The following is a 144,179-nucleotide window of genomic DNA, read 5'->3' as shown; positions in this document are numbered from 1 at the left end:
CAAGAATATTAAATTCTTTAAAAGAGTTTTTGAACAAAACAATTAAAAAAAATTTTTTTAAGGATTTCTCCAGACCTGGATATAACGAAAATTTTTTATAGTCATATTTTTCCTATATTTTTTATAGTTATATATTTTTTCTATACGACCATTTTTCTCAGAGTTACAGCTCGTTGAAAATCACCCAAAAATTTGGAATTTTTTTTATATCCCTTAATTTTTGTGACTAGTGTATATTTAATATTCATTATAATCAATTGATGACATCAATTCTCTTATTTATTTATTTAGCTAATTTTGATTTTAACTTTTTTCTTAACGTACTTATTACATGACTAGCATTTTTATTTAATTTATTTTTTTAAGCTGTTATGATTATTTTTTTTTTTAATTTTAATTTGTTCCAACTTATTCAACATTTATTGTGATGAATTAATTGGTCTGATCAATTTATCTGTTATCTATTCAGCTAATTTCAATTTTTTTTAACCAACTTTCATTGGATTTATTTATTTATTTTATCATGTCATTTAATTAATTATTATTATTTGTTTTCATTTTTTATCTGATTTACTTAATTATGATTATTAAAATACTTACATGTCACACCCCTGATTAAAAATATTGATTGAAAAGTATTGGGAATCAGTCACCCTATGTGAACTGTATATCTATATATACATGAAAAAGAATTGAAATTATTCAAAAGTATTCTAATTCCACCATGTTCAATCCTTTTCAATCAATATTTTTAACCAGGGACTTGCTGTTTCAACAATGTCTTATTTTGTTACAACAATCACCAACCTGTCTAAGCCTGTTCGGTGGCTGTCGCTATGGTTGCTTTTGTTCTTCTAGAACTATAACATTGCCGAAAACGGAAAACGTGACACCCGCAACACCTAAGCTTCGGGTACAGATGGAGAATTCAAAGTCTTTCGCTAGAATGTGGTGTTTTCCCTGATATCTGGAAAATAGTTTTTATCATTCTTTTGAACAAAATGACACCTCCAAAGTCACCCTCAGACACTCGACCGGTAGCTAACTTATCCCATCCAAGTAAAGCGTTTGAAAGATTAATAGCTTATCAAATTGTAAATTATTCAGAATAAAATGAGTTGATAGATAAAATCAATCAGGGTATAGAAAATATCATAATTCGCAATCCGCTCTACTAAAATTGACTGAAGATATTCGTTATGCCATGGACAAAAGTGAATTAACAATTATTGTTTTGTTTGATTTAAGTAAAGCCTTTGATTATGTTGATTCAAAAGTGATATTAAAAACTGTGTTTGAGTTAGGCTTTTCTTTCAATACTATAACATGGTTTCACTCATATCTATCACAGCGATCACGGTCAATTATAGATAAAACAGTTTACCACTTAAATTTCTCGGAACATCTTCTGGAGTTCCTCAGGGATCAGTTTTAGGACCAATTTTATTTCTTATGGTTATAACTCTGGTAGCACGACGGGTCGCATATTGCAAATATAGGTTATTTACCGATGATAAATATATACATTATCATTCGTCGGTTAGTAATTTACAAAATGCTGTTAATCTAGTCACAAAGGATGCACAAGCTATTTTCGACTTGGCTGGTGAACATGGTATGGCTGTAAATGTCAATAAAACTAAAGCAATGATCATTGGAACAAATGGTAAATTAAAGCAAGTATATTGGTCTACTCTTCCACCGATTGTTATTGATCATATCAAATTACCTTATGAAAATTCAACTAAATGCTTTGGAATATATATAAACAATGATCTCTCTTGGAAAAATCATATCTCTTATACCACTAAAAAAATAAATTCTTCTTCACATTGTCTAAAAATCCGGAAAAATATATTGACTAGCGAAATAAGGAAATTATTGGTTATGACTACTATTTTACCATTAATACACTACTGGAAAAAATTAAGGGATCAAAAAAAAATTCCAAATTTTTCGGTAGTTTTCAACAGGCCGTAACTTTGAGAGAAATGGTCGTACAGGAAATAAAAAAAAAGGAAATTGTAGCTCCAAGTGTCTAGTTTTTGGATTAGAACTTCAAAATTTTGTAGCCTCCGCGGTTTCTGAGTAATCGTAGAAAAACCAGCAACAAAAAAATTCTCAAAATTTTTTTAGTTTTTTTTTTTGGTCTACGGGCGTGGAAAAAATTTTTTTAGCTTAACCACCATACGGATCGGATACTTTGTTCATTTAGCTTTAATTTTTTTTTTTAAACACCCTGATATGTCCACTCCTCGCTGAGATATCGGTCTTCAAATGGAAAAGGATCTTTTTGTCTTTGATTATCGATATCTCAGCAACCAATGATCGCACAGAAAGTTAAAGGTGGGTTTCAAGAACTTGAATGAATTCCCCTTAACGACTGTCCATTGTTTTTTCGAAAAAAATTTTTTCTTTCCGTCACATGAATTTGAAAATGCAACAAAAAAGGGCTTTTAGTGGTTTTTGGAAAATCAAGCGCTGGATCGAAAATATTGAGGAAACCACTAATGTTAAGTGTGCCTTTTACAGTTCAATATGTCCACAAATACCCTACAAAGAATCAAATTAATCCAGCCAGCCGTTTTTTTGTTTCACTTGATCGAATTTTTGAAAAAATTAAAGGATCACGTTTTTTGCTTTGAAAAGCTCATAATTTTTAAAAATGAGAAAAAAATTGTTTTTTCGAGCTTTTTCCACATTTTCGTTCCAAAAGTGCTTAAATTTTCAAAAAAAAAAAAATTCAAAAAAAAAAATTTTCAAAAAAAAAAATTTTTTCGAAAAAAATTTAAAAAAATTTTTTTTTTTAACAAGTTAAGGGAACTCAAAAACCTTCGCCCAATGATTTTTATCACCTTTCCACCGCTGCATTCCTTGATTCTACTGATCTCCTTTTAATTAAATTAATAAAAAAGTTAATACCCCCAATCGAATTTCGATTTTTTCATACGCTTTTCGGAGTTTTTTTTTCTTTTCTTTTTGTGAATCCTTAGCAAATCGCTTCATTCAACAGTTTTTTTCAAAACTAATCCCTCTGTGCTAAAAAAAATTTTTTTTAATTTTTTGGTCAAAATTGAAAATTTCTGACTTTTGATTCTTAATCATGGTTAGACGACATTTATCGGAGGTGGAAGTCGCTCGGTTAGTGACTCTTATCGACGAAGGTTACACTCAACATGCAGTTGCTATCCGGATGGGTGTAAGTCAATCTGTCGTATCTCGAGCTTATACCAGATACCAAGAGACGAATCAATATCATCGTCGCCCCGGACAAGGTCGCCATCGAGTCACTAATGCCACTAATGCCCGCGATGATCGAACAATTGTTAGAGAAGTTCGACGACAACCTTTCGTCAATGCGAATATTGTCGCTCGAAACTTCCCCAATCGCAGACAACAGCAACAACAACAGCAACAGCGACGACGGCATCAAGTGCGAAACATTTGCTCTCGAACAATCATCAACCGTCTTCGTGAAACTGGGTTACACGCACGACATCCTAATCGTGTACCCCTGTTGACAGCAAGACATCGTCGAGCTCGTTTAGCGTATGCTTACGATCATCGAAATTGGAACTTGAGGGAATGGACAAATGTTTTATTCACTGATGAGTCTCGTTTTAATCTGTATGGCAACGATCGACGTCCTCTCGTTTGGCGCCGTCGTGGAGAACGTTTTCACCAGAACTTTGTCCGTCCAGTCGTTGCCTACGGCGGTGGATCAGTTATGGTGTGGGGCGGTGTTTCACGAAATTGGAGAACACCTTTGGTAATTGTACGCGAAAATTTGACAGCTGGACGTTACATCTCACAGCCAACATTACCCGGCGCTTCTTTGAGCGGCATGACATCACATTGTTGCGACACCCAGCAATGAGTCCAGATCTCAACCCCATAGAGCACGTTTGGGACATAATGGGCCGTCGGTTGCGCAGAGAGTATCCAAATTTGCAGAACTTAGCTGCTTTGGAGCGCGCGCTTCAGCACATTTGGAATACCATTCCGCAGCCTCAAATTACCGTCAGCATAAACATGGCTGAACGTTTGAGAGCCGTTATTGAAAACAGGGGTGGTAATACCCGGTATTGAACCAACAAAAACCTTCAGAGAATGAGTTTGGAGTCATTAAATACGGTGGAACTGACGAGCCACCGGGTCTCAATTCTCCTGAAATACCTTACACACACACACACACACACACACACACACACACACACACACACACACACACACACACACACACACACACACACACACACACACACACACACAAGCGTAAATCCGACCGCGCGACCTCCACGTGGTACGCTTTGGATAACGCTAATGCCGGCGGTAATTGTTTTCTTAAACTTTTCAATAGAAAAATTTCAAAAAAATTTTTTTTTAATTTTTTTTTTTTTCAATTTAAGCACTTTCTGGAACAAAAATGTGGAAAAAGCTCGAAAAAACAATTTTTTTTCTCATTTTTAAAAATTATGAGCTTTTCAGAGCAAAAAACGTGATCCTTTAATTTTTTCAAAAATTCGATCAAGTGAAACAAAAAAACGGCTGGCTGGATTAATTTGATTCTTCGTAGGGTTTTTGTGGACATATTGAACTGTAAAAGGCACACTTAACATTAGTGGTTTCCTCAATATTTTCGATCCAGCGCTTGATTTTCCAAAAAACCACTAAAAGCCCTTTTTTGTTGCATTTTCAAATTCATGTGACGGAAAGAAAAAATTTTTTTTTGAAAAAACAATGGACAGTCGTTAAGGGGAATTCATTCAAATTCTTGAAACCCACCTTTAACTTTCTGTGCGATCATTGGTTGCTGAGATATCGATAATCAAAGACAAAAAGATCCTTTTCCATTTGAAAACCGATATCTCAGCGAGGAGTGGACATATCAGGGTGTTTAAAAAAAAAAATTAAAGCTAAATGAACAAAGTATCCGATCCGTATGGTGGTTAAGCTAAAAAAATTTTTTCCACGCCCGTAGACCAAAAAAAAAAACTAAAAAAATTTTGAGAATTTTTTTGTTGCTGGTTTTTCTACGATTACTCAGAAACCGCGGAGGCTACAAAATTTTGAAGTTCTAATCCAAAAACTAGACACTTGGAGCTACAATTTCCTTTTTTTTTATTTCCTGTACGACCATTTCTCTCAAAGTTACGGCCTGTTGAAAACTACCGAAAAATTTGGAATTTTTTTTTGATCCCTTAATTTTTTCCAGTAGTGTAGATTATTGTTCTGTTGTTCTGATTAATTCAAATGTTGAAAATAATTCAAAATCACAACGTGCCTTGAATAGTACAATTAGATTTATTTACAATTTAAATCGAGATGAACATATAACGCCTTACAGACAGCAATTATGTTGGTTGTCAGTCAATTCTAAAAGATTGTACTTCTTGGAAACTTTCTTCTAAAAATTGTTAACCATCGTGAAACCTATTTATTTGAGAGAAATGTTCATCGATGATGATTCTAGGCGAGCAGAAAGAATTGCAATTGAGAATAACAATGTTAATTTATTAATATCTTAGTTCACAACATATTGCTTAGAACATTCTTTTGTTATATCATCAATACGGTTATGGCAAAATCTTCCATCGGATGTTTTAGAAGCGAGTTCTTTAGAAGTCTTCAAAAAGAATTTTTTCAACTACTTTTTGTCAAATGACTTATAGATTGATTAATATTTCGAAATTAATGTACAATGTTATGATACATTATTTTGTTTGACGAGTTATTGACAAGATGTTTATTAGCTTTCACTCCAAATAAGAAATTAACTTATTTAAATTTCATTACAATTTAATCATAAATTTTTACTAAATATACTTTTAAGTTTGTAATATTATTAAGCTTAATTCATTCTTATATAACTTTATAGTTTTTGTTTTTTATATTCTTGTTTGTTATCTTACACATGTTAATTTCATGTATAAATTATATTTTGGTACATTTTCAGTTCCACAAGAATCATTGTATTTTATACCTTGCCATTTGGCCTGTGCCTTGCACTGAAAAAAAAGTATGAGTCCCACACTTATAAATTTCAGTGATATTGAAATACTTGGTATTGCGAATATACTTAAACACTGTTTAAGTCTCAGCGCAATATTTTTAAGTACTACACTGAAACTCGTTTAAGTCATACACTTAAACCGAGTTTGAGCGCCACCGCAAAACTCATATCAACAATACACTCAAATCCTTATAGTAATAAATTTACAGAATAAAAAAAGAAAGGTTATGTAAATAAATAGTGCTATACATTAAAGAAATGACAATAAACCCATTTATTTTTAAATTAAATTTATTTAAAAATTAATAAATAATTAATAATAATTATAATATAAAATACAGAATATTAACATATATGGGACAAGGTATATTAATATTAATATATAGTTTTTAGTTTTTAATGTTAAAATAATCATTTTAGTGATGATTAGATCGTACAATTATAAATGATTGATCGGAATTTTTTGTTATACAATGTGGCCGGGTGTCAAATAAATGATCATACAAAACAATATCATCAGTATTTTATTTTATATTAAGTTTTTGAAATTTAATTTAGCAGATATTTGATCATTTTAAGAAATTTTTTAATAAATAAATTATAGCAAAAAAAAAATGAGGAAAAAAAATTAACATGTAGAAATTTAAACAAATTAATAATCCAATTTTTAAAAAATAATTTTTTGGAATAAAGTTGTTTGTTAAATAAAATTAAAAAATTATCAAGTGTCTGCTAACTTTAATGTGATATTAATTTTGTACTTATAAAAAACTAAAAGAGTTGTCAGATATTTGTTTATAAAAATTTTCAAAAATTAATATCAAAATTGTTCCTGGTGACTCAAATATGTTAATTTTTTTTATTTTTTAATTATTTTATTTTTTTAATTTTATTTATTAAGAAATAATAATTAAAGATTAATGTTAGGATGTTACATTTATTATAATAAAGGTTAACCTCGGTTGACAATGTATTTAAATTTTCCATTATCATAAAATTACATACCTTCAAACACTTGATAATAAGATGACAAATTCCACTCGGTTAATTTATTTTTCACCCACGGATCCATAAATTATTATTTTTAATGTCAATTATATAAATATTATTTTTAGTGCTCTTGAGAATGATGTTTAGGTTAAAGGTATAAACACGGGGAAACAAGAGCGAAATACGCGCTGAGTTTTACGCGGGAACTTTTTTTACTATACTCTCTAGACTTGTAATAGTATCGTACGGAAAATATAAATCACTCACTTAAACAGAGTATTGCGATAATACTTAAACTTTTTTATCATATTCGCAATACCAATTCATTAAAAAAGTGTATACCAATAGGACTTAAACTTTTTTTTCAGTGTGGCATTTATTATTTATAAATAAATAAATTAATTAATAAAACACGTCGTTGGGTCTATCTGCTTCTTCTTTCTCCATTGGTACATCTACATCCTCTTCGTGGCTGGATGCATTGCTTGAAGCAACACTCGACATGCTCACGTATCGATAGAACTTCTTCAATCTTGCGGGTTTCCCTGACTTTTATTTTACAGATCTTTCTGGTGCACGTTTCGGTGGTCTCATCTCGGGCTCTTGGTGAGCTTTCTCGTTCCTGGTTTCTCTCCTGACTCAGGAGCGTCTTCTTCTGGGTACATTTAGTCGAGATCCGTCTGTGCGACGTTTCGTGATCTCAATATGGGTTCCTCGATAATTGATTAAATCGGTCAAGCCGTTCCAAAGTTATGAGAGGTTTACACACACACACACACACACACACACACACACACACACACACACACACACACACACACACACACACCATCGCGGGAATAGTCAGGGAAGCTTCCTAGGACTTCGAAACGTCGAGATCTGATGGAAACTCGAAAGTGTTTAATTTAACTTTTTGAGAAAAAAAAACGTTTTTCAAAAACCTTTTTTTGGAACAACTTTAAAAAATTCAAGAAATCATCGTCCAATCATTGTTAACGCGTTTTCGCGGCTGCATTATGTGATTCTACTGATCTCATGTTAATTGAATTAAAAAAAAGATAATACCCCAAATCGATTTTCTTTCATTCTCACCCGCTTTACGGAAAGTGCGGAAAAGTGTGTTGACTTTTTTTTTAAATTTAATTCGATAGAAATCAGTAGAATCTTGCAACTATTAGGTCAGATCTCTCTTTTAGGAATTTTCTAGTGATGTATAAATTCTTGATTATTACTTTATGATTTAATTTCTCCTCCTTGTTATAAAAATTAGACATTACATCAATAGCTTTTGATCTCAAATTATTTTTGATATAGTATATTACACACTGAGGGAAGTAAAGTAAGAAATGTCTCAGATCACATGTAATTGTTGGCCGAGGCGAAGCCGAGGTCAACAAACATGTGATCTGAGGCTTTCTTATTTACTTCCCGAGGAGTGTATGCTATTTTTTTGCTCGACAAAGGCAGAAAGTGGCAACTTCGTTTAGCGCAGCGGGCCGAAAGTTGACGCTTTCTGCCCGTCGAGTAAAAAATGTCTTTTTCCACACTATTACAATTATCCAATTTTACAGCTTCTACTCCCAATTCCAAATCCTTAATCACTGCTGGTAAAACCTTCCACTTGTCTTTTATTTCAATCCCGAACTTCGATTCTAAGTTTAATATCATTCTTACTTCCGGTGGTAGCTGCACTTCCGTATAATTGTAAATGTGTTCACCGTCATTTGATAGCGTATGACTGTTTGTCTTCTGTTTTATTAATTTATCAAACTTTTTTAAGTTATTCTCTTTTATCTTATTGAAATTATAATCATATTTTCTATTGTTCATTTCCCTACATCTTCTAAATAGTTGTTCAGAGACCAAACCTTTCACATTTTCCTCCATCTCCACGATTTTCTTCTTTTGTTGCTCTAATTGGCATAGTGTCACCTTTATTTGCAGACTCAATATCAAATTTTGGAATCTCGTAACTAATTTATCAGACATCTTCTTGTAAGGGTGATCATCTATAGTTAGTGATAAAATACATTTTATATTATTACTAATATGTTTAGGGATAATACTATCAGTACGACATTTTAGTAAGAAAATTCTTCTGTTGTTTAACGCCGCCAATTTTATTATCCCATTCGACCACTCCTTCATAGATTTTACTACTTCATCTCCATGTGCAATTCTCGTTACTTGGAAAAAACCCCTCGGTGAATTAATATTATTTTCATTATCATCCATAATTCTTAAATATAATATGTATATCAGGAATGTCGATTAGATAGGATCATAATAACAAATTACATTATTATTTCTGCGACGTTTCGGTCATTTATTAGACCGTCATCAGGCATCTGAAAATTACACATATTAATAACTAACAAAATATCATAACAATTGATACAATTCCAATATTTACCATAATACGAATTCTAACAATCACTATCTTACATTGCACAGTTGCCTTTGTCATATAAATTATAACAAAATTAACAAAATTGATAGATTCATTAATTATTTTTACTATTAACTCAGAAATAAAGTACACACGACAGTTATAAAATTGATATTGCGTGGCAACAGTTAAATCAAATCTAAACTTTATGTACTATACCGCAGAGCATTCGTCATACAAACTAGCGCTGTTTGCGTGAAATATTCGATTCAAATTCCATATATAAAATATAATTCCAAATACGTCAAATAAATTACTCTCGAAGGTCAGAATACTATATAAACAAAAACTTAAAGTTATATTACTCCGTTAAGTCTTGGAGCGGCTACACGACCGTTTGGTCCTGGGTTTAACACACGAAGTTGTCAATTTCACTGCAGACGAGGATGACTTTCTTATGCAAATTGTACATAAACATGAAAATGCGCATAAGGGGTCATTCTTGTATAAGGCAGCAATATATGCGGCAAGAACCCTTAGTCTTGGAGAAATAAACGCTCTTATGGAACTCCGAAAGGAGGAATTTAAGAGCGTCATCAGGAACGCCGAGGAAAAACTACTCCTTGGCGAACTGATGGACAAGTCCATGCACAGCGTGTTCTTTAAACACGTGCGTGATCATGGCTTGTCCACCCAGTTGACGTTTTCCTTCTTAAAGTCAGCTGGCCTGATGTCCGAGACTGAAGGGTTCATATTTGCCTGCCAAGATGGTGTCATTAACACTCTTGAGTACCGTAGCAAGGTGCTCCAGGTGCAGCTTCCAGACACGTCGAGAGGTGCATATATCCAGCGTCACAATGCTACCCTGAGAGTACTTTACTACTATCTTCGTCATTGCTACGGTATTGACGTGATACCAGTGCTGCCTTATCTGCCAGGAGATATTCCCCAGGTTGTTAAGAATGACAGTTGCAAAATTTATTGGAACATGCCATTTGCAACAAGCCGGCGGATAGATCACAACAACCCTGATATTGTGCTCTTCGACAAGGCCGCTCGTGACATTTATGTCATTGAGTTCTCGGCCCCGGCTGAATACAACATCTCAGCCAAAGAAGAGCACAAAAGACAAATATGTCAGGATCTCCTGTTTGAAATTGGCAAACTTTACCCAGGTTACCGTGTCAAGCTTGTCGTCCTGATTGTTGGCGTCCTAGGAGGGATGAAACAGTCTTTTGTATCCTCACTTGCCAAAGTTCCAGCTTGCTCATCAAAAGCTGAGTTCTTGGCAGTTAGGATGCAGAAGGCTGTTATACTTGGTTCTCTCCGTCTCTTAAGGGAAATGACTTTGGCCTGCTGTGATCACTAATCGCCTTGTTGTGCGGAGTGGTCCAGCAGTAACGGATGGAGATCAGGCTAGGCCCTCGGAGAATCGGACTCCGGGGATAACCCCCCTGAGCATTTGATAATAAAATAATAATAATAATAATAATAATAATAATAATAATTGGATGAGGACCATTTGTCAGGTGGGAGGAGCACGCTGGACCCGATAAACGATGACGACCCTGTCGTCTTAAGGATAAACTTTAAGTGCACGCAGGAACTACGAGTCGATCTCTTGGTGTGCTACCAACGTAGCGAGCCGGAGGTGATGGGTTACATGGCCCGGATGCACACTCTGTGGAGTGGTATGCATCCAGAGCTAGCGCATTTTACCTCGAAACACCTGCGTAACTTTGTCGCTCATCTTCGGCGTAATACAAGATCGCTTGTGCCGGATAGAAGGCAGTCTAATAGACTTTCCTTTCTGGCGCAATTACACCATGAGCGACGCCGTTCCTCCTTGGATGACAACAATCCCCTTTTAGGACGGCAAGTAAGGATATTTAAGAAGATAACTTACTCCTAACAACAGCTTGACGCGGTAAATGAAGATCTCCTTACAAACATCCTGGAAGATTCCACGCTGCTCGCTGTGAGCCAGGTTATGTATGGTGCAGCAGTTTCGTCTTTTCTGAGAGAGAGACATTGTCTCTCTTTCGAGGTAAGGTTGAGACAGCGCATTGCACAACTTGGCCTCAAAATTAATAGATCCCGGAAACAGGTCTCCCGCATTCAGTGTGTGATTGAGTTCGAAACAACTCAACGAACATCCATGCCCAGAATTCGGCGCATTGCTGCTGAACTTCGGTGGCGTCATCACACATTGAATAAGAATACTCTTCTTGGCATCAAGGAAAAGTCTCTTAATATATTGCGAGCTCTAGTGACTGCCAAAGTCACTAGAGAAAAAGCCGAAGTGGCTGGTCGACAATTCGTTGTTTTGATCTAACCCTTTACGCTTTCTGACACTGAAGACCGTTGTTACCGGGAATTATACAGCACCTGAATGTAAAATTTTTACAAAAATTTTAATTAACCGTATCTTGCGGGTGATCGAACCTGTATGGCAACAAATATATGAACAACGTGGCAGCAAAAGAGGCTTGTCAGGTTGCAAAGTGAACTTGATAGTGAATCGATGTGTCTTACGTGATGCGACCTACTATCACCGCAACCTGTCAATGCCCTGGATTGACTATCGCAAGACATTTGACTCAACTCCTCATGAGTTGATTTTATATCTCCTAAAGTTCCTGGGGGTCAATTTTTTTCCATTATTTTTGTTAGCATCAATAGTTTTATCATTATGATTTCTTTTGCGTTTTCTTAATTCATCTACAATATTATTTCGCAGTCTTTTATAATTATTAATATCTTCTTCAAGTCCAGAATTTTTTTATATAAAAAATTAATGATCTCTCTCTTTCATTTTTTAATCAAATCTTTCGTAATCCATTTTTTATCATTCAATTTCGGTTTAAGAACTTTTTCTGTTTTTGGTACGACCATATGAAGAGCATATGTTACACAACTATTAAATTTATTTATAACTACATCTAAATCATCATAACTATCTAGCTTATATTTATCAAAAAAATATCACAAAATATGTCTTGATTAAATTTGTCAAAATTTATTTTTCAAATCACTTTTAGAGACTTATTTCTTCCAATATTATAATTTGAATTGATAACAATAACGTTATCAATGATCTGACACTCTTGGTGTGGGCAGCACATCAATAAACAAATCTACATTTGAAAAAACGAGATCAATTATTGTATCTAACGTAAATGTTGATCTTGTCGGCACATTGACTAACTGCTTAAGTCCGAGCAAAGCACATTCATTGGCGAAATTACTTGCGTAACGATTCCTGCTACTGCCAATGTCTAAATTAAGATCACCTACTATTATAAGTTTTCCTTTATCAACATAGTTTTCTAGTAACTCAATCATATTTACTTCAAACTGACTCACATTATTGTTTGGTGATCTATGAACATTGACAATTAAAAAACCATAACTTATGCCTATATGAACTATATTAATCCAAGTTTTATTACTAATCTCTGTACTATTGAGCAATACCTTAAATTTATAACTATTATCCATGTATGTAATTACACCACATGTACGAGTATTCACGGTATTAGTGCGCACGTAACTGTAATTATTAATACTAATTTCGTGGTCCAAGACATCTGAAACAGTGTGTGTTTCTGTGAAACAAATCATATTTGGCTTAACAGTAAATAACCACTTTTCAAAAACCTCTTTACATCTTATTAACCCTTTTATGTTCAATTCCACTATGACAATCGATCTTTTACTGTTTTTTATCATGCACTCTTTATGAATTAATTGTTAATATTTATAGTTAATATTTTTTTGTGCTCTATTAATCGCTCTTTTATAACACTCACTTATAATATATAAGATAATTGATAGTAATAATAATAATAATTACACGGGTCAACATGAAATTTGACTTTGATTGCAAGGCATTAAATTTCGGTAGTTTAGGTCGTAATAAGACGGAAAAAAAATATATGGCATGAAAAACTTTGCTTTTGTGCTTAGAAGATTGATTGAACGAAATTTTTAAAAATCTCGGATTTTAATTTTTGATTGAAAATAAAACTATTGAAATAAAAATGTTTATTATTTTTATTAAGTTTTACTATCAAATTAGCTTACAGAAAAGTGGAAAATAACTTAAAAGTGCACACTTTTACTTTTTCTTTTATGTTCATAGCTACTTTATCTCAATAAACCCCAAATATAGTCGCCCATCATGTTTTCATTGTATTTGCCTTGATAGCGTTGTTCAAAGTTCATGATGTCCTGATGGAAACGTTCTCCTTGCTCTTCGGAATAGGCTCCCATATTGTTTTTAAATTTATCCAAATGAGCATGCAGCATATGTACTTTTAATGACATCCTGCAGCCCATGGCCTTAAAATTTGTAAGCATATCCTCAACCAACTTTTCGTAGTTTTCAGCTTTATTATTTCCTAAAAATCCAGAAACTACTGCTTTAAAACTGTTCCAACTTGCTTTTTGAGTACGATTCAGCAACGTTGGAAATTTTTCATCGGCGAAAATCTGTCTTATTTGCGGACCAACAAAAACCCCAGCTTTAACCTTTGCTTCCGATAACTTCGGAAAAAATTTTTTTAAGTATCCAAAAGCTTCTGAAGTTTCATCCAGTTTTTTAACAAATTGTTTCATCAACCCTAACTTAATGTGCAAAGGCGGCATTAACACATTTTCCGCTTCAACAATCGGCTCAAATTTGACGTTCTGTTTTCCGACACACAATTCTGTTCTTACAGGCCATGACCGTTGAATATAGTGTTTAGAATCCGCTCTGCTATCCCACAAGCACAAATAACACGGATACTTTGTATATCCACCCTGTAGCCCCATTAAAAACCCCACCATTTTAAAATCTCCAATCAGCTCCCAGTTATACTCACGATACTTTACAGATTCAAGCAAAATTATGACACTTTCATAATTTTCTTTAAGATGTACTGAGTGAGCAATTGGAAGAGACGGAAATTTATTTCCGTTGTGCAATAGAACTGCTTTTAAACTTTTTGTAGAGCTGTCAATGAATAAACGCCATTCGCTAGCGACACAGGGTATGCCAATTGCTTCAAACATACCTTTAATGTCATTACAAAAACAAAGTCCATCTTCCTTCGTGAAAAACGTTGCAAACATTTCATGCCTAGTCCGCTGATCCGTGATCTTAACATCATCAAGCAAATTCCACTGTTTTAACCGAGGGCCTAGAAGCTCTGCTTTATTTTTTGACAAATTTAAATCTCTAATTAGATCGTTAAAATCTTCTGAAGTAACGAGATAGTGTTTTGGTTGTTCAGGTGTAAGCAAAAACTCCTTATCGGAATTTCTTTTATAAGAACTAAAAGATGAGCTACTTTTCTGCGATAATTTTTTTGGTGGCTCAGGTACTGGTCGTGTCAGGTCGTGAGCAATTGGAGCAGAAGAAGATTCGAAGTTAGGATATTCAATAGGTTTTGCATTTTTACCTCTACGTCTTTTACTCGGATTCACCATACAAAAGTAGCAGTCAGTAATATGGTCTTTTGGTTCTCGCCAAATCCTTGGTATTGCAAATTTTATAGACCTTTTCTCGCCTCGATACCAACCTAAAAATATAAAAATAAAAATTAATATGTCTATTATTTTGGATTCATCGCTTAATTAAATAAAAATTGCTTACCTTCCAAACACCTTTTACAATAACTACAAGCAACATGTGGAGCCCATGGCTTATCTTGATTCCGTACAGGACAGTCAAAATATGCTTCATAGACTTCACAGAGAACGTGAGATGTCTTTAGTTCATATTTCACGTCTCGAACTTTAATAAATTGACCACATATAAAACAAAATGCATCAGCATCGTATTTGCACTTTCGTGACGACATTTTAAGTTATTCTGGGCTTGTAAATAACATCTGATGGTTGTTTATCACTCGGGTGCCATCTAGCGGCGCAGTGTAAACGTTAATACCCCACTCTCACCGCGCGGTCTTTTTAAAAATATTAAAATCAATTAAAAAATTGAAAAATGAGTATTATTATTATAACTATCACAAAAGCAAACTTTATACCGAAAAAAGATATTTTCTTTTCGTTTTTGTGCATAACTAACTGGAAAATAATAGTATAAACTTTAGGACAAAGAACGAAAATTTTTTTTGTAGAGTCGTGTTAGCCGCCTGTTCCACTGGGCACTTCATAGAATTGTACTTTTACATCTAGACTTGAAATTCAATCGGATTATTATTTTGACTAGCATAGGTTCCACATTCCATCGAATTGGCTTGTATCTTTTATTCATATGATTATTCTAGCTAATGTTCATTGTAACTTTTTTCGTGCAATTACTTTCTCGTGGCTTTCATCCAAAAATTAGTAGTAATTGATATAATAATTACCTAGCTCACAGTGCAACGAATTTTACCGTTAATTAAAATTTCCTCCCTGACATCGAGTTTTCATGAAAAATTATTTGTCCATGTTTTTTATGAATTCCACTGAAATAAGTAAACAAATGTATTGTTCACATATCAAGTTTTTAGTAGTGAGTAGAAATTATATTTAAATAATATTGTACTGTACTTAAATATAATTATAAATTTGAATCAATACTGGCCAATTCGAGGACCCAGACGGGTGGCTTTCAGGACAGATCAGGTTTTATGATATCCCTTACTTTCTACGGGATCGACTTGATTAACTAATAATGATTCCCACTAACAAATTATCGAACCCGGAGAGAACGCGACGTGCGGATATTAATTCAGCTCAACTTGTGAGTCACCAAAAAAAGGGACTCAAACTAAGGCGCTAGATCCACGCTCCTTACACTATACCGGTTTACCAAAATTACTAGTCCCTTTGCTCGCAATCGATAGTTTAGGGAATCACCTTTTAAAGCAAGGGGCTATAATCTATCACCAGTAATCAATATTATGCTTTTGCATTTTCTTTGCTACCAGTCCCGATACCTATCTTTAGACCTCGGTTTTAAATGCTCAAACAAGGTTATAGGATTAAATACAATGCGACAAAGACCTAGGGCAGTAAATAGAAAAAAAAATAATAATTAAAATACTTAGGAACTAACAACATTAATATGATAATGCTCAAATATAAATGATAAAAAATGATATTCAATAAACAAATTAATAAGATGTAACGGGTTGGAACCGTCCCTCGGTCACCCCTTTATTTGAATTTAATAAATAAGGGTGCCACTGGAATTTTTATCACGGTTTCCAGAACCGGTCCAAGCAAGAGAGATATCACAGGGTCGAGAGAAATCATAAAAGTTTGACATAAATAAAAACAAAATTTGCATTAATTATAAATTTATTTTAACAAATTGACAACAATTAAATTTTATTGTAATACTCACACACACACTCTCACACTTATAAAAGTTACTTATTCCTAACGATACCCTCATATGGAGCGTCTATATCGCAGTTTCTATCATAATGCCCTATTTCTAACGGTACCCTCATAAGGAGCGTCTATACCGCAGTTTCTACCTAAGTCGCGCTATCCACAGGACCCTCACGCTCTATGACTCTAGATATGACCCTGGGTGATCGCCCGGACCCCTGCCCAAGGTTCATACCGTCCTTAGCCCTTTCGCTGTCGCCCGGACCCTCACTACGGGACTAAGGAACCTGAAGTCGACTAGGACAGAGGAGGATACCATGACACTAGTCGACAACCTGCTAATACTAACCTCCTCGACAGCCCGTGAACGAGGAGTATATACTGTAAATTATTTTTCCACACACACACACACACACACACACACAATTCCCAATAAAAACAATTTATCCAAATACATACTTGACTCTAATTTACAATTATTTTAAAATACTCTAGTACTCTTTACAACTTAACTTCCTGGGAATCAAATCTCCCGCTCCCTAACTTGACTTCGATAAATAAGTTTATTTAATTCTGGTTGCTTAGTAATTAATATCACAGCAGCGTTTTATTCAACCAAAATTTTAGATTAATTAAAATTTACTCGAATTCAAACTGCCTGAATAATCGGCTTATGTCTATTTTGAATTCCAGTCAAGATTTGAGACTTAGTCTTCAACTTGGTAAAAATTTCTCAAGGCTAAATTTTATGTTAATTATTTTTGAAATCATCGTACTGGAATTTGACAAATTTATGTATCGAAGTTTATTGAAGAAATTTTCTTTCATTGATAATTTTATTCTTGTAAATTTTGTTTTATAAATTAATTTACTACTTAACAATTTTAATATTCTAATTTAAGGAATTTGTGTCTATGGTAATTTTGTTCTAAAATTTTTGATAATTTTCCAAAAGTAAATTTCGATTATTAGTTTTAATTTTAAATTTTAATTTATTTTACTTGTTGATTTTATTGGTCAATTTTAATCTAATTTGGACAAATTTCTAATTTCAATTCCCTTTAGTTTTATTTTAATGTCTAATTTATAATAAGTTTAATCGACAGAATTTCGCAGTTTGACTCAATTTGTCGATATCAAAATTTCTAATTTGTAAATTTTAATTTAAATTTATTAGACCAATTTTGTAGTAATATTAATTTTAAATTTAACCTCTTTTATTTTTAAATTTGAAATTTTTCTACTTAGTAAATTTTCTATTTGTTCAAATTTTATTTTAACTAATTTTAACTTCGTCTTATAACTTAGATGTCTTAATTAAATTCGAATAATTAATTACCTAATCAAGTAGGGTGATTGGAAAACGGATCCTGCCTAGAGTTTCCGGGGACGACGCAATAATTTGCCGAGGTTAAACTTTATTTTGTACCTGAGACCTTTTGACGACTTCTTCTCTTTATTCGGGTCCCTTTGTCATTCTCGTGGACTTCTAATCGAGGCAACTTTATCAGCCAAATCTCACGACTTCCTCGGTACTCGGGTTTACTTGCGTCGCAGCTCGGGATTTTCAGCAATAATTGATCTGGAATTTCAGGATAGTTAGAATTGTTGTTATTGGATATTTAGGCCGGCTAGCTGCCTAGCAATAAATATCAAGTTTATATATTCAAATAATCGCTCTGAAGGTTCCACAGGAATCTCAGAGGAATATTAATGTTTACCTTGTATTCCCAAAATCTCGTGCTGGTGGCTCGGGCTCCGGCTTCACAATGACGTTTTTCCGTACGCCAACTTCACTTGTCCCTCGTGTGGGATTATCCCCACCCACGGAACGCTTATTTTCTAGGCCCCGGAACTTATGTAAATTTTTATTATTACTGCGCGAGCATCCTAGACCACAGCGCCCTATGATCCGTCGATAACCAACCGCGGCTAGGGTTAGGACCTTCATCGGGTAATGAAGGAGTCCCGTGACAAAGATTAATATAAAATAGTAAAATTAAGAGACTCTCCGAGTGTCAATCTATCGTCAAAACTAGGCCCAGGGAAGGACGCACAAGGGAAATAAAATTCCTGTGACAATAGTTTCAGATTGTTTTGAAATAATTTAAAAATCACTAAGGTTGTACAAGCACAATACTTTTTATGTGAATTGAATGCTAGACAAAACACTAAGGAAAAAAAAAAGCTTTCGTATAAATTTGCTTCTTAAACCTTTTGTAAATATAGACCTTTTTTTCAACAGTATGTAATCATAATTATTGATAATTATATTTGATTAAGCAAAATCATTATTTCCTGGGTTATAAAAAGATTTATAGAAACCTGCAAGTCATTGCAAACAGAGGCAAAACTCTCATACAAAGTTGAGTTGTGTGACAATGTTGACCTTGAAGTAATTCTAGCCTTATACAAGGATTGCTTTCTTGCAAAACACAACAAATTACCAAAGATTTGTAAAGAAACCAAAGCTTCAATTTTTGTTGGAAATCAAAATTGTTCAAGGTATGAACCTAACCATCTTCCACATAGGACATTATGCGAATAAAACAAAAATCAATGCTTATTGGGTTTTTCAGTACAACACAAGCATGGTCAAAATCATATTCGATGCCTTCTCATGAAACTCATTTAGCGACACTTGAAATGTGTAAAGAAAAGGATAGAAAAACTATACGATCGCTCAATACTATACACTTATCAACTACTAAACGTACAGCCTCATCAGCCAAAAAGAAAAATGATACAATCTACCACACCACCACCACACTTCCAATTAATGCACTCTATCCAACTACTTCAGAATTTTATGAAATTGCTGATGCTATAATGAAGGTAAATACTGTTTGAACTAATCAATTTTATTTTCAGAAAAGATTAAATTTCTTTTGTTGTCTGAAACAATTAACGTAGAAAAAAAAATTTTAGAAAACGGTTGATCCTAAAGGCCATCGCTACTACTTCCAGTTAATTCCATACCGAAGCGCTTGAAATTTAACATATTACAATGTTTTTTAGCTCTTCAAGTTTAAAAATATGTTTTTTTTTTTTTTTTTTTTTGAGCTCTCCGAGCTAAGAAACTAGCTGTTATATGTTTTTGAGCTCTTCGAGTGAAAAGTCTGATAAAAATTTGGTAGAACACTATTTTTTTAATTTTCAAACAACTATAACTTTTGAATTAATATACCGATTTTCACGTGGTTAGCGGCAATCGATGCAGTTTCTTGATTATATTACGTCCTGGTTACTTCACGGGTTTGTGAGTAACCAGTAGTACAACTAGAGCTGGAGATAAAGATGTTACGACCTCCAGAGTCGTAAGTAGAGGTTATTGAATTAACTCCGAAATAACTAATTTCGGTCAATTTAATTAACAAATGAGTTTATTTAATGATTAAAATACACTTTGAATTAATATGATTTGACAACTGCCTTGAAGTACGTAATGGTATTTCGTAACCGGAATTAATAGTCTCACGACAAGTATGAATTATTAAGAGTCTTAAGTGCGTAACTTTAAGATCAAGAACAGCCTTAGAAGTAGAGAGCCTCGAACTACCCGTGCACCCTGCTTATACCTCCTCGTCTAAGGGCCGCACCCTAGGAGGAGTAGGGTTGCGTATCGGGCCCCGAATGTCCTGTTCTCTTGAGTTGGTGCGCGTGGCATTTCCGAGGCCCACTCGGATGACCAGCGCTGACTCCATTCCAAAGCCCAGGACACGCAAGCGTTCGTTATAGTATGTTTATTTAGAACATTCCTCGAATGTTCTCGAATATACCTGGTGTACTCAACGCTAGTTGTCTTACACTGAATCATTCTAGTTTTTCCATTAACATTCTTCGAGAGAAAATGTTAATGTGAACTTAAAAATATTCTGTTTACTTAGGTGTTGGCTGAGTTTCACATTTTTTTTTCATTTTCTATTTCTAATATTTTATGTTTAATATTTAACATTTGGAATTCTTTACTTATCATTGTACATTATTATTTATAAAAATGAATATTTGTGAAATTATTGTATAATTATTAGTTTTAAATGAGCGCGCGAATTTGTTATCAGAGACATCTGTGAATGCAGGTGGAGATGTAACAATTATTACAAATAAATCAAGAACACGAATTGATTAAAGGAAAAATTCAAAAGTTTTTGAAAATAATTACTTCGAATTTTTTCGACAACAATATCTCACGAACGAATCGATTGATTTTGATCGGACTGGCAATGATCGATGCGGTATTTCAATGTTAAGAGCTGATTCGTTTTATCATCGATTGTTAAATTTGTTGAAAAGTTATTCCAAAAAAATAGTTTTTCAAATTTTTTATTTTTGAGATTTCTCACTATCTACTGGTCCGAACCAGTTCAAATTTTCAGGAAATCTAATTTTAGTGGAACTTTTTAGAACTTTGCTTAGTTAATTCCAATTGGTCAAGCCGTTCAACAGTTATAAGAGGGTGACTCAAACACACACACACACACACACACACACACACACACACACACACACACACACACACACACACACACACACACACACACACACACACACACACACACACACACACACACACACACACACACACACACACACACACACACACACACACACACACACACACACACAATATATATCATATATATAGTATATATAATATAATAAAGCAGGGTGGACGTGTTTTTCTCTTGCTCTGATTTTTACATATTTTGGAGTGTCTAAACATTAATCTAGACTATTAAATTTTGTACTGTCATATTTAGTAATTTTTTGTGTATTTGTGGATGTATAAATTGCTTTACGGGGTTTCTGATTAATTTATTTAATTTTCCTAAATAAATTGGAAATATTTTAAGGTTAGCCTGGAAGTGCGTTGGTTTAATTTTACAATTTCGGTGCTGTCATCTAGTGTAGAGTGTTACTACTATTAATGATGTCGTGTATACTGTGTTTTGCTGAAATTACCGACAATGCATACTGCATTAAAGCAACCTGTCAACAACGTCATAAATATCACCCAACATGTGTCAAGTTAAGATACAGCATTGAATCATCAGCAGAAGCTGTGGAATTTGTTAAAGCAGGATGTCCATTTTGTTCGGAGAAGACATCAGTGAATATGTTGGCTAACCTGGAGAAACATTTATTGAAACTAAATAAACTAGATGAGTTGGATAAATTGTCGGGTCTAGAAAAATCAGTTAATCAATTACTTACAAAGTTTGATACTTTAGAAAAAAACCAAGATAAGTTAACTAAGCAGGTTCAGGATCTACAGAAAAGGGTGGGTGATCTAGAATCTAAGGATTCTAGCAGTCCAGAAATTACAGATAAAGTTGTTCAAGCAGCTGAATTGCTAAATAACTGTCATTTTGAGCAGCATGCCCTGCAAATGGAATCGCAGGCGCTGATGGATGAACTGTCTATATCTGGTCTTGATGAAACGGTGGATGAAGATCTTAAGAAAGTTGTTCAGAAATTATTTATCCTAACAGACACTGCAGCTGATGTATCAAAAATAAAGTTTGTTCGTCGAATAGGTAAACCAATTGAGCAGAATACACGCTATGCGAAGCAGAAACAACGAGATGTACTTGTTAAATTTACAGCTAAAGAAACTGCAGACCATATTGTTGGTGAGATGAAGAATATAGTTATTCCTGGTAATAGATTAATAGGAGGTGATGATGTCTCATCCCAACCAATTCGTGTACATCGCAGACACCCATCAGCATTGTATAAATTCCGACAGCAGGTCCTAAAAACTTATTATAAATTAATTCCAAAAAATGTTTGGATAGCTGGTGCAGCTGTTTACGTTAGGTTTTCGTCAGAGAAGCCACCGCTGAGATTATTACCTTCATCTGGCATGGAAGTTTTAAGGAAGAATTTGCAATAACTAGTGCCCACTCATTTATCGCCAAATTCAAATGCAAATGTATCGACTTTCGCAACATCAGTGAATCGGCAGCCACTGAATATTTGTCATGTTAACATTCGTTCGCTCAACAGTAATTTCTGTTTATTTAAAGAATTTTTCAGAACACATTCATTTGATATTATAGCTGTGAGTGAAACATGGTTAAACTTTAATATGTCTGATGCTCAGTTCAAACTTCCATCATTTACTTTATTTAGAAATGATCGTACCAACAGAACTGGTGGAGGTGTCGCATTATATATTAGGAATACACTTACATCTAAATTCGTATTGAGTTCAACTTATCTTCCGAATCATCCGGAATATCTCTTCTTGGAAGTATGGCACACTAGAAGACAAAAACTCTTGATTGGAGTAGCATACAATCCTCCAACGTCGGAGTCTTTAAATCTGCTGGAGGCGGATCTAGATGATATCATGCCGCACTATAAGGATGTTATACTTATTGGTGATTTCAACATTAATATGAATTCAGCAAGCTTAAAATCGGACTGTTTAATGGAATTCTGTGGATGCTTGGGACTGCATTTACTGGATTATGGTAGTACTCATCATACTGCTCACAGTGATTCATGGATTGATCATTGTTTGGTCAGTGATCGGGATTTAGTTCTAAATACTAGGCAATCTTCAGAACCATTGCTTGCGGATCATGATCTCATATCATTACAATATGATTACAATATACCATCCGCTGGTCGAAGAAGAATATGGTGCAGAAATTGGGCTCGAATTGATGAAACTAATCTTCAAAGACTCTGTTTGGATCAAAATCTCTCGGACATCGATAGTGCAGTATCTGTAGACAATATGAATGAATGTTTGCATCAACATCTGGGAGAGGTTATAGAAGCAATGGCGCCGATCAGAGAGACTGTCATTCGGGATCAACCGGCACCATGGATCAACCAGGATATCAGAAATTTTCAGCGTCGCCGTTCAAAGCTCTATAGGATCTACAGAAGATCGGGATTTGCTTTTAAAGAGTATGCTAATCTGCGAAAAGTAATTAAATGTAGAATTCTGGAAGCTAAGAAAAACTATTTTGTTCATCGTTTTAGTAACTGTAAAAATGCGAAATCTTGTTGGAATGATTTCCGGAATTTAGGATTGGTTAAAAGTACAGAGTCCAATGCTTATCATGATATTGATATAGACGAATTAAATAATTATTTTGTGTCAGTGGGGAGTTCATTTTCGGGCATTATCGATTACAATTACATTAGCAGATGTTTAATTAGATATGAGACTACTTTTGAATTTAAAAAACTTGATTGTGATGTTGTAAAGAAGGGAATCCTGAGACTAACCTCCAGCTCGAAGGGCCCTGATGGTTTTGATATAAAGACATACAAAGTTCTAATACCTTACTTTCTAGAGTCTATTACTGATCTGTTTAATCGATCACTTTCTTCAGGATACTTCCCTTCTATCTGGAAACAATCTTATGTATTACCTATACCTAAAATTCGCACTCCAACTGAGTTTTCAGACTACAGGCCAATATCATTAACTTGTACATTATCGAAATCATTAGAAAGATGTGTTCATGATCAAATTTTGAATTATTTAACTGTTAATGGGATTATTGATGATTACCAAACTGGTTTTAGGGAAGGTCTAAATACACAGGACGCTATTCTGAGATTATGTGATGATATTAGGTTAGGCATTGAAAATACAATGATTACTATCGCTGTATTTTTTGATTTCAGTAAAGCATTTGACTCTGTTGTGCATGAGGTTCTAGTATTTAAATTAAAAGCTATGGGTTTTGGAGATTTGGCTATTGAATGGATTGAGTCATATTTAAAAAATAGATTACAAGCAATACGTATTGATAACATTGGTATATCACAATGGAAAGGAATACTTAGTGGTGTTCCACAGGGCAGTGTCCTTGGACCACTACTCTACTCCATCTTGTTGTAGATTTGGGTGGTTTGCTTAAACGCTGCAAACACATGTTTTATGTGGATGATTTAGTGGCTTACTTGACATGTAAACCTTGTGATATCGATAGCGCTGTGAGAACTCTTAATGAGGAAATTTCTGTAATATTAGAATGGTGTACTAAAAATGGTCTGAAACTAAACCCGAATAAGAGCAAGGCTGTGATTTTTGGATCGGCACAGAAATTGGCTGATGTTCATCGTGAAGTAATTCCGAATACTGTTGTTAATGATACTGTTATAGATTATTGTAAATCAGTTAAATATCTAGGAATTATACTTGAAGACACTTTAACGTGGTCTTTACAAATTACTGATATCTGTAAGCGTAGCATGCGAGTACTTGCTCAATTAAAAATGAATGGAGATGTTTTTTCGTTGCCGATTAGAAAAAGACTAGTTACTACTCTTATTTTCCCAATTTTCGATTACTGTGCAGCTGTTTATACTGATATTACTGGTCAGCAACAGATCAGACTTCAGAGAAAATTAAATGCTTGTGTACGGTATATTTTTAAAATATCTAAGTATGAACATGTCACTCAGTATTATGCCGACCTCCGTTGGCTGACAATTGGTTCCAGACGTAAATTTTTCTTATCATGTCTTATTTATAAAGCATTGTATCTTAATCAAAAGCCTCTAATTAAGCAAGACTTAAAAATTCTTGAGCCTCGTCTACGCCGAGGCGACATTCGTCAGGACTACCTTGAGTTGCCTCTCTATCACTCTGCAAAATATGAAAAATCATTCTTGATATCTGCGATTAAAACTTGGAATCAATTGCCAGCTTGCTGTACAAGGTTGTCAACGTTTACAGAATTTCGAACTGCCTGTTATCAATACTTTTTAGAAAATAATAGATTATAATATTAAAACATTACTATTGTGTGCGTTTTGGTGATGATTGAGTGATGCGATATATTATATTATGTTATACATATTATATTGTATTTTATGCGATATAACTGCTTTATATATTACATAATTATATTGCTTTATATATTATATAATAATATGTATATTTTCGTATCAATTATGGATGGCCGCAAGGGGTTTCGACTCTATGACCAATTAAATAAATAAATAATAATAATTATATATATATATATATATATATATATATATATATATATATATATATATATATATATATATATATATATATACATACACAACACATACATACACACACCTTGGGGGAGAAGCCAAAGTCCGACCGGGCACGTCCCTACGGTGGTGGATAAGAGGATGTCCTAACCAGTTGTGAGATTGGCGGGTAGATTTGAAATAAAACAGCCCCCGCGGACCAAATGAGGTATGATCGAATCCCGCTGACACTCACTAGGAGTGCTAGCGCTCTGTGTCAATTGTTTTCGTAACGTGAGTTGCAGCTGTTCCGAGTATGCTCTACCGAGGTGTAAGTTACAGCAGTGATTCTGTGACCAGTCCCTTCAGGCCCTGATCAGAAAGTACGCAGTGAGTGCAGAGATCGGAATTCCGCACTGCTCCGAGCGAGTCCAGTCCGTCCGTGTATTTCGGGACCGGCTAAGTATTGACTAGGCCTCATAGAGGACTGGAGTAGTAGTTTTATCTTGGAGAGTACACCCACTCCTAGTCTCAACAACCCACTCCTCTTCGTACGATGTGCTGGCTAAATAATAGGATGAAATCTACACAGGAAAAAAACATTAATGAAAACAATAAAATTGTTCAAATCGACAGCTACATGGACGTTGGTTGACAAGAACATGAGAAGCACCCTTTCACCAATTGGAGGCAAAGATACTTTTAGTTCTGTTTATCGGGACAGAATAAACTCTGCACTGTCCAGCACTTGTTGCCAAACACCGATTCCAAGACTCGGTTCCAAAAGTGGTGAGCTGCTGGAGCGTATCAAGGATAGGTCAAGTGTGCATGGAGAAATCATAAAGCTGGCCAGGTCTATTGATACAGCATACAACCCGGCAGTGAAAGATTCCACTGCTCCCCCAAGAGCAATGTAACAGAACTGCACAATCAACGCTAACATACCCCCGGATGAATCCTCAGCCTAACGCATAGTTTACACCAAAACTCACTGCGCAGGGGACAACAACAAGGAAAGGATGCTATCAACGCCTAGCCCCGTTACTGGCTCAGATCCACGAGAATTAAGAAAATCAGCCAAAGAAAATGCCTGGGCTGAAGTGACTAGGTAGATACCCAAAAAGAAAACGCTCGATGACCCGCAAGCTACACCGAAGGAAGCCAAAAAACCAAACCCCAACGATAGCCCTAACAGCAGAGATAGTCTTTAGGGTCAACCGTTTTCCTAATTTTCTTCAATTATTCGAAAGAATTGTAGGTCATCAAATCCAAATAGCTAGGTTACTCCGTGTTATTTATTTGCAATCAATAAAATACAAAACTGAAAGACTGTCATATATCTGCATATTTTGTATGCATGTATTTCATTAGAAGGGCTCGTAGATTATTGTCCTGTTTCAGCTGTTGTTTATATTTTTATTTACATTCATTATTTTATTATTCATAATTAAATTAGCATTATAAGTCATGCACTTGTAGATTTTTTAAATTTTATTAATTCTGAGACTTTGAATTCATTAAATTTATGGAATCAAAATCAGGCGAAATGTTGTTTCGACGGTAAAGTCTTATAAAATTCCATGAAACACTATAAAATTCAATGAAATGTCGTATAATTTCATGAAACTTTATGGAAAATTCTTTACTAATTCTTTAAAAAATGATACAGAGATCCAAATGCATTAATAAAAATAAATGATTTAATGTAAGTGATTTGAACAAATGAGTAGATGGTGAATCTACGGATCAGATAACCCAGGTTTAATTCCAGCACACGCTCAGGACTTTTTTATTATCGATATTTGAATTACTTCCGGAATGAAATCCGAGCTCTCAAAAATAATAATGTGATTCTCGAAGTTTTTAGTTTTTAGCTTCCCGCTATGAAAATCAACAACTTTCAAAAAAGCGGAAAGTAATTGGTTTCATCCCGATTTTCGCAAATCGAATTTTCATTAGATTCTCATATTTTGAAGTCCTAGAGAGCTATTCTTACTATTCTTTAGAGGATGGCACTATGCCTGCATGTATGCGTGTGGATCTTCTTTAAAGAGGAGAGGATCTTTGAAAGACATTAAAAAATGATAATTAACAGTGATACTAATAGTGTGAGATTTCCACACATTAAATTCTGCTTTTCCTTATTTCCTGTACTCCTTATTCTCTTATTTCCAGTCCTGGAAAGACTGGATCGGAATAGCATTAGCATTACTTCTACCAAATTTACGTTGCGTCGTACGTCGATTCTCTGTTGTCTCTTACTGTTCCCTCTTTGATATTTTTTCCATTCAATGGCACTGGACGTAGGCTGCGATTTTGTTCCAAATGTCTTGTTGCTGTAGCATATAGTTCACTAGGCTTACAAGACTAAGAGTCTTATCTAGGGTTGTTTTATCGTTAGCTCTTTAATTCTTCTAGCGTTCGCACTGAAAAAACGTGTTATCGACGTCGGCAGTAGTGTCCGGCCAATATTTGCATATTGAAATAAGATGAAGGCTCAACTTGCATAGGTATGCATTGAACGACCCATTACCTGTTAACACTTCACTCAAGAAAAAGTTCATTTAATCGTGATTTCGGTCGATCTAAGTGCTGATGTTTAGAAATAGGTGAACTGTCTATCTGCCCTAATCGCAGGTCTGCCATCTGTCTTCAAATTCTCTCTGAAGGTCGATCGATGGAGCACCTGCTGTAACCAGTACAACTGCTTTGGAGACCGTGCAGTAGGCATAGGTCACTCGAAGGGCCCCTAGTGGTTGTACTGCCGCTATCTTGCACCGGTAAGTCATTTACTTCAGAATATTTGTACATATTTGCTACTAGTCTAAAAGCCCGTGGGCGGCTACCTAACTTTATTTTACCAGACCGGAGTTTTTTTGCATAGAGTACCTTATATCTACCATACATGAGATAGGAATTCACTAAGCTCAAAGTGGTGGAGGCAACAGACGCTTAGATAAGACAGGTATCGATTTTTGATGAATTGTAAATCCATTTTACCACGTCTGCCATTTTAAAATCTGAAAATATACTATTAATATTGTAACAGGGTAAAATTACCCTAAATCGATAAGTCACCGGATATCGATAACTATTCGACATAGCACTGGCGCGTCTCAATCTTCGGGCCTAAAGGGAGAATAGGAGGGGGTAGTTTTGGGTTAAAATAGGTGAGCCGTACAGTGGAAAAGGGAGAAGTAGTGTGACCGCCAGACACAGTGCCACCGAAATCAAGAAGAACCGTTCCCGAGAGTAGTGACGAGACGAAGGAAGCCAACTACAACTAGGACTTCATCCTCAACGAGTGAGTAAGATCATCGTTTTGTTCGTCAAGGTATCAATTATTACTCTGTGGGAAAGAAATGGACCGCGGTTTGCACTCGGTCTACTTTACCTTTTCTTAATTTATTTTATATAAATTTTATTAATAAATAATAGTTAAACATTTGCTAGTTTGGACTGGGTGATTTTCATGGAGGCTTATACCCGGGAATCACTCAATCGACCTTGCAGGAAAAAATTAACAACTAAAAATTTATCAATTAATTAATTAATATCTGAAAAATTCGTTCAATAAATTGTTGTCATTTTATAGCAAATTAACTTAAGAGAAATTGATTAATTTTGTTGCTTGAAAAATAATCGACAAACTTTTTAATCGTGGAATTTTGATTGACCGTCAGTACATTTTGTGTCGCAGAAAATTCGAAACACCCAAGGTCAAAGACAGCTAAATTAGCGAATATTCTATCTAACGAAATTGAATGTTTCGACTTTTGTCGATTTTTATAATGTAGGAAATTGTTAAGATTTATTGAAAATTATATCAGGAATGAATTATTGAATTTATTTTATATTGTAAATTATTCTATTTATTAATTATAAATTAATTGATTTTAGGATTAAGTTCATAGAGTTAGATAAATTAAATTTATCGAAAATTAATAATTATCGGCGTGGACATTAAGTCCAAGAAATTAGTTATTTTGAGTTAAAAATTTCATAGCAAAATTTAGTTATAATTAATTAATTTTCATCATTAATTTTATGTTAACAATTTTCAACTTGGTTATTAAAAATTATTTAGATTAAGATAATCGTCAAAAATAATTCTCGGATTGAATAATTTATGTTTCGACAGAATATTAAGACCTCTGTCTATATAATTTTAATTTATTAAATTAAGACATTAAGACCATTGTTTTAATGTCTTAATGTTTTATAAGTTTAATAATTTATAAGTTTTAATAAATTATTGTCGTCATATTAAGACCCTGGTAGTAGTCAGAAATTTTAATCTGATCTCAAAATTTAATCCATTTTAATATATTAATAAATTAAAAATCAAATTAGCAGTCGGAATTTGTAATTGAATGTTAGTTCAAGTCATTTGGAATTTGTTTGTTAATTGAAAATATCGTTTCATATAAATTCTAATGATTGGATATTTCAATAGCTCAATTTTAAGTTCTAAATAAGATTAAATTATTCTTAAATATTAAATTGATAAATAAAATCAAATCAGTAGTGTTAGTGTGAGACAAGTGTGGGTTATGTGTGAGTTGCAGAGTATCTAGGTCTACGTTTGGTCACTGGGCTGTTACTCCTGTGAGCCGAGTCAACGACCCCTGCATACGATTGGTCTCTGTGCAGGTGATTAAAAGTTGAGTTGGTTGGTTAGTTCATAATATTATACGGGTAGACGCCGAAAGGGGCCCGTCACGTGTAGACGCCGAAAGGGGCACGTGTTAGAAATCGACGGGTAGATGCCGAAAAGGGCTCGTCGAGAATAAGGATATTGTTAAGTGTGGATAGTGTGTGGGAGTGAGTGAAGTTTGTTAACTTGGTTCAAGTCGCGATATTGTTAAAAATTTTTATTGTTAATAAAACTGATCAGATTGTTAATTGATTATTTATTCTTCAACAGCACCTTCCTCCACTCTCTCTACTCTAAGAATAAGAATTCTCAGCTCTGGACCGGTTCCATGAACCGTGACTAAAAATCCTGGTGGCGCCCTGATAATTATATTGTTTGTTAATTTAGTTAGTCTATTTATAAAATTGATTAGGGGCTAACCTGAGCAGGTAAAATTGTTACAGTGTTATCGGAAAATAACAATGCTAGGCCATCATCGTGAAGATAACATTAAGGCAGACAATTTTAAAAATGTAAAAAATAATTGAATTTGGAAAGTAATTTAACAGATCTGCCATTGATATATTTTATTCCTTATACCCTTAAGAACTTATATTTATCATGGCAGACGTCTACATGGTGGATACAGAGCAATAGATAACAAAATATTAGTTATTATCCGGTCGGGTGTATATGTATGACGTTTGCTGTTTTACTCATAAGAAGCTTATCAGAATCGTAAATGAGACTCTATTGAAAATTTCCAGACCCATAATCGATCGATCCATCCCATAGACACGGAGTAACAGCCCAGGAATTGGCTATTTTTGGCCAATTTCCGCAAAATTTGAGTTTTAAAAATTCATTCCTTTTCCCTTTCCCTTTAGCACACTCGCTATTGGGTTTTCCGCGGTTAGTGTGTCCAGTAAATATAGGATACATCATTTTCGTAAATATTCCGCTAGTTGCGTCTGCAACGCTGCGTTCGCTAATGTCAGGCAAATGGCGGCTGTTTGTTGTTGTTTGTCAGCAAGACATTAAATTAGTATCGAAAGTTTTATGATTATTTAATGATTAAAATTATTTATTTGTTTTTCAATGATTATTAAAAGTGGTGAATCGCTGTGTTGTTATGGGCTGCACAAGTGGTAGTGCAAGTGAGCATGCCAACAACAAAATGTTGGACACGAGAAATACATCTTTATTTACTGTGCCACAAACCTAAATATTTATATTTTTATCTAAAAATCAATTAATAAATTATTGAAACTATTTAATTTAAATAAAAAAATGATATATTTGAGCAACTTTAATGTACATTTTTTGTCATTAATTGGCTTTCAAAATATTTAACTCGTAATTTTTTTGTTTTAAAATTGACATTCGTTGCAAAATTATTACAAATTAAATTAATTTATAAATTAACAAGTCAGATGCTACTTCTCAATAAGAAAATTTAATTATTCGTCGTCTCTCTAAAGAATTTTAAATTATTGGGATTGTAGAAATCAGCGTTGAATCTAGAGTTAGTTCCAAAAACTAAAGTGTGTGAACTACATTTCAACGACGATGATATAATTAAAAGTGATAGAATAAAAACGGTTGATGGCAAGATTGAGGAGCTTATGAGAAAAAGATATGCGCTGAAAGATGGTGCTATTCCGACGTTGACTCCAAACGAGACTCCTAACATTCTGTCAAGTGAACCTTCTACAAGTGACTCTGGTACTATTATTGCTAATGAAAATAGTTAACTGCAAGATCAAGATAGCACTGTTACCGAGAATTGTAGCAATAACTATTTACCAGAAAGTGTTAATCCAATCATAAGTACCGAAGGAATTTGTAATGAATATACAGAAGCAGTAAGAAAATTAATAATTTTTTGTACCGCAAATTCTGTAACGTTATCAAAAATATTTTAGAAATTCTTTTTTATATCATTTCAATTACAGGTTGATAAATTGCCGGTTTCGGAAGTTGATGATGAAGAATTTTCATTGTCAATAGTTTTGGATCCATTACAATTTAATGCTTTACTCCAAAATTGGAGTTTAACAACAGATTTACTGGATTCCAAGAAACTAATTTTGTGTTACCTAGTAAAGGTACAATGGAATTGAAGTTTCGTGTGAAAATACTTCAAAATTTCAAAATTTGGGTAAGAAATCTTCGTTCAAGTATTTTTTTCTAATAACCTAGCTACAAAATTGTATTATTAGTTGACCATCATTAAAACTCAAAAACTGATTGACATCAATAAAAGCTTTTCTAATTTATCGGACTTCTGGGATTATTTACAAGAAATGGAGGAATATATGTTATGTGATGGCACTGGATTTGATTAAGAAAAGTAAGATTCATGTTATGCCGTCAATATTTCCTTATTACTAATTTCATTCTTAATCTTCATCTTTTTTTTATAAACTTGCAGACGTTCTGTGGATTGTACTAGTGTGTTGTAATTTTATGAAAAATACAAAAAACAAATGGATCATTTTCGTTGTGTGGCTTGTCGGAAAGTAAGGCATAGGTTACAGAACCAATCTTACAAATCTAAGCCAGATTACAAAGAGCGCTATAGCAATTTAAAATACCAGGATAGTATTAAAACTAAACAAATTGAACATTTGAAGCGGAAAGTAAGTAAACATTTTTTGTTTAATTTCATTTTTGTATCAAAATTCTAAATATGTCTAATTATGAGACATACCTTAAAATTTTCTGAATTTTTATAGAATGACTTACTCATTAAGATAATTAATACTCAAAAAGACAACTGCTTGGCTATTAAAGATAAAGCGTTAAGAGCTGAAATATCAATTTTATCCCCTTTACAACAACTAGAGATCCATGCATGTTTCGATGCTTCAAAAGTATCAAATCCGAAGCAAAGGAGATATACGGTATAGTGGGTGTATGAATGTCTATTACTTCGAATAAAAAGTGCATTCATGTATGATAGATTAAGAGATAGAGATATCTTACCTCTTCCTTGCAAAGATACTCTTAACAGATATATTCAGAAGTTGGACAGTGCTTTTGGCTTTCCTTAAGCTATATAAGAAAAGGGGTATTGACTTACAAGTAGTAAAGTTGTAGTTCAACTACGAATCTTCGAAATAACACTTTTTATAGTGGATTAAGTTTTTAACTAACCTAACGAAACCTACGATTATGAGAGCAATTTTTATAAAACTAGACGAGAGTAGAGCATACCTACGCTGACGCTTAAGGCATGCAATAAGCTTTCTATAACCATTCCTAACCAATTGACGTAAACATAGACTTAGACCATGCTTATATTAACCGACTCATGCGCAGAAAATTGGTACTTGAAAAAGTACGTTTACTCTAATACTTTATAATATTCTTTTATTGCTTTATTAACAGTAGTTATTGTTTGTTTTTCATATCAATCTTGGAATCATAATATACCAACTAGAAAAAATTTACTTCAACAGGTACCCTATTTATCGACGAAGTGAAGCCGTTAAGCTTGATCGTAAGACCATGCAGCTGGATGGTTTTGTCAATTTAGGAGCACACACGCCAGAAAATCTTCAGAACACACGGGCTAATCACGCGTTAGTGTTCATGTTTCAGCCATTCCAAGGTGATTGGGTACGGGTAGTCGGCAGCTTTCTCAGTAGAAATTCAGTAACAAGTGCAATTCTACACAAATTACTGGTTAAATGCATAATTCTGTTGGAAAATACTGAATTTTTTGTAGACGTTGTGACATCCGATGGCGCACAGTGGAACAGAGGAGCGTGGGCACTTTTCGGTATTAAAGATGGCCAATGTAGCTGCGAACATCCTTGCAACTCTGACCAAAGGCTGTGGGTTGCTTCGGATTTTCCTCACTTAATCGAATGTTTTAGGAACAGAATTTTAGAACAGTCGCGTTTTTGGCTATGCTATTACGTTTTATACATGATCGATACTCCAGATAAATATATGGTTATCAGGTGAGCAATTGTTGATATTTAATGATATTTTTAACTTCCCGCTAAGAAAATCAATGATTTTCAGAAAATCGGGAAGTTATTGGTTTTACCCCGTTTTGAAAAAATCGAGTTTTCATCAGATCTCGACGTTTTGAGGTCCTAGGAAGCTTCCCTGACTATTCCTGAGAGGGTGTAACTCCATCTGTATGTGTATATATATATATATATATATATATATATATATATATATATATATATATATATATATATATATATATTGTGACGTTATTTTAACGACCGGGGTATATTTAAAATGAACGTCACTAGCGCCAACGAATTTTTGTAGTTTTAAGCTGATATTTCAAGGCCAAATACCATAGAAAATATAATTTTAAAGATTAAAGAAAATTGGTTTGTGAATTAAGTGAGTGTTGATGCCGAGTAACAAAGTTTATAGTTTTAGAGTGAATTTAGAGAATTAACGTTACAGTTGAGATTTTAGGATTTTAAGAGTAGAGTCAGTTTTAGAGTCAAGTTGTGAAAAATATCAAGGTCAAGTCATTTAAGGGTATTATTAAGTTATTTTTGAGTTTTGGGTTTCGAATTTTGAGGTTTGAGTTTTGTTTCGGATTTTGAGTTTTGAGTTTCGAGTTCTGAATCTTTGGTTTTGGGTTTTGAGGTTGCAGAGGACGTGGGTAAGTCAGCGTTACCGTGGAGCGGGAATATAAGTCACCCGTTTGACGTTAGACACCAGTCTAACCCTTTGAGACTTCCAGGTGGAATGCCTAAGTTTGGTTGAGATGCCAGCGCTCCGACATAGAGGGACATGACGAAAGCATACGGGATCAGTTTGAGTTTTCAGTTACGTTTTAGCTAGTTTTGATAATTTCTAGCGAATAAAAATTATCCACTTTTCTTTAATGTTACGTTTACGTTTTGAGTTTTGAGTTTCGATCCCAGCCGTAGTCAGTTCCTGGAGAGCATCCACCAAAGGAATATCCGTACTCTGAGCCTCAATGGTTTGATTAAAGATTCAGAATATTTGGGAATTAATTGTTTATAGAGATTTTAGTTGTAAGAGAGTCACGTAAAACAGTCGAGTTTTGGACTTCGTAGAGTACAGTCGCGTTTGAGAGTTGCCGCTGGTCACTTCAGGTGATCGGACGTGCGTAGAGTTCTCAGTTCCAGGTTAAGGTTTCAGTCTTGCATTTTATTTTTGGCTCCAGATAAAATTACAGATTTATTAAGTTGTTAAAAATAAAATAAAAGTTACTCAGCATCGACATTGTTTCAAAAAGGTATGAGATCGCTTGATTTATTGTAATTTGAGCGTTAATAATCGAGTTCTTGGTTATGAGGCATTAGATAGCCGATTCTATAGAATATTTTTATGTTGTAAATAATTTAGAGTACGTTGACAGGTTTATTGGAGAATATTGTTCAAGTTGTTTAGATTCATTTATTTATTTGAGATTGTTATTTTAAGATTTATTTATTTTATTTGTTTAATTTTATAAGAGTAAGAGTCTGTAACATGACTATAGCGTTTCCTATTGTTAGTTATATCGTTCCGATAATTTTGTCGCACCTATGTTCAAGTTTGTTATTTAGGTTAAAGTTTTGGTTAAATAAATAAGGATTTTGTTGAGCATAAATTTTTGGTGTTGCGAATAAAGTCATTGCAATCATGGATCCACTCTCTACTCGAATCACACCCTCTCTCCACAAACCAGCACACTGAGCAACCCCGAGATATTCCGTTGTCTTTCCGGTTGTTGGTTATTTGGTCTATATTTTGTTAAGTTTTGTGTTTCCGGTTACGTTTACGTTTATTGGCTAGTTTGATAATTTCTAGCGATCAAAAATTATCTAATTTTGTTTATATTTAATTTTTAGTTTGGTTTACGTCTATTGCGACGTCCTGCGACCTTAAAAATTCTGATGTTATAAATTGGCGCCCAACCTACGGGCCTGCGAAATGAGAGAAACAACACCTTAAGATCCATAATTTTGTTGCAAGAATTTTATTCCCGGTATTTGAGTTATAGGTTATTGAGAATTATTCAAAGAATGTTAAAGATAACGTTTAATCCAAAGTTTGTGTAAAAGATTAGCCTCCGTAATACGTGAAAGTTATTTCTTAAGTTTGTTAGTTTTATAGTTCCGAGAAAACAGTACAGAGAAAAAGAAAATAAAATACCTCTTTTAGTTACTCAAATATTTTTGTTAACGTAAAATAAGTGAGTTCATCGAGTCTTCATAAAGTATCATATTACGGTAATCCTCTAATGAATGTAACTTTGGCTGTCGACTGTTTCTCAGCCGAAGAAAGAAAAGAAAGAATGTCTTTGTTATAAGCTGAGGCTTAGATGCTACAGTGTAAACAACAGCTCAAGCGTTGGCACGAGCCATACCACCCCTCTAGCTATAGTGACAACATCACCGAAAAGCGCGCGAACCGACTCAACGCCTATCAGGGGAAGTAGCTGAGCCCTCCACTCATCGGTGAAAGGGGTAGCAAAGGGCGAGTACTGGGCTCTAGAACTATCCTAATTGGCTAAGACGCTCGAACTATGATCGAATATCGACACCGGCGGTGGCGGAGAAAAATCTCAAGACGACATCGACCCCCGGAAACAGTCATCGATCACAGCTCATTCCAAAGCGACTATTAGTACGATTCAGACGTGTCTGCTAATAATTCAAAATTTACCAAAGTTCCTTGTGCCATACAAGCTACCTACATTCAGTCTCACCGCTATTACAGTACAATCGATTCCGAAATTAATTACAGTAAAATTACAAAAGTAATTACAATTATTTAACAAATTATTTTTGTTAATAATTTAGTGATTCTATTGAGTTGATTCCAGTTAGTGTACATACAGATAATAAGGCTACATTATTCAAATTAAGTTACATTGTTCAGACAAAGCTACAGTATTGAAATAAAGTTAAGTAGTAAATCTACTGTAAGGGTTCCTGAATTGGTGAGTTTAATAATAATACTTAATTAATAATAAATTTATATTACTTTATTAATAATAATATCCAGTTAGCTAACAGTAAAAACGTAATAACTAAGTTAATATTAGGAAACTCCTTACACCTTAAATATACCACTCCCGCTACATTGATAAAATTCCCCAAGTGAGTTACAGAGAATAACTGAAGTCACATTTAGTACATCATACCTTTGTCTCGTATACAAAGACTTGCTTCTTCCCACCCCTTTCGGGAATAGTAAGTGAGCTAAGATGTCGGACGACGATCCCACAAAGGAAGATCAGCGAGAAAGGCGTACGAACGTTGAAGAGACCGGCACCTCGGATGAGGACAGTCGGCGATTTCGTTTCAGATCACTGTATAACGTCCTACTCGGAGAAAATCCCGAAGATCCGGGGAATACCGGTCGACTAGGTCAGCTGAACACCGGTACAATACCGAAACGAGACCGTTACAGTTGCGATCGGGATTAATTGAGTGAGCCTCCACCTGCTCTCCCTGGTAACGACTCATGGCGAGATAGAACCCGATATAGTCTAGATCATCACTAGAGGAGGGAGTACCGATCTCCACCACGCCGATCGCATAGTTTTAGGCGAAGTCCACCACGTGGGCAGGATCCCCGCCGAACACCGGGAGATCAAACACGACGTCCAGTTCACCCAACGCTGGAAGATTACGAAATACCCGACGACGATGGCATCAACTATGACGCTAGAGCTCCAGCACCTATCAGAGCCACCACGCTGCTGAGCATCATGCACAAATGGCGCGTATCGTTCGGTGGTGCTCGTCAGGAAGATGTCGAGACCTTTATTATGAGGATCGACGAGGGACTCGAGATGGTCAGGGTGAGAGACGAGGACCTGTTAAGGACCTTACCGTTCTCACTATCCGGTGCCGCATTAACATGGTATCGAGGCCGCTTGCATAATTTCCATACGTGGGCAGACGTCAAGCAAGCTATGAGATACAGATTTGCTGATCTAGATTATTAAATGGCGTTACGAGAAGAAATCTCGAACCGAACACAGGCGCGAGACGAGCTGATCAGTCATTGCATCGCGTGTATGAATGGCTTATTCTCACGCACGGACCCTCCTTGGCCAGAAATCGAGAGAGTGAAGTACACGCATCGTAACATGTTACCGTCATTCCAATTAGTCATTTCAGTTCAAAATTGTTGGACAATGGACGAGTTGGAAGTGCAGGCAATCCGCCAAGAAAGGATAATACAGAGGGCAAACAATTATCGTCCCCCACCGCTACCGAGAAATTCACTGTGTCCATCGTTTGCCTACTCAACTGAGGATCAGCAGACGGGACGATATAGAGTTACAGATCAGCGAGGTACAGGTACACGTCGTTTGGATCGGGATAGAAGAGACCCCCTCCCATTGAGAGTAGTCCAAGACTCTGAGAATGAACTCTAAGAAGGAATTGAGGAAACCTTGGAAGCCGAGGTCCCAGTCGACAACTTGGACGCGCTACAGTTAGGGCGAAAGGCCTCAAGGCCTAAGGGTAAGCCCCAAAAGTTTGGTAATAAGAATAAACACACTGCTACAGACTCGAGAACGAACACTGTAACGAGCCTACCAGAGCCGCTGGCCTCGAGCCTCGTTACCAACGACAGCCATCCCAAGGCTGATAATACAGCTGCAGATTCAGTGCCACAGTCCAAAGAATTTCGATGTTGGAACTGTGAGGGTACAGGACATCGTCACCGAGACTGTCCAAAGCCCAGACGAATCTGTTGCTTCAGATGTCGAGCCTCAGGATACACTACAGCAACGTGTCCATTCTGTAACCCGGGAAACGAGCAACAGTGAGACCCCAACCGACGCGGGAATCACTAAGAAAACGCCCGGAGTCGGATCAGTTAATCCAGGACACAGTAAACCCCGTGAAAAGCTCGACTAGTGAGGCCAATAAAATTCCAGTCATTATTGACTTTTCCCAGCTACAGAATAATTCCATGAAACGAGACAACCAGTCTCCAGCAGCTTTCTACGTCACGATATACATCGGTGACCAACCATTAGAGGCTCTATTGGACTCAAGAGCATCCAAATTGTTCCTGGAACCCGAAGAAATTGCTCTAGTAACTCGTTTGAACTTGCCAACTGAACTGGTGCCTACGCGCCGAGTTATACTCGCCAATGGCGAGGAGCAGCGAGTTAATCAAACGACTACGACGGAAATACAGTTATAGAAACGTTTAGTTACAGCACAAATATACTGGATGCCTTCCTTGTCTCAACCTTATGTGTTGGGATTGGACTTTTCAAGCGTAGCTGAGATGGTGATCGACTTCTCAGCTAATCTATGGTATTTCAGCTCAAGGCCCGAGGAAAAATATAAGTTCGTAAAAGGAACGGTTTCCTCATGTTCAGTTATTTGCTGCGGTATCCAGACTCTTACAGTGGAACAACAGAACCAGCTACAGGCATTCCTGGACCATAACATTCTACCATCAGGAAAACTTGGGATGACGAACTTGTCAGAACACAATATAGATGTCGGAGATCATCCACCGATCAAACAAAAACCGTACAACGTGACGCCCATACTCCAGGAGAGTATTTGGAAAGAAGTCGATAAAATGTTAGACGAAGGCGTCATTGAAGTATCCGACAGCGATTGGTCAAGCCCCGTCGTCATGGTACGGAAACCGAATGGGAAGTGGCGATTTTGTATCAACTACAGACATTTAAATGCCGTCACTAAGAAAGACGCGTATCCGATACCAAACATGACTGGTATTTTGGATCACCTACGACAAGCTAAATACATCACGACTATTGATCTTAGTGAAGCTTATTATCAGATCCAAGTTACGCAGCGCTCCAGACCGTTAACAGCCTTTGTAGTACCAGGTAGAGGATTGTTCCAGTTTCGAAGAATGCCTTTTGGCTTAACTAATGCTCCAGCAACCTTCCAGAGGATGATAGACCAACTCATTGGTCTAGAAATGTATCCACACGTTTTCGTATACCTGGATGACATTATTATCGTTACAGAAACATATGAGGAACACTTGAAATGGTTGAAGAAAGTGTTAGAGAAACTTCAGGGTGCCGGACTAACAATCAACCGAGAGAAGAGCGAATTTTGCTGCTCTGAGGTCCGTTATCTTGGATTTCTCGTCAATTCCGAAGGGTTACAGGGCGATCCAGAGAAAACTTCAGCAGTGAAAGAATTTCCAAGCCCGCGCAACATCAAGCAGCTGTGGAGATTTTTAGGCATGGCGTCTTGGTATAGACGGTTCATCCCGGAGTTCGCTACCATCGCAGCTCCACTCACAAAACTGCTGAAAAAGGATCAACCATGGAACTGGGGTCCCAAACAGGATACAGCTATGCAGACGTTAAAGGAATATCTGAATTCAGCCCCAATATTATCGTGTCCCGAATTCAGTTTACCATTCACCTTGCAGACTGACGCCAGCTCAGTAGGACTTGGCGCAGCCCTGACACAGTTTATTGGCGATCAAGAACGAGTTATCGCTTATGCGAGTCGAACCCTGACTGACGTGGAGAGAAAATACACCGTCACCGAGCAAGAATGTCTTGCAGTCATTTGGTCTATCCTTAAGTTTCGGTGTTACTTAGAAGGGTACGAGTTCACAGTTGTTACAGATCATAGTAGTCTACGTTGGCTTCACAACCTCAAAAATCCAACAGGTAGACTTGCCAGATGGGCGTTAGAGCTCATGGAGTACCGATACACCATAGTCCATCGAAAGGGAGCTCTACACCACGTTCCAGATGCCTTATCCAGAATTCCAGAAGGGCAGGATGAAATCCTTGCAGTGATAGGCGACGATATAGATCGCTGGTACGACCGATGTGAAAGAGATGTACGACGAAGGCCTGACAAGTTTCCAGACTGGCGAATCGATGGGGAAGAATTATACTTCCACAGACCCTCGAAGTTCGCAGAGGCGGAATTAGAAGACCTCAATGCATGGAAACTAGTCTTGAGGAAAGTGCATCACCAACGAGCCATCACCGAGTGTCACTCAACACCAGAAGCGGGACACTTCGGAGTCGACAAAACCTACAAAAGGGTGGTCAATACATACTATTGGTCAAATATGTTCCAGGATGTAGTGAAACATGTGCGACAGTGTGAAGTCTGTCAACGTACAAAGGTCGAACAAGCGCCACCAGCAGGCTTCATGGGTAAGAAGTTTGTACAGGAACCATGGTCCATGGTCGCTACAGATATTATGGGTCCATTACCTACAAGTAGGAAAGGCTACTCTTACTTATTAGTCATCCAAGACTAAATAAACGAGAGTCGTTTATGAGCTCAGTGATTTAGAAGGAAGAGTGGCGGGGAACCACTCGATTCAGCATTTAAAGCCTTACGTTCCCTCAGAGTAATCCTACCTCCTAGTTATAGGTTCCTTTTCCTGTTACAGTTGATTTCATTTTAGTTTTAGTCAAGCATCGTCGTTACCGTTTACTAATAAGTTTATATTACAGATCCTGAATGTCAGAACGTAGCCTAGCTCAAGAGATGGCCGACCTAGAGATGATGATCGACATCTCCGATGACGACTCCGTAATAGAGAAGCCAACTGCAGACATTCAAGGTGAGAACGACGAGAGTATCTACGATGAGATACCGGAGGAATTACCGTGGGTTTTGCCGGAAGACCAGTTTTGGGCCCCCATCCGCCCATGTGCTGGATACATGAAATGGCTAGATTACTACAAACCCGGATTCCTCAAAGCGCTAGGGAAGATGGTAGTCCGCATGAGCCATAAGAAAGATGGCACATGTCCGCTCCAGAAATTGTCTGGTTATAAGATTCGGGTGTCAGAGGAATCAAAACCAGACTCACCCAAACAAGACGCAGGGGTACAGGCAGGACCATCGACGAGTCACGCAAGCACTCAGACGGACGTCGTCGAAGTCCCGATGGAGGTTACCGAAACGGACGCACTAACCTCCGATAACAAGCTCCAGGTTTCAGTCAACGACTCTAGTGTAGTACCACCCTCTAAAGCCAAGTCAGAATCACAGACGAAAGCCCCACTGCGTAGACCATCGGAGAGGCAGCCGTTAAGACCACCAGTGTCAGCAAACGAGCGGCTAAAAAGAGCTCGAGAGTCAGTATGAGTGGCAGCGACTGACGGGAGACGCTACTCACCCGCAAGGGAAAGAGGAAGGTCCAGCCAGCGTCGAGAGACTGAGTCGGAGGAAACCAAGACCCGCTACGCTACAGACACAACGAAAGAGGACGGGAAGAATAAAGTTCCACCAAGCCAGCGATCCAAATCAACCAACTGGGAGAGCGAAAAACCATTTACGTGGCAGGGCAGGCCACGAAAATGCTGGAACTGCCGAAAAGAGGGTCACCCGTACAGCCAGTGTCCTGAGAAGAGGACCATCTTCTGCCAGATGTGTGGTAGAGCCGGTGAAATCGCTCGGACCTGTCCACACTACAGTGAGGCGTGGAAGGTAATGGGTCCATACCGACGAGAGTATGGAGGAAACGTCCCATGGGAGCAGCTGAGAAAAGTTCCAAAACGAAACGAGGGGCAGAGGTCTCCGACGCTGAGAAACCGACTCGTTCTTGATACGAGTTGATTTACAAATTTCGAGTTGAAAATTTTACAAATTTATCTCTTGCGGTTGATTTTTAATCTATTTTTTAATTAAAAGTGCTTAAAATTTTCATTATAAAAAAAAATTGTTAAAATCAAAATTTTGTAAAATCGTTTGGGGGATCAATTTTCCATCATAAGTACTAATAAAATATATGTATATAACCAACAGTTGGTGGCTCTGTTGAAATCGCGGGTTCGTCTAATCGGTTTGTTTCACGGTCGCTCTCTCTCTTTCTCTCTCTCAATCCTACACTATACAACAATTCACGCATTCCTCCATACTGATTATTCAAATTCGACGCGTTTTTCTACTTGTCTTACCTCGAGTTTCGCACTCTGATCAGGAAGCCGCTTGGGACGACACAGGCGCGTCGAATCTCTCCATTCCATCAGCTGAGACAACATAATCATAATAAAAAAAATAAACTATGGTTTTCCGTAACCGGGAGTTTTTTCCCATGTCACAACATTTAAATGTCAATAAACATCGATACAAATGTGAACAAAACTATATGTTTTCGCTATAAGAGGCAACACCTGTCGATCAATCCTGCAAAACTACTAATTATGAACGATGGTGAGGTAGTATAGCGATTTCAGTTGACGCCACTTTACTGCTGTCACGTAACTCAATAGACTGGATTACCATTTTGGAAAAAGAATATAACCTTCAAATGCAGACAGCGTAGATTAAAAAATTTACATGACTGCTCTTAGGATGAATTCTAGAAATTTTCAGCAACTCAGAAAGATTACAAAAAGTGCTTGCATGTGACTGGAATAGAAAACGCCCGAGGGCAAATAAAAGCATAAATATGTTCTGAATCAGAGCGGCAAAATCAGACGTGTTTATAGACTTACGTGATTAGATACGAGCGATGATAGTATATTTTCAAATATCAAAACAGTAGACATGTTAAAATAGATTCACAATTCACCAAAAGTCGATACCTGTCTTACCTGATTGCCCGTCGCGTCCACCACTTTGAGCTTATTGAGTCCTCATCTCATGTGTGGTAAGTATAAGGGCCTCTATGCAGAAGAACTCAGGTCCGATAAAATACATATAGGTAGCTGTCCACTAGCTCTTAGACTATACGTAGAGAAAGTTTGAGGTGACTATTTATATCATGCATAAAAGCCAGATGACTACTACTGACTTTTATGCATGCAATTTCGAGGTGTTGTCGTCTATTCGTCTATCGTTACTCCTAGATAGCACATTGCCTTTGTTATGGTTAATGCTGTCTCACCGATGTCCACGTTGAAGGGTTTTAAAAACCATTTTTGACGTGTTAGCACAATTCCCATTTTTTGTTTTCCAAGCCTAAGCTGATGCATCTTGACTCAGTCTTCTACTGTATCAATCATCGACTGAATTAGAAAGTAATCCCTCTTTACGCTGTCTGCCACTACTGCTGTGTCGACGTCGTTAGCAGAATCTTACGTTGAACATGAGGAGAATGCAGATTTTGCGCAATTTGAGGTTATCACATCAATCAAGGTTGATTTTTGTCAAAGAAACCGACGCGATCGATACCGTTTTGTAGCCTCGTTTGTATTAATTTAACGGCATGCAGGCGTTACATGCGGCAACAATTTCTATCATCATATTTAGTACTGTGTTTTCAGTCTCGCTGCGGGTATTTCGAATCGGAATATTCTGCAGAGTAAGCCAGCTTCGTGTTAGGGACGTTTGCAGTGCCTCCAGGTCGAGCTTTCTGACGTTCCACTTCCACTCAGAAACGTCGCGTTGAGAAACCGGAGCAGATACGAGTCCAACGTTGAGTGTCACAAATTGGTGACCACAGCCACTGTATTCTTTGGATACAGTCCAGTCTTCGCCCATGTTGGCAATTTCGAGGATAGATCCTTGGTACCCTGGTCTTCGTAAGTTTGTGGTGATCCCGATATTCAGCACTATGATGTCCAGTCTAGCTGCTTTGTTACCTCTGGTGTCGGATAAACCAGCGCTTCATTCATCCGACTTAGGCTTGAAGTCACCAGCTACAATGACTTCGCCGTCGAAATTAGTAATCGCAAAACCTGCTTCACTTTCGCTGTTGTTGGTGGTGACGTTTTTTGTGTTCACAATCCAAATTGCTGCTGTGCCATTTTCGTCTGCGAACCATACTCCATCTTGGAGGTTCAGATGTTGCTCGCAGATGGAGCAAACTTCGATCTTTTCTTCAAAGACTCGCTGGTGAAGTAAGTTCTGCGTCTACGTATATTGATTCAGGTTTTCTTGTAGTATGCGCGTCATTTCTGCCTTCTCTTGGCTCCGTTAAGTGCTGTGCGGAATGCCCCACAAGCCCCAGAACCAGAAATATGTCATAAGCCATCTTAAACATTATTGTCCTGTGTACAAAGGAAGCGTTTTGGTTTCTCCATGCATTTTACGGACCTGTGGTTCTTTTTGCCACGTTTGTAACAGCACCTGCTTCTGTCTGGTCCTGTACACTGACGTGTTTGGTGTTCCAAACAAGACATTTAAAGCAGCGAGTTAGTTTTGCAACTTGGTGTATACAGCAGTTATCCCAACCGACCTTCATACGGTAGTTGTCAAGAGCCTTAATCGCACTGGCCTCGTCTATCTCGCAGAAAGCTGCCCGATTGCCTGGTGGTATGGGTTTTGTCAGATTTACCCGTTTGATCTCCAGGCGGTTAGTGAAGTCACTTTTAAGTCTTGACCGTACCCATATCAGAAGTAGCTGACTTTATCGCATCGGTAAAAGCACTGCTGTCTTTGGTCTTTCGGGCCATATTGAGGAGAACGCATTCATGCTTTGACCGTTTTATAGACATTATGTATACGCTAGTCTCAACAATGTTTACCTTGGCCTTGATGTCTTTCAGGAGATCTGCATGAGTTTGGCCTTCTACTCGTTGGACAAGCACAGCATTAGTTCTTGTCTTCTTGTGTCTCCTGGGGTTTTTCAAGCCACTTCTACATGGCTGGTTTTGGGCTTTGGTAGATTGAGCCACGAGCTCTTGTTGGGTTTCCTTCTTCTTATTTTGCTGAGTCAATTTGATCCAGGTATCGTCTCGGGCTGTCTTTTTCTGTGCTGGGTTGTCAATTGCTGAGAAAGGGCTGGGCTCCACGAGCTGCCTCTTCCTGTTGTAATTTTCTTGCCTTAGTGGTATGGTCGGAGTAACCAGGGGTGGCCGAGGGTTTGTAGTCATCCACGGAGATGTTTTGGTGGTTGTCGCCGACATCGTTGGTGATTTTTTGGCCAGTCTGTGAGCCGTAGCAATGGATGTAACCAATTATATAATTTCCTGATGGAGATTATTAACTTCCCGCTAAGAAAATTGAAAATTTTAAAAAATCGGGAAGTTATTGGTTTAACCTCGTTTTTCGAAAATCGAGTTTTCATCAGATCTCGACGTTTTGAGGTCCTAGGAAGCTTCCCTGACTATCCCCCCCCCTCTCTCTCTCTCTCTGTAAGTACATAAACACGCTAATTTTTTTGCTCTGTTTTTGCAACATTTTTCTGCTGTAAATTGCCTCCGGGCATTTTTTGTTTCAGAAATATTGCAAGCAACAAATTGCAATCTGCAGATTGAGATATAAATTTTCCTTATGTGTTCGCTGTGGATTGAAAAATAATTAAATATAAATTACTCATCCTTGAAGAGGTTAAGTTGACAGTGGTTTTAGTGTACAGTGGATTGTTAGCCAAATTAGCGTCAGTTGATGTCAACTCTCACTTGAAGTTTACCAGTTCTGAAAAATATCATCTATTTGATAACTACTCTGTTGATCTACAGTGTGTGCAACAAGGAGGTTTAAGTGACACTATTCATGACTGGCTAATTACCTAGTGATTTACCATTTACTTTACCTTCTATCAGTGATAACTTGTCAGTAAAGTTCTATCAAATTCTTTCTGACCATTTAATTGTTATGATTTGAGAATTTACAAAGCACCAATAGTGTGTGTACTGAGAAGGTGTAAGTTACACTATAAATAGCTGGTTATCTATCTTGTTCTAACTAATAACTTGAAACTTGATATTAAATTGTCTGATCACCTTACAGTAATTTTACTTTCAATCTTCTGGTTATGCCATTGGTGCCTGACACATGTATTAAATGCAAGAGACCTGTTAAATCATCTGTTATTTGTAACACTTGTCAACAGCATTTTCATCCTGGTTGTGCACGAGATTATGTAAAAACAGGCCGCTGACTGATTGTTGCAGAAAACAATTTAACTATCTCCTGGGAAATTTAGAACCAAAAACACGACTTGCCTCGATAAAATCTACTAGCTCTAATACCTCTTCAGTTTCCAGTTTCAAATCTGCCAGCTCTTCTCCTCTTGATCATACATTTAAAGCTCGCGGATCTACCTCACTTGTTCGTTTATCAACAGCTCGTGTATCAACCTCATTGAAATCACCTGTCACACCAAATACACCGATATCGATTGGTCCAGACTCAGTGTTTCATTCACCTATCACACCTCCAACAATGGCCCAGCTACCTTCAAATTGGTCTGAAAAGTCGCTTGACGATAAGATGACAGCTATGATGGAACAGTTTTTATCATCCAACATGTTGGTAAATAAGAAACTTGAGGAACTTAGTACGCAAATCGCTGACCTCAAAGATTCGCAAGCTGCTACTGTGTCTGACCTTTCGGAAGTTAAGGAAAATGTTAAAATAAATGCTGATTCAATTTCGAAATTAAACTTAGACATCAAAAAATTAAAAGAAGACAGTAAAACTAACATGAATATAATGCATAATAAACTAGCTGATCTGAGCAAACTAGTTACTCTTGAAAACAGTGTAGCTTCATCTACTTCATCTCTATTAGGAAGTTTACTGAGTTGGTAATCTCAGGTATTCCTGATTTAGTGGCTGATAAACTATCACCTTCTGAAATTCCGTCCGCTGTTTTAAATGCTCTAGAGTTACCACATTTGGTCAGCGATGTTTTGAGTGTTCGTAAATTTGTAAATAAAGATAGATCTAAACAACATAAGACTACCTACCATTCCTACATTATTGATTTGAAGTCTTCTCGAGTACGTGATTTCATTATAAGTTCGAAACGCAAGTCAAAAAATCTTTTGGCTAAAATTGTGTTTCCGGACTATGTTGATCAAAATTCCACATTTGCTATATACGTCAATGAATTTTTATTACCAGAGACACATAAATTACTTTTACAAACTAAAGAAAAGGCTAAGTTAAAAAAGATCAAGTATGTCTGGGTGACAAGTGGACAAGTTTTTGCTAAAAGAGAAAATGGCTCTGAAATAATTAAAATTAAATGTGTTTCTGATCTCACTAAACTAGATTAACAGTCAACTGATTCAACTAATAGCTCAACTAAAAATATATCTTCATCGCTAAATGTACTAAAAGTCTAAATATAAATAGCCTTGTTGGCCATACTGCTCAATTCTTGAATTTGATTAATGATACTCAACCTGACATTATTATCCTTGTTGAAACGTGGTTAAAACCCTCACACGACAACAGTATTTTTTCATTGAATGGCTACAATATTGTTCGAAGAGATCGAACCTTAAAACATGCAGATACTGGTTGTTACATCCAGGGAGGTGGAGTGGCCTGTCTTGTCCACGAGTCCTTAAAAGTCAAGATTTTATATATTTCAACTTCTGACTATTTAAACCAACCAGAATATTTAATTACCGATGTCACTTTATCCTCGGGATCTCACCTCTTATTATCCTGCATTTACAGAAGACCGAAAGAGCTATTTCTTAACGAATTCTTTGACATTTTTTCAAGATTTGCTCCAAATTTCAACAATATAATCATAGCTGGTGATTTAAATTGTAACTTGTTAGAAGATAGTTATACTGCAAGGCACCTGAAAGACTTTATTCTTGAATCATCACTGTTCTGCATACCTTACGGAGCTACTTTTCATAAAAATAATTATGATTCTTGGTTGGATGTCATCCTGCTTGACAGTGATAGTAAATTAGTTTCGTTTACTAAATCCGATTCTCCGTTCATTGATGGCCATGACTATTTATTTTGTAAATATAAATTAAATTGTTCAAAACCAGCACCAAAGAAAGTTACCTTTAGAAACCTAAAGAATTGTGATCATCAAGCTCTTTCAAGAACTTTGATGAACACTTTAAGAATTGATAATGCTATACTAGAGAATTCGGATCCAAATGAGTTGCTGACTATCTTCAAATCTGGTGTTCTATCTTCTCTGGATTTGTTTGCACCAGAAATTACTAAGAAGATAGTCCGTCATAGTAATCCTTGGTTTACAAAAGAATTAAAAGTGAAGTGCAAAGAACGCGATGAAATTTATAAGAAAGCTAGGAGAACTCGGGACCTAAATTTGCTTGCTCTTTTTAGAATTAAGAGAAAAAAATTAAAAGCTGAGTTAAATCATGCTCGTGAAGAATACTTAAAAACTATTCTTTCAAATCTTTCATATGGTTCATCTATTTGGAGTAAGCTTAAACATCTTGGACTAATTAAGTCTAACCCTTTATCACCGCTAAACTTTTTTGATGCTTTTGAATTGAATGAGTATTACGCAAACATAGTAAGAAAACATCCACCTTGCAGTAAAAATTTTGTTGATCTGCTGCCGATGGACTATTCAAGACAAGTCAATTGTTTATTCAAGTGGACCATGATTGACATTGTAGATGTTACTAAGGCATTGCATATTACTCTTTCAAAGTCTAAAGGAAAAAGTCCTGATGGATTGGATTTAAGATGGCTACGGGATCACCTTCCACAAATTTCACTGTTTATTACTGCATTATTTAATAGATCTCTTGATACTGGAATATTCCCTGACATTTGGAAAATTATTTTTATTATACCTTTGAATAAAACTTCACCACCTAGATCTCCGTCAGATACCCGACCTGTTGCAAATCTATCCCATCTGGCCAAAGTGTTTGAAAGAATCATTGCAAATCAAGTGATAACCTATCTGGAGGATAACGAGTTACTCGATCCTTTGCAATCCGGATTTAGGAAACATCACAGCACACAATCAGCTTTACTGAGGCTCACTGATGATATTAGGCAGGCGACGGACAAAAATAAACTTACCATAATAGTCTTATTTGATTTGAGTAAGGCTTTTGACTATGTTGACCCCAAGATCATACTGATTGCGTTATTTGAGCTTGGTTTTTCAATGGAAACAATTATCTGGTTTTTCTCCTACTTATCAAATCGCTCTCAGTCAATACTGAATAATCTTGGGACTCTAATTCAGCTCCTTAGAACTTCATCTGGTGTTCTTCAAGGTTCTGTGCTTGGTCCAATCCTGTTTTTAATTGTCATGAATTCTGTTGTCAGATGGTTAGTGTATTGTAACCATGGTCTGTTTGCTGATGACAAATATATTTATCTACACTTCTTTATGTATCAACTACAAGAGGCAGTCAGACAGGTCAACATTGATGCACAATCAGTTGCGGATTGGGCAAGGAAGCATGGCTTGGAGATAAACTTGTCCAAGACCAAAGCAACGATCTTGGGTTCAAATAGCAAGCTGAAACAACTGAGTAACTTTGATCTGCCACCTATTATTATAGATGGTGTCATAATTCCATATGTTCATACTACCAAGTGCTTGGGATTACACATCAGTAGGAACCTAAGTTGGAATCATCATGTCAAGCTAGTGGTTAGCAAAGTTAATTCAGCCTTGCATTCTCTCAAGGTTCGGAAGAACATTTTCTCAACTGACATCAGGAAATTGTTAGTATCATCCACCATCTTACCACTTCTTGATTACTGTTCCATCGTATTAGTAGATTCAACATCTGAAAATGACTTGAAACTTCAACGTGCAATAAATTGCTCAATTAGGTTCATTTTTAATCTTAGAAAAGATGAGCATATAACACCTTATCAACGAGAATTGGGATTGCTTACTGTGAAATATCGTAGAATGTACTTCATGAGTTGTTACTTCTTTAAGCTACTTCAAGTTGGTAAACCCAAGTACCTACGAGATGCTTTTGTTGAGGAGACCGAAGTCAGACGTTCAGATAGGTTAGCAGCCAAAAAACACTCTCTTTTCACGTTTCCGCATTTTGCTACGACCTTCATGGAGCGGTCATTCCAAGTGAGTGTAATACGATTGTGGGAAGAACTGCCTGAAGAGATTGTAAACTCATCTAGTCTTGAAGTGTTCAAAAATAAAATTTTTGACCATTTGTTGAATTTGGATTATTAATTTTGTTATTGTAAAGTGATAAGTTCTCTGATAATTACTGTTAGATTCTAAGTGTTAAATTCTCCAACTTTGTTCTTTTATCAGCTGTTATTAATTGAATAATTTATTGAGTATGTTAGTTGAATCAGATAAAATAAATATAAATTTTTATATTAGATCTTTATTATAGTTTATGTACTTATATAATTTTTCTATTATTATTGTATTTGTAAATCATATTGTATTTAAAATTGCCATTTGGCTTGTGCCTTGGCATTAATAAACTATCAATCAATCAATCAATCAAAAATCAATCTCTCTCTCTCTCTCTGTAAGTACATAAACATATCGTATTTTTTGCTCCGTCTTAAGAAAATATTTCTGTCTTATTTTGCCTTCAGGCATTTTCTGTTTCAGAATTATTGCAAGCGCTAAATTGCAATCTACAAGCTGATATATAAATTTTTATTTATTTGTGCCTTGTAGATTGCTGGTTAATTAAATAAAATTTTCCAACATTGAAGAGGTTAGGTTCTCAGTGTTACTGTGAAATTGTTGGTGTATAGCATTGATGACAACAATTGATGTCTAAACTCGGCTAAAGTTTACCGAGTAGCGTCATTCTGCTTACTACTTAGTTGGTAACTTATCATCATTATAACTTCAAGCAGCATCGATTTGTTATCGTCGGTAAATCGATCAAAGACATATAGTGTGTGTGCATAAGATAGTATTGATGATAAATCTCTGAAAGTTGGCATTGCTTGACTACTATTCTTTTCACCACAATCATACAGTAAATTCTTAAATCTGATTTTCTTGTGGTATGCCATTATTTTCGGATCTATGTGCAAAGTGTAAAAAGGCAGTAAAAACCCCTAGTACTTGCGATAAGTGTGGAAAACATTTTCATCCAGGTTGTGCGCGGGATTTCATCAAAAATAAACCACAATGGGATTGCTGTCGAAGAAAATTTTTTCATCTGTTGGAAAATTTAGATGGTAAATCATTACTAACTAACAGAAGAGAAAATTCCTTAAAGTCTACCAGCTCAAACACCTCTTCAGTCTCAAGTTTCAAATCCGCGAGATCTTCTACATCTGAGCATGTGTCTACAGGTCGATCATCGATCTCATCCCTGAAGTCTCCAACGACACCAATCTCACTATTATCACCTACTTCTGACTCAGCATTCGTATCACCTGTTCCATCTCCAAAAATGGCGGAGTTACCAGTAGATTGGGCAGGTAAGTCTCTCGATCAAAAATTAACTGCAATGATGGAGAGATTCTGTAGTCTGGAAGTCTCAACCAATGCAAGATTTGAAAAGCTAGATGTTAAGTTACTAGAAGTTCAACAGTCCCAAAACTCTATTGCTGCGAATCAGGAAAGGCTAACTGCCAATATTAAGGCAAATGCTGTGTCAATCATCAAACTCAGTTCTGATCTAGAAAATTTTAAAGATCAAACAAAAAATGAAATGGCTGCGGTAACTGAGAAATTGTTACTCCTTGGAAATTCAACTCCTGTTGCATCTTCTTCCTCTCAGGTACCAGAGAGCTCTGCCGAATTAGTCATATCGGGTATTCCCGATTCGGTAGCGAATAACCAAGCACCAGATGATATCTGTACAGCCGTCCTAACGAATTTGAGTTTGCCAAATCTAACTGGCTGCATCTTAAATACTCGTAAATTTGAGAATAAAAACAAGCAAGTGCGAGATCAAACTAGGCCTCCCTCTTACTCTTATATAATTTCAATGATGTCGATCCAAGCTCGTAACTTTGTTGTCAATAAGAAGTGTCAGTCTGGCAATCTTCCGGTAAAGAAGGTTTTTCCGACGCAAGTCGATGCTGCATTCAAGGGATCTATTTATGTTAATGAATTTTTTCTGCCAGAAACCCATCGACTTTTACTCAAAACTAAGGAGAAGGCTAAAACTGCTAAATTCAAGTTTGTTTGGGCGAGAAATGGGCAAATCTTTGCAAAGAAAGATGAGAACTCTGAAAGACTAGTTATAAATTGTGAATCTGATCTTATGAAACTTGATTAACGCTTAGATGATTCAACAAATAATTATCCTAATAACTTAGCTCCACCATTAAATATACTCAGTTTAAACATAAATAGTGTTATTGGTCACTTAACTCAGTTTTTAACTTTAGTTAGTGGTAACCCTTATCCGCTAATGGGAAGATCTATCTGAAGATATTGTAAACTCGAGTAGTAGTGAAGTGTTTAAAAATAAATTGTTTGATTATTTGCTAAATTTAGATAATTAAGTTAGAAGTCAAAAACTGGCAATCAAAAACTTTAATAAGACTTTAAAAATTGAGTAGTTAAAGCTTTAATATAAAATTATTGTTGAATCTATTACATTATTTTTATTTTTATCTATTATATTATTTTTATTTTGATATATTTCTAATTAGATTAGATTAAGTTTTTGTACTTACATATACATACTTTACTATATTTTATATTTTATGTAAATATTTTGTATTTAATATTGCCATCTGGCCTGTGCCTTGGCATTAATAAATCATTAATCAATCAATCATTCAATCTCTCTCTCTCTCTCTCTTCAGGAGTTCCACAAGGATCTTTTCTTGGACCGATATTGTTGTTAATAGTTGTGAATTCTGTGGTCCGTTGGCTGGCTCATTGTAAACACGGCCTTTTTGCTGATGATATGTACATCTACCAGCACTTCTATATTTATCAAGTTCACGAAGCAGTCAGACAGTTAACACTCGATGCTGAATCAGTTGTATCGTGGACCCGGAAGCATGGACTACAGTTAAATTTAGACAAAACAAAGGCTATGATTATGGGATCAGACAGTAAATTAAGAAGACTTGCTGAAGAGGAAATACCCCTTATCGTGATTGATGGAGTTGCATTACCTTATGTCAACTTGACAAAGTGCTTGGGCTTACATTTGAGTAGCTACTTATCTTGGAATCACCATGTATCACAAGTAACGAGGAAAGTGAATTCAGCATTGCATTCATTGAAAGTTCGCAAAAATATTTATTCAACTGATATCCGAAGACTATTGGTTTCAGGTGATAATGATACTGGTGATAATGACTTAAAATTACAACGAGCAGTAAACTCCTCAATAAGATTTATCTTTGGTCTTAGGTGAGATGAACATGTCACCGCTTATCGTCGAGAACTAGGTTGGCTCTCAGTGAAATATCGTCGAATGTATTTCTTGCTGTGTTACTTCTACAAGTTGCTGGAAATCGGTAAACCGGGCTATCTACGAGATGCATTCTTGGAAGAAACTAATGTGCGAGTAGATTGGCAGCTAAAAAATACACTGTATTTAAACTACCTCACTTTACTACTACCTATTTAGAGCGTTCATTTATAGTTACTGTGATAAGAGTGTGGGAGGAGCTACCTGACGACATTGTTAACTCAAGCAGTTTGGAGGTGTTTAAAAATAAAATTTTTGACCATTTATTAAATTTGGATAATTGAAGAATCGCTTGATGACCCTTAATACTCTCAATTATTGTGAAATTTACCTTAATATGTCTTTATATTTCAAATGTTATTTAGAATTTAGAGTTATTTGTTGAATCAGATAAGATTTAAAATTTGCTTAATATAGCTAAAATATTTAGTAAAATGCTTAGAATTAATTTTAATTTATGTACTTGCAATATTAATATTAAATATGTAAAAAATTTTGTATCTATAATTGAATATTGCCATTAGGCTTGTGCCTTGGCATGAATAAATCATCAATCAATCTGTGTGTGTGTGTGTGTGTGTGTGTGTGTGTGTGTGTGTGTGTGTGTGTGTGTGTGTGTGTGTGTGTGTGTGGCCTTTTTATAACTTTTGAACGGTTGAACCGATTTCATCGCGGTTGGTGCCATTTGGAAGGGCTTCACTAAACTTAGATTTCCTGAAAATTTGAACCGATTCGTACAGACAGATTTTGAGAAATTTGTAACAAAATTTCACTATTTAACCAACTATTCGGCGGTGGAAACGTCGAACAAAATAAAAATCTGTCCAGGCTGCCCAACTAATGACAAGAAATATCGAAACACCGAAACTTGGGAAGTACCCTCGATGTTGTCCTCTCAATCACCCTCAATTTTTCTCCCAGGCTGGGTTAGTTACACGTAGTTGGACGCCAGCTATTCTTTGCTAGGAAATAGCAAACCTTTATTCTTCCAGGGCCTTTCGACAGCGAGGTTTATTATATACTAGGCAATATATAGTCAAGACAGAGAGAATGGAAAGTAGAAGATACGTGAAGGATCGTGCAAAATATTTTGAGACGAACAATTATCCTCACGGTGGTTGTCAATCAACAAATCATATATATTTGCAACATTACTTAACCCTAATTACAATCTATGAATACTTCTTAGACCCAATTCAATTTATTTAGAACAACTTAATTTTCTCTTTAGTAGTTTTTTAAGGAGCGCCGAAATCCTGAGGCAGCTTCAGCATCGGGTTTTACAAATTAAATCTTGGTTTCGATTCAATCTTTCTACCGATTATTCAGTAATTTTAATTATAATAATCATAGCGGTAGTAATAGTATTTTCACAAAAAATCGTAATATCCTAACGCAAAAAAAAATTAACATTTTTCACGTAACAATAAAAGTCAATAGTGCAATGTTAGAGTAATAATACTACAATAATGTTATTGTAGTATCAGAAAAACAGAAGCGATACATCAGTTATAATAATGACAATATAATTTTCAAATTAAAAATAATAAGTCACACAAAAATGTTAAAGATGTTATAATTATGATCATAAAACAATAATATCTTGATGTCAACTAAATAATAATAATGTAATGTTAATAATATTAGAACCAGAAATAATGATAAAGATATTATAACATCAATAACAATAATGATATTGGATCGTTTATCGAACGGCCCGTAAAAAATAATTGTTAGAAACTTCTAAATATATGTATATACATAAACAACGTTTTTTCTCTTAGCTACTTATCTATATTTACTTTATTTATTTATTGCGTCAACGCCGTTGCCGGTGCCGGTACAACCACCGCAAGAATGTAACCAAATTAATGCATGAACTCATCCAAATCAGCGCTCACGGAGACAGGCAGGGCTATACACTCGTGTGCACTTAATTCTTTCTTGTCACCAAAACCAACGGGCGATAAATTTCTTAATTAACTTTAATTTATTTCAGAATCAGAAAAATATATAACACGTGTACACAGTAGCTGCCGCCAGAATGCCTCTCCTCCACGGCCCTACTTTTTTAACTCGTGTTCTTACGCCACGAGGCTAGTCAAAACATTGTCTATAGTTGGTTTCATGTTACAATTCTCTCCCGGGTCGACCCACTAACAACGGAATTATCTTTAAAGTAATAACATGAATTTCCACGGCAAATTTATAATTTTTTCAGGCCTACTTAAATTTATGATTCCATACAAAAGGATCACGTTAAAATATTTGACAACCTTTTTCATTCTTTTCATTCTCCGTTCTTAGCTCTGCGCTTACGCGCTCCGCACCTGTCAAATAGTCTCCTCATGATCATTTCTTTCGAAATATTCAACATCCCTCTCACTGTCAACATCTGATGACCCAATAATCAAAGTTTATTTCGATCATGGAACCTTAATACTAAATACGATCCCAGCTCGCCGGGCTCGACCCGATCTCATGGCATACAGAAATTCTCATTTCCTTACAAACAAATCCCACGTGCTGGGACTAGCTGGGCTGGCGCCCAGCAAGTGGCGGACCCTGGCGGCGCTTATGCTAGCGGCCAGCCCGGGAGAAGATGACGCGGGAATTTAAATCAAATTTCCGTGACCAATTTAGAGAAATCTAAAAAAAAATAGGAAAAAAATTTTTTTCAGAAGTGGTTTTTTTGGAATAACTTTTAAATGGCTTTACCGATCGATTTCAAAAAATGATCAGCTCTCAACCTTGAAAAACCACGTCGATTGCCGCCAATCCGGTCAAAATCGGTTGATTCGTTCAAGAGATATCGTGAACGAAAAAAAACCGAATCGTGTTTTTTTTACATAACTTCGACATTTCTTTTCGGATCGTTTTTGGTAAAATAGAATAATTTTTAGAGCTTAAAAAACTGCGTCAATCGCCGCTAAGAACGTAGAAATCAGTTGATTGTTTCGAGAGATATCCTCGACGAAATATTTGGATACAAGGATTTTTTCAATATTACTCCGACATTTTTTTGAATAACTTTCAAACGGCTCGACCGATCGATTTCAAAAACTAATTAACTCTTAACATACAAAAATCACATCGATCGCCGTCGGTCCGGTCAAAATTAGTTCATTCATTCGTGAGTTATCGTTGACGAAAGAAAACCAAAAAAAGTGTTTTTCCAGAATTACTCCGAAATTCTTAGTTTGATCAAACTAAACTAACAGATTCTTTATAGAGCTTACAAAATTGCGCCGAATGCTGCCCACCGCGTAAAAATCGATTCATTTATTCAAAAGTTACTGCAGTTTGAAAATTTGAAAAATTGTGTTTTATCAAAATTTTATCAGACTTTTGAGCTTGAAGAGCTCAAAAGCATAGAAAAGTTATCCCTCTAAGCTCAGGGAGGTTAAAATAACACATTACTTTTATTTTTGAGCTCAGAGAGCTCAAAAAAATCATTAGTGCAGTTATAAGCACTTGATATAGAATTAGTGGGAAGTTGCACGGATAGCCTTCAGGGTCTACCGTTTTTCTAATTTTTTTTTTTTTGATGAAATCAGCTAATTTTTCGATCTTGCTACCGAGCCGTTTAATTGGCGATTGTTGGCCGGTGGTGGTCGGTAGAGAGCTAATCCTTTTTCGGAAAGCATGAGTAGTGACGGGACTAACAGCTCTTTTACTTATTGAAGGAACGCTTGTTGACTGTCCGTCTACTTCTATCTGGGCTATGTTCTTACTGCCTGCAGCATTACTAGACAACAGAGCCATGGAGTCCACCCCACTGTCCAAACGGTCGCTTAATGATGACAAGTTCAGGCCCGTTTACACGCTTTCCCTTGCCGGTACTGAAATATCCATCCTTTGAGCAGTAAACGATGTGTGAAAGTGTTGTGACATTTGATTCACCCCGAGTATTCTGTTTTCTTGGTGACCGATATATCGGCCGGGCAAATATGTTAGGCATTCCACTATCCACCACCCGGGGAGGCGCTCGATGTCGGACCCAGCAACCTGACAAGAGGTGTGTGTGTGTGTGTGTGTGTGTAGATGTGGATGTAACCCTCTTAAAACTTATAAATATCTCGGCCAATTTTAATGATATTAGCAGCGTTAGTAAGAGGCTTACCAAGCTTAGATTATCTTTAGATTTTAGAAAAAATGATTTTAACTTCTCGCTAAGAAAATCAAAGGTTTTCAAAAATCAGGAAGTTATTGTTTTCACTCCATTTTGCAAAAATCGAGTTTTCATCAGATTTCGACGTTTTGATGTCTTAAGAAGCTTCCCTGACTATTCCCGCGATAGTGTCCGTACGGCTGTGTGTGTGTGTGTGTGTGTGTGTGTGTGTGTTAACCTCTTATAACTTTTGAATGGCTTAACCGATCGGATCGAAAAAGGTGGCGATCCAAAGAGTATCATTGCCATCAAACTTTGTAAGAATTTAAATTGATTCGGCTAGCTAGATCTTGAGAAATCTCAAAAACAAAATTTTCAAAAAATTGTTTTTTTGGAATAACTTCTACTGGCTTGACCGATCAATTCTAAAAACTGATCCGCTTCTAAGCTTAAAAAACCACGTCGATTGCCACCAGTCTCGTCAAAATTCGCTGATTCGTTCAAGAGTTATCGGAAACGAAAAATTTCGAAAAAAAGGTTTTTTTTACATAACTTCGAAATTACTTTTTTGGATCGTTTTTGAAGAAATCAAATAATTATTAGAGCTCGAAAAAACCACGTCGGTCCCTGCCAAGAACGTAAAAATCGGTTGATTGGGTCGTGAGTTATTGTTGTCGAAAAAATTCGGAAAAAGTGAATTTTTCAAATTTCTCTAGGATTTTTAGTTTGATCAGTTTGTGCTGCAAGTATATTATAGAATTGAAAAAACTGGGTTGAATGCTGCCAACCGCGTGAAAATCGGTTCATTCATTCAAAAGTTATTACGGATTGAAAATTCAAAAAATACTGTTTTATTAAACTTATTTGAGCTCGAAGAGCTTAAAAGCTTAGAACAGCTATTTCTTTGAGCTCGAAGAGCTCAAACTAACATATAAATTATATTTTTAAGAAACTAAACTCTCTCACTTTTTACTTAACAGCCGATCCTCTCTTTTTCTCGCGTCGCACTCACTGCAAGAAACGGTACTATCTTTGTTGCACTCATGATTAAAAATCTATTACAGTTTTATGTTCTTCTTTTAAATAAATGAGAGTTTCGAAAATTCTTTTTTGTTGACTTGTTGAAAGTAGAGCACTATAACCCAGCGCTCCGCTTCTGAAGGGTGCGATTAGTTAATTTGTTCGACAATTATGACAATACATCAATTATTGAACAGGTGTTCCATTATAGAAAGTATATGATGATGAATTAATTTTGAGGGCTTAGCGGGAAGTTGTAGGGATGGCCTTTAGGTTAACCGGATTCCATTTTTTTTTACACTCATAGACATGTGTAACCATCAATCCAAAAATCTCGTCAGCTCTCAAACCAAAAATACAACGTCAATCGCTGCGAACTGCATTATAATCGGTTGATGTGTTTAAGAAAAATCGTCCACAAAATGTTTTGAAAAAGGTTTTTTTTTTAATTCGTTCAAAATTTCTTTTTGAATCGTTTTTCATATTATAGTATATCCATTTCAACTTAGAAAACTGCTTCGAACGCATCCAATTAAAAATGTTTTTTCGTCAATTAAAAAGTTTTTTTCAACATATCTTCAAAATTTTTGTGTCGAATTGTTTGATTGGTAATGGATCATTTTATTGTACTAGAAAAGGTGTATTGAATGCTGTAAGTCCCATAAAAAAAAAACTGATTCGATTGAACGATATCGTATTTGAAAATTTAAAACACAGTTTACTGGAAACAACCACTAGATTTCGAGCTTTATACGATCGAGAACGTATGAAAGTTGCGTTTTGGAGTTCAAAGAGCTTTTCACTCACACATAGAGCGGTCCCAGTGGCAGCCTGGAGGATCAACGGCTTCTAGATTTATTTTTAAAAGTCATTGATTTTTCATTTGAGAATAAAATTTCATTAGTACATTTTATGTTTAAGATTTTATGAAATTCCTTCACGGAATATTTATTTGGCAATTGACCCGAAACTTTTCAGAACTATCAACACAAAATTCAAAATTTTTCGAGGTATTAAGTATAACGTGTACAATAAAATATGAATGTGAAAAACAATGTAAGCACAGTATTTTGCAGATAAAATTGGTTGATTTCGTTTTACCATACAACACAGAAACTTTTTTTTCTTTTAATTTTTACTACTTAGCGAATTTTGAAAGATAGAAATCGAAACTAGTTATATTCGATCCATATGCGCAAAGGTGGAAATTTTGATGGCTTGTAGTGACGTCACCGGTTTGACGCTATGAAAGCATTTTTATCAATACCGAGCTAATTATCCGGGCGAGCGTAGCGCGATCTTGATGAGAATGTATCCATAGCTTCAAACGTGTGTCTTCACTTCAAATTTATCAGGGTCTCTACCTTTGAGCATAAAGTATCAAACAAGAATTCTTGTCATATCAATTGCGACAGTTGGATTTGAGAGAACAGTAAAAAATATTTTCTGCCCTTCGGCCGAAAAGTGGCAACTTTCGGCCCGTTGCGCTAAACGACGTTGCCACTTTTCACCCAGACGACAAAAAAATAGTATTCAGCCCTACGATCGGAAAGTTAAAAATGTCTCAGATCACATGTTAGTCAACTGAGGCGAAGCCGATTGACTATAAAATTTGATCTGAGACATTTCTTCCTTTCGCTCCCTAGGAGTGAAATCTACTATTAATTACTGTTTATTTTATTTAGAGGCACAAGAATTATGTCTCACGAAATTAAATAGCGATGGATCAAATGTACGACATTAGATGTACGTATATGTTGAAGTCGTTTACAAGATTCAACTGCTACTGAGATTTTTTTTGCGACTTCTAATTTCCCAGTGAACGTTCATAGAATTAAAAGGAGAAGGCAGAGAGAGAAGTTACTTTTTGATAATAGTGCGAAAGTAAATTTACTGAACTATAGATTGCCAGAAATCGTATTCTTTGCGCCCCCTGTATGTTGCTCGAATATCCGAAATTCGCGGTTGATATGACAAAAAAAAACGTATTTGCTTTCTTAGGAACTAATAAAGATATATTTTCCAAATAGAGTATCGTTTTGACAGATTTGAAAGTCAATTGGAATGATATCTGGGGATTGAATCAATGTAAGAAAATCCTACAGGAAGCAATTATTTATCCTTTGAAATATCCAGAGATCTTTAGCGACAAATTTTCGTCATGGCAAGGAATCCTACTGTATGGACCATCTGGAACAGGTAGTAGCATTTGTGTTTAAGACATGTAATTATGCAATAAAATTTTATCACTCATAAAATTAGATTATTTCGGATATCAGGAAAGTGAACAACGAATGATTTGAATCAATTTAATTGATTAATTTTTGTTTCTTAAAAATTCTCCCGAGGAATTTAGAAAGAATTTATCCCTCAAGGTCGATTGAGTGACTCTCGGGTATAACCCCCCCCCCCCCCATGAAAATCATTCAACTCGAACTAGCAAATATCAAATTCTGATTAATTAAATAATCGTCGATTAAACGATCCAATTGATAATTGAATAGGAGAAGTAACTGAGTATTAGGTAAACCACAGTCCACTTCTTTCCCATAGAGTAATAATTGATACCTTTACGAACAAAACGATGATCTAACTCTCTAATTGAGGATGAAGTCCTAGTTGTAGTTGGCTTCCTTCTTCTCGTCACTACTCCGGGGATCGGTCCTTCTCAGTTTCCGTGGCACTAGGTCTGGCGGTCACACTACTTCTCCCTTTTCCACTGCACGGCTCACCTATTTTAACTTAAAACTATCCCCTCTTATTTTTTCTTTAGGCCCTTAGATCGAGACGCGTCAGAGCTATGTCGAATAGTTATCGATATCTGGTGACTTATCAATTTAGGGTAATTTTACCCTGTTACACCATCTAGACTATAATTTGCCTAGTTCAGTTTGATTTCGTCAGGATTAGGTTCACTTAATTTCCCTGCATTGGATTTTTCACCGGCTTTGTTAGTATTATCAGTCATCATATGAGAATTAACAGTGATTGGAAATGGAAAAACAGAATCCTCACCCACAATTGCTGGCACCATTTTTGGCGATAAATTGACAGATTTGAAGCTAGAGTGGGTAGAATCCTTATGCTTTAGATTAGAAAGATTAGATGGTCTAAATGGAAACTAGTTCGGAGTATTGGACACAAGCGATGTAGCACGATGTAGTACAACAGTTTACTAATTTTGATGACACTATTAATTTAGCACAGCTAGGATGATACGACTGCTAATAAGTTTTGCTTTTTATAGGCTCAACAACTGGTTTTTTACATCTCAAACAATCTGTAACAGTGTTATGTCCGAAAAATATAATTTTAGAATTTGGTAGCTGGACTAACGGAGGGTTGGATAACAGATGAATTTTCGTAACGAATTAATCGTTAAATTTTCATTTTATGCGTTTGCAAAAGTGAAAACTTCGCAGAAGGCTCTTTAAATAAGACAATCGACCTCGGAAATAATAATAATAAAAAACTGTGGCAGGGAAAACTGAACTTCCCATGGTCGTTATCGACCACTTTATTGACGCCACGATAAATGAGGGTTTTCCCGTACCGTTCGATTTTTGACAAGTAGTTCAGACTTGTCACCGGGCGTGCAAATCGAAAGTCCCCACTGCTGTCCCCAAAAACGAAGCGGGGTTGACGATAGAAAAGTTCGAGAACTCGGAGTTGAGGGTTATAAAAGAGCCGACAAAAGAAACATCGACGCTTTTTGAGCCAGGCCCTGGAACAAGTAACACCTTTTGAGCCAGGATTTTGAGCCAGTGACGGTTTGAGACAGTAAGGCTTTTGGCAAAACAGTGAGTCAGTGTAGTGCTGTGTAATAAATTCTGTCATCGAGATTCAGGACCATCAAGAAGGAAGTCAATCTACGATCCGGAATTGGGAACCCATTACTTGGAGCCGGAAAGTTTATTCGAGACGAGAGAGAGAGACCAACCAGCCGCTGATTTCGCTCGTTTCCATCAGGACTTCACTCAATATTTGGAGAGTTGTAAAAGTTAAGTTAGGTATTATTATTACAATTATTTCAGGCCAAGCTTGAATTTGTAAATTGATAGGCCGAATTAACTGTAATAAAATTTTGTCAATTAATGATCGCTATTGTCTCAGATGTCACTTTTAATTTAGTACATTCTTTTATAAGTAAATTATTCATAAATGTCAATTAATTAGTTGTTACAAGTCTTTTAGTTATGGGAACTTATTTAGTTAAAATTATTTGATTAAGTTGAAATAGTAGAAGCATTTGTGAAATTTAGATAGTCAAGGTCACTTTTGGAATATGTAGTTTGAATATTTAATGAGGCTTGTTAAATTTGTAGAATTGGAAATTTGTAATTTTGTAAAATTAATTGAAGGCCGTTGGGCTAAATTCAATTAATTTAGTAAATTTAGTGAATTAATTTATTGAGAAAACTGTTAATGAATTTAGTTGAGAAATTTTGGTAATGAATTAAATTAGTGAATTTGGTATTTTGTATTACAGAAATGTTAAGCGTAAAATTTCAGGAATTTAGAGAATTAGTAATTCGGATAAAGTGTGTATTGAGTTAGCGACCGGTGGACGATTTTGTATGGAATTAGTGAGTTATTTAGAAACGTTGTATAGACGCCCGAGTCGGGGGTACAACGGATTAAGTTAGAAAACCGCTGAGTAGACGCCCGAGTCGGGGGCGCAGTCGGGAATAGGTTTTAATCGGTATTCCGTCAGGTTGACGAGGTAAATAATGTTAATTGGTATTCTGTCAGGTTGACGAGGTAATTAATTGGTATTTTATGGTATTCCGTCAGGTTGACGAGGGAAAATTTAGATTTTAAGGTATTCCGTTGGAATGACGAGGTTTGAATAAATTGGCAAGGGCCAGCGTAGGTGAGAGGTTCTCACGATTAAGTTAGTTTAAGTTGTAAGAATAATTGGCAAGGGCCAACGTAGGTGAGAGGTTCTCACGATTAAGTTAGTTTAAGTTGTAAGAATAATGGGCAAGGGCCAATTAGGTGAGAGGTTCTTACAATTAAGTTAGTTATAAGGAAATTGTTAAGTTTGTAGATTGATTGAATAAATCATTTTAATTGTTATAAATAATTTTTCTCAGTTTTATTTACAGCCTTTCTCGGACTTCTCACGACCCTGTCTTTTCCCTCTCATTCTTCCCCGGTTTCTGGGACACCGTGTCTAAAATCCCAGTGGCGCCCTTTCTAAAGAGGAAAGGGGTAGCTAACTGGACCTGGGCTAAACCCCCTGATTACAAAACAACTTGAGAGGTGTCAAGGGACACCCGGATGGAACGAAGTTTACAATAGCTTACCATAGCAAAAAGTGTCGTTCCAACTTTTCGTCTTAATTTTTTCCATCTAGCCCCCTTTTGCAATGCGAGATAAGGAAATTTGTTCCAATAATAACCTCCACTTACTATTACGAATCTTGACTCCTACGATGATATGTTCTCTTGTTGTATGTTTATCTTTATCCTCCGCTACTTGGCTGCTTTATTCTAGTTAGACTGGAGGTTGAAGGTTGGTTGGATTCTTAGATTGGAAATGATGAAGCAGTTCGATTTGGGTTTTTATGTTTATTTTCCGATTAATTGCCCTATGTGGTAAACACGTCTTAATTTACACTAATCACTTATCAAATAATAATAAGAGAATATAATGGTTTAAATATGAGTTCGAGACCGGAGTAATGACTCCGGCAAAGAAAAATTCGGCGTTAATAATTCACAAAGAGTAATATAATTTTGATGGGACCAGGTCACTGGAACTGCGGGACTCTCGTTTGTCGTAACTCGAATCTTTGCTCGAAGAATTACAATCATAGAACTCGGAAATACCGATAAGGAACTCGAAATTAATAATAAGGAAAAGGTGACTAGTTGATTTAATAATTGAAGTCTGCCTACGTGTATCGGGGTGTAGGACTCACCCGGGCCCTAAGGCAGAAGTGTTACCTTGTAAGTGAGCTTACGATCTATAGTGTTCGCGGTTTTTATCACCTAGGTCGCGATTTTCAAGAGTAGTTATTGATTGAATAATCGGTTCCTTTTGATGAGGTGACATTGCGAGTTAATGTGTATTTTTTCGCCATGATTGAGCCGTCATGCATCCAGATCAGGTTCCTTAACTATGCAAGCGCTGCACTTTTCGGTAAGAATGAGAGGCCCTGTATTATAGGCAGTATGCCGGATATAACAATAGTTACACAACGGATAGAGGACAATAAATAATAAACAATTGTACTTTCCGTCTCTATATCTTTTGTAACTCCAAGTTTTATCTGGTCAGTTATTAGGTTTTCCGTTCTTTTTTAGCATCAAATTATTCTAATCTTACTATCATTCAAATGTTCTTTGCGTAATATGATTGTAATCATGTTTTTTCTACCGTGATTGGAGATCTCCAAGAATTACGATGATTTTAGAGTGTTTCATAAAAATATCATCGCCAATGACAATATTTACCGTTAGGTACCTTATAACGTCATATATGTGTTATGTAATAACACGGCAATTTCACCTATTTTTTTTTCATCGAGAGTTTTAGGGTTTTACGACATAACGGTTCTTTTTACCTTGAAATCACCATGAATCACCCTGATTACGCTATTTCACCGTGGTTCAGATCTACTTGGCTATAGATTGTTAAAAAAAATTATTTTTTTTTACAGGAAAGACCATGCTCGCAAAAGCCGTTGCTACTGAGTGTAATTGGACTTTTTTCAATGTAACAGCTAGTTCTTTGGTCAGCAAATGGCGCGGAGATTCGGAAAAATATATCAGGGTATTTATTAAATTTTTTATCTATTTTTTTTTATTTAAAAAAAATCAATTCTTAACAGACGTGAATTCAAAACTGATTCAAAAAAGTTCAGAAAATCATAAAGTGCACGCTTCACACCACTCATTTTATGTAAACAAAAACATACAAGTCATATCATTGACTTGTTAATACAATATCGACAATCCAATGATACAGACTTCAATTTTAGATTTGAATATTTCGCACGTTCTTATCTTCGATAAGGGAAATATATAAATTGATATTGTGACGTTATTTCAACGAACGTGGTCTATTTAAAATGAACGTCACTAGCGCTAACGTATTTTTGTTAATTTAAGCCGATATTTCAAGGCCAAATATCATAGAAAATATAATTTTAAGGATTAAAGGAAAATATTTTGTGAATTAAGTGAGTGTTGTTGCCGAGTAGCGGAGTGTTATAGTTTTAGAGTGAATTTAGAGAGTAATGTAACAGTTGAGATATTGGAATTTTTAAGAGTAGAGTCAGTTTTAGAGTCAAGTTTTGAAAAAAATTAAGGTCAAGTCATTTAAGGGTTTTTTTGAGTTTTGAGTTTGAGTTCTGAATTTTTGGTTTTGGGTTTTGAGTCACGTTTAAGAGTTGCGTCTTGGACTTCATAGAGTTCAATCGCAACAGTCGAGTTTGAGAGTTGCCGCTGATCATTCTAGGTGATCGGACGTGCGTACCGTTTCAGTTCAAGGTTAAGATTTTCGTCTTTTGCGTTTCATTTTGGGCTCCAGATAAAAATACAGAGTTTATGAAGTTGTTAAAAATAAAATGAAAGATTTTATAAAAATAAACTCAGCATCGACATTGTTTATATCAGGTATGAGATCGCTTTATTTATTGTAATTTAAGCGTTAATAATTGAGTTATTGACCATGATATATTAGATAACCATTCTATAGAATACTTTTGTGTTGTAAATAACTTAGAGTCCGTTGACAGATTCATTTGAGATTATTATTCGAGTTGTCGAGATTTGTTTATTTATTTGAAATTATTATTCAAGTTGTTAAGATTTATTTATTGATTTGTTTAATTGTATACTAGTAAAAGTCTGTAACATCATTATAGAGTTACCTATTATTAGCTGTACCGTTCCGATAATTTTGTCGTGAGTAATGATCTAGTTTGTTATCTAAGATAAAGTTTTAATAAAGTTTTTATTGAATAAACAAGAGTTTTATTGAGCATAAATTTTTGGTGTTCCGAATAAAATCATTGCAATCATGGATCCACTCTCTACTTGAATCACGCTCTCTCTCCACAAGCCAGCACACTAAGCAACCCCGAAGTATCCCGTTGTCTTTCCGGTCTTTGGTTCTTTGGTCTATATTTTGTTAAGTTTTTTATGTTTTCAATTAAGTTTACGTTTTAGGTAGTTTTGATAATATCTAGCGAATAAAAATTATCTAACTTTGTTTAAGTTCAGGTTATATCTACGTTTTCGTTTAAGTTTCGGTTCGAATTTGGCTAGGTTGATAATCCCTAGCGAATAAAAATTATCTGATTACGTTTTCACTGGTTTGGTAATTCCAGTGATTAAAAATTACCCGGCGCCCTATTTTCATTAAGACCAAAGACTGAGAATCGGAGAGATACCGAAGTGTAATACAGAATTTTATTCAGAACTAAGTTCCTGTACACCTCCGTGCAAATTTCCATTATAAACTGGCGTCTAACGTCAAGGTCTGAATGTGCGGAAAACTAATACGATCGACCACCTGTATCGACGCGAGAAATCTGATTATAATATATATATATATATATATATATTAGGGTGGTCCTTATGTTGGGTTTTTGGAAATTTTTTTTCACGATAGTTCAAAATCGGTTCAAAATCTATAAAAAAAAAACATGTCAAGTTATAGCTCTTAATTTTAATATTAACCTGCGCCCCCCGACGGTCAAAGTTTTAAAGGAAAATAACATGGGAAAAGTTATATTTTTACTTTGGAATTTTTTACGTCATAAACTAACCAACAAATCACATCAAAAAATATTTTTTCTAATGCAAAATTTAACGGTCTACAAAAAAGGTCTCTTATCATTTTTTGATAATTCTAACGGTTTTGAAGTTATTCGAGGTCTAAATTGAAACTATAATCTTTTTCATAGTTTTTTCTGGTCATTTAATAATTCAACAATCATAGACGGGTTATTATTCATATTAGATTACTTTTTTTACTTATGTAGATAATTTTGAACTATAATTTACGGGCAAAGTATTAATCAATTAAAGAAGTGTATTATTAATATTTTAATGAATCGAAAATGTACAAACATTACCATTTTTATTTTTAATTACAGATACTTTCATGAAGTTTTTACATTAGTTTTTTCAAGTGTGTCAGGAAACATTTGACGATGATCTTTAACCAATTGTAACACGTACTGCATTTGTTTTTCATCCTTAGTATAACGATTACAAAAATCTTGCACTAGTTTAACTCCTCTTTCAGCACAGTCATTCACAACCGATAGTTTTTTAGCGAATCGTAATGCAGTTTTATAGTGTTCATTATGAGCCCATTCAGAAGGATGAATCTTTAAAAATTCTGTTTGTAACTCGAATCTATTGAAAAAATTGATCGATTCTGCAGTTACAAAAAAGTCAATATCATTATATAATAATTCAGTTATGCTCTTAGTTTGAAAGCGTTTAACACTACATTTTTCACTAGTATAATCCAAGTCTTCTTCCGGAATATCATCAATCACAATTGTTTCTTCTTCTTTACGCAGCTTAGCGACAATTTTTAATTTTGTTTCTTGTGAAACTTCCTCATCAAAAATAGCCATGATTGCTAATTCTGGTGATAAATACCACAAGTGATTCATAAATCTACTAATTGCCACAGTAGCAAGATTACTGTTGATTGCCTTAAAGTTGTTGAGTTCTTTTATGAACTGAAGATCATGGTACGGAGCTTTGACACTATTTGACGACGAAAACCAAGCTTTAACATAAACCATTGTCACAAAAACACATATTTGCCGTAGTTTATTATCTTCACCTTTTTTCAATGACAATTGCTCCCGAAGCATGTACATTTTCAATATATAAATAGCTTTTGCCATCCATCGTGCATGGTGACAAGCTCCTGGCTTACGAAAACTAAATTTTTCGGGGATGACACCGATAAAAACTAAAGTAAGCTCTAATATCTCTTTGTAATCATCACGAGGTAGTTGTGATGCAAGAGTTTCAGTCGCAAAAGTTCTAATAGATTCAATTTTTTCATTTGTCAAGATATTATCATTTTTCGGATCATCTAAACCTGTTTTGTAACTGAGTTTATTTAAGTCTCCCCATTGCTTTTGGAATCGGATAAAAAGTGGAACATTAGGACCAACAGTATTTAGAAAAACAGCTTCGAAGACATATCTTAGGACTATTTCAAATATATGATGCCTACATGGAAGATACAATAAATCTCTTTCTAACAATTTTTCCAGTAATGCAGCAGCACCATTACGAAGGCCTAAATTTGAAGGAGTAGTGTCACAGCATATTGCTTTTACAGATATGTCGAATCCCCAGTCACATAATGTCTTATGAACTACAGAAGCTTGTGCCATTCCAGTTCCATCTTCACTCGTTGGTACACCTAACATAATTTCTTTACTTTCTGAAGTAATTATTACAGGCAATCGATGAACAGTTTCTGTATTTAACAAATTAGGTAATAATTTTCCATCCCAATGTACAACAATAGATGATAACTTTAAGTCTTGGAAATGTTTTTTTATTTCTATTTATTTTGACTCTCGCATAGTAAGCCGACATCGGCGAATAGATGATCGATTGACAATAATGGAATTAATATCCACTTCTAATAATTTTAAATCGATAAGCGACTGACAAATAGCTGTAGTTATAAACACAGCATCTCTGTCGCTTACTTTACAACGGTCAAAAGTAGCTACAACTCTTTCGTTGAGAATATTGTGAGTTCCTCTCATATTTCTTGATTTAAATTGGCCGGCAGTAGTTGGAATGTATACTTCTCCACTAGAGACTGATTGAGCACTTCCTTGGCTTGATAAGAGTTCAACGTTTTTGTCTACAAAAAAGGATAATGATAAGACAAGAAATATCTTCACTATAAAATAATAAAATATCAATGAGTAAGTTAATTATTATAATTTACCAAATAATGATTTTTCTTTTTCACTTTCCAATTTAGGTTTTTCGAAATCCAATTGTTTCTCTAATTTTTTAACACCAATTTCATCGTCATCGCATTTCGTCTTAATATTTGCAATAAAACCAATTCGTTCATCTGATCTCTGATTATTCAAGAATTCTTTGGAATTTTCATCAACCATTTCAAATACATTTACGGTGCGATGTCAAATAATTTTTTTAATGAACAGGAAAATTCATTTTGTTTTTTCACAGCAACTTCACTCCGATTTCTATGTTTAAGAAGTATGCGCCACTCATCATACAGTTTTTTCAACTTATCTCGACATCTTTGCATATCTTGAACGGGAATTCGGGCTTTCTTCCAAAACACAATAATTTCATCAATCACTGCAGCAACATTATCTGTGATAGTATTATTTAAAATACGTGTATAAAAAAATAACACTTTCAAAGCTTGCAATTTCGATGGTAATGTTACATCCCAGACTTTCGGGTTTATTAATTTAAATTTCCCAGGTGGGTGGAGTTGGGTGATCGATAGATCCCTTTAACACCCGTCACAAACAAGCCCTTTCGTAATTTCATTAATTGTTGGTTAAAAAGACCTTACCTTTAAGGGCCCCATAATTCTCCTCATATTATATCCTTCTTTTCCAACCAGCGGGTTTTTGACCGTAGCGAGGATCGTAGAATGGATGGTTGCACCAGGTGGTTCCGCCTTGAGTGGCAGGTCGGCCTTGATAATGGTCCAATCCCGTTCGACGTTGGTCTAATAGGCTGGCAGCCCTTGGTCCTAAACCCTCCGAGCGATTGGACTTCCTGACAGCGACGACAGTGAACCGGGCGAATCGTCGAGGAGGTTGATACCGACCGGTGATTTGACAACGGTCACTCACAGATTCACTCACCAATCGCGGAACATTATCCGAACAATTTGAGAACCTTTATTGGACCGAAAGACCTGATTCTAATTGGAACGTCTTCCCCGGGGTGTAAATTCGATTGGTTAAGAGGAAGGAGAGTACTGCTTAAAGGGGGAACAGCTTAAAAGCGCTCGCCCCTGTGGGACTAATAAAAAAAATGGCACGAACGTAGAGTTGGGTTATAATAGGTTTATTAAAAATTTGGAGGGAGAGGTCCGGTCAGCTGAGCAGCGTTCTGTGCTCTTTAAAGTCTCACTGATTACTGACTGGATGCTCTCGTTAATTAGTTTTTATAAATTAGCATCAGCCATCTTTGATCTCAGGTTGCAGCCAGAGAACGACGCTGAGGCCCGGGTCCCATGCTGACGCATATGTTTTGTCTAGCTCGGGCTGCAGCGTCTCCTCGGAGTCTTATCTCGTAAGATTTCCGTTGCCTCGCTGGTAATAACCACCTGCGAAACAACGGAATTTTTATTGCATTTGATTTCGTGGAATAATAATTTAATTCTAAAAAGATTAATTAAATTTTAAAGTTAAATTTTCTGGGACGTAACACCTCCCAACCTTAGAAACTTGTAGCGCTTAACGAAATGCGGTACTAGTTCTGATTGCTTCTATATAAACCGAAATTTCCTCATTTTAATTTCTAAAATATATTAAATTCTAGATTCGAAGATGACTGATCTTCTTATTGTCTAAATATTTGAGCTGATACAATGCTTGTTACCATAATTTGATAGGTTTATAATAATTATTACATAGTTACAACTAAGTCGTCTTATTATACCTTGTCCCTTCAACTAAGTATCAGTTATATAAGTGATATGATATTCTTCGAGTTAATCGTACGTTATTATACGTTGATGTTATTAATCTATTTAATCAATAGATGATTAATAAAATCTTATAAGTGATACACGAAGTTCAAGGTTCAAAATTCAGTTAATATACGGCTAATATAGTTCATTCAATAAATGATTAACAAACTAATTAATAAATGATTATAATGATTAACTTATATAGTTGAATCGATGTTTGATTAACAAAATTAATTAATGAATGATTATAATGATTAGTTAATTGTTCTGAAGAGACGACCCGGCTTGGCTATTATCGCGCACTACACTGTTTCGTAAGCGGGCTAACGTAGCCCTACTGTAACACTCATGTAGATTTGTTCGCGGATCTTCCGGTTGCTGACCTTCCAATTGTCTGAATAAATTCGCGTAGGACATCTCTTCAGGCGGAGCAGATTGTCTGCAGTCTTGAGTTCCATCGATGATGCTTATGGTTGATCTTGGTCGTGGTATAGGTGTCATGATTTGACCTTCTTCGTCGTAAATTCTTCGGCGATGATGGTGATGGTGCAGTATGAGATTCGCTAGCGTATCCCATACTGATGTAATTAATAATATACTACATCCATATATGCTATATAGAGCATATCCGTGGAATAGCGTATCGAAGACGAACTTTATCAATCTGAGCAGCAATAATATTGATAAAAGACCGGCGGTGACGGAGCCGAAGTCAACGAAGCTTCGCCAGATTCTCCATCCGGTGCTGACTGCTAGTTTTTCCAGTGCATTTTCGTCAAAGAGGCCCATAACGTCTACGCTTCCTGCTGGAATCGTTCGACCACCTGCCCCCATTGCTATTGAGTTAAGCAGCGCAGGTTTTTCCGCGGGGAACATGATACGATTTCTAAGCTTGTCCAAGTTTTTCTGTGAATATATTCCCGAGGTTGCTAGATGCTCTGGATTCTCGTAATTCCATGTTGGTGCGGACATTGGCAGAAGTTGTTGCGGAGCAGGTGCCCTAATTGCTTGTGGAGTGATGTGAAACCACGCACCGTCAACGAAATAACCAATCGGTAAGATAGTGTTGCACTCAACTAATGTTCCGCGCCGCACTAGTATTCTCGACTTGGGTTTGAGGAAATAGCTTTTATTGTTATAGGTCACCGGGAGCTCCTGATAACAGTGCTCGGCTTCTCTTACTCGAACTGGTACAGCAACGCATTTTGTAATGTGTACCAGTTCTCCGGCAACAGTTGTATAATAACCTGGACCTTTCATCAGGGCATAACCGAATTCGTCTGGAGTTAGAGAAGATAAAGCCAAGGCGTTTAGAAGAACGGCTCGTTCTAGTTCGCAGCGATGGACCAGGACGTCATGGTAAAGGTTCTGCATCTGTTGACGAACAAATTTTTCGACATACACAAATTTACTGTTAATGTATGCGAATATATCCATATCTTCAATTTTGATTAACTCTACTCCAAGTGTATGGCCTGGGTTCTTGATTTTTATTATGAATAGTTTAGGATGTTCTGTTCTGATGACTGTGTCCACAGACTTCCATGGTCCCTTGTTGTGCGAGGGCAAATGTGATGTCCTCGCTGGTGAGCGAGTATACGTCCGGTAACCCGTTTTCACCTATTAATCGGGTAGCAGGTCCCTGGTAAAGTTGCGCGTATTTCATTAAACACGAATTTTTAGGCACTTCACTCCAAAATGCGGACATTCCGTCACTCGTAATGCAATTCAGTTTTCCCGCTTCACATTGCGTTCCCGAACGTAATAGCACTTCATTTGTCTTAGAGTTTAGCGCTGTTTCATACTCGGTGAGCGTAATTTCGAATGTCGCATCGACCACTACACCTGACCACGTGCCATACTCGTCACTGTAAGTTCCCGATTTACAATCTCCACCCATGTTTTGGCTTCCGGCCAATATGGCAACGCGGTGATTTGTACTATTCACTTTTAAATTGTCAAATTGGATGCGATCAAATAGCCAAACTGAGTTTGTCTCATGCATTTTCTTACATTTATGGTAATCTAAACTTATATAATATTCTCTCCGACCGTATAGCACGGAGGATGTATGGGAGTGCATACCACAGTGTTGTATGTGGCGATTTATTAATATTTTACACTCAATTACGTGTACATTAGAAACCTCGGCGGGTTGTAACAAGTAAATGTTAAGTTTTTCCGCTTGAGGCGGGTTATCTGGGATTTTGCACTCCCCTACATCTAACAATGATAGCGTAGAAGTATTCATAGAGGATCCCCCGCAGTCGAATCCCATCAGTGCCTGAGAAAGAGGGAGGATTACCAGCAGTATGATCTGAAATTATATACGAGAAATTCTTAACTTGTTTATATGGACAATTTTTGATTCCCCATTAACCTCAATTTCGGCTACCTCATTACCCTCTATTCCCAAAACTTCGTGGGGACCGGTATACTGCGGGTCGCCCTTTCCCTTCCTGGGCTCTACTAGGAGGAACACTCTCGTTCCTGGTCTTATTCTAAGAGGATTAACTTTTCTATCGTAATATAATTTAGATCGTACCTTGGCTCGACGTAAGTTCTCACCGGCAGCCACTTCAGACTGTTTGATACGTCTAAATAATTGTTCTAAATATTCAGCATATGATTCATTAGTTTCCTCCACGCTTTGAAACTGAGAAGGGAGACGGGGTAATTTCCCGAATACTAATTGGTATGGGGTGAATCCCGTGGCTTCATGCTCGCTAACGTTGTATGAAAATGAAGCCAAATCTAAGCATTCATCCCAGTCTCCCTGCTCGCCGATACATTGTTTTATATATTCTTGGAGAACATGGTGGGAACGTTCAACCGAGCCATTGCTCTGTGGATTATATGCCGTTGTATGGTACTGTCTAATTTTATATTTTTTTTGCTATGTTTTTGAGCAAACTCGAAAGGAAGTTAGTACCTTGATCTGTTAAAATGGCTTTTGGCGGACCGAAGTAGCAAAACCATCTGTTCACCAGAGCCTTTGCTACGTCGAAGGCCGTTGCGTGCTCCAAAGCGACTGCCATAGAGAACTTAGTCAACAGATCTTGAATAGTTAGAATATATCTATTGCTTGACGCAGAAATATGCGTAGGATACATAATGTCTAATCCTATTTTATCGAACCCTGCGTCAGGAGTATCCGTGAGGACCATTGGTTGTTTTGTTTTAACCCTAACTAGTTTCTTTAGTTGACAATCCAAACATCGTTGTATATAATTGACAACGTCGCTTTTTAACTTGGGCCAGAAAAAATTTTGTCTTATTCTCTTGTAGGTTTTGGTCATACACTTATGACCTCCTACAGCAGAACCGTGATATTCCTCTAGAATTTGTGGTCTTTCCTCATTGTTAGGAATGCGGACCAAATTTAAACAAATTGTGATTTTTACCGCGGTATTGGAAAATATGTCAATTAAATTTTGTTGGATGGTCAACCATTTAACATCATCTATTTTACTAGTTTTTGCTACGCTAAATGATTCTAATCCTAATTCGAGAACATTATTATATAAATTTCCCAAGGTCTCACGGATATCTCCCGTCGATACAAGTTCCATTTTCCTATATTTAGGTACTGCTACAATGCAGCGTTTATCTCTTTTGTACAGAATTACTACAGAGCGACAATATGCGTTGTTTAAATTATTTGGTATTTGTAATACATCAGCAAGTTCGCGGCTACCCTCGTCACAGGTTTTACCTTGAACATTGACGAAAATTACAATATTATCAGATTGCATCGATAATCGGTCACGCGTTTCGCGGACGTTTGGCGCAATTTCGCGTATCTGCGGAGTGATTGTCGCGCGGGCGGCTTGCGGAGGGCGAATATTTTCGTTGCTTCCTGCCTCTCCCTCCTCAGAACGACGATCGTCCTCGGAGGAGTCTTCCGCGTCCGTACGAAGGTCTTCACTATCGTCACCGTCACTACTACTTATAGCACGCCGTTCGTTTGCTGGCGGAGGGTCATCTGATAATCCCTCATTTTCAGAATCTTCGCCTGATGAAGAATTTATATTAGGGGTTCCGGGAACCTCTATGCTCTTGGGCATCTCTTTTTTTTCTTTTTCACCGACCGCGCCCGCGTTTTTATTGTTAGTCTCGTTTGCAATGTCTTTGGTCACTTCACTAGCGGTATCCGTGCTTTCATTATCTGGGACCGGCGGCGGTTTTTGCAAACCTGACGGACCAGGTTGGTTGATTATTATTCTCTTTGTTCGTGGTGTTGGCGACGGGGTTGGTATAGGCCACTGACGCGGTTTGAATTGGAAACGAAGCGGAGGAGATTTGGCTGGACGCATTTCTACATCAGAATTACTACTCTGTTCGGGCGTGTCGTTTAATGCTCGGGTTTTACTTCGGAGATTGTACCGTTTCCGAACGCGTTTCTTATTTGCCATCGGCTCCTCTTCGCTAGTTTCATCTGGTGTTGATATAATTTCGTCAGGGTTGTTCCGGCGGATCGGTGCCACCTTTACAACGTCTTCCGGTTCATCGACTGGGTTCCGAGATAAAGAATCGACATTGGAATTTATTCGACCTGGCTTATATAGGACTTTATACGTGTAATCTTCCATGCTTAAGCGCCACCTTACTATACGAGAGTTAGGTGATGTTACAGAATTTACCCAAGTAAGAGGTCGGTGATCCGTTACGAGTGTAAATTGACTTCCGTAGATGTATGGCCTAAATTTATTTACAGCATATACGATCGCAAGCATTTCTTTCTCTATTGTCGAATAATTTCGTTCTGCCGAGGTTAATAACCGCGAGGCGAAGGACACCGGTTTATCCTTATTAAATTCCCCTTGACTTAGGCATGCACCTATACCATAATCGCACGCATCTGTCGTTATAATGAATTCGCGTGAAAAGTCGGGAAATTGTAGGATGGGTGATGTTATTAATTTATTTTTGAGCGTTTCAAAAGCTTCGATTTGGCTATTACCCCATTCAAACATAGCGTCTTTTTGCAACAGTGAGGTCAAAGGTTTACTAGTTTTCGCATAGTTGCCGATGAACCTTCTATAATATCCGGTGAGACCGAGGAATTCTCGAATCTTTTTAAGATTATTGGGTGTAGGGAATTTTGCTACAGCATCTGTCTTTTTCGGGTCTGGTTGGACTCCGTTAGCTGAGATTATGTGACCCAAGTAATTAATTTCTTTACGAAACAAGTGACATTTGTCGGGTTGCAATTGCAGACCAGCTTGGCGTAACCGATTAAAAAGCTCTTCAATTTTAGCAATATGTTCATCAAAAGTTACAGAGTATACTATAATATCATCCATATAAACGAATACACCCCTACCCATCATACCCATCAGCACTTTATTCATTAATCGTTGGAATGTAGGATGGGCGTTTTTAAGCCCGAACGGCATTCGAACGAATTCATAATGCTGATATGGTGTACTAAAGGCAGTTTTGTGGATGTCATCTGGATTTATTTTGATCTGATGGGACCCGCTTGCCAAATCAAAGGTGGAAAAATATTTCGCACCGCCAGTCTGGTCGATAATTTCTATAATATTTGGCGTAGGGTAAACGACAGTATAAGTTTTTTCATTGAGATCTCTAAAGTCGATCACCATGCGCCACCTTTTGTTACCAAGTGAATCGTCTTTTTTTTTTGACGATCCAGATGGGTGAACAGTAACCAGATTCGGAAGGTCTAATTATTCCCTTTTCTTCGAGTTCCTTGACCTGTCTAGAAATCTCTTCTCTGTGTATTGGAGGAAAGCGATACTGTTTTTTGAACACCGGGTTATCATCGGTTGTTATAATTCGATGCAAAATTTCGTTTGTCGAACCTAAATCCTCCCCCGGCAAGTAAAATAGTTCCTGATTATTATACAATAAATTCTTTATCGCTACGCGTTGAAGATCCGATAAATCTTCAGTTAAATGTACGAAGTCGATCACTTTTTGTGCTCGCTCCGGAGTTTTTAAATCGTCAGATATTGCGAGTACTCTTGATTCGCCATTTCCTCGGACTCCGACATTTGACAGAGTATTTTCTGTCTGCCGTACGTCAATACTAACGCGTGAAGAATTGTCTACTATTTTAATTGTTTTAATTTCAGAGAGGTAATCGCTTTCATCCAACCACAGATCGGGTTTCAAATTAACCACAGGTGTAGGGATTAGGACTTCGTAATCTAAATTACTGTGAGCTCGCAAGAGTGTAGTACCATTGTCGTTGGCTTCAAAGGTGCCGCCGACTTTTACCCCCTTAGCGTAATAGATGCGTGGGACATAACCATAATCGTATGAGTCAGAAGTAGTTCCGATCGTTATCGTAGAGGACAATTTTGGAGGTAATTTTCCAACGATTGTTTCAAAGAACGGTATTTGCACATCGAAAAACGCAAACAGTTTACAGTCAAAGAAAAGCCTCGCGCCGTATTCGTTGAAAAATTTCGCACCTAGTAAAGCGGGGTGTATTGTAGGAAAATTGTCTTCTACGACATTAAATTCCACATCATACCCAAATAATTCTACGTATGCCTTTCCTAACGTGTATACCGGGTCTTTGTTAATGCCCAGTAGCGCTAATTTAGAGCTTTTATCAATTGATTGCGTTTTACGAAGTGCACTGATCTTGATCAGATTTACCTCTGACCCAGTATCAAGCATAATGGTAATTGAATTTACAGTGTCGCCACTCTTACCTAAAATAGCGGGTACGTTTGTCTTAGGTAAATTAATTACGACTGTTGCGATGTTGACTGACCGGTCGCATTTTTCGATGGGTTTTTCGTGGTCTCCTGACTCCCGTGGGCCCCACCGTTGTTTTTCCCCGGGAGAGTCGAGTTTCCCGACTGTCCATTAAGGGCCTGATTCAGGGCGGCTAGCTTAAAACAATTCGATAAAGTATGGTTCGTTCCACCACAGCAGGGACATTTTTCTCCCGATTTCTCGCTCCTTGGATTATTATCCTTAGAGGATCCGCTATTTTTCTTTTCAGTGGCTTCCGTCGGTTTAGCGATTTTCCGAGAATTATTTTTAGCTTTAAGACCTTCAAATCCCGGAATAAGCTTTTTCCAACATTCGTCTTCGCTATGGCGGCGCGCACCGCAGAATCCGCATATAATGTCCCTTTTTTTGTTATCACGAGAGGGTTTACTTTGTTTTGTTTTTCCATTATCATTACTCGCGGTATTTTGAATATATGCAACCTTCGCGACCTGTTGTGTCCCAGATGATGTCGCTGTCAGGGCTTTAAGACACCTTTTATTTGATTCAAAATCTGTGGATGCTTCGATGGCCGATGCGTATGTTTGTTCTAGGTCACCGTGAGGTTTGAGCATGCATTGCATCTGAAGGATCGGGGCGATACCGTTAAAAAAAGCGGAGATATAATCTTTATCTATTTTTCCCGTTTCTTCGGTGGACAACCCTCCGCGTTCCATGGTTTCGGCACGGATAATATCACGGTAAATAGTACGCGCTCGATTAACGTATGAAACCATGGTTTCGCCAGGTTTCATAATAATATTTTCCATATCTGCCTTGTACTGATTAGCGGAGCGGCGTCTGTCAAAAATAGAACGCATGAGATTATCGAATTCTTGAAAATTGGAATAATCCATATTTTCTATCGCCGTCCGGGCGTCGCCTTCGAATTTTTGGCGTACGAGAGTTAAAAACGTAATCTCCGAACTTTGAGGGAGCATGGAGCACGCGCGTTTACATGCTCTGATAAAATCTGACACTGATGTGCTCGAGCCATCGAAATTTGGAACATAAGATAAAGCATCTTTAACAGTAATATTCGACCCATTTATTTCTACTTTTGGAACGATAGTCGGTTTTGAATCTTGCAAATTAATATTGAGTTGCGCGAGATCCTTTTTTAACCAATCCACTGTTGAGGCCGGTTTGGGCTCTTTCAGCTGGCGGGCCCAGATTCTAAGGGATGCTGCGGTAGCTTCAAGTTCATCTTCTTGAGCCTCGAGTTCCTTTTGCCGTTTCTCTAATTTTTCTCGAGTTTCCGTCAGTTCACGTTCACGTTCTTTTAAATTTTCCTCGATTTCTGTCAGTGCATGCTTCCGTTCCTCTAATCGAAATTCGAACTCTTTTAAGCTATGAAGACCCTTTGCAATTTCCGATTCTCGAAAATCTAAATCGGCCCGTCGTGCTTTTAAATTATTAATCTCGTCATTTGTTTCTATGGCGAGTTCGCGTTCATTAATTGCCAATTCCTATTCTTCCAACGTAAGTTCTAACTTAGTAAAGGCGGATTCGCGTTCACTTATTTTATTTTCAATATCGGCGAGCCGTTGTTCCCGTACGACCAAATCAGCTAACCGAGATTTAATAAGACTTTCACGTGCCTCCAATTCTTGCTCTTTTTTTTCATGTTTTTGACACTGTACGTCTAACTGCTCACGTAATTCTTGGAGTTCTTCCTTCGTTAAGGGCTTCATAGTGAATAATTTGAAAGAAAAGAAAAAAAAAAAAACGAGTCGAACTTCCTAATTAAAGGTTGATTTTGAAACGTTAAAATATATAACGATATATGCGATATTTGGGTCAAGTTACTCATTAAATTTGTACAAGATCCGAATTAATTAATAAATTAATTGTCTAAAAATTAGAAAAATTTTCCGCATTCGGCATTAAACGAATTTCCCAAATAACATTTTTTTTTTCTTCCCATAGTCGGGAGAACTAAATTCCGTAGCAATCCATTTTTATTTCCCAATAATAAAAAAAAGAAATTATATATAACAAAACAAAAAAAAAATTTTAATTGGCACTTTATACGCGATAATTTAGATGAATTAAAAAAAAAAAAAAAAAAAAAAAAAATAATTTAATTTTTAATGAAATTATCGGCGTTACCGGATTAAAGCAAATAATAAAAATGGTTTGGTTGAGCATTTCTTTTCTTGAAAGAAAAAAAAAGCTTACTATCAACTTCCCGCGATTTTTTTTTTATCGGGGAATTATAATTCCGTAGCAACACTTTCGTTAAAATTAATTATTTTAAAGTTTCACTTCACACACACGGTGGTACATATTTGAAATTTTAAGTTTATATATATAAATGAAAATTACAAGTCAGCTTGTCTGTGATCCTGGTCACTGCACCACTGTTACATCCCAGACTTTCGGGTTTATTAATTTAAATTTCCCAGGTGGGTGGAGTTAGGTGATCGATAGATCCCTTTAACACCCGTCACAAACAAGCCCTTTCGTAATTTCATTAATTGTTGGTTAAAAAGACCTTACCTTTAAGGGCCCCATAATTCTCCTCATATTATATCCTTCTTGTCCAACCAGCGGGTTTTTGACCGTAGCGAGGATCGTAGAATGGATGGTTGCACCAGGTGGTTCCGCCTTGAGTGGCAGGTCGGCCTTGATAATAGTCCAATCCCGTTCGACGTTGGTCTAATAGGCTGGCAGCCCTTGGTCCTAAACCCTCCGAGCGATTGGACTTCCTGACAGCGACGACAGTGAACCGGGCGAATCGTCGAGAAGGTTGATACCGACCGGTGATTTGACAACGGTCACTCACAGATTCACTCACCAATCGCGGAACATTATCCGAATAATTTGAGAACCTTTATTGGACCGAAAGACCTGATTCTAATTGGAACGTCTTCCCCGGGGTGTAAAATCGATTGGTTAAGAGGAAGGAGAGTACTGCTTAAAGGGGGAACAGCTTAAAAGCGCTCGCCACTGTGGGACTAATAAAAAAAATGGCACGAACGTAGAGTTGGGTTATAATAGGTTTATTAAAAATTTGGAGGGAGAGGTCCGGTCAGCTGAGCAGCGTTCTGTGCTCTTTAAAGTCTCAATGATTACTGACTGGATGCTCTCGTTAATTAGTTTTTATAAATTAGCATCAGCCATCTTTGATCTCAGGTTGCAGCCAAAGAACGACGCTGAGGCCCGGGTCCCATGCTGACGCATATGTTTTGTCTAGCTCGGGCTGCAGCGTCTCCTCGGAGTCTTATCTCGTAAGATTTCCGTTGCCTCGCTGGTGATAACCACCTGCGAAACAACGGAATTTTTATTGCATTTGATTTCGTGGAATAATAATTTAATTCTAAAAAGATTAATTAAATTTTAAAGTTAAATTTTCTGGGACGTAACAGTAATTTGTTACCTACGATTTGAACGTCAACATTACCAATCAAAAAAATGTTTTGACGTAAACGTGATAACTCCATATTTAACTGATTACTTAAATATCGGATAAATGAACACAAAAAATTTATTTTTATTTATATATCAAAAAGGCATCAGTACTAGTAATTGAACGATTTTGATCAAGCTGAGAAATAAATGTTGGTTATGAGTAATCTGAGAATTAATTTTAGTGTTAGAGATTGAAGTAAAATCTAATAGATGGCGGCATGATCGGTTTCTAAAATGTTTTTAACCAGAAATCAAAATTTTAAATTGGAGTTTGTTGATATTTGTACCAATAACAATAAAAATCGAGACAATAGGTCCCGAATTTCTTTTGTATTCAAAAAAAGTTAAAAATCTTTAAAATGTTCGACAGTTCAGGCTAAAAAAATGAATTGGTGTTACTATTATTCCAAAGTTACAGTTACTTTGAAAATTTTCTAAACAAAAAAATCCAATGAGATTATAAAGAATAACCGGTTCATGATTTATGAACTATTAAATGACCAAAAAAACAGAAAAAACTATGAAAAAGATTATAGTTTCAATTTAGACCTCGAATAACTTTAAAACCGTTAGAATTATCAAAAAATGATAAGAGACCTTTTTTGTAGACCGTTAAATTTTGCATTAGAAAAAATATTTTTTGATGTGATTTGTTGGTTAGTTTATGACGTAAAAAATTCCAAAGTAAAAATATAACTTTTCCTATGTTATTTTCCTTTAAAACTTTGACCGTCGGGGGGCGCGGATTAATATTAAAATTAAGAGCTATAACTTGGCATGATTTTTTTTTTTATAGATTTTGAACCGATTTTGAACTATCGTGAAAAAAATTTCAAAAAACCCAACATAAGGACCACCCTAATATATATATATATATATATATATATATATATATATATATATATATATATATATATATATATATATATATATTATGATGGGTTTTTCTTTACGGCACTGGCGTCGACAGCACCGGGGAGTTCCACCTAAATGTTGGCTTACCTGGTTCGTACCTTGTTGGGCGCCAGAGAAAAGAAAATGTTAACGCACAGGGACTGCTTACAAATCGATTTATTAACTCACAAGGTACTAGATTGAACCAGTACACAGGTTCGGCAATTCGCAATAACAAAAAAAACCAATCGGAATATGATCAAAAATACAAAATAATGAGTTCGTCTTTATTCGCTTAACAAACCAAATTTTGTATTAAGAAAAATAATTGTCTTCGCTTTATTATCTTCACAACAATTTATAAATCGATCCCAAAAAAAAATCTGTCCGTCTGGTCCGTTCTCAACAACAAAATCTTTATTGAACACAATAAAAAAAAATGACAAAAAAATATTAATTGTTTCGATGCTCGTCTCGTAACAACAAACTTCGAATTTCTCGATACAAAAAAAATATTTTGACTGGTCGTCGCTTCGTCTTAACAAATCAGGAATAAACAAAAATTAACAACAAAAATACAATTTATAATAGTTTCGCGTTTCTTCTCCTACAACAAAATTTCGAATTTATAAAAAAAAATAATAATTATTGTCGCTTCGCTTCGTATCAACAAATTTTTTAAATTAAAAAAAAAAATTAACAACAAAAAAAAATTATAACTGTTTCGTATTTCTTTCCTAACAGCCAATTTCGAATTTATCAATAGCATCGATTTGTCGTATTTTGGTTATCGATGGCACAATCGATCGATCAGTTATCATCTGCAACGGGTAAGTGAACCGTCGGTAACTGTTGTTACCCGTCGGGTAATACGCGGGACAAAGCTCGAGGTAGAGTGTCTAATTGCGCTCTTAGGTGGCCCCTGAGTCGAGCCAAATTGGTGCGGCAGACATTATCAAACTTTTACCAAATAAATTGACAACTGTACACAATATCTTTCTACTACGTAATAACAAAAAAAAAATTTTTTTTTTGGCACCGGATACCTGGCTGACGTCACCCCGAAGTCGGAATTCAACAACGCAATCGCTGAATTTCGGTACAATTTTACTTTCTGACTTCATTACCAAATGCGTAATGATTTGATCTTTCGATAAAACAAATTCAATAATTAATTATAGATTACAATTCGGACAAGTAATAGGCCTTATTCGACCTCGACTTAATCGCGGACCGCGGTGAAGTCACCCAGGTGTGTTAACAAACTGCGACCGCACTTACCCCGTTCAGTCGACTCTCCAGGGAGATTTAAAATTTCTGATAGCAGGTGTCGGTGGTGCTGATGGCTGCAGAGGCTCTCGGCGATGGCGTCACGGAATTTAGTTGTCGGAATGACCAAAATTTTGTTCGAATTCTTGACTGCCTGGCAGTTGACAATTACAGCAATTTACGAGAGAAATTCTAGCGTCGACTGGATCGACACTCAAAATAACAATTACTCAACAAAATAATTAAATTCACCACGTAAGCGGCGGAATTTTCGTAATAATAATTAACAATCGGTTTTCACTTTTTCGTAGCGTAACAATAATTTTATCAGCGGTTCGACAGTGGCTTTTTCGGTGTCCCGCTCAGAATTTTTTTGATTTTCCGTTTTCCAGCAACATGTGATTTTTCGCTAGCGCAGCTACAAAGCTGCGCGTCCAATCAGCCGTCGTCGGATAAATTTCCATGATCGATGGTTGGTCGATTCCCAATTTAGTACTCCATCCGGCGTTCAGGTGGAGCCCTGGTGTGCTCCCGGTGCTTCAACGTCCTGCCATTCGTCAATTCCGGTTTCGAGTTTCCCTCGTTGATCGTTGTCGCTTCCAGATGTCTCCCTGGTCGTTGATTGCGAACTGAACTGCGGGTTCACCCGGTCGCTTTTCTCATTCGCTCTCTCTCTCGCTCACATACTCTTAATTACATAGTAAATTACATCGTAAATTACATAGTAACTTACGTTCGGGCGCATCCATCTGTACTTAATGTTATAATTTGGCGCGGTTCGGCTTAATTTTTAATTACCTCGAGCTTCGCATTCTGACCGCAAACCACGTAGGGAGACACAGGCGCGTCGAATGTCAGCACTCCGTCAGCCTGGCCAACTCTATAGACTAATTAATACTAAAAAAATAATCTCTATAATTCAATATCGATGGGGAAAATTCCCACGTCACAATATATATATATATCGGAGGAGCATTGGGAGGGGCATTGGTAGAGTACTTTGGATCAGTTTCTTCCATCTTTATTATCTTATAATAACACCGGCACACAAAAAAAAAAAGTGGAGTATACTTTAGACCGGACCTACCTACCGGCATGTTTTTCGACCCGCTGAATCTGAATTTCAAGTCCGTTTAGTCCGGTCACCCTCCAGTTTTGAGCAAAATGCAAGAAACCCCAAAAAGAGGCCAAAACTTGCAAAAAACTGTAGTCACCGCAATGAAAAAATTTTTGTGGACCCGGATCACGGATGATTTTTGTATACTTCAAATAACTGAATCTAAATCTAAAAGTTAATTAGTCCGGCGAGCCATCCAAATTAAAAAAAAAAAAAAAAAAAAAAAAAAATACGAAAAATCCAAAAAAATGGCAATAAATTATGAAAAATTGAAGTTTTCGAGATGAAAATTTTTTTGGACTCAGATTGAGTATGATTTTCATGTACTTTGTTCAGCTGAGTTTGCATTTGAAGTTTTCTTGCCCCGTTAACGTTTTAAAATTAAAAAAAAAAAAAAATTCAAAAAATCGAGAAAATTACAATCACAAATATGGAAAAAAAATCTATAAGATATTATTAAATACTTTTCTTGTTTTTTTTCCACGCGTAAAATACAAGTTAAAAATCTATAAATATGAAAAATTGGAATATCTATAAATAATGATGCATAACTATAATAAAGAGAATAATTTTCTCGAATTTCAAACTGTTCTTCATTGGCATCGAACTCTTTTGTTCTCAAATGATCTAGGCAGTGGATTTTTCTTCCGTTTGTTATTATCTCTTAGCGTATCTCTATTCTTGTAATGGTATACTCTCTAATAGCCAAATTTCCCACTATTGAATAGCTGCAGTCACTTGATAACGACGTCTGCGGGCCTGCTTCCTCACCCTGATCAGCCGCCAATACTCGGTTTCCGAATCTCTGCATCGTAATGTGCTCATCACTTGTACCTGCCATGACGGCACACACACAGTTAATCCAGGGACTTTGCCAGATGTTTCTGTTGCCCACCGTCACTACGTGGAGGTACTCTGGTTGCAGGTACAAGCAATCGTAAAGGATTTATAATGGACAATTTTTAGAATTGCCTAAGAATGGAGCTGAATTACTGGGTCAAGACTGAAATGAAAAAATTTGTTGGCTGAAGAAGTATCGTCTGCCTTTTCTCGTACTAGAAAAGGAGAGTTTCGGGAATTCTTTACAAAAGACGATGAGATTTCGATGGTGTGCTGTTGCGATATTAAAGGCTTGGTTGATCAGTTAAAATCTCTCATCTACGAAGACGATAAGTTGAGACTGTTAATAGATTCATCAACTAGGAGTCTCAAAACTGTATGTTAAAGAGACCTACGAAAACTGATATATGATCTTGGATAAAATAAAGTATTCCTAACATCAATGGAAAATTTGTGACCTGAAAATTGCAACGCTCCTTTAGGTCAACACTCGGGATTTCCAAAATATCTCTTTACTAGGAAATAAAAAAAGCGAAAGCTACAAGAAATTAGGAGAAGAATTGCTGACAGATTTTAGAAATTTAGGTTGCTTGATGAACCTCAAACTACACTTCATGGATTCTTACATTGATCAGTTTCCTGAAAATCTTGGAGACTACAGTGAAGAACAGGGAGAACGATTCCATCAAGACATAACTGAAATAGAGACTAGATATCAAGGAAATTGGAATATTAATATGATAGAAGATTTTTGCTTGACACTTAAAAGGGATAAACTAAGAGATAATAACAAACGGAAGAAAAATTCACTGGGTAGATCGTTTGAGAACAGAAGAGTTCGATAAAAATTTAAAAAAAAATCGTTCTCCTTATTATATTATTATTATGAGTTTTACTTGTATACCAATTCTGGTTTTTACAAGGCTGATTGTCTCAGCGTCTCCACATATAGTTTTTCTCTCTATCATCATCGTATGTTCTTCGCTTTTTTATATTATCAACACAATCATTTACCTCATCCACTTTTTATTATCAACATAATCCAATATATTATCCACTTTTTTATTATCAACATATTCCAATATCTTTCCATTTTTTATTATCAACATTTTTTTGCACTGTCTTTCAATTATCAACATATTATTCTTGCACATATCTTTTATTATTCTCCATGCGGCTGTGGGCCGCCTTGTACTTTCTGTACTGCATTTACCCTATTCCTCACCCCTTTCGGTCGGTTGTTGGAATAGTGGCGATGGGGAAACCACAGAGAAAACCCATGCCAGTACAGTTCGGCTACCGGAGCGACCCCCGACGGTTGGTGTTGGAACTATTCTAACTACCGTCGCGGCTCGAACCCTCGCCTCACGGCGTGATGTGCGACCGAACTAACGGGATAATGACTTAGTCCGCTCGGCCATCATGCCGCTCGTTCTCCTTATTATAGTGATACGTTAATTTTTATAGATATAACAATTTTTCATGTTTTAAGATTTTTAACTTGAATTTTATGCCTGAAAAAGTACAAGAAAAGTATTTAATCGTGTTTTATAGATTTGTTTTCATATTTGTAATTGTAATTATCTCGATTTTTTTGGTTATTGGAGGTTTTTTTTTTTTTAATTTTAAAACGTTAACGGGGCAAGAAAACTTCAGATTCAAACTCAACGGAAAGAATACATGAAAATCATACTCAACTTGAGTATAAAAAAATTTTTATTTCAAAAACTTCAACTTTTCGTGACTTAATGCCAATTTTTTGGATTTTTCTTTTTTTTTATTTTTTTTTTTTTTTCAAATTTGGATGGCTTACCGGGCCAATTAACTTTTAGATTTAGATTCAGAAATTCGAAATACGCAAAAATCATACGTGATTCGGGTCCACAAAAATTTTTTCATTTCTGTGATTGCAGTTTTTTGCAAGTTTTGTCTTTTTTTTTTTTTTTTTTAGTTTTTTGCATTTTACTCAAAACTGGAGGGTAAACGGACCAAACAGACTTAAAATTCGGATTCAGCATGTTTTGTCGAAAGCTCGTCAAAGCGCCGTGTATTTTTTACTAAAAATGTATAACTAAAATTGGGAGTTCGGAGTTGTAAGCTCCAGGTTACATTAATTGATACAGTTAGTAGACCAAACTAACGGTCTACTAATAATTTATTTGTATGAATTTATACAAGAATGTAGTTAAAATTTACTTATAAAAATATTAAATGCGAGGCAAATTAACAAAGTTATAAAGTAATTCAAACGGTAATAAGACGTTACGTACGTAGACGGTACGTCTTGAACAAAAATGCTAGATGCTATTACGGTGCTCTGTTAAGAGGAACTGATTTTTTGATCAGAAGTTGAACTTGATGACAATTTCCAAATTTTTCGTACTGCTAAGATCTTCTAGGGGTAAGGGGTGGAGTAAAAGATATACAAGTCCCTTGATTGGTAGATTAGGAAAAGTGGGTGTACAGGTAAGGACTCAAGCAAAAGGGAAAATATCGAGAGTGAGTTAGAGAGAGAGAAAGGACTTAGATAACTAGATGCCAATATGATTTACAGATGTACAAATGACTAATACTCCAAACCGAGGAAAAAACCAAAGCAATAAAACAATTAAAAACAGATGCGTTTTGGGAAAAAATATTTTACAATAGAAGGATTAGAAGACCTTGGAGTAGAGGATCAAGTTGTAAAATAAAACGAACCCGTATCTCATTACCGCTTGAATTTACAATCGTACAACACTAAGTTTAGAAGGTAATAAAGCAAGATACATAAGTTATGGTAAGCTAAAAAATGATGAACTAAACAAAAAGTATGCTAGACATGAGGGTATCATAAATCTTATAATATTGGAGACGAAAAATTTATACTAATACAAAAATTGTTATAAAAAATGAAAATAACGAAAATGGATTAACATTATAAAACACGCCGAGATTTCATGCTTCAGGTTTTCAAAATTTGATTTGATTAATATTTTGGATGGATAGGAATTTTAAATAAATTACACTCGATGTTTGGGACAACAGGAAGAAGTTTATTGTCCCAGAGGAGGAAAAATCTGGTGAAACCAGATAAAAAAAACCTCCTCGATGATAAGTACAAGGAAAATCGTGTATGAATGTGTAATTGTTATTTAGTCAGGGCGGGACCGTAACTATTGTTGTTTAGTCAGGGCAGGACCGTAACTATGATAATATTGAACTATTCCCGTTGGATAGTCAATACGTATTGCCAATTATAGGCGAATATTAACAACTCGTTGAGAGTCGTGTTAAATTGTATGTGTGTGTGCGAGAACCGATCAAAGCCAAGGCGGCGTGATCAATCACGGGCCATCAATACCCAAAAAATGAGAGAGAGAGCTCGGATGTATGGCGTCTATTTTCTACAAAATTGCACTGATCAGCGAATAACTGGATTCAGCTGAGTTTGTGAAGATGAATTGAATGATATTGAGTAAAGTGAAATAAAAACGATATGACTTTTGAAATTTTATGAATTGTATTGTATGCTATGCAATATGCAAGAGCGATTGCGTAAATTACTACTGATTCAAGGGCCTCAGAGTAACTAGTGGTCCTGGCCACCGCACGAGCCAATTCGGTTTTTCCTATACGGCCCCGATCTGCGCGATACCGTTCTGCGCCTACGCCGCAACTTGACGACTACGATGACCCTCGAATTTAAACGAATTCCGGTAAGAAAATTGTTCGAGAATTTTCCAGTCGAAGCTAGAGCTAATATATAGATATAGTCATCTGATTTCGTACGCCCACGCTCTCTCTCAACAGATATAGATGTAATTATGTGTAGCACAATACATGCATGATTCTACTGTACACACACACTCGTACATACTCCATCGTATATGTACGATTCGACTTGACAAGCAGGTCGAAAAACATGTCGGTAGGTACGTCCGGTCCAAAGTACATTCCACTTTTTTTTTGTGTGCCTGTGTAATTATTATGTGATGCGTTCCAACATTTACGTCATAGGATAATTGGGAGGAAGGGATTGCGAAAGAAATTGGAAAGGACCTTCTAATGAATAAGAGCCTATAGAATATGCGATGAAAAATTCGGATAGCTTGGACTGGGACTCGAACCCAGAACCTTTCGAGATTCCCTCGTTAACCTAATATTTCCCGATGTACAAACACAATACATCTATCATAAGTAGCTGACAGAGAAGGCGATTTTAGCAGCAAAAAATGTGGACGTCAAGAAATTAAATCTCAAGATACAACAGTTATTGCCAGGTAACTTGGTGACATATAAATCCGTTGATGCAGTTTACGATGCCATTGAAACTGTACATTTTCCAACAGAGTTTTTAAACTCATTGGATTTACCAGGCATACCACCGTATAATTTAGGACTCAAATTTGGAGCTCAGATTATTTTGCTTTGTAATTTCAACTCACTACGGCTGTGTAATGGAAAGCGATTAGCCATTAAAAAATTAGTGAACGTGCATATATATATATATATATATATATATATATATATATATATATATATACAGGGTGTCTCTGAAGTGGCGGGAGTAATTGTTGGGGTCGATAGAGAAAAAAATACTGAATCGAAAGTTCCTGAGCCAAAAATTTTTTTGGGCCATAGAATTTGAGTTATGAATTAAAAACGATAGCCAATCAGAAGCGCGCTATTCGAGAAATGAAAATGAGCGGGGAAGTAGAGGAGACGCGAGAGTGAGATGCTGCAATAGCAGCTTACTCGCTCACACAAAGCCGAGCATGAGAGGGGATTGTGACGCTATGAGCCGAGTACGTAAGTGTGAATGAGTGGATGTATGAGGTCGCAAGCGGACGGCTTAATGTATGAGTGTGTGTCCGTGTATCGCAGCATTATTGGAGGCGTTGTAACGCTGAATTAAAGCTAACCGGGTACTCTAAGACAGAGGAAAAATTTTAATTTTTATTTTTATTCGAAAAAATTTAATAAAAAAAAATAAAAAGGCCCAAGATTTAACCAGACCCACAGAACCGGAGAGTAAATTTTTAATTCTCATTTATTTTGCTGGGGATTATTTTCAAATACAAAAAAAAAAAAAAAAGGCTAAGATTCAACTGGAATCTTAATTGCTTAATAAAAGGAGTAAAGTGTAATGATGTGAATGCAAACTAATAACATTAAAGTAAAGTTATCCTTGAACTGCCGAAACACCTGTAGATTTTTTTGAAATGATTTCTTTGCTAAGAAAAAGGGAAACTAAAATATCAAAATTACTAAAACGTGAATGCCATTTCTTTTTCATATTTTCTTCGACATTTTACCTGTCAGTGAATAAAAAGAATATTTAAATTGAAATATCAAAATTATAAGGACTTGAATTCAATGTTTTGTTAATTTATCATTTGACATTTTACCTATCAATTAAGTGATAAATAATTTAAATTAAAATATCAAAATTATCAGGGCTTGGGTGCGATTACTACTTAATTTGATACTTGGGATTTTACCCGTCAATTCATTAGAAATTTATTTCAATTATAAGATCAAAATTATGAGAACATGAGTGCGATTTATTTTTAATTTATTATTCAGGATTTTAACAGTCAATTGATTGATAAACAACTTTAATTAAAATATCAAAATTATCAGGACCTGAGTTCAATTTTTTTTTTTAATTTATTATTTATTTACCTGTCAATTAATTAAAAAATAATTTTTATAAAAATATCAAAATTGTTCGGACTTGAGTTCAATTTTTTTCTTAATTTATAATTTGACATTCTACCTGTTAATTCACCGATAGATAATTCTAATAAAAATATCAAAATTATTCGGACTTGAGTTCAATTTTTTCTTAATTTATAATTTGACACTCTACCTGTTAATTCACTGATAGATAATTCTAATAAAAATATCAAAATTATTCGGACTTGAGTTCAATTTTTTTCTTAATTTATAATTTGACATTCTACCTGTTAATTCACTGATAGATAATTCTATTAAAAATATCAAAATTATTCGGACTTGAGTTCAATTTTTTTTTAATTTATCATTTGACATTTCGCTTGTTGATTAAGTGATTAATAATTTTAATAATAATATCAAAATTATCAGGACTCGAGAGCGATTTTTTTTTTAGTATATTTTTTTACATTTTACCTGTCAATTAACTGATAAATAATTTCAATTAAAATATCAAAATTATTCGGACTTGAGTTCAATTTTTTTTTTTAATTTATTAGTTGACATTTTACCTGTTAATTAACTGATAAATAATTTTAATAAAAATATCAAAATTATCAGGACTCGAGAGCGATTTTTTTTTTCAATTCCTTATTTGACATTTTACCTGTCAATTAATTAAAAAATAATTTTAATTAAAATATCAAAATTATTGGGACTTGAGTTCAATGTTTGTTTTAATTTATTTTTTGACATTTTACCTGACGATTAATTGAAAAATTATTTTACAGAATAATTCCCAGCAAAATAAATGAGAAATGAAAGTTTTCCATCCGTTTGGTTGGGTCCGGTTGAGTCTTGGGCAATTCCTTCTGTTTTCAAAAATTATTCCGAGCATAAGAAATAAGTAATAAAAATTTTCTATCTGTTCGTTTTGGTCCGGTTGAGTCTGGGGCCTATTTTCTTTTTTTGAAATAATTTTGTCAATTAATAATTGATAATAAATTTTTTCAATCAGTTTTTTATCGTCTTGTCAAGATTAGGCTGATTTTTGTTCAATAAATTTTTGTTTGTTATTGAAAAGAGAAAATAAATTTTTTTGTATTCTTCTATTCTTGGCTCTGGTCGAGTCTTGGGCATTTTTTCGTTTTTAAAAATAATTCCTAGCAAAATGAATGGGAAATAAAAGTTTTCGATCCGTTTGTTTGGGTCCGATTGAGTCTGGGGCCTATTAATTTTTTTTTTTTTAAGAATAATGTTGTTAATTAATAATTGATAATAAAATTTTTCAATCAGTTATTCGAAGTCTGTTTGAGATTGGGCCTTTCTTTTCAAGGAAAATTAATCTTGGTGATCAAGTAATAAAAAATTTCTATCCGTTTATTTGGGTCCTGCTGCGTCTTGGGTCTATTTTTTTTTTTCTTAATAATTTAGTTAATTAATATTTAGAAATAAAATTTTTCGATTTATCTTTTTCGGGTCCGGTCGAGTCTTGGGCAATTTTTTTGTTTCGAAAAATAATTCCCAACAAAAAAAACAGGAATAAAAGTTTTCTTTCCGTTTGTTTGGGTCCAGTTAAGTCTGGGGCCTATTTTCTTTTTTAAAAAATTTTGTTGATTAAAAATTCATTATAAAACTTTTCAATTATTTTTTCTTGCTCCAGTCGAGATCAGGCCCTTTTTCAAAGGAAAATAATTTTGCTGATTAAAAATAGAAAAACAAAGATTTTCAATTTATTTTATTTCGGGTCTGGTCGAGTCTAGGGCATTTTTATCGTTTTCAAAAAATAATTTCCTGCAAAATAAATAAGTAATAAAAATTATTTATCCGTTTGTTTGGGTCCAGTTGAGTCTAGGGCCTCATTTGTTTTTTTAATTAGTTTTGATGATCAACAATAAAAAATAAAATTTTTGGATCATTTTTTCTGGGTCCGGTCGAAATTGAGCCTTTTATTATAAAAAAGTTAATTATGATGATTAAAAATGAATAGTAAAATTTTTTTATTCATCTCCCTTTCGGTCTGATGGAGTCTTGGGCATTTTTTCGTTTTTAAAGATAATTTCCAGCAAATTAAGTAAGTAATAAAAATTTTCTATCCGTTTGTTTAAGTCCGGTTAAGTCTGTGGCTTATTTTCTTTTTTAAATAATATTTGATTAATAATAAAAAATAAAATTTTTTAATTAGTTTCTCTTAGTCTGTTTGAGATTGGGCCTTGTTTCGAAAAGAAATTAATTTGGCTGATTGAAAATGAAAACAAAATTTTTCAATTTATTTTTTTTTTTGGGTCCGGTCGAGTCTTGGGCGATTTTCTTCGTTTTTAAAATAATTCCCATCAAAATAAATAAGTAATTAAAACTATCTATCTGTTTGTTTGGGTCCGGTTGAGTCTGCGGACTATTTTTTTTTTTAAATAATTTTGTTGATTGAAAATTAATAATAAAATTTTTTAATCATTTTTTTGCTCCAGTCGAGATTGGGCCTTTTTTAAAAAGAAACAATTTTGCTGATTGAAAATAAGGAAAAAATTTTTGTACTGTTATTTTTTTGGATCCGATCGAGTCTTGGGCATTTTTTCGTTTTTAAAGATAATTTCCAGCAAATTAAGTAAGTAATAAAAATTTTTATCCGTTTGTTTGGGTCCGGTTGAGACTTGGGCCCATTTATTTTTTTATAATAATTTTGTTGATTGAAAATTAATAATAAAATTTTTTAATCATTTTTTTTTGTTTCAGTCGAGATTGGGTTTTTTTTTAAAGAAAAATAATTTTGCTGATTAAAAATAAAAAAATAAATTTTTTCATCCATCTCTTTTTGGATTCCAGTTGAATCTTAGCCTTTTTTTTTTTTGTATTTGAAAATAATCCCCAGCAAAATAAATGAGAATTAAAAATTTACTCTCCGTTTCTGTGGGTCTGGTTAAATCTTGGGCCTTTTTATTTTTTTTTATTAAATTTTTTCGAATAAAAATAAAAATTAAAATTTTTTCCTCTGTCTTAGAGTACCCGGTTAGCTTTAATTCAGCGTTACAACGCCTCCAATAATGCTGCGATACACGGACACACACTCATACATTAAGCCGTCCGCTTGCGACCTCATACATCCACTCATTCACACTTACGTACTCGGCTCATAGCGTCACAATCCCCTCTCATGCTCGGCTTTGTGTGAGCGAGTAAGCTGCTATTGCAGCATCTCACTCTCGCGTCTCCTCTACTTCCCCGCTCATTTTCATTTCTCGAATAGCGCGCTTCTGATTGGCTATCGTTTTTAATTCATAACTCAAATTCTATGGCCCAAAAAAATTTTTGGCTCAGGAACTTTCGATTCAGTATTTTTTTCTCTATCGACCCCAACAATTACTCCCGCCACTTCAGAGACACCCTGTATATATATACACACTAGTCACAAAAATTAAGGGATATAAAAAAAATTCCAAATTTTTTGGTGATTTTCAGCGAGCTGTAACTCCGAGGAAAATGATCGCACAGAAAAAAAAAAAAGCAAATTGTAGCTCCAAGTGTCTAGTTTTTAGATATGACCATGAAAATTTTTTGTCATCGTCAGGTCTGGAGAAATCCTAAGAAAACTACTGAAAAAAATTTTTCGAAATTTTTTTCGTCTTAAAAAAGGTCTACGGGCTTCAAAAAATTTTTCGATTGTTTCGTTTAAAAGTTCTTTTAGTAAATTTAATTCCCTTTAATTTGACGTAATCAAAAAGCCTGTACGATAATTTGCCGCGGAGTTATCGTCAATCAAAGCAAAAAGTTTTTTTGACTTTGGAAATCAATAACTCTGGAAATAATGACCGTATAGGAAATCGAAGGAGGGTTTTGAAAACTACACAATATTCTCTATAAGAGAACGTAAACCGCTTTTGAAGAAAAAATTTTTTTGAATTGAAAACTCGGACTGAAAAAAGACAAAAATTCGCATAATTAAGGATATTTGGATAACTTGGTATAACTTTGGATAAAATGGATAAACGAAGGATATCGTTGGTAATTTTTAACTTCAAAGTGTCCCCTAAAATCTCTAAGAAATTCAAAGCGCTGCGATTTTTTGTTCATAGTGCCCAGAAGCTTCAAATTCTGTGTTTTCGCAAAAATCACCATTATGAGCAATTTTGTGATTTTTATTCATTTTTCCATTGAAAAAATTTTTTTTCAAAATTCTTTATTTTTCGATCAAAGAGATTGATTTTTCAAGAAATTTGAAAAAAAAAAAAAAAAATTTTCAATTTTTTCGAAAATTTTTTCGAAATTTTTTTATCAAAAATTTTTTTTTAATTTTTTTTTTTATCGTCTTCAGAATGCTTCACTATTGTCAAAAAAATTAACTCAATTTTTTCTGTCCGCTACAACTGCCTTAGTTTTAAATCTCATTTTACAAATTCAATAAAAACAAATTGATATACCCCCCGCGGAGTTCGGCTTTTCCTCACACAAAACTTGAATTTTACGTTTTCTTTTTAGCCTAAATTCCTTACGTGAATTTTATGAAAGCTTTTCTTTGATAAGCACCTTTTGATATGCCTCGTCGACATTTAGCTGCCACAGATGTGGCTCGCATTGTTACCCTCCTTCAAGAGGGCTACAGTCAGGTGGAAGTAGCAGCTTCTATGGGAGTGAGCCAGTCCGTTATCAGTCGGGCCTATGCCCGATTTAACGCGACTCAAAGTTACGATCGTCGTCCGGGTCAAGGTAGACTACGAATCACTACCGAGCGTGATGATCGAGCTATCATTCGAGAAACTCGTCGAAACCCTACTGCGCATGCCCACACGATCGCTCATCAATTTCGCAATCGTCGACAACGTCCTCCCCAACAACACATATCGGCATCGACGGTTCGAAATCGCTTTCGAGAGCAAGGACTACGCGCTAGACGCGCAAATCGCGTGCCTATGCTCATTCCACGACATCGCCGAGCCCGATTGGCCTATGCTCATGATCATCACCATTGGGGTCGTAGACAGTGGACCAGTGTATTATGGACTGACGAATCTCGATTTTGTCTTCATGGCAGCGATAGACGATCTCTCGTTTGGCGCCGTCGTGGAGAACGAGATCGGGATGGTTTTACGAGACCAGTTACAGCTTTCAATGGTGGATCAGTCATGGTGTGGGCAGGCGTGTCCTTCAATACCAGAACCCCGTTGGTCATCGTTCGTGGGACGTTGACTGCCGATAGGTACGTCGACGAAATTCTGGAGCCACACGTCCTGCCTATGCGCACACGCATGGGGGCAAGACGGTTCATTTTGATGCAGGATAATGCTCGTCCTCACACTGCAGTTCGTACGCGAACTTTTCTCCGCGCCAACAACGTAACAACGCTTAATCATCCAGCGATGAGTCCTGATTTGAACCCAATTGAGCATGTTTGGGACATGCTTGGGCGTCGATTGCGGCGAGACTATCCGCAACTGCACAATCTTCATCAGTTGACTCAAGCGTTGTTACGTTGTTGGCAAGGAATTTCGCAACGTGATATTCGACGATGCATCAACATGCAAGAGCGTTTACGAGCTGTGATTCGGAACAGAGGTGGCAATACACGGTACTGAGCAGTTACTGCCGTGCGTACAGAGGTCATTCGGCAGCTGCAAACAGACAAACACGCAGACAAAGACACACACACACACACACACACACACACACACACACACACACACACACACACACACACACACACACACACACACACACACACACACACACACACACACACACAGTGTGAGAAGCGTAAATCCGACCGAGCAACCTCCACGTGGTACGCTTTCGGTAACGCTAATGCCGGCGGTAAAACAACAGTCGAAAAAAATTGAGAAAATTTCGAAAAAAATTTTCGAAAAAAATTGAAATTTTTTTTTTTTCAAATTTCTTGAAAAATCAATCTCTTTGATCGAAAAAATAAAGAATTTTGAAAAAAAAATTTTTTTTCAATGGAAAAATGAATAAAAATCACAAAATTGCTCATAATGGTGATTTTTGCGAAAACACAGAATTTGAAGCTTCTGGGCACTATGAACAAAAAATCGCAGCGCTTTGAATTTCTTAGGGATTTTAGTGGACACTTTGAAGTTAGAAAATTACCAACGATATCCTTCGTTCATTCATTTTATCCAAAGTTATACCAAGTTATCCAAATATCCTTAATTATGCGAATTTTTGTCTTTTTTTCAGTCCGAGTTTTCAATTCAAAAAAAATTTTTTCTTCAAAAGCGGTTTACGTTCTCTTATAGAGAATATTGTGTAGTTTTCAAAACCCTCCTTCGATTTCCTATACGGTCATTATTTCCAGAGTTATTGATTTCCAAAGTCAAAAAAACCTTTTTTGCTTTGATTGACGATAACTCCGCGGCAAATTATCGTACAGGCTTTTGATTACGTCAAATTAAAGGGTATTAAATTTACTAAAAGAACTTTTAAACAAAACAATCGAAAAAATTTTTTTGAAGCCCGTAGACCTTTTTTAAGACGAAAAAAAATTTCGAAAAATTTTTTTTCAGTAGTTTTCTTAGGATTTCTCCAGACCTGACGATGACAAAAAATTTTCATGGTCATATCTAAAAACTAGACACTTGGAGCTACAATTTGCTTTTTTTTTTTTCTGTGCGATCATTTTCCTCGGAGTTACAGCTCGCTGAAAATCACCAAAAAATTTGGAATTTTTTTTATATCCCTTAATTTTTGTGACTAGTGTATTAGGATGGGCCAAAATTCAATTTTCGTGAAGAACCTTTTAAAACTGGAATTTTAAGTTCCGCTTTTAGCAGGAACTATGTTTCGGCATTTCCTAAGATATCTTGGAGTGAGACGATTTATTTGATTTCTATAAAATTTTTAACAGAAGATTAAGTTGAGCAATTCCGGTCAAAATTTAAAATTTCAGCGGAAATGCCTAAACTAAACTCTATATATATTAGGGTGATTCAAAAAAAATTTTAATTTTTTTTTCTAACTCTTTCCCTCTTGAATGTTTCGATTTGATATAAAAAAAAAATCCCCACGAAACATACGCCCTATAGCTCAACTCTAAGGGGTCGCTATCTTTACTTAAGTTTTCTACTTGATTAACACGGGAAAAATTCGTTTCTGTTTGTCATTGAATTTACAAGATTATCCATACAAAAAGATTAGTTATAGTCATTTAAAAATGACTGAATTTCGAAATTGAAAGAAATCGGTTGTAATTGGGTCACTTGGGACATTCCATGTCATATCGGCAAATAGTTAGAATCAACCTCTTACAATTTGAACAAATTTTGGTTACAAGTTTTCTTTGGTCAAATAACGAAGGTCTACCAAAGGAAAAAAAAAATTTTTTTTTTAAAAGATATCCAAATTCAAAATTTCGCAATTGTTCATTTGTTTTTGGGATATCTCAAACGCTACTGTAAATACAAGAATAGCCTTTTGTTTGTTTTAAATAAGACACTTAGGGCTATTGAAAACATAATATTTTGGAATACAATTGTTACGTCCCGATTACCTCACGGGTTTTTGAGTAACCCGTAGAACAACTAGAGCTAGAGATACAGATGTTACGACCTCCAGAGTCGTAAGTAGAGGTTATTGAATTAACTCCGAAATAACTAACTTCAGTGAATTTAATTAACAAATGATTTTATTTAATGATTAAAATACACTTTAAATTAATATGATTCGACAACTGCCGTGAAGTACGTAATGGTATTTCGTAACCGGAATTAACAGTCTCACGACAAGTATAAATTATTAAGAGTCTTAAGTGCATAACTTTAAGGTCAAGAAGAGCCTTAGAAGAAGAGAGCTTCGAACTACCCGTGTACCCTGCTTATATCTCCTCGTCCAGGGGCCGCGCCCTAGGAGGAGTAGGGTTGCGTATCGGGCCCCGAATGTCCTGTTCTCCTGAGTTGGTGCGCGTGGTATTTCCGAGGCCCACTCGGATGACCAGCGCTGACTCCACTCCAAAGTCCAGGACACGGAAAGCGTTCGTTATCGTTTGTTCATTTAGAACATTCCTCGAATATTCTCAAATATACCTTTGTACTCCACGCTAGTTGTCTTATAATGAATCATTCCAGTTTTTCTATTAACATTCTTCGAGAGAAAAAGTTAATGTGAACTTAAAAATATTCTGTTTACTCAGGTGTTGGCTGAGTTTCACATTTTCTTTAAAAATGAATATTTGTGGAATTATTGTATAATTATTAGAGTTTTAAATTAGTGCGCGAGTTTGTTATCAGAGACATCTGCAAATGCAGATAGGGATGTAACACAATTTTGAAAAATACAAAATTTGTCAATTTTTGAATTTTTGAAAATTGTTAAAATGACGACCAAAGTAAAAATTTTGGCTCAATTTTTTTTTGTATAATATCTTGTACTGGTCTTATGAGATTCTGAGATCTTTAGATAGGTGTTTCTCTTCCAAAAACAGAAATGATCGAATTTTAAAAAAAAGTTGTTTTTTGTTTCTTGCAACTTTTAAATAAAGTGAAATTATGCAGATACATAGTATTGTAATATTGAGAGTTAAATGTATGTATGTATGTATGTGACTTTCTTATAACTTTTGAACGGCTTGACTGATTCCATCGCGGTTGGCGCCATTTAAAAGGGGTCAATCAAACTTAAATTCTGTATATCGGTAAAATCGATTTGGATCGGTAGATTTTGAGAAACCTAAAAAAAACTATTAATAAAATTTTTGTTTCAATGTGCTTTTTTCGGAATAACTGTTAAACGGCTCTACCGATCAATTCCAAACTGATCAGATCTCAACATCAATAAACTACGTCGGTCGCTGCCAACTCGATCAAAATCGGTTGATTCGTTCGTGAGTTATCGTTGACAATAGAAAACCGAAAAAAGTGTTTTTTCTCCCCCCCGGGCATAAAGCGTCAACTTTAGCCCCGCTGCGCTAAACGAAGTTTCCGCTTTACGTTTTCGTCGGGGAAAAAAATAGTATACATTCCTTGGGAAGTAAATAAGAAAGCCTCAGATCACATATTTGTTGACCTCGGCTTCGCCTCGACCAACAATTGCATGTGCTCTGAGATATTTCTTACTTTACTTCCCTAGGGGTGTAATATTGGGATCTCTAGCACTCGGGCACGCTATCTGGTGGCGAAATTTAATATCAGAGTAGGTAGGTCGAATTTAGAACAGCTGATTGCAAGTATACAAATATTTATGTGGAAATAATTATATTTTAAATTTTATCACTTGATTGCATATTATTTAAAGTGGCAATTAATAACAATTAAAATCTAAAAATTTTAAAATTGTTTTAAAAACCTTTTTTTCGTTATGGAATTCCCAGCAAGAAAAAATAAAAGTAAAGTGCGTTGTTGTGTATTTGATTGTAAAAGCAAAGCTTGTCGTGATGAAAAAATTAACTTTTTCCATTTTCCACTTTCCAATAAACATTTTGTTTATAGAATAAACGAATTTGGTGAGAAAGAATTGATTGATAGACGTTTAGCTTGGATACGAGCGTTGAAAATAGGAAAAAGTGTAACTCCCAGTATGAGAGTCTGTTCACTTCATTTTATTAAGGACGATTTTTTACCATCACGTAAGTATTTTTAACAATTATTTTCTCTGGTAATTATAAATTTTTCAATTAATAAATTTATTTATAAATATTATATTTATATATTGTTGTAGATATTGGTTCAACTCACTCTTATCTAAAAAAAAAACGAGTGTTACCACGCAGAATCTTTCTTTAGGATCATCTAAAGAATGTGCTTGTCCTTTAACAGATTCTCGAGAAGAAAGGATACGTAGACGATCAATTAAAAAAAAATTACTGACAATTAATGATATTGAAGAGTTGAATCTTAATAAGAAACAAGACGATGAACAGGAGGAAGGAGACAAACAAGGCGATGAACAGGAGAAAGAAAAAAAAACAAGGACATGAACAAGAGGAAGAAGAAAAAGATGACGATAGAAACGAAAAGGAAGTTGACAATAACTTAAATCACAATGAAACTCATTCAATATCGATTTCAAGTGACGAAAATGCAGTAATGTTATTCAAAAGTGTTGGGATACAAGTTCAAAGTGACTTGATGATTCAAAAATTCTCCTCTTTAATTACATCAAAAGAAGAGTTAAGTACACTGACTGGAATTCCCACTTTTGAAGTATTAAAATTGCTTGAGGAATTAGTAGTAACCGTACGACCAAAGCATAAAACATCTTCAAGATTTAAATTGCAAGAAATGATTTTGATGACTTTTATTAAGCTAAAGCAAAATTTATCTTACGCTGTATTAGCAATTTTATTTAAATGCTCTAATGATACCTGTAAAGATATTATTTTCGATATGATAGACAATTTAAATCTGTGTTTGAAACCTGCTATCTATTGGCCAACAAAAGACAATATTTTAAAAAATATGCCGGAATGTTCTAGAGGCTTCGAAAATGTTCGCGTCGTAGTTGACTGTACAGAGATTCGCATACAGAGACCTTCAAAATTATGTTGTCAATTACAAACTTACTCATATTATAAAAGCACGTACACTGTAAAGTTTGTGACTGGCGTCACACCAGCTGGATTAATTTCTTTTTTAGCAAACCTTACGGTGGACGCGTAAGGTTTGAAACGATGCATTATTAGCAGAAAGAGGATTCACTGTTGAAAATCAGTATAAAGAACATGACGTGACTTTTATATCACCCTTATTTCTTGAAGATAAAGCTCAATTTTCTAAGACTGAAGCATTATTGAACCATAATGTGGCAAAAGCTCGCGTTCATATAGAACGCAGTAATCAGAGATTAAAATGTTTCAATATTTTAAGTCACACATTGCCAATGTGTCTTCTCAGTAAAGTTGAAGAAATTTTTAATGTCATCTGTGATCTATAGTAAATTTAAGTGCCCCAATACTAAAAAATGATAAGTTTTATTTTTAATCTACGAATTATTTGTAATAATATGTACTTTATTTTCAATTATTTATTACAGCGCAGAACGTCATAAAACTTTAATTTATAAACTTTTTAACTTTTATAAATTACATAATAAATATAACAGTTATTAAAAATAGAAATTTTCTAATCTTGTTTTTGTTTATCACCGTGTTTACATATTACATGAACAATATTGTTAAAATAGATTTCTTTTAAAGAATGCAATAAATTTTCAGCGTACTTTATATTAAAACTAATAGGTATTATAAGCAATCTATCGTCGAATGGAGTATAAACTATAAAATCAGTCGTGAATACATTTAATAAAGCCATACCTATTTGTACTTGAGCATAATAGGGGTGTTGTTTTTGTGAAGTTAGTTGGTTGTTTTCAGTCACCAAATACTCTAAAGATGGAATAACTTTTTGTAAGGTTTTTTTCTTACTATTGTAAGAACATTTAATTTCAATCATTTTTAAAGGTTGAAGATCATCAATCACAATACCATCAGGTGAACTGCCGAGCCAAGTATTATTATGTGTAACAATAAGACCGCATTCAACAACTTTACAATTTAAAGATTTCTCATATAGCTCACGTGCAATGGGTTCATTAATTAACCCATATTTAGTATAACAGTTAGATATCGCAGTTGGATAAAAATATTTTAATGATTTCTGCTCCCAATCGGGCTGTTCATTATTTCTATAAGTAAATAGCCTATAAGTTGGATCACTGCCTGTGATCCTAAATTGTCTCTTTTTCTTCCAAACAGAATAAAATCTAGCAGTTTCTTTGCAAATGACTTGAACATCTCCATTTAATTGGTCGAGTATTTTTTTACAACACTCTTGAAGAGGATCTTTGCTGCAATCTTTGCTAATTTATCGAGAAAAGCAGAAGATTTTTGATTATTAAAAATAGCTTGAATTTTTTCTAAGCAAATTATAGCGTTATTATTATTGTTTGAAATTTGGACAGCCTCATGTCTTCCAATTCTGAAAATAAACGAAAGAAAGAAAAGAAAATAATATAATTAAAACACTAAATCATTGAAATATCAAATAAATTTATTGATAATAGTTCCTTAGTAAACTTGACAAAAAATAGTAGTTGGTAATTAAACATTAATTTACGTAATAGTTTGATATGTATAAAAAATAAACATGATTATTTTGTATATAAAGTTTTTCAATTAAAAAAAAAGTGTAAATAAAGTAGTATGAATTTAAAGATTATAATATGTAAATAATGTAAATTTATAATATAGATTATTTTAAAAATTGATTACGAAAATATTATATATAAATAAAAATCTTGTAAAAAATTTACAGGTGTAAAGCTAAAGCAGAATACCCAAGTCTAGCAACCATTAAATTTCTTAATTGAGTGTTTTGCTCTTCAGATAACTGGAAACTTTCATTGGCATCCTTGGATTTGTAGTCATTATCGTTAGCTTTAGTCTCGTTACTTTTTTTTTTTTCGATTTTTGGCTTTCAAATTTTTTTTTATTGATGTTGAAAAACACTCATGTTGGTCCAATAGCTTGCTTTCATATTTTTCTAATGACGATTTATGAGGTTCGTTCCATATGCACTTTTTATCAGTGCAAGTAATCATTTGCAAGCTCTCCAAATCATTTCTGTGAAAATAAAAACCACTTATAATAAGCAAACTGTTGAAATAACAGAATAATTATAATAGATTAAGTAAATGTCAAAAAATATCTTACCGGTTACAATAGAGCAATACTGCAACGACATGTTTACATACAACACTTAAACCAGCCTTACGTCAACAACTCATTCCAATTATTCGACCGTCTTTTATTATTTCACCTGTTATTTCATGCGGATTGTCTTTAATATGTGATGTTTGTAAACAAAAAGCCAAAATACTTATAACATTGCAATCACTATTTGGTACTTGCCCTAACTTTATCACATGTCCAGCATTTTAAACACTCTCACCACCAACGAAATTTTTATTGCTTGGTTTTGTACAAGCAAATTTAAAAATTTCTTGTAAAGTAATTTTCATTTTATTTTTTCAAATTATAATTTTATAAAAATATTTTAAGATACTATCTACGTTTGTTTATATACGGTGATGCAAAGTGACCTACTGACTCCAGTTCATATTTTTGCCGCTAGGGGAAATTTTCTAAGCCACGCCTCTGCCAGAGATCCCAATACTATTTAATTTGTAACAGGGTAAAATTACCCTAAATCGATAAGTCACCGGATATCGATAATTATTCGACATAGCACTGGCGCGTCTCGATCTTCGGGCCTAAGGGGAGAATAGGAGGGGGTAGTTTTGGGTTAAAATAGGTGAGCCGTGCAGTGGAAAAGAGAGAAGTAGTGTGACCGCCAGACATAGTGCCACGGAAATCGAGTAGGACTGATCCCCGGAGTAGTGACGAGACGAAGGAAGCCAACTACAACTAGGACTTCATCCTCAATAAGAAAGTTAGATCATCATTTTATTCGTCAAGGTATTAATTATTACTCTGTGGGAAAGAAGTGGACCGCGGTTTATCTAATACCCAGTTACTTCTCCTATTTAATTATCAATTGGATCGTTTAATCGACGATTATTTTAATAAATAATAGTTGAATATTTGCTAGTTTTGACCGAGTGATTTTCCTGGAGGCTTATACCCGAGAATCACTCAATCGACCTTGCGGTAAAAATTTAACAACTAATAAATAATTATCAATTAATTAATTAACATCCGAAAAATTCGTTAAATTTATTGTTATAATTTTTATAATAATTAACTTAAGAAAAATTGAGTAATTTTGTCACTTGGAAAATAATCGAAAAACTTTTATTCGTGGAATTTTGGTCGAGCGTCAGTATATTTTTGTGTCGCAGTAAATTCCAATACCCAAGGTCAAATACAACTAAGCTAGCGAATGTTCTAACAAATAGAATTTGAATGCTTCGACTTGTGTCGAATTTTTTATAAATTATAAAACTATTTGGAAAATTATCGGATATTTTGTTAAGAATTAATTATTAAAAATATTTTATTGTAAAACTATTTTATTTATTAATTATAAATTTAGTAATTTTTGGGATTAAGTTCGTGAAGTAATTAAATTATAAAAATTACCGACAATTAATAATTATTGGCGTGGACATTAAGTCCAAAAAATTAGTTATTTTGAGTCACGAATGTCACAGGAAAAATTTAGTCAGAATTAATTAATTAAACTTGTGTTAATACTTTTGAACGTGATTATAAAAATTATATTGTGATTGATTTAATTGTCAAAAGTTAATTCAAGGTATTAAGTCTCTTGTTTTAAATAGTTATTATTATATTATTAAGACCATGACTATAAGTTACTTTGGAATTTTAATCTATTTAATACTTTAATACAGAGTTAAAATTTACAATCGGGATTTGAAACTGAATGTTCGTTAAGTCTTTTGGAATTTGATTGTTAATTTGGAATTATCGTTTTACCAATTACTAATGATTGAATAATTAAATCAAATTATTTAATTAAAAATAAGTACAGTCAATTCTGTTAAATTAAAATTTATAAAATAAAATCATACAAGTGTGGGTTATGTGTGTGAAGATCATGTGTGGGTCATGCGTGATAGAGAGTGTTAATAGTGTTAAGTCAGTCCTGGTTAGCCGATAGTTAGGCTAGACGACCTCTGTCACACTGTTGTCCTTGTGTAGAGTAATTAAATAGTTCTGGTTAGCCGATAGTTAGGCTAGACGGTCTCTGTCGCACTGCAGTCTTTGCGCAGAGAGACTCGTTGGTTCTGGTCAGCCGACAGTTAGGCTGTAGTTTATAAGTTTTAATTAATTATAGTGTGAGTGTGTGAGTGAAATTGAATTGATTTGTATAAGTACTTATTTTGTTAATTTTTATTGTTAATAAATATCGATATATTGTTAATTAAGTATTTTTTCTTCAACAGCACCTTCCTCCACTCTCTCTACACTAAGAATAAGATTTCTCAGCTCTGGACCGGTTCCAGGAACCGTGATTAAAAATCCTGGTGGCGCCCTAATAATTATATTGTTTGTTAGTTTTGTTTGTTTATTTATAAAATTGATTAGGGGCCAACCTGAGCAGGTAAAAATGTTACAAATTACTCCAAAATGTCCAGTTGGATCAAATTAAATTTAAAGATTCCTTATGAGGCTTGAAAAACTGCGTCGAATGCCGCTAACCGCGTGAAAATCAGTTAATTCATTCAAAAGTTATTGCGGTTTGAAAATTCAAAATATAGTGTTTTATCAAGCTTCTATCAGATTTTTTAGCTTGGAGAGCTCAAAATGACTAAAAAATTATATTTCTAAGCTCGAAGAGCTCAAAAACGTTGGAAGTGAAATTTTGAAAGCTTGTGTATGAAATATAAGCGGGAAGTTGCAGGAATGGCCTTTAGGATCAACCGTTTTCCTAATTTTTTTTTAGTGTTATCTAATATATTCACTTATAACTAATAATATTTCCATTGTATTTCATTAATCAATTTGTTTTTTACATTTAAGGTTTTATTTGAAGTTGCAAATTATCAAGCACCTTCAATAATATTTATAGATGAAATCGATTGGATATCAGGAGATAATAGCTCCGGAGAAAAATCATCTGAACCTGCTCGGCGATTTAGAGCCGAGTTTTTGACACAACTTGATGGACTTTTGTCAACAGAGAGGAATAAAGTTATTTTATTCGCAACAACGAATGCACCATGGTAAATATAAATTAATATATATGGTTCATTCCACTCTAAATCGATTTCTTTTGAAGTCGATCTTTATAATTTGGCCAAAAATTTTTTAACCTTTCTTACTCTGTGAAAGACATTTTTCAGAATTTTTAACTTGCCGCTAAAAAAATTAGACATTTTCAAAAATCGAGAAATTATGGGTTTAACCCCCTTTTTTGAAAGTCGAGTTTTCATCGGGTCTCGACGTTTCAAGGTCCTAGGATGCTTCCCTGACTATTTCCGCGATGGTATCTGCGCGCGCGCGCGCGCGTGTGTGTGTGTGTCTGTGTGTGTGTAAACCCTTTATTCATTTTAACTGAACTTAGATTTTGAATACAATTCAGATTGATTCAGACCAGTAGATTTTATGAATTCTTAAAAAAACTACAGAACAAATTTATTTTTAATGTGGTTTTTTAAAAATAACTTTTGAACGGCTCTATCGATCGATTCCAAAAACTAATCAGCTCTGGACATTAAAAAACCACTTTGATCGCCGCTAGTCCCGTCAAAATCGTTTGATTTTTTCGTGAGTTATCGTTGACGAAAGAAAACCTACAAAAGTGTTTTGTTGGAATTACTCCGAAATTTCTAGTTCGATCAAAGTAAATTTGAAGATTCTCTATGAGGCTTAATGAACTGCGTCGAATGCCACTAACCGCGTAACAATCGGTTTATTCTGTAACAGGGTAAAATTACCCTTAATCGATAACTCGCCGGATATTGATAATTTTTCGACATAGCACTGGCGCGTTTCGGTCGTCGGGCCTAAAGGGAGAATAGGAGGGGGTCGTTTTGGGTTATTATAGGTGAGCTGTGCAGTGAAAAAGGAAGAAGTAGTGTGACCGCCAAAGAGAGTGCCACGGAAAATCAAGAAGGACCGATCCCCGGAGTAGCGACGAGACGAAGGAACTCAACTACAACTAGGACTTCCTTCAACGATCCTCAACGAGTGAGTAAAATCGTCGTTTTATTCGTCAAGGTATTAATAATCACTCTATGGGAAAGAAGTGGACCGCGTTTTAATTAATCCTCGATTACTTCTCTTTTTTCATTTACTAATTGCATCGTTTGAAATACTTATTTAATTATTTAACTTTTCTCAATATTAATATTAAAAGTTCAATAATTAATTGATTGCAATTCGATTTTTGATTCGTTAGTTTTTGTTGAGAGTACCTTGTCACGAACGGAATTTGTGATAGGGCGTAAAGGCTGTGAAGTAATGCCTAAAACCCAACCACTAGTTACCGTTTAATAACTAAATCAATTTTTATAATTTTATACGAGTATATAGAGCGGTTCATATACCGTATTATTCCTAAACCTTACTATGATTACAGATAGTGGTAAAGAAATTTGAAAGGATGTTAGGATCTTGCTGTCTTCGGCTTCGAGAAGCCTATTCTACTGTTTATGAATTTATGTAAATTAACTCTAAGTAAATCAAAAGACAGAAAAGATTTAAAATTTCAATTCGTTAAATTTATTTTGGAGACAAACTTGTACATTTGAGGGAAACAAAATATAAATCATGCATTAAAACGCTAATATGTATATAATAGAAAATATTAGAATTAGTAATGCACACAAAGAAAGTAAATAAAAACTATTTATACTATAATCTGGTTCACGTTTCCGACCAAATAAATTTCTGACTGATGAGTGATGCAGCTATTTGAATTTATTTGTTTCGCCGTGCAAGACTCACTTCTATATCGGTTCGAGGTACCTCGATCACCGGGAATAGAATGCTCTAGTGCTAATTACGTTAGTGCTCTTTAAAATTTTAGAAAAGGCCTAACCACGAACATCAAAATAATGCCCGGAGCACAATAAAACTGTTGGCGTCAAGAACGTCGAGACTTCCGAAGATTACTGTAGACTGATTGTGATAATCTTTTAGCAAGCTTATAAAGGGACATCAATTTTGAAGTAGTGGGAAAACAGATGTTACCTATGCGTTGGGAATTTCTAGAAGTTTCAATAGTACGACTCAAATTCATGTGCGTTTCACGTGATATTGAGCAACTATCGAACATGAACTAGAATGCGGTTATAGACATGCTTAGGTCACAGGTGCTAAGGGCGACACGATTCTTCACCAGAAACTCGAAGTCTATTCGTTTTCCAAGACAAAATATTGAAATTACTTGCGTCAGAAGGTAGCATCAGGTGTACAGCTATTATAATATTTAATAAATGTGTCGACCACTTAAGTAAATAAGTAACTGAAAATTAAGAAATACTAAAATCAAATGCATATTGAAACACAAAATTTTTATTTCTTTGAAAAATTTAATTATCCGGGCCACTAAACCTTGCGGATAAGAAATAGTCGCCTGGATTTCGTTATAGTTATAGTCCACTGCTCTGGGATATTCCGCTCCCATATTTACGATTGTCTTTGTTTTAGGAGAGATTGATTAAATAAATTTTAGGACAGAAGTTACCACGTGTGCCAGTTAACTTGTTTTAGATACTTACAAATTGTACTGCAAAGATGGTCCTTCTCCCTTGATTGGCCTTGTAATTAGTTGTATGAAATTACGCAGAATAGATATTGTGGTTGATAAATGAAGATTGATTGGTGATAAAATTACGACAAACTTAATTTTATTTCACTAAATCGACACTTTGAATAGATTTATTATATTCGGTAACAAAATACAATAAACTAGTTGTATGAATATTTTACTAATATTCGAGGTTATTGATGATTAATTATTTATAATAAACGCAATGATAATAGTTTAACACAAAGTAATAATAGTAATGATAAAATAAACTTATAAATTAAATAATAGATTTGATAGCTTTTAGTAGTTTTGGTGAGTAATCACCTAATAGTGGTAATAGTGGTAAAAATGACTAAGATAAATCTAACGTGGTGGTTGACACCGGGGGATAGATCGAAGTGTCGATCACCGCTCAAGTATCGGGGTTTGTGACCGTTTTCCCCTCCTCGTGTCTTGTGACGTCAGGGGACTACCTATTATTTTAGCTAGTGTCGGTAACGAAAATTTCGGGTGGTAGTTCGCCAGGCTGATAAAGTCGGGACATTTTGTAGTGTCTCAATATATAAAACAAATGGAAACTTAATATAAGAAAATTTATAGGAGTGAAAATAGATGGCAATATTTTGGCACGATATGACCCCTACATACGTCACAACCTCAAGGGGGTTTATACCCGAGGACTACTCAAGGACCTTGTGGTGTTAATTGTCTTAAAAATTTATTTTGTTACTCAGTTAATTAGCAATAATTCCGAACATCGGGAAAATTGGTTCAGTTACAACTATTTTAATCACTAAAATCAAACCGAATAATATATTCTACGAGAAAATTCCATGGTATTCTCGCAGACTAATTCAGCGTCGGTTGGATCGCACAACGCAGTTAACTCATACCCAAGATCAAAAAGTTATCATGCACTAGCGAAAAATTAGCGTTTGTTTTGAACACGCAACAATTATTGGTTGATTTTTTCTTGTAGGTTTTCACTGAATGCTTGAATTATTATATAATGTTATTTATTACCAGATATTAATTATCGTCTGTTATATTAATTGTTGAGAATTGTTTACTGAAGTCTGGTCAAATTTTAGATATTATTTAACTGAGATAATTTGTCCATTAATTAATTATTTAATCTAAAATTTCACGAGATTATTTTATATTGAGCTTAGGTTCAAAGATCTTAGACAAATTCAAATTACTGAAAATTGCTAATTGACAGCGTGGACATTAAGTCCAAGAATTTAGTTATTTCTTGTTGAAGAATTTCATTAATAAATTTAGTTATAATTAATGAATTCTTATCGTTAATTTTATATTAATAATTTTTGAATTTGATTATTAAGATTACTATAGTAATAAAAGTAATTATCAAAAATAATTCTTGGTTAGAACAATTTTTATGTTGGCAGATTATTAAGACCTCTGTCTACATATTTTAATCCATTAATACAAGATATTAAGATCTCTTGTAATTAAATATTTATTGTTGTATTATTAAGACTACGGCAATAAATTGGTTAGGAATGTTAATCTGTTTTAATATATTAATTCAAAAATAAATTAGCAATCGGAATTTGGAAGTTGAATATTAGTTCAAAGTTAATTGGAATTTCGTTGTTAATTGAAAATTATTGTTTTATCAAACACAAATGATCGAATATTTTAATTGCTAAATTTTAAGGTCAAAATTAAATTAATAAAAATCGTCTTATTATTAAATTTTAAATTAAAGTCAAATCAGTAGCGTCAGTGTGTCTACGTTTGGTCACTGGGCTGTTACTCCTATGAGCCGAGTCAATGACCCCTGCATACGATTGGTCTCTGTGCGGGTGATTAAACAGTTTAATTAGATTGGTTTGCTAATAAATTTATACGGGTAGACGCCGAAAGGGGCCCATCACGTTGAAACGGGATATCGTTTTCTCGTTGGTCGCCCCTTTTATTTATTTAAGGGCGCCACTGGATTTTTGGACTCAGTATCCAGAACTTGACCAGAACATGGAGTATAGGTCAGGGTCGTGAGAGATTGCTGAAAGGAATCAAAACTTAAGCACAGAAATTCGTTTTACAAAATTATTTATTTATCCATTCCTTTCTACAATTGAAATAAAGGCCAATATAACAATATACAAAAATTCTCAGGATAAACACATTCACATACAACTCACATACGGTTATATTTCGCGCTGTCTAGCAGACCCTCATGTCACTGTAGTGCCCACTGTCCACTAGACCCTCACGCTACTCTATCCACTTCGCGCTGTCCACCGGGCCCTCACGTTACTCTATCTTAGTTCACGTTAATCTAAGAGATCTACCCCGAAGCCAGAGGAGTATACCATGAAACCGAGGTAGACTCTTTACGCACACATAACCACACTATTAACAAATTCCACAATAATGACAATACTATAATAAATGATTTCCCATTACTAAAATAGTTTCAATTCTTATTTACTTATGTTATGTCCACCCCAAAATTTTTCTTTTAAATTTAAATCACCCGCGCAGATGGAAGACTTCTCTATGCGCGAAAGCCACAATAAAATATAAACTACGCGACTGCTGGTTGACTAGCGGGGACTTCTCCAATCTCAGCACCGCGAGTATTTAAGAAGGCGATCAACAGCCAACGTCTTTGTCTTTGTTAATTAATTCGACTTCCGCATTTAGTTGACGGGCCCGTGCCTTGTAAAAGTCGCTTATCTTAATTTGCGCTGCACTTAAGATGAGTTCAGACTCGGTTCAACCGGCAGGCTACGTATTATTTATAAAAATTATCATAGAAAGTCGTATTCTCAAAGTTCTAATTTGCTCTGCACTTAGGCGAGAATCCGACCAATAAGTTCATTAAAATCATTCCTAAAGCTAAATTTGCGCACTTTACCCTACGGGGGACTGGAGGACGTTAGCTCAAATTATTAAAATTTAAAAGGGCATAGCCGGTTAAATATGGGAAATCTGCCCCCATGGCTTTTTTGACTCACACTTAGGGGATCGATTTGGCATCAAATAAAAATAATTCACACCAATTTTTAGTCCTTTAACTCAAACGACGTTCGAGATTTAAAAAAAAAACCTGTTTTTTTTATTTTAATTTTATTTTTATACTGAAATTCGGAGTTAATCGATGGTGATTTTTTTTCTTATTCATAGGATCCTTAAACATAAAAATATCGTATGATCATCATTTTTCAACGAAAAGTCAATTTTTAATGAAGAAAAGAAAATTCAAATCTTGTTTTTTTCAGGGTTTTTGAAATATGTCAATCACCAAAATTTGTCAGAACATGTATTTTACACCCCTCGACACTCAGGAATTTTTTCAGATTTTCTGAAGTGGTGGAACAATGTCAAAAAAATTAAAAAGTCATTTTTTTCCTGAAATTCGGCGTTTTAACGCACTTTTATTTTTTTTTTGCTTGAAAAAGTACGTAAAAAATTTCTTTTTTAACAGAAATTTATCTTTTCAAAAGATAAACATAATAAATCAGGAACATGAAGTATGTAAAAAGGCTATAAATAATTCAAAACACATTTGGAGGTGAATTTTATATTTTTTCAGACAACCGGGAATAATTTTGAATTAGGATACAACAAAAATAAAAATTTTAATAGAAGCAATAACTTGATTAGTCTTCATCACTGTCTTCATTCACTACAACACTAATTTTCTCATCGATAAACAGACGACTAAGTATCTCAGCAGTATGAGATACTAATAACATGAAGGATCTTCAGATGATGATACAGACGAAACGGTTGTGGATGATGATTGAGAAAAAATAGGCTGACTTTCGACATTCACTCGATCTGCAGATAAATCTTGAGTCTTTTTTGGCGTAGGTGGTCTTGTTAAAATAACTCGACACTTATTACAAAAGGTATCATTTATAAAGACACGCTTTCCAATTTTTTCTGTCGCATTATTAGCCTCATCAACTGTCGCAATAATTTGTTTAAAGCCAGATATTTTACGTAAATATACATTACAATGAACACATTTTTTCCCAAAATCCATTCTGAAATCAAGTTTAAATTATAGGTTACAAATTCGAAAATATATTATGATGGGTTTTTCTTCGCGGCACTGGCGTCGACAGCACCGGGGAGTTCCACCTAAATGTTGGCCTACCTGGTTCGTAGCTTGTTGGGCGCCAGGAACTTTACGTTCCGCGGTTCGAAAGTTAGCAATTGGTCGTCGTTGGGCGGCAGATCAACGTCGAAGAGATCCTAAATTGAATAGTGCGGGTCTAGGAATCGATACGGAATAAATATCACCAGAGAAAAGAAAATGTTAACGCACAGGGACTGCTTACAAATCGATTTATTAACTCACAATGTACTAGATTGAACCAGTATGCAGGTTCGGCAATTCGCAATAAGAAAAAAAAACCAATCGGGATATGATCAAAAATACAAAATAATGAGTTCTTCTTTATTCGCTTAACAACCCAAATTTTTGTATTAAGAAAAATAATTGTTTTCGCTTATGATCGCCACAACAATTTAGAAATCGATCCAAAAACAATCTGTCACTCTGGTCCGGTCTCAACAACAAAATCTTATTGAACAAAAATAAATAACAAAAAAAATTAATTGTTTCGATGCTCGTCTCGTAACAACAAATTTCGAATTTCTCGATACAAAAAAATATTTTTTTTTCTGGTCGTCGCTTCGTCTTAACAAAACAGGAATAATAAAAAAATTAACAAAAAAAAATATAATAATTTCGCGTTTCTTCTCCTAACAACAAAATTTCGAATTTATCAAGAAAAATAATTATCGTCGCTTTTCTTCGTATCAACAACTTTTTTTTTCTTTTATTTTTTAAAAAAAAATTAACAACAAAAATTTATAACTGTTTCGTATTTCTTTCCTAACAGCCCATTTCGAATTTCATGATAACAGAAAAAAAAACTCAAATTGTCGTCACTTTTCTTCGTAACCACCGAATTTTGGTTCTCTAAAAAAAAATTAAACAAAATAACAGTAGCAAAAAAAATTAATCGTCTTAGCTTCTTTCGTAAATCGCCAAATTTGGAATTGCGACCAAATAAGTTACTTGTCTTACGTTTCTTCCGTTACAAACAATACTGAATCAAAATTTAAAAAAAATAACAATCAAAATTATACTGTTTCGTATTTCGTTCATACAACCAATTTCGCATTTATCAATAGCATCGATTTGTCGTATACTGGTTCGATGATACACTCGATCGATCAATAATCCTCTACGGCGGATAAGTGAACCGTCGGTAACTGTTGTTATCCGTCGGGCAATATGCGGGACAAAGCTCGAGGTCTAGTTACGCTCTTAGATGGCACTTTATTCGAGCCAATTTTATTCGGCATGCAATCTTAAACTTTGATCAAATGAATGGACACGGTACACAACATTCCTTACACCGGATTACAATATTTTTGGCACCGGATACCTGGCTGACGTCACCCCGAAGCCGAAATTCAACAGGGCAAGTGCTGAATTTCGGTAAAGTTTTAATTCTTGAATTAATTACAAAATTCGTAATTGTTTGATTTTCGATAACAAAACAAAAAAAATTCAGTAATCCCTCACAAAGTATAACTCTCTACTTAATCGCGGACAGCGGTGAAGTCACCCAGGTATATAAATAATCTGCGACCACGCTTACCCCGTTCAGTCGACTCTTCAGGAAGGTGTTGAAATTCCAGGTAAAAGGTGACGGTTGGCTGACGGCGGCAGAGGCTCTCGGCGATGGCGTCCCGGAATTTGTGTTGTCGGAATGACCACAATTATTTTTTTTTTTTTTTTTTTTTTTGAACCCTTGACTGCCTGGCAGTGGACACTTATAGCAATTCACAAGAAAAATTCTAGCGTCGACTGGATCGGCACTCACAATAACAATTACTCAACCACGTAATTAAATTCACCACGTACGCGGCTGACTTCGTAATAATAATTCACAATCGGGTTTCACCCTTTCGTAGCGTGACAATAATTTTATCCGCGGTTCGACAATGGCTTTTTCAGTGTCCGGCTCAGAATTTCAAAATTAACAATTAATAATCGATTCAATTTTACTTTTGATCGTGACAACAAAATTAACAATGATTCGACAGACGTTTCGGTGTCCCGCTCAGAATTGCTGGCTTTTCCGTTTTCCAGCAACATGTGGTTTTTCGCTAGCGCAGCTACCAAGCTTACCTGAACAAACAAAACCTTAATAGATATGATCGATAGATTCCGGAAATCCCGGTAGATGACTTTCCAAAGCACCGAGTTGGCGCTAATTTTGAAATACATAGTCGTTTTAGAGCAAAAAAAAGTTTTCTACGTTCTTTTTCAAGCAAAAAAAAAATAAAAGTGCGTTAAAACGCCGAATTTCAGGAAAAAAATGACTTTTTAATTTTTTTGACATTGTTCCACCACTTCAAAAAATCTGAAAAAATTCCTGAGTGTCGAGGGGTGTAAAATACATGTTCTGACTAATTTTGGTGATTGACATATTTAAAAAACCCTAAAATAAACACGATTTGAATTTTCTTTTCTTCATTAAAAATCGACTTTTCGTTGAAAAACGATGATCATACGATATTTTTATGTTTAAGGATCCTAAGAATAAGAAAAAAAATCACCATCGATTAACTCCGAATTTCAGTATAAAAATAAAATTAAAATAAAAAAAAAACAGGTTTTTTTGAAAATTTCGAACGTCGTTTGAGTTAAAGGGCTAAAAATTGGTGTGAATTATTTTTATTTGATGCCAAATCGATCCCCTAAGTGTGGGTCACAAAAGCCATGGGGGCAAATTTCCCATATTTAACCGGCTATGCCCTTTTATTTCTCTTGTAAACGTGAACTTTGACAAAAGTTATTTCGTTGTAAGCCAAGATTTTATTTTTGACCTTGAGATGGTTTTATACTGAGTTTTAGCGTGTGCCCAACTGGCCGACTCTCTCTCTCTCTCTCTCTCTCTCTCTCTCTCTCTCTCTCTCTCTCTCTCTCTCTCTCTCTCTCTCTCTCTCTCTCTCGGTCTTGCGTCTCTGTCGTACAACTTTTGATGATTTTTCTTATGAACAAAGATTACAAATGTTTTATTCTTTACTTTTGACTAATTAATTTCAACAGACATTTCAACAATTATTATCTAATCCTAATTTTTACTGTAGTTTTGTTTTACACAATTCAAATTTTATTCCAAATTATTTATTGAGCTGTCACGTTCCCGAAATCGGTCGATATTATTAATTAGGTTCAGGTGGGTGGCGGGCGGAGGTTGATAGACCACCTGTGAGTGCCTCCTCACAGGTGAACTTACTCAGTTTACTAAATTCTTACCATCAGAGATTCCCTTGGCTGCCGAACGAGAGACTCCATATTCAGACCTTATAATTGTAAATTCTATTAATTATGATTAACACGGAGTCGGGTGCCGTAAATAATCGGGAAGCTTTTATTCGATTAAATGGTAGGTTTATTAATTAATTGAAGATAGAAAAGAATAATGATAAGAGAGGCAAGCCTACAAGTCCGCGCTTCATCAACTCCAAACTAGGACTGGCATTGTCTCCCCGGATAAATTATAACAACTTAAGATTGACGCCATGATGCATCTCAGATTTCCTCTGAGAGAGTCGTCGAGGTCCGGGTCTCATGCTGACTCGGATGTTTGGGCATACCACGGGCCGCGACGGCTCCTTATCGCGAGAGATTTCCGTTACCTAGTTGGCGATAATCGCCGGCGAAGTAACCGAAATGCTCCCCGGAGTAGTTCGAGGAAAATTATATTAAATAATAAAAAAAAAAGATTTCCCAGAACGTTACAGAGCTATTTGCCGATTTTAATTTAATTTAAATTCTGCTGAATTTTACTAAAACTTATTACTGAGAGATTTTAATGGATTCATTTTAATGTCGATTAAATTTTGTCTTAAATAATTTTAATTTCGGTTAACTCAATTCCAATTTTTCCTGGCAAAAGTCAAATCATTAATTTAACGATTATTAATAATTATTATTTTACACATGACATGAGAATCTGAAATTAATAACCCGAAATATGTTCCTAGTATTATTAACCCAGATAGGCCTATATGTGTAAAATAATTAACCTGACTGAGACAAATTAATTTTCCTAACAAATTAATTAATAATTCGAAATAGGTCCTGGTATTATTAATTAATTGTTTTATAATTTTTACAATCTTAATTTTGAATTTAATTTTCAATTCATAAAATTCGTAATTGTGACCGAACGCGAAATGGCAATGACCTTCAGCCGACATAAGGCCTGGCTGACGTCGCGAATCCGAGAAATTAATCAGACATGATAATTGTACCTGGAGTTAATTTGCTTTCCTTAGTTTCTTTATCAGCAATTCCTTTTGTCGCTGCACTCCTTGTTAAATTTTTTTGCGTACAATTGTCCTCGGTGAGGTTCTCAATTTTGCGGCAAATGTCCCAGGTCACCACGTCGCGTTCTATTCTCCTCAGATATTTATTCCCTGTAACAGCAAGTTGGCATTAGAAATTTGTTACAATTTAATCAAATCTAAGCGAGCTGGCATATTGGCCTAACAGGCAAATTAAATTAGTCAAGTTCTCATCGCCTCGCTCCACTTAGAGCGAGCGAATTGAAAATAATTACCTGGTTTGAATTCTTCGCGAGATGTTAACTTCGACAGTTCGATCATAATAAAATTTCCAATTTTTGTTGGTTCGGTTCTTTTTTCACTCTGTTTTTCCCCACTCTCTCTCTCTCTCTCTCTCTCTCTCTCTCTCTCTCTCTCTCTCTCTCTCTCTCTCTCTCTCTCTCGGCGCCGGCGCTCCCACCTTGGGGACTAACTTACTAACTTATACCTACTGGCGCAAGTACTTCAGAGCACAGCGCTCTGGGGAAACGATCTATAATTGACTAATACAGATCGGAAACCTGCTTCGGATAAGGAAGGCCCCGTGTACTCCTTAACAACATGTAGATGCCGAAAGGGGCACGTTTTAGAAATCGACGGGTAGACGCCGAAAGGGGCTCGTCGAGAATAAAAATATTGTTAAGTGTGGATAGTATGAGTGAGTGAGTGAAATTTTGTTAATTTTTAATAAGTCAAAATATTGTTAAGTTTTTCCATTGTTAATAAATATTGGCCAATTTTGTTAATTAATTATTTATTATTCAACAGCACCTTCCTCCACTCTCTCTACCCTAAGATGAGAATTCTCAGCTCTGGACCGGTTCCAGGAACCGTGATTAGAAATCCTGGTGGTGCCCTAATAATGATTGTTGTTTATTGTTAAATTTTTGGTTTGTTTATAAGTTGATTACGAACCAATTGGACAGAAAGCAAAACTGTTACAATTCATTCAAAAGTTATTCCGGTTTAAAGATATGAAAAATAGTGGTTTATTACATTTATGTTAGACTTTTGAGCTTGAAGAGCTCAAAAGCATATGAAAGCTATTTTTTGAACACGGAGAACTCAAAATAACACACAAATAAAATACCGATTCAATAATTTAATTCATTGCTATATTTATTAACCAAAATCTCTTAACTATATCCATTAATAAATTTTCTTAACTAAACTCCTTGACCAAATTCATTTATAAAATTCATTAACTGAATTCATTGATTAAATTTCTCAAGTAAACACACTAATTAGATTTCTTAAGTGAACTACTTCAATTAAATTCAGCCGACCGGCCTAAATTCAATTTTACAAAATTCTCAATTTCAACTATTGCAACTTAATGCGTCTCGTTTAACTTTCAACTGCAGAAATTTCCAGAAAAACCTACACTATCTGAACTTTACAATTAATTTTACTTTTTCAAATTTTATCGTGATAATTTGAATGAAGTAATTTAATTATGTCAAAAGACCTGCAACTAAAGAATAAATGACCTTTACGAATGATTTACGTATAAAAGAACTAACTAATCTAAAAGTAACGCCTGAGACAGTAGTAATCATTAATTTATGAAAATTAATTACAACTATTCCAGTCTCTCAATTTACTAAATAAAGTCTAGGCCTAAAATAATTGTAAAAATATCTGAGACTAAATTTTTCCAATTTTCCGACGCTGACTGGTGCTCTGGTCAAAAACTGGCTGAATCAGCGGCTGGTTGGTCTCACTCATATCTAATGTATTTTCTGGCTCTAGATAAAAGGTTTCCGAATTCCAGTTCACAAATTGGCTTCCTTCTCAATGGTTCGGTATCTTGATGACAATAAATACACAGTCCAACACTGACTCCAACTGCTTTTCTCAAAAAGGCCACTCTCTCAAAAAGCGTCACTATCTAAAAAGCACCGATGTGTCTCTTACTGGCTCTTGTATAACCCTTGAACTCCAGGTTCTCGAAATTTCTTATTGTTATCCCCACTTCATTTTCTGGGGACAGCAGTGAGGACTTTTGATTTGCACGCCTGGTGACAAGTCGAAACTACTTGTCAAAATCGAAAGGTTCGATTTTCCCTGTTACAATTACTATTATAATTAAAATGAAATCTATGTTCATTTCGGCTGCCGAACGAGACTTTTTGTCTTAAAATATAACATTGGTTTTGATTTTTACATTTAAAAACATTTTATTTTTGGTTGACTAGCTGTTCGATTCAGCATGCATTAAATAATTTTTAACTGGAGGACGAATTTATGCCATTGCGGTTGAGTAGAAACCGTTAAGGCAATTATATACCTACTGAGTACTCGTACGGGGACATACAAAGACAAATGAGTGAGGATCACAATATGGCGACTGCTGAATTATTTACGTCATGATAACACTGAATGATATAAAGTTAGTTAGGAATTATTGCCTTGATTTATTGCACTTACTGTCTGAATTTGGTATGAGTTTTTAACTTCCCGCTAAGAAAATCGAAGATTTTCTAAAATCGGGAAGTTATTGTTTTCACCCCATTTTGCTGAAATCGAGTTTTCATCAGATCTTGACGTTTTAAGGTCTCAGGAAGCTTCCCTGACCACTCCCGCGATGCTGTCTGCATGTGTGTGTGTGTGTGTGTGTGTGTGTGTGTGTAGATGTATGTAAACCTCTCATAACTTTTGAACGGCATGACCGATTCTATCGCGGTTGACGCAAATCGAAAGGGCTTGACTAAACTTAGATTTTGGATATGGCTTGGACCGATTCGGATCGGTAGATTTTCAGAAATCTCAAAAAAACTACAAAAAAAATTTTTTTCAAATGTGGTTTTTTTTTAATAACATTTAAACGAATTGACCGATCAATTCTAAAAACTCATCAGCTCTTCACATCAAAAAACCACGTGATCGCCACCTAGCAGGTCAAAATCGGTTAATTCGTTCGTGAGTTATCGTTGACGAAAAAAATCGACAAAAAGTGTTTTTTTTTAATTACACCGAAATTTCTGGTCTAATCAATTTGTGTTTGAAAGTATATCATAGAATTTGAAAAACTGCGTTAAGTGCCGCTAACCGCGTGAAAATCGGTTCATTCATTCAAAAGTTATTGCGGTTTAAGAATTAAAAAAATAGTGATTTATTAAACCCCTATCAAACTTTTGAGCTCGGAGAGCTCAAAATTACACGAAAATTATATTATTGAGCTCGAAGAGCTCAAAAGCATAATATGTGCTATTTCGAGTGCTTAATTACGAAAGTAGCGGGAAGTTGCAGGGATGGCCTTCAGGGTCAACCTTCTCCTAATTTTTTTTATTTAGTTTTTGTCTATCATAACGAGTACATGATTTCAAATATAAATACGTTGATATGCGCCAGGGTAAAAAAGATTATATATATGATTATACAGAATTATGTATGACTCATTTATAAATATATATATGATCATATCTAATTTGCATATAATTACATGATATTATATATAGTTTCATATAACTATATATAATGTTGCTAAAATATTTCATATATTTATCTAAATGAGACATTCCATGCCAAATCACCGAGGCTTTGGCCCGACCCCCTTCGTTTTCGCTGAAAATTTTTTATCATTTTCTACCCTACCAAAGACATTTTTCTGAATTTTTTCAGATTTTTTTGCCCAACCCAAAAAAAGTTATGAATTTTTGAAAAAAAAAAAAAAACGATCTTTTTTTTCAAATTGCTGTAACTTTGACACAAATTGACCTTTTGGCACTTTTTTTTTGAAAAATTTTATTTTTAATTGTAGTTTCCAGAAAAAAATACAAACAATTTTTCGGAAGTCACGACGTATAAAAAATTTCAGTTTTTTCAATAAAACCGTAATTTTTTCAAGGTCCGAACCTTTCGATTCTAAATTTTTTCGTCTTAAAAAAAACTTCAATTAATACTCCATTTAACCTTGCCATTTCGAAGTTTCGCCCACTTCACTTTATGTATATTTTTTTTTATTAAAAAAATAAAATTTTTGAAAATTGGATTATTTTACAAAAAATTGCATCAAATTCATTTTGGATTCCTCGTAAAACCTCAGAGGTTGTATATAATTGAACCAAAACAACATATATTATATAAGTATATAAGATTAACATTATTTCATTTAAGTATAGTGTTGCACGTTGAATGAAATATTATTTCTACTTTCTTCGACTTAATCATTATTTTCTCAGTTTCTTAATCGTACTATGTTATTTGGAAATTTGTGATGAAGAATAAGACTTGAACTCTACTACAAAATTCAACAAAGGTATAATTTGATGAATTTTTTGTGTTGCCGGTTATCAAAATATATCAATTTGATAAAATCAATTTTAAATGTTCTAAATAAAAATTGTCATTATTAAATAAGTTATATCAAAACTGTCAATTCACTTTCTGCTTGTTTTAACTTACCTATGATCATCAATTTAATATTTTGATTAATAGAGCAAACACAAACTGTGTGAGTGCCGCATCCGCCAGATAAAATACAATGCTTTGGACGCAAAGATGCAAAAGATGAAAATCCAATTTTGATTTCGAGATATCTTATTATTATTATTATTATTATTTATATAGATTTAAATGCCAAGGCAAAAGCCAAATGGCAAAAATATAAAAATACAATGATACAAGTACTATGTAAGACTATAAACACCGTCATTTACAAAATAAGAGAAGATGCAATATTAAATTATAAATATAAGTGTAACTAGAAATATTCATGAGTTTAAACAATAGATTTTGTGTATATTAGTTATCTTATAGATCACATATAATATTTGTAGAACTCTGGTTCTTTGGTTCCTATGTTTCCCTAAGTTCAAGGTCGTAGAAAAAATCACAAGCTTTAGATTTGAATGCCTTTATGCTGAGTGAGTTAATAATATCCATTGATATTTCTCGCCAAAGACGTATTGATGAGATTAGAAAAGAGTGCTCATATACTGCTGTTGAGGAACTTGGTAGGCTGAATGAGATATTATTGTATTTTGAAGCCAACCTTTCTGATCGCCTGATATCTTGTGACTCTTCAATAAAGAGACACCTCAAATATTTAGGCTCTCCAGAGCTAAATAGTTTATACAGAAAACAGGTCAAGAGATATAGTCTTTTTGATTTGATAGAGAGCCATTTTAAGGAGTGATGTGATCATCACGCTTCAAATTAAAAATAAACTTGATGCTGCTATTCATCAGGCACTGTAATTTATAGTCTAGTCTTTTAGAATTATCTATTAATACCAATGAGCAGTAATCACGTATTGGAATAACTAAGGCAGTTATCAATAATTTGCGATTTGCAGTAGACAATATGTTTTTCCTTTGTTTGAGGCTGTTAAGTGTAGCGTAAACCTTACGCGTGGTGTGGGCCACATGAACATCCCAGGAAATATTATTAGTTATATAAACCCCAAGGTGTTTGGTTGAATTAACATATGGAATGGCATTTCCATCTACCGTGATTAGAGGAAGATCACAGTCATCCAGCGATTTCAATTTCCTGTTACTACCCAGTATCATAACCTTAGTTTATTAAAGATTTAGTTCAAGACCAACATCTTTGGCCCAATCAGCCACAGCCTGAGCATCGGTATTGATTTTGCAAGCTGCTTCATTTAGTTGACTACATTTGACGTGATAGTAGGCGTATTTATCATCAGCAAAAAGACCATATTTAGAATACTTTATCCTCTTGGCAACGCTATTTATCATTATAAGAAATAATATGGGACCTAGAATGGATCCTTGAGGAACTCCAGATGTTGAACTGATGGCATCCGATAAAAAGTGATCAAGATCCAACACCAATTGCGATCTACCAGTGAGATAAGAGTGAAACCACAGAATGACTTCGATGGAAAATCCAATTTCATACATAGTTACATACAAAATCTTATGGTTCACATAGTCGAAAGCTTTGGAGAAATCGAACAGTATAAGATAGGTTAATTCATCTCTATCGATAGCTCTGCGGATGTCATCAGTTAGTAGCAGTAAAGACGCCTGAGTACTATGATGTTTCCTGAAGCCTGATTGGTAGTTATCAATGATATGATTACTTTCAAGATAGTCTGTTAATTGATTAGCAACGATGCGTTCGAACACTTTCGCCATATGAGAAATATTTGCAATCGGTCTAATATCTTACATGGTTTTTGGAGCTTTTATCTTGTTAAGGGGAACTATGTAAACTAACTTCCAAGCATCAGGAAAAATACCCAAGTTGTTCAATTATGATAATTGCATGAGAGAAATATGTGAATGAGAGGATAATGAGAGGACCTGGTGTGCGTGAATCAAAATACAATCAGCAAAAAATATTTATAAAAAATAACACTATTTATTAACTAACATTACTTTCTTTATACACAATGTCGTTTTAATTATCGATTCACTTATTAATTATTGATTAATATTATAAGCTCGAGCACGCATCCAGCACGTGTTTATTTAATTCTTGAATTTTTACTTATTTTGTAATACAAACTGATGAGAACCGCAAAATGATAACCGTTAATTATTGAAAAGAAAGTAATTAACTTAGAAAAGAATAATTATGAGAAATATTAGAATAATTATAATTAATTAAATTAACATAATTAAATTGGAGCGAATTTAACTAAAGCAGGAGAAAAAAGATAACCAAAAACTTAGAGAAGGATAGCAAATCGCCCTTCTTCCTCATCTCCCTTTACCAACTTAGTCGAAAAACAACAGTGGTGACGCCTGAGTAACATAATTACTAAAGGGCCACTGCAGGTAAGTATGGTGACTTCGTATGTCAGTTAAGCGGGAGGTTTAAACACAAGTCTAACGACTGATTTAGGATATTCATGAGAGAGATTGAAATTTGAGATAGGTGGTCTCTGAGCAATTTAAGATCAAGTCCATCCGGGCTTTTGCCTTTCGATTTTTAGATTTGTAGATTTATTGTGACATCCACAATATCTATTTTGGTCCAAGTAAAGACTATCTACTTTCTCTCTGCAATCAATGGTATATCAATTATGAAATTTCGACTACAAGATGGATGCTTTCTTAAGATATTGGAATAAAAGTTGTTAAGATCATTAGCACTGAAATGGTTTAATGGTGAAGAATTATCTCGCTTGATGATTCCAGTTCGTTTAAGAGTTGACCACAAATATGTTTTATGTGAATTGTTTTCAAGGATTTGCTTGAAGTAGCTATCTCGAGCAAATGTTAATTCAGCTTTCAATTCTTTTCGTCTAGTCTTGAATAGCGTGAGTAAATTCTTGTCACCAGTGCGTCGAGCCTTTTTATATAGAGTGTCTCGTTGTTTAAATTTTAACCTCAGTTCCTTTGTTAGCCACGGGCTGCTTGGACGACTCAATGTCCTTGCCTTAAAGGGTGTAAAAAGATTTAGAGAAGAAATAATAGCATCAATGAAATGAGTGATTATATAATTTGGGTTTACATCCATTGTGCTCGAGTTAAACTGGATTAATTTATGATTGAGATCAATTGAAAGTGCTTGATAATCACAATGTTTGAAATCACGGAAATTAACCGTTTTATTGTATTTGATCTTATGATCAAGTTTGTATATGCAGGTTAAATAATCATGACCACCTACGAAGGTCATATCAGACTTGAAGTAGTTTACTAACATATCACCATTATCGACAATGATAACATCTAGCCATGAGTCAACTATTGAAGTGTGAAATGTGGATCCATATGGTATACAGTACAAACCAGACTCTAGTAGAAAAGATTTGAGATGATTTGCAGGATGATCAGTTTTCAGTAGATTGCAGTTTAGATCACCCATTATGATGACATTATTATAGAACGGATAGTATTTAGCAAATTGGGTAAAGAAGTTGTCCAATAGTTGACCCTGCGGTCTTCTGTAGATAGCTGCAAGCAATATATGCGTACCTGTGGATGCGGTGACATCAATTATCATAAACTCTGGGTGATTTATATCATGAGCTTCAGACGAGAATAATAGCTCCGATTGTAAAGAATTGTGAATGAAACAGGCAATACCTCCACCTCTAATATACTGACCACTTGAATTTATTAATTCCCGATCTCGTCGAATAATAACATAGTCTTTAAAATTAACGTAGTTATCAGGTGTAAGCCAAGTTTCTACAACAGCAATAATATGAGGCTTTAACTCATTTACTAAGGCTTCAAATTGGGCTGAATGAGCAGAGGCTGTTTATGTTTAGGTTCAGAACATTGATAGATGACAAAATGTTTGTAGTTTTACAGGGTAGTTGCTAATCTAATTTAGCTAAATCAGCTTCAGTGCTAATTAAGAACTTCGACGAATCGTCATCTTTTTTGGCATAAATTTTACCTTCAGAAGCCCAGACATATTTGAATTTGCGTTGCTTTGCTTTAGCTTTTGTGAGTTGAAGCAATTTATAAACATCAGTGTGTAGAAGTTCGTTGATAAATACTTGTCGTTCTTGATCAGTTTGAGTACCTGAATCAAAAATATTTTTAACAAGCAATTTAGGTGAAGGACGTTTACTATTGATAATATGTTTACAAACTTCAGATGATTTTAGATGGATAACAAAGGAGTGCGACAATGGCTTGGAGCTAGATCGACTTTGCTTCCTCTTGGAGTTGAATTCACGAATACTCAGTATATCAGTGGTAAGGTTAGCAACACCAAGTCTATTGAAGACTTTATGAACTATTTGTTCCGACGTTTGATTAGCAGCAACAGTTTCAGGAATCCCAGATAGCAGAAGCTCAGATGAGATATGATAATTAGCAGCTTGCAGAGAAGTTGAAGCACCAGCAACAGAATCGAAAGCAGCTTGTAGTAAGGTGATTGAAGCAGCATTATCATCGCATTTTTTCGAATTTAAATTTAATTTATTACTGATATCACCGATATCCTTCTGAAATAATGCTTGATTTTCGGTCATATCGGCAAGCGATTTGCTCACCATTACAAGATTATCTGATAGCGTTTTGATTTTAGAGTTAATCAATTCAAGATTAGCAACCAGACTTTTAATTTCTTGACTGTGATTTTCAAGATTATTAGAGATAGTCTGCATATATTGACTATTATTGTATGACATATCAATTAGGAGATTGACTTTATCCTCTAGACTAAATCTTTTCCAATCAGGTTTGTTTTCAACAGAACTTGCTTCATTTTACTTTCCAGGAGTGGATGAATTTACACTAGTATTTGTAATATTGGGCATCTTGGGGGAATTTGTTGCGGTTGGTGATGAAAATACAGAATCTTCACCGACAGATAATATTGGTGGAGTTTTTGGCGATGAGTCAACCGATTTATAGCTAGAGAGAGTTGAATGCTTTGATTTTAGGTTTGAGAGACTAGATGGTCTTATCAAGGTTGAAGATGTCAGATTACTAGTGTTAGATGTAACATTTAGAGGTGACTGTGATGCATTAAAAGACGTAGAGCAGCAGTTTGAGACTTTTGATGCCACAATTAATTTAGCACAGCTGGGATGATATGAGTGTTTACAGGTTTTACACTTCACAGGTTTGATAACTTGTCTCTTACATCTATAACAATCCATAACAGTTTCACTTTGACAGGCATGTAAACATCAAACAACACAGATGTAAACAGAAACAGTTTGTTCTCATAAAGAAGGCAACACCTATTGATCAATGCTACAAGATGCTAACTACGACAGTGAGTTAGCGTAGTAATATGAATTTATGCCACTTAACTATTGTCACTCAACTCACAGGACTGGACTGCCGTCTTGTTACTTAACTCAAAAGACTGGATCACCGTCTTGGTGAAAGAGAATAATCTCCAATTTTAGATAGCGTTTATTAAAACTTTATAAATGACCACTGTTACAGGATGGATTCCAGAAATTTTTAGCAACGTTTGAAGATTGCAGAAAGCGCTTGCAAATGTAACTGAAACAGAAAAATGCCCGCAGGCAAATAAAAGCAGAGATATGTTCTAAATCGAAGCAGCAAAAATAGACGTGTTTATAGACTTACGTGACTTTGGTTACATGATATTATTATTATTATTATTATTATTATTTTGTTATCAAATGCTCAGGGGGGTTATCCCCGGAGTCCGATTCTCCGAGGGCCGAGCCTGTACTCCATCCGTTACTGCTGGACCACTCCGCACAACAAGGCGATTAGTGATCACAGCAGGCCAAGGTCATTTCCCTAAGTAGACGGAGGGAGCCTAGTATAACAGCCTTCTGCATCCTGACTGCTAAGAAATCAGCTTTTGATGAGCAAGCTGGAACTTTGGCAAGTGAGAATACAAAAGACTGTTTCATCCCTCCTAGGACGCCAACAATCAGGACGACAAGCTTGACACGGTGACCTGGGTAAAGTTTGCCAATTTCAAACAGGAGATCCTGATATATTTGTCTTTTGTGCTCTTCTTTGGCTGAGATGTTATATTCAGCCGGGGCCGAGAACTCAATGACATAAATGTCACGAGTGGCCTTGTCGAAGAGCACAATATCAGGTTTGTTGTGATCTATCCGCCGAGTTGTTGCAAATGGCATGTTCCAATAAATTTTGCAACTGTCATTCTCAACAACCTGGGGAATATCTCCTGGCAGATAAGGCAGCACTGGTGTCACATCAATACCGTAGCAATGACGAAGATAGTAGTACAGTACTCTCAGGGCAGCATTGTGACGCTGGATATATGCACCTCTCGCCAGCACAGGACATGCCGACAAAAGGTGCATAAGCGTCTCGGGATGTTGTCTACACCTCCTACAGGAAGTGTCCGGTAGCTGCACCTGAAGCACCTTGCTACGGTACTCAAGAGTGTTAATGACACCATCTTGGCAGGCAAATATGAACCCTTCAGTCTCGGACATCAGGCCAGCTGACTTTAAGAAGGAAAACGTCAGCTGGGTGGACAAGCCATGATCACGCACGTGTTTAAAGAACACGCTGTGCATGGACTTGTCCACCAGTTCGCCAAGGAGTAGTTTTTCCTCGGCGTTCCTGATGACGCTTTTAAATTCCTCCTTTCGGAGTTCCATAAGAGCGTTTATTTCTCCAAGACCAAGGGTTCTTGCCGCATATATTGCTGCCTTATACAAGAATGACCCCTTATGCGCATTTTCATGTATATGTACAATTTGCATAAGAAAGTCATCCTCGTTTGCAGTGAAATTGACAACTTCGTGTGTTAAACCCAGGACCAAACGGTCGTGAAGCCGCTCCAAACTCTGCAAACCTCTCCCACCGATGGACCGAGAGAGGTATAATCTGGCGACAGATGAATTGGGGTGCATGCTCCGATTCATATTAATGATTTTACAGGTTTTAATGTCAAGATCTCGTAAATCCTTTCGGGCCCATTTCAGGACACCGAAAGAGTATAATAAGACCGGGACAACGAGCATATTAGTAGCTAAGACTTTATTTTTGCCGGAAAGTTCGGAGGACCAAATTTTCCGGAGTCTCCTAACATACTCGCTCCGGAGAGTTGTTTGGACTTCAGAGACCGTATGCATACGGTGCTCTTCCATTCCTAGATATCTATACAACTCTCCAGCGTCTAATTGTCTTAAGACGCTCCCATCTACTAACTCGACATCATCCCCCGTATCAAAGCACTTACCCCTCACCAGATGTACGACCGCACACTTGTCCAATCCAAAAGACATTCCGACATCTCGTGTGTACTCTGCTACGATGTTGAGAGCCGCTTGCAGATGATCTTTATCAGCACTATACAGCTTCAGATCATCCATGTAAAGCGGTTGGGTAATCGAATAGTTTCGATCACCCGGAGGCCCCACAGAGTACCCATGAGTTTTACGGAGAGCAACAGATATAGGCAGTAGTGACACGCAAAACAACAGAGGGCTCAAGGAATCACCTTGGAAGACCCCCCGTTTATACTCTACAACTTCGGTTACGTACAATGCGTTTCCACTTCCAATATGAAAACGCGTTCGCCAGAGTTGCATTGTACGCCGAATGCATTCCACTATTTCCGGATTGACTCCCAGGCATTTGAGTAGATATAAAATCAACTCATGAGGAGTTGAGTCATATGCCTTGCGATAGTCAATCCAAGCCATTGACAGGTTGTGTTAATAGTGGATCGCATCTTGTAAGACGCATCGGTCCACTATCAGGTTCTCCTTGAAACCTGACAGGCCTCTTTTACTGCCACGTTGTTCATATATCTGTTGCCATACAGGCTCTATCTGCTGCAAGATACGGTTATTTAAAATTTTTGTAAAAATTTTATAAACCGCATTCAAGCAAGTGATAGGCCTGAAATTCATAGGGTCAGACAAGTCATCTTTTTTAGGTATCAGTACGGTTCGCCCTCCTACAAGCCAGTCCGGAATCGGATCGTCAGCTCTAATGTACGATGTAAATATGCGGGCCAGATGGAGGTGGCTAGAAGTAAACTTCTTCCACCAGAAGACATTAATGACATCTGGTCCCGGGGCAGCCCAATATTTGTGCCATTTAGAGCTGAACGAACTTCATCCACACTGACTGCACGGCTCTCTTCATCAGCATTCTGCCGACGGTGTTCCCGACAGAATGCTTTGAAGTCGTGCAGAGTTGGAGTGTTGGCGTTCACGTTTGGTTGATCTCCATACAACTCAGTCCAAAAAGCTTCCACCCGTTCAGGTGTTGGATAATTCCCGGTAACATTGGTCTTTGGTGTCAGGAAGCGTGAGGGGCTGGATCGAAACAGTGAGTTGTCGACCAACCGCTTCAGCCTTTTCTCTAATGACTTTTTAGCATCCACTAGAGCCCGCAATTTATTAAGAGATTCTTCCTTGATGACAAGAAGAGTACTCTTATTCAGTGTGTGATGACGCCACCGAAGTTCAGCAGCCATGCGCCGAATTCGGGGCGTGTATGTTCTTTAAGTTGTTTCGAACTCAATCACACACTGAATGCGGGAGACCTGTTTCCGGGATATGTCAATTTTCAAGCCAAGTTGTGAGATGCGCTGTTTCAACCTTGCCTCGATCGAGAGACAATGTCTCTCTCTCGGAAAAGCCGAAACTGCTGCATCATACACAACCTGACTCACAGTGAGCAGGGTGGAATCCTCTAGAATGTTTGCACGGAGATCTTCATTTACCGTGTCAAGCTGTTGTTTGGAGTAAGTTATCATTTTAGATATACTTACTTGTCGTTCTATAAAGGGATTGTTGTTGTCCAAGGAGGAACGGCGTCGCTCTTGGTGTAATTGCGTCGGAAAAGAAAGTCTATTAGACTGTCTTCTATCCGGCACAAGCGATCTTCTATTGCGCCGAAGATGAGCGGCATAGTTACGCAGATGTTTGTGCGTAAAATGCGCTAGCTCCGGATGCATATCACTCCAAAGAGTGTGCATCCGGGCCATATAACCGCTCACCCCCGGTTCGCTACGTTGATATCACACCAAGAGATCGACTCTTGCCACATCGACTCTCAGTTCTTCCGTCCACTTAAAGTTTATCCTAAAGGCGCCAGGGTCGTCGTTGTTCATCGGTTCCGGTGTGCTCCTCCCACCTGATGAATGGTCCACATCCGAAAAGGACCGGTTGTGGGAAGCACTTCTGAGTTGATGTGGAGGCCACGTAGCAAGCACCGCTATTATTATTATTATTATTATTATTATTATTATTATTATTATTATTATTATTATTATTATTATTATTATTATTTTGTTATTAAATGCTCAGGGGGGTTATCCCCGGAGTCCGATTCTCCGAGGGCCCAGCCTGAGCTCCATCCGTTACTGCTGGACCACTCCGCACAACAAGGCGGTTAGTGATCACAGCAGGCCAAAGTCATTTCGCTTAAGAGACGGAGAGAACCAAGTAAAACAGCCTTCTGCATCCTAACTGCCAAGAACTCAGCTTTTGATGAGCAAGCTGGAACTTTGGCAAGTGAGGATACAAAAGACTGTTTCATCCCTCCTAGGACGCCAACAATCAGGACGACAAGCTTGACACGGTAACCTGGGTAAAGTTTGCCAATTTCAAACAGGAGATCCTGATATATTTGTCTTTTGTGCTCTTCTTTGGCTGAGATGTTGTATTCAGCCGGGGCCGAGAACTCAATGACATAAATGTCACGAGTGGCCTTGTCGAAGAGCACAATATCAGGTTTGTTGTGATCTATCCGCCGGGTTGTTGCAAATGGCATGTTCCAATAAATTTTGCAACTGTCATTCTCAACAACCTGGGGAATATCTCCTGGCAAATAAGGCAGCACTGGTGTCACGTCAATACCGTAGCAATGACGAAGATAGTAGTACAGTACTCTCAGGGCAGCATTGTGACGCTGGATATATGCACCTCTCGCCAGCACTGGACATGCCGACAAAAGGTGCATAAGCGTCTCCGGATGTTGTCTACACCTCCTACAGGACGTGTCCGGAAGCTGCACCTGGAGCACCTTGCTACGGTACTCAAGAGTGTTAATGACACCATCTTGGCAGGCAAATATGAACCCTTCAGTCTCGGACATCAGGCCCGCTGACTTTAAGAAGGAAAACGTCAGCTGGATGGACAAGCCATGATCACGCACGTGTTTAAAGAACACGCTGTGCATGGACTTGTCCATCAGTTCGCCAAGGAGTAGTTTTTCCTCGGCGTTCCTGATGACGCTCTTAAATTCCTCCTTTCGGAGTTCCATAAGAGCGTTTATTTCTCCAAGACCAAGGGTTCTTGCCGCATATATTGCTGCCTTATACAAGAATGACCCCTTATGCGCATTTTCATGTTTATGTACAATTTGCATAAGAAAGTCATCCTCGTCTGCAGTGAAATTGACAACTTCGTGAGTTAAACCCAGGACCAAACGGTCGTGAAGCCGCTCCAAACTCTGCAAACCTCTCCCACCGATGGACCGGGAGAGGTATAATCTGGCGACTGATGAATTGGGGTGCATGCTCCGATTCATATTAATGATCTTACGGGTTTTGATGTCGAGATCTCGTAAATCCTTTCGGGTCCATTTCAGGACACCGAAAGAGTATAGTAAGACTGGGATTATTATTATTATTATTATTATTATTATTATTATTATTATTATTATTATTATTATTATTATTATTATTATTATTATTATTATATATATATATATATATATATATATATATATATATATATATATATATATATATATATATATATATATATATATATATATATAAAATAAAAATAATTTTTTCTGAAAGAACAAGATAAGTTTTTATTTGTTGTTTATTATAAATCTAAACCATGTATTAAAAATACATACATACATACATACATACATACATACAGTCATACAGACAGCATCGCCGGAGTAGTCAGGGAAGCTTCCTGAGACCTTAAAACGTCGAGATCTGATGAAAACTCGATTTTGGCTAAACGGGATGAAAACCAATAACTTCCCGAATTTTTGAAAATTTTTAATTTTCTTGGCGGAAAGTTAAAAATCAACAGAAAATATGTCTAAGATCAAGACAAAATCCAAGACAAAACATATGACATGATGTAAGACAAAAATCAAAACAGAAAGTAAGAGAAAAATCAAGATTTATTTTTAATCTTGATTTTTTACTTGGATATTGTCATCATTTTTGTTTTGAATTTCTTCTTGAATTTTTTCTTGATTTTTGTCTAATTTTTTTTAGTTGAAATGATGGCATACCGTTTTTTTTACTGATCTTTCGGCTTAAAGTTTATTACCTTACTCTTAAAGAAAATAGCATCTATCGACTATTTTCGACATGTCAACTTTTAGGTTAATAAAAATATAGTTGTTTCAATTTATAATCGAAAAAACTTACAGAAATCAATTACTGTATCTTTAAATATTTATAACATGCGCATATTACTGACAATGAACATGCGGATTTTGTATTATTATATTTCGAAAAGTCTGTGCAAGTACTGGTCCCATTATTACAAGTATTCAAGTACTGAGTACTCTAGCTTAATTTGTTTTTTCGATAAAAAATTTTTAAATATTCTAAAAAATTTCTTTTATAAGGTAGGAAAGGATAAATAAATTTCAGCCAAATCGAAAGAGGTCGAGTTCATAATTGGTTGATTTGACGTAGAATATATATATATATATATATATATATATATATATATATATATATATATATATATATATATATATATATATATATATATATATATTAGGTGGGTCAAAAAATCGAATAATTTATTTTTGACTTTATACTCTGAAAAATAGGTTCGTAGACACCTAAAAAGAATTCTCTCCAAGTATAAGCTCTTAATTATAACGGGAAGGTCCTCCGCTTTGCGGGTTTCTATTTTTTCGAATAATCAGATAAAAAAATTTATATCTCGCTTCCAACTGCTTGGAAAAATATTCCGTGGCATAGATTTTGTGAGAAATTGAATGATTTACAAAAAGGTCTCTAATGACTTCTTCAAAAACTCAACCGATTAAAAGATATTCATAGTTGAAGTTTGGCTATTTTAAGGAAAATATTCGTTTTTATTATGAATTTTATAAGTCGATGAAAAAAAATTATTTCGGATTGCGGAACTCATGATTTTGTAGGAAATTTACTGCTCTACAAAAATGGTCTCTTATGATTTTTTGATTAAGTGAAGCCGTTACGAGATATTCATCGTCAAACATTAACGAATATCAATATTTCCAGTTTTTGATCAATAATTCGATAAATTTTAATTTAAACTATGAGTTTCAGGAAAATTTACATAAATTTGAGTTTCGATCGATAAAGAAATGTTATAAACAATTTTTTTAATATTGTTTTCAGTCTTGAGCTTGTTTGATTGCATTAAAACAAGAAATTAGAGCATTTTTTTCGAGATATAGCCAATGATTAGTTTAATTTGAAGTGAATGACATATTTCTTTGTCAAATTTAATATGAAAAGTATTGAATCAAGTGAGAAACAACCAGTATTTAACTTTTTTATAGATAAATTTTTATTGAATTATCAATTGCAATATAATTGTCTATATTTTTAACATAACAGTACGCTATTACTATAAATAATTTCTTTTATTACAATTTGGGAATGTTTTTGATGTTCTTTGACAACTTGCAATAAGTACTGGAATTGTTCTTCATTTTTGTCAAGCATTGATTATATTCACTGACTAATGCAACAGCTCGCTCTGCTGAATCATTGACAACTTTTAGTTGTTGAAAGTATTCTTTATTTTCGAGATAACTCTCATTAATAGGCCATAATTCAACATCGACATCAAGAAAGTCATACGGTAGATCGAAGATTTTGAAAAGATTTAATGACTTTTTAGACACAAAGTCACTCAGAGTTCTCTGCGCCAATGAATTCAAATCTTTTTAGCAATTACAAATCTTTTAGCTTTAGAATCTGTACCTTCACGAGTATTAACAGCTTCAACAATACTTTTTTTACTTCTAATGGAACGCCATCGTCAAACAGTGATAAAATGGCAAGTTCATCGCTCAAATACCATAAGTGCGAAATCATTTTTTCACACGTAGCTGAAGAAATCAAAGGATTGATATGTTTGTACTCCAATAAATTTTTCATAAACTGCAAGTCATGATAAGCAGCAGTTGTTGCAGAAGTTGATGAAAACCAAGCTTTTAAATACAATGTGACTATAAAAATACAGAAATGACGAAGACCATGCAATTCTTTCTGAGAGAGTTTGAATTCATCTCTGAATAGATACATTTTCAAACTATAAATGGCCTTAGCCATCCATCTAGCATGATGAACAGCACCAGGACGTTTGAAAGAAATCTTTTCTTGAGGCATTTCTTCAAGGAAAATCAATGATAATTCCAATAATTCTGTATCTAACTTATTATAACATTTCTTTATCGATCGAAACTCAAATTTATGTAAATTTTCCTGAAACTCATAGTTTAAATTAAAATTTATCGAATTATTGATCAAAAACTGGAAATATTGATATTCGTTAATGTTTGACGATGAATATCTCGTAACGGCTTCACTTAATCAAAAACTCATAAGAGACCATTTTTGTAGAGCAGTAAATTTCCTACAAAATCATGAGTTCCGCAATCCGAAATAATTTTTTTTCATCGACTTATAAAATTCATAATAAAAACGAATATTTTCCTTAAAATAGCCAAACTTCAACTATGAATATCTTTTAATCGGTTGAGTTTTTGAAAAAGTCATAAGAGACCTTTTTTGTAAAGCATTCAATTTCTCACAAAATCTATGCCACGGAATATTTTTCCAAGCAGTTGGAAGCGAGATATAAATTTTTTTATCTGATTATTCGAAAAAAATAGAAACCCGCAAAGCGGAGGACCTTCCCGTTATAATTAAGAGCTTATACTTGGAGAGAATTCTTTTTAGGTGTCTACGAACCTATTTTTCAGAGTATAAAATCAAAAATAAATTATTCGATTTTTTTGACCCACCCTAATATATATATATATATATATATATATATATATATATATATATATATATATATATATATATATATGCATATTTATTCATATTTTTATTTACATTTTTAATATTGCAATTATATTTTACAGGACTTTGGATAGTGCGTTACTAAGACGATTAGAGAAACAAGTTTATGTAGACCTTCCGGATGAAAATGTTCGTAGAGAAATATTGAAAGACTACACCTCGCCATGTCTTCATAACAATCAGAAATTTGAAGAATTGGTACAAACAACTCAATACTATTCTAGTTACGATTTGAAAAAACTCTGTAAAGAAGCTTGGATGTCCCAATTAAACATGTTGACTGATATGACTAACCACGAAAAAAATAAACTTTCTCAATCATCTTTGTTAATTAGAGACATTCAATCACTGCAAAATGCGAAAGTAATAGTTCGACCATATGCTAAAAACATTTTGAAGAAATATGAACAATGGAAAAATAGGAATGACTTTTAAAGTAATGAATCCAGAGAATTACATATTTGATAAGATAATTCGGTATCTCTGTATGAATTATTAAAATTTATTAAATAAAGAATAGGAAATCATGTTTCAGCGAAGTTAAAATGTGTAACAATACTTTTCCCCGTAAGCGAGTTTTAAAACCGGATTCGGAGATACAAGCCGGGTAGAGTAAAGTACACGGAAAAAAGTAAACTGTAATATTCACTTGGATTGCGGTTAGTTTTTATAGTTTCTAACAGTAAAGCGGACATCGGGGTGGCAAAAATGTAAATATTACAGAACTTAATGTAGAAAGTATAAAAGCCACAATTTATAATTTAATATCCAAAATAAGTAATTAGTAGTTGTCACTACCCATACAAAGTTGCCGTTAATGGAAACAATCCCAACCTTCGGCCGATATCTGGCAGCCAACGATTGGCCAGTTATAGGGATATGTCAACGGGCCATACTTGGTTAAACGCTGGTCGCCGTCTATTGCGGACATTAATGTTTTGCAATTAATATCCATTTATCGCCCAAAGTCTGGCTGTTCTTGGCCAATTTGTTATTTTATAATAACATAAATTTGGGTTTTCGGAGATGCATTACGCGAAGTATAATATTTAAAAAATTAAAAAAGATATTGTAATGTTTATTTAAGATTATTATTGATACAAATAGAAGTTATATATAAACTTATATAAATAAATAAAAAAAATATATAAACTTTTATACAAGATTATCGTAAATCTAAACAAAAATAATGAGTAAATAAAACAAGACAATAAAAATTTTAAATGTGATTTTGAAGTTTGACTTGAGAATAGAATGGCATAATTTTTTAAACAAACATATAACTATTGGAAGGATCAACTATCCCTTATTAGAAAAAGAGATTTAAAAAGATTAAAATTGTTTGAAAAAATTGAAAAAGATTTGATTTTTACTACTACATAAATATACACTTTACATTGAGGTAATCTTTTTGAATCTCTTTTTCTAATAAGGGATTAGCCTAAATAGGTTTGGTGCAAATTAAATTTAGAATGAAAAAAAATAATCGTCTTCAGACATTTAAAAACTTTATACAAAAATCGACAAAATTGAGTACTAATAAATTTCATAATCTGTATATGCAGTAATAAAATATATTTCAATCATTCAAATAGCTAAGTAGAATTTTTCAGTTAGATTCCAGCATGCAGCGTAGCCGGTAATGATCGAGACTTTCACGCAGACGAACCAGGTTCGATTCCCACTTCCACTTAACCTTCAAAATTTTTTCAGAATATCCGACTAGGATCGATGCTCCTGTGCTACATCTTCTACTACTTGAGTTCATAACGCCAATACGACTATAGGAATCAAAAATTCTACGGCATATCGGCTAAATTTTTAGTTTTTTTTTTTTTTTATTTTAACATACTCAGCCGATGATCAGCCATTAACGGCCCGATAACTTTTTTTTACAATCGGCCGATAATCAACTGCCGTTAATGGGCCGTTGTTATCATTTGGACATTCAGACGTCCGTGGGCCATTAAAAGTCGCCAATGATCGGCCGTCAACCAGTATCCTTCGCCCGTCGATGGGCCATCCGAGGGCCGGTTTTCGAACTTTGTATGGGTATAGTAAATAACGACTCTTTTATCTTTAAAAATTATAGTTTCAAACAGTAAAAATTGCCATTTCAATATATAGTCCATATTATGAAGAGAAGGGGAACTCAGATGAAAGAGAAGGGGGTCTCACTCTGGGAGACTTTAATATTTCAAACAGTAAAAATTATACTCTTAAAATATACATTTTACCAGTCTAAGCAAGTCCATAATTACAGTTTGATTTTTAGCGTTGCGTTTAAAATTTACCATTTTACTTTGTAAATATTGACGTTGCTTGTATTAGAAATTTACTAACTTTATTCTATACTTTTTACATATCATAACATCATTTTTTAGGTACGAAATGATAAATATTAAAGTCTGAATTCTTAATTATCATACTTTAACATTTTAGACATTTACATGGCGAATATTACTATTTGAAATAGTATTTTCTTCCATGTAAAGAGTAAATTGTAAGGTTTAAATTGTAAATATTACAATGTGAATAGTAAAATCATGATTTTACTGTTTGAAGTGGTAATTTTTAGCAGTTGATCATTACTTATTATAAACCCTAGCGGTTTTGATGACCCGGTAAAACGCGGAGTAACCGCGGAGTTTCTACGGAGTATACTCCTTACCCATACAAAGTTCGAAAACCGGCCCTCGGATGGCCCATCGACGGGCAAAGGATACTGATTGACGGCCGATCATTGGCAACTTTTAATAGCCCACGGACGGCTGAATGTCCAAATGATAACAACCGCCCATTAACGGCAGTTGATTATCGGCCGATTGTAAAAAAAGTTATCGGGCCGTTAATGGCTGATCATCGGCTGAGTATGTTAAAATAAAAAAAAAAAAACTAAAAATTTAGCCGATATGCCGTAGAATTTTTTATTCCTATAATCGTATTGGCGTTATGAAGTCAAGTAGTAGAAGATGTAGCACAGGAGCGTCGATCCTAGTCGGATATTCCGAAAAATTTTAAAGGTTAAGTCGAAGTGGGAATCGAACCTGGTTCGTCTGCGTGAAAGTCTCGATCATTACCGGCTACGCTGCATGCTGGAATCTAACTGAAAAATTCTACTTAGCTATTTGAATGATTGAAATATATTTTATTACTGCATATACAGATTATGAAATTTATTAGTACTCAATTTTGTCGATTTTTGTATAAAGTTTTTAAATGTCTGAAGACGATTATTTTTTTTCATTCTAAATTTAATTTGCACCAAACCTATTGAGGCTAATCCCTTATTAGAAAAAGAGATTCAAAAAGGTTACCTCAATGTAAAGTGTATATCTATGTAGTAGTAAAAATAAAATCTTTTTCAAACAATTTTAATCTTTTTAAATTTCTTTTTCTAATAAGAGATAGTTGATCCTTCCAATAGTTATATGTTTGTTTAAAAAATTGTGCCATCCTTTTCTCAAGTCAAACTTCGAAATCACATTTAAAATTTTTATTGTCTTGTTTTATTTGCTCATTATTTTTGTTTGGATCTACGATAATCTTGTATAAAAGTTTATATATTTTTTTTTATTTATTTATATAAGTTTATATATAACTTCTATTTGGATCAATAATAATCTTAAATAAACATTACAATATCTTTTTTAATTTTTAAATATTATACTTCGCGTGATGCATCTCCGAAAACCCAAATTTGTGTTATTATAAAATAACAATAATTGGCCAAGAACAGCCAGACTTTGGGCGATAAATGGATATTAATTGCAAAACATTAATGTCCGCAATAGACGGCGACCAGCGTTTAACCAAGTATGGCCCGTTGACATATCCCTATAACTGGCCAATCGTTGGCTGCCAGATATCGGCCGATGGTTGGGATTGTTTTCATTAACGGCAACTTTGTATGGGTAATAGAGTTTTCTCCGTGTATCGACAGAATTTACGCGGCGTTTTAGCGGAGAAAACGCGAAGTATGGTGTGCACTTATGACACCAGTCTTTACCGGCACTCTATCAGAGTATCTGTGGACTATAACCGGTGTGGCTCCGGAATATTCACGGAGTATCTGTAGAGTTTTGCCAAGGTTTCAGGGGAGTATTCGTGGAGTACTGCTGGAGTTTTCGTGAAGTAATCGCGGAATATTCGTGAAGTACTGTTAGAGTTATAGGGGAGTATTTGCGGAATATTCGTGGAGTACCGCTAGAGTTTTTGTGGAGTAATCGCGGAATATCCGTGGAGTACAGACAGGGTTTTTAATGAGTAATCGCGGAGTATCCGTAATCTTTTTTAAAATATGTTTTCTCAATGTTTTAACGAATTTTTTAGCAAGTTGTACTGGCATCTTAGCAAAGTTTATGCAAAAGTTTTACAGCATAATAATGATCCTGAAATTCGCCGATACTTGACCGTTTTTGGATTTTATTTTTAAATGAAAAGTTTAGTTCTGAAAAAAAATAAATATTTGCACACTCAAAAAATCAAAGAGATTGTAGATGTATTTTTTTTTATTAAGTTCAATGTTATGTAAATTATTAATTACAAAAAAATCGAAAAATTGTCTGCTAATTTGATAATTTATATTGTCGTCGTGATTTACAATAATTTAATTATTTACATCTATAATGTTGTGAAGAACAAGCATCATTTTCGTCAATGTTACAAGTTAAAATAGAATAATTATGAAAATACATTCTAGGAAGTTTTTATTTAATAATTTATCCAAAAACTGAAAGGATTACAAATAACTTAAGATTACCAATAATTGATCTTGATCATTTTCGAGTATTTAATTTCTCAATTTGAAAAAATACAAATGTTTGTAATAAAAATTATAAATTTACAAATATACCAATATGTATATTGTATTTTTTTACCACTAAAGCTACAATTTTGTTTGTTTTTAATTTTTTTTTCAAAAAGTTTCCTTGACAAGATTAATGATGAAGCAGTTAAATCCCTAATCGGTTTCCCAACTGTTTGCTAGTTTTACACCATATACAGCATTATCTGTTACCATTCGGATCGCTGGTCTTATTACAGTACTTTCTTGCTCAAATCGAATAGTTTCCGATGGTTTGATCTCACGGATGTGACGCGTATCAAATCCATTCATAACATCTACAAAATATTCAATAATTATACGGGTAATTATAATATTGTCATTTCGAAATTGTACAATATTTTTTATTATGCCGAACTTTTCATTATTATCGTTGTAAATAAAATAATCACAGAATTTCCGTAATTCTATCCCAGTTTCAGGTTCCGAGCAAAATTTAACTCCGTTAATTTGCATTTTGGTAGATACATAAGACATCAGGATTAAAGCCCGCTCGTTCAAATGCTTCACGCTCAGATTCTGTCACGTTTCGGATGTACGATTTTTCTTGGGTTACATAGGCATCCCGAATTTTCGTATCATCACTTGCAATGATAATGTTTAATTTTTTAACCAAAAAGTCTTTTGTTTCTTTTGAAATAGAATTTTCAAATACTGCATTATTTAAAAATTGTAGCATCAAAAAACGAGTCACAATTTGTTCAGGCCGACCAATGGCACTAGTTAATTCATCCAGTAATTTCTTGTTCCATGCCTCGAACACAAAGGCATTATGTGCCCAACATGGCCCCCAGTTACGTATGGTTTCTACTAAATGCGTAAGCAGGTGAATATTTGAAGTCATCCTCGATTCTTCAAAATACTTTTCAAAGATTTTTACGTAACTCACAAGTAAATCAGCTGCACGATCTAGTTGTGATAGTATCATTGAATCACTATTCAAATAGTGAATAGCTTCGGATAACATGGCAAGATGATTAACGTATTTTTCTTGTAGTACATACTTCAGGCAGACTGGAGCGTACTCCAACCAATTACGCCACTCTGAAGCTTTCCACTGAAGATATGATTGAATAGATCTAGGTTTGCGAGATCGACGAGAAGGCGGTTTAATTGATAACAAATAATTATCAATTACTTTTAACGTATTCGGATCTCCAATATAATAAGAGCTCTTAGTTGTTGTCAAAAGTATTGTTGTATGTAATTTTATAACTCCTAAGAACACTGCGTGCATTGTTTCAACAATAACACCTCTTCGTATATTAAATACTGGTAAAGCTACTAATGGAGAAATTCCTTTTATTCCATTTCTTTTTTCACTTGTTTTGTAAGCATATTTCATATCTGCTCTGATTTGAGAATCAAAGCGTAATCGAGCAAAACTCTGTTTAAGAGGATAAACGAGTTTTCCTCGTTTTAAACTTTTTCCAGGTATATAGCAATACAGACAACCGAAATAACCATTAAACCGAGTCATACAAGTAACATCGGCTCTGGCTGGAGAATCTAGGCTACTTGTTACAACAATAATCTTCGAAGTGATCTTAGTGGTGTCAGTCAGTTTCCAGGTAATTCCTACTTGGAAGAGTTTTCTCATCTCAACAATAAATGGTCGCAAAAAAGCATTCATCGACGGATGACGATCATCGACGTATATTCCAGCAAGAAGAATATATTTCTTGCGCAGATGCGGTGGTAATTCATTTATTTGTACGAAGATGGGCCATGCGCTTGTTCCAGAAGATTTGGCAACACTACAACCATCAGTATTAAAAGTAAGCGATAAATTGTACCAATTGTCTAGTAATTTTCCAGGGCTACATAGTTCTTTATATTTTTGTCCATCGTATATGTCTTCTAAAGAGTGAATGTTTTTTTTTTTCTATGAAACCTGTACTTTAACGACTCAGCAATATTAGGTTTCTTCAATAGCTGTGTGATTTGAGAAGTTATTCCAATGTACAGAAAATAACCTAAGTAAGACTCTTTCTGTTTCGGACCGCATTTTTTACAAGTACATTGAGATTTCAGTTGTTTTGTTCGTTTATTTCTTACTCCTAAGTACTCAGTATATGATTTGCAATAATAATGCCGAGATTGTTCTAAATTTTTGCGACCTAACATTTTCCATAGTGCAGCTTTATCTGCTGGTAATAAATTAGTGGTATGTGAGGAATTAATCCACTGAAAAATGTCAAGAGTGGCTTCGTATG

The 144,179-nt window shown here is 35.2% G+C and overlaps 3 protein-coding genes and 1 long non-coding RNA gene across 4 annotated transcripts; 3 read left to right on the top strand and 1 right to left on the bottom strand.

Annotated features, from left to right (window-relative positions):
- Positions 1-22,818: 22,818 nt before the first annotated feature.
- LOC141533453 (uncharacterized) lies at positions 22,819-24,597 on the top strand. Its single transcript, XM_074252345.1, has one exon. It carries the CDS (start codon positions 22,819-22,821, stop codon positions 24,595-24,597), a length of 1,779 nt encoding a protein of 592 aa, XP_074108446.1.
- Positions 24,598-32,148: 7,551 nt separating this feature from the next.
- LOC141533510 (uncharacterized) lies at positions 32,149-32,695 on the top strand. The gene is made up of 3 exons (XR_012480299.1): positions 32,149-32,207; positions 32,298-32,503; positions 32,565-32,695. It is a non-coding gene; the product is annotated as an uncharacterized LOC141533510 (long non-coding RNA).
- A 1,541-nt stretch (positions 32,696-34,236) lies between these two features.
- On the top strand, positions 34,237-137,552 carry LOC141533452 (katanin p60 ATPase-containing subunit A-like 2). Its single transcript, XM_074252344.1, has 4 exons — positions 34,237-34,313; positions 66,121-66,233; positions 107,537-107,739; positions 137,180-137,552. Exons 2-4 carry the CDS (start codon positions 66,129-66,131, stop codon positions 137,550-137,552), a joined length of 681 nt encoding a protein of 226 aa, XP_074108445.1. The 5' UTR covers positions 34,237-34,313; positions 66,121-66,128.
- LOC141533433 (uncharacterized) lies at positions 68,572-70,637 on the bottom strand. Its single transcript, XM_074252325.1, has 3 exons — positions 70,410-70,637; positions 70,162-70,322; positions 68,572-68,649 (listed from the first exon to the last, which is right to left on the bottom strand). The coding sequence occupies exons 1-3, from the start codon at positions 70,585-70,587 to the stop codon at positions 68,572-68,574; spliced, it is 417 nt and encodes a 138-aa protein (XP_074108426.1). The 5' UTR covers positions 70,588-70,637.
- Positions 137,553-144,179: the final 6,627 nt, after the last annotated feature.

Source organism: Cotesia typhae, unplaced genomic scaffold, assembly GCF_013202065.1.
Source record: "Cotesia typhae breed Kobodo isofemale line unplaced genomic scaffold, CoteBio_Ctyphae contig_9, whole genome shotgun sequence".
NCBI classification, from domain to species: domain Eukaryota; kingdom Metazoa; phylum Arthropoda; class Insecta; order Hymenoptera; family Braconidae; genus Cotesia; species Cotesia typhae.
The sequence above is the reverse complement of the archived record's forward strand: the minus strand, read 5'-3'. Positions and strand labels throughout refer to the sequence as shown.

Bases quoted from the DNA above. Each gene is read 5' to 3' on its own strand.
- LOC141533452 (XM_074252344.1), top strand. From the start codon at position 66,129: ATGCTCGCAAAAGCCGTTGCTACTGAGTGTAATTGGACTTTTTTCAAT. The intron at 66,234-107,536 runs GTATTTATTAAA...TTTACATTTAAG, and splicing joins ATTCGGAAAAATATATCAGG to GTTTTATTTGAAGTTGCAAA. The intron at 107,740-137,179 runs GTAAATATAAAT...TATATTTTACAG, and splicing joins GCAACAACGAATGCACCATG to GACTTTGGATAGTGCGTTAC.
- LOC141533453 (XM_074252345.1), top strand. From the start codon at position 22,819: ATGTCTGATGCTCAGTTCAAACTTCCATCATTTACTTTATTTAGAAAT.
- LOC141533433 (XM_074252325.1), bottom strand. From the start codon at position 70,587: ATGGTTGATGAAAATTCCAAAGAATTCTTGAATAATCAGAGATCAGAT. The intron at 70,323-70,409 runs GTAAATTATAAT...CCTTTTTTGTAG, and splicing joins AAAAGAAAAATCATTATTTG to ACAAAAACGTTGAACTCTTA. The intron at 68,650-70,161 runs GTAAGCGACAGA...AAACAAATGCAG, and splicing joins CTACTTTTGACCGTTGTAAA to TACGTGTTACAATTGGTTAA.